This window comes from Nomascus leucogenys, chromosome 15 (genome assembly GCF_006542625.1).
Source record: "Nomascus leucogenys isolate Asia chromosome 15, Asia_NLE_v1, whole genome shotgun sequence".
NCBI lineage: Eukaryota > Metazoa > Chordata > Mammalia > Primates > Hylobatidae > Nomascus > Nomascus leucogenys.
Genome location: NC_044395.1, coordinates 67,859,093 through 68,003,271, shown reverse-complemented (window position 1 = coordinate 68,003,271; position 144,179 = coordinate 67,859,093). Strand labels below are relative to the sequence as shown.

The 144,179-nt window shown below is 37.5% G+C and overlaps 3 protein-coding genes across 9 annotated transcripts; 1 reads left to right on the top strand and 2 right to left on the bottom strand.

Moving 5' to 3' along the window:
• Positions 1 to 46,541: 46,541 nt before the first annotated feature.
• Positions 46,542 to 48,486, bottom strand: RBMXL2 (RBMX like 2). Its single transcript, XM_003254881.3, has one exon. The coding sequence runs from the start codon at positions 48,321 to 48,323 to the stop codon at positions 47,142 to 47,144; it is 1,182 nt and encodes a 393-aa protein (XP_003254929.2). The 5' UTR covers positions 48,324 to 48,486; the 3' UTR covers positions 46,542 to 47,141.
• A 17,659-nt stretch (positions 48,487 to 66,145) lies between these two features.
• On the bottom strand, positions 66,146 to 117,499 carry NLRP14 (NLR family pyrin domain containing 14). The gene is made up of 12 exons (XM_003254880.3): positions 117,189 to 117,499; positions 99,517 to 99,826; positions 98,608 to 98,679; positions 94,402 to 95,998; positions 91,567 to 91,731; positions 88,557 to 88,724; positions 80,269 to 80,439; positions 79,666 to 79,836; positions 78,040 to 78,210; positions 75,521 to 75,691; positions 67,211 to 67,381; positions 66,146 to 66,496 (listed from the first exon to the last, which is right to left on the bottom strand). The coding sequence occupies exons 2-12, from the start codon at positions 99,803 to 99,805 to the stop codon at positions 66,364 to 66,366; spliced, it is 3,279 nt and encodes a 1,092-aa protein (XP_003254928.2). The 5' UTR covers positions 99,806 to 99,826; positions 117,189 to 117,499; the 3' UTR covers positions 66,146 to 66,363.
• Positions 117,500 to 117,619: 120 nt separating this feature from the next.
• ZNF214 (zinc finger protein 214) lies at positions 117,620 to 140,745 on the top strand. 7 transcript variants are annotated; one of them, XM_030829336.1, is made up of 6 exons: positions 118,238 to 118,287; positions 118,827 to 118,910; positions 125,319 to 125,346; positions 130,901 to 130,948; positions 134,962 to 135,108; positions 136,264 to 140,745. In XM_030829336.1, the coding sequence occupies exons 5-6, from the start codon at positions 134,982 to 134,984 to the stop codon at positions 137,955 to 137,957; spliced, it is 1,821 nt and encodes a 606-aa protein (XP_030685196.1). In that variant the 5' UTR covers positions 118,238 to 118,287; positions 118,827 to 118,910; positions 125,319 to 125,346; positions 130,901 to 130,948; positions 134,962 to 134,981; the 3' UTR covers positions 137,958 to 140,745. The 7 variants fall into 7 exon arrangements, with proteins under 7 accessions (XP_030685195.1, XP_030685196.1, XP_030685202.1 ...); XM_030829335.1 differs by lacking the exons at positions 125,319 to 125,346; positions 130,901 to 130,948 and adding an exon at positions 117,620 to 117,893 and having other exon boundaries at positions 118,225 to 118,287; positions 118,822 to 118,910; XM_030829342.1 differs by lacking the exons at positions 125,319 to 125,346; positions 130,901 to 130,948 and having other exon boundaries at positions 118,268 to 118,287.
• The last annotated feature ends 3,434 nt before the right edge of the window (positions 140,746 to 144,179 follow it).

Genomic DNA, 144,179 nt, shown 5'->3' with positions numbered 1-144,179 from the left:
CTGTTGTTTCCTGACTTTTTAATGATGGCCATTCTAACTGGTGTGAGATGGTATCTCATTGTGGTTTTGATTTGCATTTCTCTGATGGCCAGTGATGATGAGCATTTTTTCATGTGTTTTTTGGCTGCATAAATGTCTTCTTTTGAGAAGTGTCTGTTCATGTCCTTCGCCCACTTTTTGATGGGGTTGTTTGTTTTTTTCTTGTAAATTTGTTTGAGTTCATTGTAGATTCTGGATATTAGTCCTTTGTCAGATGAGTAGGTTGCGAAAATTTTCTCCCATTTTGTAGGTTGCCTGTTCACTCTGATGGTAATTTCTTTTGCTGAAAAATCACAAGCATTCTTATACACCAATAACAGACAAACAGAGAGCCAAATCATGAGTGAACTCCCATTCACAACTGCTTCAAAGAGAATAAAATACCTAGGAATCCAACTTACAAGAGATGTGAAGGACCTCTTCAAGGAGAACTACAAACCACCCCTCAACAAAATAAAAGAGGATACAAACAAATGGAAGAAAATTCCATGCTGATGGATAGGAAGAATCAATATCGTGACAATGGCCATACTGCCCAAGGTAATTTATAGATTCAATGCCATCCCCATCAAGCTACCCATGACTTTCTTCACAGAACTGGAAAAAACTACTTTAAAGTTCATATGGAACCAAAAAAGAGCCCGCATCACCAAGTCAATCCTAAGCCAAAAGAACAAAGCTGGAAGTATCACACTACCTGACTTCAAACTATACTATAAGGCTACAGTAACCAAAACAGCATGGTACTGGTACCAAAACAGCATGGTAGTGGTACCAAAACAGAGATATAGACCAATGGAACAGAACAGAGCCCTCAGAAATAATACCACACATCTACAACCATCTGATCTTGGACAAACCGGACAAAAACAAGAAATGGGGAAAGGACTCCCTATTTAACAAATGGTGCTGGGAAAACTGGCTAGCCATATGTAGAAAGCTGAAACTGGATCCCTTCCTTACACCTTATACAAAAATTAATTCAAGATGGATTAAAGACTTACATGTTAGACCTAAAACCATAAAAACCCTAGAAGAAAACCTAGGCAATACCATTCAGGACATAGGCATGGGCAAGGACTTCATGTCTAAAACACCAAAAGCAATGGCAACAAAAGCCAAAATTGACAAATGGGATCTAATTAAACTAAAGAGCTTCTGCACAGCAAAAGAAACTACCATCAGAGTGAACAGGCAACCTACAGAATGGGAGAAAATTTTTGCAATCTACTCATCTGACAAAGGGCTAATATCCAGAATCTACAATGAACTCAAACAAATTTACAAGAAAAAAGCCAACAACCCCATCAACAAGTAGGTGAAGGATATGAACAGACACTTCTCAAAGGAAGACATTTTTGCAGCCAAAAGACACATGAAAAAATGCTCATCATCACTAGCCATCAGAGAAATGCAAATCAAAACCACAATGAGATATCATCTCACACCAGTTAGAATGGCCATCATTAAAAAGTCAGGAAACAACAAGTGCTGGAGAGGATGTGGAGAAATAGGAACACTTTTACACCGTTGGTGGGACTGTAAACTAGTTCAACCATTGTGGAAGACAGTGTGGTGATTCCTCAGGGACCTAGAACTAGAAATACCATTTGACCTGGCCATCCTATTACTGGGTATATACCCAAAGGAATATAAATCATGCTGCTGTAAAGACACATGCACACATATGTTTATTGCAGCACTACTCACAATAGCAAAGACTTGGGACCAACCCAAATGTCCAACAACGATAGACTGGATTAAGAAAATGTGGCACATATACACCATGGAATACTATGCAGCCATAAAAAATGATGAGTTCGTGTCCTTTGTAGGGACATGGATGAAGCTGGAAACCATCATTCTCAGCAAACTATCGCAAGGACAAAAAACCAAACACCGTATGTTCTCACTCATCAGTGGGAATTGAACAATGAGAACACTTGGACACAGGAAGGGGAACATCACATACTGGGGCCTGTTGTGGGGTGGGGGGAGGGTGGAGGGATAGCATTAGGAGATATGCCTAATGTAAATGACGAGTTAATGGTTGCAGCACACCAACATGGCACATGTATACATATGTAACAAAACCTGCACGTTGTGCACATGTACCCTAGAACTTAAAGTATAATAAATATATATATATAAATGGGGGATTAGAAAGGGATGTAATAGAAAATAAATTTTCTACATTTCCTGCAAACTGGTAAAATGATACCAGTAGACTAGGATAAGTGATATACAGATAGACAAAGACATAGATATAGACAGCTATAAATACAGATAGATATCAGGTGATACCTACAGCATGCAATAAAAAAGCTATATAAAGAGATACATTAACAAACATTACAGATACATCAGAATGGAATTCTAAAATATTTCAAGTAAACCACAAGAACACAAGAAAAAGAAGGTCAAACAAAGAGAAAAAAATAGAAAACAAAGAAAAATGGGCGCACTTAAACCATACCATTATCAATAATTATATGTTATCTAAATTCACTAATTGAAAAACAGAGATGGGCAAAGTGAAATTAAAAAGCACAACCTGATTATATGCTGTGTAAAAGAAACTCACTTCATATATTGCATATAGATAGAGTGAGAGTAAAAGGATCAAAAAATAGATACTGTGCAAACATTAAAGAAAGCAGGAGTGGCAATATTATCAGATAAAATATACTTTTATGACAAAGAAAACTACCAGTGACAGGGAGGTACAAAGGTCAATGCACCAAAAAGACATATAGTAATCCTAAATGTTTATATCCCAAAAAAAAGAGCTGTAAAATATACAAAGCAAAAACTGATATAACAGAAACAAGAAAATGACAAATCCACAGTTACATTTGGAGACCTCTCTCAACAATGTATTGAACAACTAGACATAAAATCACCAAATATATAGAATAACTCAACAACATTATCAGCCAACAGGATTTAATCAGCACTTATAGAACACTACACCTAAAACCAGCAGAACACATTTTTGTTCCAAGTGCCCACAGAACATATACCAAGATAGGCCACACCCTGGTCCATAAAGCAAACCTCAACAAAATTAAAATAAACGAAATTCTGAATAGTGTGGTCAATATAATCAAACTGGGAATCAAAAGCAGAAACATAACAGAAGAAAGTCCAAATAATTTGGAAAATATAAATACACTTCTATATAACCTATTGGTCTTAAGAGAATGTCTCAAAGGAAATTTAAAAAAATATCTCATTGAATAAAAAGGAAAATATAACATATCAAAACTTTTAGAACACAGCTAACACAGTGTTAAGAAAAAAATGCATACACTAGAAAAGAAGAAAAGTCTCAAATTGATCATTTAAGCTGCCAGCTCAAGAACCTACAAAAAAGAAAACAAAATAAATCCAAAGCAAGTGAAGAAATGAAGTAATGAAGATAAAAATGGAAATCAATAAAACTGAAAACAGAAAAAAAAGAGAAAAATCATTTGGACGAAGAAGGGGAGATAATGAAATTGGCAAATCTTTAACAAAATTGATATTAAGAAAGAGAGAAAGAGAATACAAATTACCAATATATGGAATGAAACAGGATATCACTATAGACCCTGCAGACATAAAAAGGATTGTAAGGAAATAGTATCAACATCTCTGAAACCATAAATGTGCCAACTTGGATGAAATGAGCTACTTCCTCAAAAAAAAACACAAAGTACCACAATTCACCCAATATGAAAGAGATAATCTGAATAATTCTATAACAATAAAATTGAATTTCAAAAACTCCCCCAAAATATATCTCCAGACTCAGATGGTTTCTCCAGAGAATTTTACCAAACATTAGAATAATAATTAACATAAATTCTACATAACTGCTTCCAAAAAGTAGAAGATGAGGGATTGTTTCCCAATTTATTTTATGAAGTAATATTACCATGATACCAAAACAAGACAGTATATTGAAAAAGAAGCTAAAGAACAATATCCCTCATGAATATAAGTGAAAAAGTCCTTAAAATATTAGCAAATACAATTCAGCAATATGTAAAAAGAATTATACACCATGACCAAGTTGAAATGATTCCAAAAATGCAAGGCTGGCTCAATAATTAAAAATCAACCAATATAATCCACTATTTTAACAGACTATAAAAGAAAAACCACATGAACATAGCAACCAGTGCAGAAAAGACATTTAATAAAATTCATCACCCATTCATTTTAAAAACTCTCAGAAGCATAGGAATAGAAGGAAATACCTTCAACTTGATAGAACACCTATACAATACCTACAATACCATTATCTTTAATGGAGAAAAATTATTTTCCCTTAAGATTGGGAACAAGGCATTCACCAATCTTATTCAAAATAATGCTGGAAGTTCCACCCAGTGCAATAAGACAAGAAAAAGAAACGAAAGGCAAACAGAAAAGGAAGAAATAAAACTGCCCCTGTTTGCAAATGAAATGATTGTCTAGATAGAAAATATCAAGGAATCTACTAAAAAAAAAAAACTCTCAAAATTCCTAGAACTAGTAAGTGGGTTCAGCAAGGTAATGAGATACAAGATTAATATACAAATATTATTCATTAGTAATGATCACATGGAAAATGAAATTAAAAATACAGTACCATGTATAATCACTGAAAAATGACACAGGTATAAATCTAAAAAAAAGTACAAGATTTGGATGCTGAAAACTACAAAATGCCGGTGAAAGAAATCAAAGATCAAAAGAAATGGAGAGACATACTGGTTTAACAGATTGGAAAACTCAAAACAGTAAAGATGCCAGTTCTTCCCATATTCATATGCAGGTTTAACACAACTCCTATCAATTTCCCACTATGATTTTTCATATATAGATGAGATAATCTTAAAATTTATGTGGAAAGGCAAAGGAACTAAAAAAGCTGAAAAAAATTAAAAACAAAAATTGGAAAGAATTGGTCTATATGATTTCAAGACTTATTGTATAGTTAGAGTAAACAAGACTGTGTAGTACTAGCGGAGGAATAGATCAATAGAACAATGGGACACAATAGAGAATTCAGAAATGTACTCAAAAATGTTCAATAGATTTTTGACAAAAGTTCACAGGTAATAAAGGTAATTTAATATAGGAAAGATTGCCTTTTCAACAAATGGTGTTGGAACAACTGGACATCCATAGACCAAAAGCAGCCACACGTGCGTGTATGTTCACACACATACACACACAACCCTCAACCTGTTTTACACCTTATCCAAAATTAACCAAAATGAATATAAATTATGCCCATAAATGTAAAATGTAACACTTATGATAACTTTAGAAAAAGCCTAGGAAAATATCTTAAGGAATCACAGTTAAGCAAAGATTTCCTTGACTTGATACACTGATTCATAAAAGGAAAAACTGATCAATTGAATAGCAAAAATTAAAACCTTGTCTCTGTGAAAAACAGTTAAGAGAATGAAAAGGTAAGCTACAGGGTAGAATAAAATATTTGCAAACCACATATCTAACAAATTACTAATATTTAGAATATATAAGGAACTCTCAAAACTAACCAGTAATAAACAACTCAATTACAAACTAGGAAAAGGATATGAAGAGACATTTCACCAGAGAATATGCGTAGTTATCCTCTGGCATGCACGTACGTCAAATAGGCACATGAAAAGATGTTCAACATCATTAGCCACTCAGGAAATGCAAATTAAAACCACAAATGAGACATCATTACACATCTATCAGAATGGTTAAAATTAAAAATAGTGACAACATCAAATGCTGGCAAGCTTTTAGAGAAAATGGCTTACTCTTACATTGCTGGTGTGAATGTAAAATGGTACAGCCTGTGTGGAAAACAATTTGGCGGTGTTTTAAAAAAGCTATGCATGCAACTACCATATGATCCAGCAATTTATGATCCTGGGCATTTATCCCAGAGAAATGAAAACTTATGTTCACCCAAAAACCTGTGAACAAATATTTATAGCTGATTTATTCATTACACTCAAAAACTGGAAAAAAACAAGGAGTGAATGATTAAACTGTGATGCATCTGGCTGGGCTCAGTGGCTTGCGCCTGTAATCCCAGCACTGTGGGAAGCCGAGGTGGGCAGATAACTTGAGGCCAGGAGTTTGAGACCAGCCTGGCCAATGTGGTGAAACCCTGTCTCTACTAAAAATACAAAAATTAGCTGGGCATGTTGGTGGGCACCTGTGGTCCCAGCTACTTGGGAGGCTGAGGCATGAGAAACACTTGAATCCTGGAGGCAAGGGTACAGTGAGCCAAGATCAAGCCACTGCACTCCAGACTGGGCGACAGAGTGAGACACTGTCTAAAACAACAACAACAAAAAAAAATAGTGATGCATCTATACCTTGCAATACTAATCAGCAATAAAAAGCTACAAACTATTAAAACATGCAAAAACCTGAACGCATCTCCAGAGAATTTTGTTGAGTTTAAAAAAACAACAGCCAATCTTTAAAGGTTACACAATGCATCACTCCATTTATATAACATTCTTAAAAATACAAAATTATAGAAATGGAGGAGATTCGTGCTTAGAAGAGTTTAATGAGGGTTACTCTAAACTGACTAAATTGAATAAAGGTTCTTCAAACTGGAGTATTTCTGTATTATTAATAATTTAATATTTTCTTATTTCTTAATAATGTATTATATTAATAATGTATATCTCTAAATAAAAAGTTAACCAAAAAACTACAAGAATATTAACTTAATATTGAAAAATAAATAAAAACTTTTTCTTCCGAAATTTGTCTTTTTTTCTTGTTGCTTTATGCTTTCTGTCAGAATAGGAGCAATAAATATGTGTACTGAACACGTGTGACAGTCATTTTAATATTGCCTCATTTGGTGTTCACATAAAACTCTGAGGCAAGTTATATCATCCCATTTTCTATTTCGGGTATCTAAGTCTTTGAGAGGTTCTGTAACTTATTCAAGATTAACTGTTGAGCATCAAGTGACAAAGCCAAGATTCACATTTAGATCTGTCTGGCTATAAAACCAGTGCTCTTGACTGCCATAATGTCCTTCAAAGACAATAACTTGAGGAGGATTTTATTTTAGACTGAGAGCTTGGAGCATGTGATTTTAATTGTGTTTCTCTTCATCCAGTTTTCTTACATTTCCTTCCCTACATTGCTCCTCTGCTGTAATGCAGATATATTACTTGTATTCCAGGAGCATCACAGGCAAGCTGAGCTTTTTCTGCTTCACTGACTGACCTCATAAAATCCAATACTTCTCCAGTTTTTAAATAGCTCATGGAAAAACTACTGGGCATTGCCTGCAGTATCCAGGGTTTGTTCCGTTCTGAATCTCAGTAAAAGTAGCTGCCTTACGCTTCCCCATCCTCCCTATTGTCTGATGAATCTCGGCAGTGGTGGCAGTGGTTTTTGTTAATAAGAAAACACAATCATTATTATAATTAAAATTCTCACGTGGATTGATTCCTCAGACTTCTGCTCAGATTTTCATGGCTTGGAGATATTAAATTATTATAATGTGGATATGGGAGGTTCTTTAGGATTGTCAGCCACTCAGGTTCTACAGAGATTCTAGTAAACAAAATGCTACACAAACCAGCTTTTTTCTGCAGTAATCTTTCTCAATAAGTCCTTCAAAATTTTTTGAATATACACTAATTATTTACCATGTGCTGGGCACTGTGCTATGTGTTTTAAATATGCTTAACGACTTAATTCTCCCCAATCATAAAGTGAGCATTTTTTTTTTTATCATTCCTATTGTACAGATGAGAAAACAGACATGGAGAAGTTAAGTGATTTGCCTTAAAACCACATATGGGTTAGGATTTTGAACTCAGGCAGTTTGATTCAAGAGCACAGAAGCTTAAACACCATGTCACTACTTCTTATTTTAATGAATTCATTTCTGTATTTTATAAATTTATTTCCATGAGCCTTTGGAGATCACTAGAAGGTAGTTGAAGTTGGGAAAGAAAATTGAAGTACAAAAAGTGGCAAAGAAATAGTGATTAAAAACATTTTATTTTATAATAATTTCAAAGTTAGAGAAAGGTTGTAAGATGAGTAAAAAGAATTTCAGTATGCCTTGTCAACGTTCCCAATTGTTAACATTTGACACAATTTCTTTGCCATTCTCTCTCCCCACTCCACCCTGCCTTTATCTACACACACACATTTTCCCCCCAAACCAGTTGAAAATAAGTGGAAGCCATGATAATCCATTATGCCTATATCTCTAAGAAAAGGACACTCTCCTATATACGTACAAAATTGAGAAAATGAACATTGAGACCATATAATTCACAAATCCCAATCAAATTTCACAAATAGTCCCAATATTGTACATTATAGCAAAGGAAAGTTCAAGAATATTCTGGTTCAAATTCTGCCTGAGATAAAATGTTACCGTTCATTGTCACTTTTCATTTTCTTCCATCTGAAACAGTTTCGGTCTTTTCTCCTTCATGATGTTGACATTTTTGAAGAGTACAAGCCAGCTATTTTGTAGAATTCCCCTCAACTTGAGTTTAATAATGCTGCTTCAATATTAGATTCAGGTTATGCATTTATGGCAGGAACGTCACAGAAATGATGCCGTGTTCTCAGTGGATCATAACAAGAAGACAATGTTGATTTGTATCATTCTAAGTGATGTTAATTTTTATCACTAGGTAAAGGTGGTGCTTGACAAATTTCTTCACTATAAATTTGTAGTCTTCCCTTTACAATTAAGTATTTTGTGGAGAGATCCTTTGATATTACATTAATATCTTATTCCTCATCAAACTTTTACCCACTAGTTTTATACTCTATTGATGATTCATGCCTAAATAATTACTGGGATGTTTGCTAATAATGACTTCCTAACTTTCTATCATTCCTTCTACATTTACTAGTTGATTCTGTACTGTAAGAAAGAGCTTTTGCTTCTCCCATATTTCTTTAATCATTTATCTCACTATGGACTCACTGATCCTTATTTTAATCAATAGGTTATAATTCATTACTATCTTTATTTATTTTCATGCTGAAACTGTCCCAGTGGTCCTTCTGGCTGCTTACTGTGTCATTTTGATAAGTCCACATTGTTTTTAATCACTCTCTTGTTTTATGACAAATCAAGATATTTTGGGCTCATCTTGTACTTTCCTTGCCCCAGCCCTGGAATTAAACATTTCTCTAAAAAGTCTTTGTTTCTGTTATTGGAGAAACATACATATATAAGTCAAGATCTGGACACTATGTGTGTTCTTTGCTGCTGGGGCTCCATTGCTTTTAGGCTGTCTCAGCAGAAAAAGCTAGAAAATATAGAAAATGTACACACACACACCCACGTATCTATCTACACATGCACATACAGGGCTATGTCCTTTTCCTTTCTTTCACTCTCTCTCTCGTGTGTGTGTGTGGTGTGTGTGTGTGTGTGTGTGTATAATATAAATATATATCTCTTTCAAGAGTTCATCATACTGGTATCTCCAATTCTGATGGAACACCATTCTATTCTAATTTTCACCCTTTAAATTATTGAATATTCTTTCTTTTATAGTGAGAAACTTGGCTCCCATTACTTTTGGCCATTTCATTTATAAACAATGCCTCTTTAGCTCCAGCCCCACCGGATCCATTAGCCAATGCTGTCTCCTAGGCCCTGAATGCCTCCTCCACCCAGGCCTTGCAGTCCTGCAGGAATAGACATTTTTGCAATTAAGCATCAGAAGAGTAAGAACAATAATGTAAACAGACCAGGGCCTTAGAACTGCCATGTTGGTGGAATATGTGAGTGATAATCCAAGGCTGCATAAGGTTCAGTGTACATACAAAAGATGGATGAGGGGGTTAGGAAAGACTTTATGTATAAGCTAACCACTGTTCAGCCCTTAAAATTATATCTGGCAGAGAGAAGAGACAGAGAGGGGACAGGTAGAGTGCACACCATGAACAAAAATATGGAGGTACGAAACAGATTTTTCTATTCAGAAAATTTTAAGCAGAAGACAAAACCTGCAGAGAGAACTGCAATGAGAGATAAAGCTGTACAATATGCAGGATACAAGTTTTATACATGATTTACAAAAATGTTTAAAAATTATTCAATAATTAATGGGGAGCTATTGTCTAGCTTTAACATGAGAGATATTTTAGTTCTAAATGTGAGTTTTTAAAATGCCACTTTATCTGAAGCATTGAGATTAAAATTGAAATGGGGCTACACTGAAGGTGGGAAATAGTTAAAAGACTGCTGTGATGTATCAGGGAAGGGACCTAGAAGGCACTGAACCAAGGCAATAGCCATGTGAATGGAAATAAGAAGGTGGATGCAGAAGCGTTAAGGAGATAGAATCAATATGTTTTAATGGTAATTAGAGATGGAGAACGTGGAAAAAGCTGAAACATACAGGGACATCTATGATCCTTGCATAGGAGACTGAGATCATGGTAGTAACATTCACTAGTAGAGAATAGAGAGGGTGTTTTAGGAAGGAGATGATGAATTCAGCTTGTGACTTCTTGAGTCTCTCTCTTAGCCAGCTCAGACTGCTATAACAAATTACCATAGACTAGGTGGCTTGAAGAATAAACATTCATTTCTCACAATTCTGGAGACTGGAAGTCTAAGATCAGAGTGCCAGTATGGTTGGGTTCTGGTGAAGGCCCTGTTCCAGGTTTACAAATGCCCGTCTTCTCATTATATCCTCAAATAGCAGAAATAGGTATCACCTCCCTTGTGTATCTTCTAATGAGGGTACTAATCCCACTCATGAGGGCCCCACCCTCATGACCTAATTACCTCCCAAAGACCCTCCCCCAATACCACTGCACTGGGGGTTGGGATTTTTCAATGTATGAATTTCGGAAGGACACAGACATTCAGTCCATAACCATCTGAGTTGCCTGTTGTATATCCAGTAAGATATATGAACTGAGCAGTAGGTCTGACACTCCCAATTGAACAAGACTGAAGATAAAACTCTGAAAGTCACTAGTGTATTGGTGGTAGTGGAAGCTGCAATAATCGATTATACAACCTAGAGAAGTTTGTTCTGTGAAAAGAGAAGAGACAGCTAAGAACAGATCCTGAAAACAAAAACATCCAAGCGATGTCTAGAAGACTTGAAGACTTGCAAAAGAGCCTATGAGAAAATGATTGAAGAACGAGAGGAAGAAGCAAGAATGTTCAGAAGCCAAGCTTATGGGAGTGACGTCTTGCTTTAAGTCACTTTTGAATAGCTCCCCACAATACAGCTTTCTCAATTAAAAATAACTAGACAAACAAAAGGGAAGAAAAATGTACATTCAGTGACAAAAGCCTAAAATTAAAACTAATTCCTAATAACATCAGAATCTTTTATGAATCTTCCACTTCATTCCTTAACACTCTCATGCTTTGTCTCATACCATTGAGGCTCTGAAAGCATGAGTGGAAACTAATATGTAATTCATAATCAGCTCAACTACCCACAAACTACTCCATGACCACCTTCCTCCTGGCACATTTTTGGACATATATATATATATATATATCCAATATATAATATATATATATCCATCTCATCCATCCAGCTGCTCTCCTTCACCACCCATCTGCAAGGTTTTCTCATCATCCATGTGTGTACCTTTGATGTACCCTTCTCAAAGTTTAATGTGCACTGAAATCAAGTGGGGATCTTGTTAAATGCATTTTAATTATAGGTGGAGTCTGAGATCCTGCATTTCTAACAAGCTCCATTTGATACATCGCTGCTGATCTAAGGACCACATTTCGAGTAGCAAGGATTTTTCTCACATCTCCACCTGCTTATAACATACATTCTTATATATGGTCTTTCAATCTCTGCCCTTTTATTTCCCCATTGGTGCCTCTTTCAACCTTACTATGCCCTCTACTCCTTTTTCCTGATCCACTATGCATCTGTAGCTTTTATTCTGGCATTCAACAGTGTTGTTATCTTCCTCACTTCATTCTTATCCTGTGCCTTAACTCGACAGAATTCCTACTGCTCTTTCAGTTGGACTTGACTTTGCATTAGGAAAACAAGCTGATTAAATGAAGCCACACTAGTGTGTTAGTTCCTAATAGCCATTTTATGCCTTTCTGGGTGTTTGTTCATTGAACCTCTCAGGAAAGTAGGCTGATGCAGGGAGATTTTCCTTAAATCATACCAAGTGGCATCACTGTGCAAGACCAGGCTTGTGGGTTGAAGGGAAGAAACAAGAAGAACATGGTCTTCCAAAATCTCTTAATTTTCCCTGAAACAGGAGTTGCTCCTTTCTCCCTCTCTAATTGCTTTTTGGGGCTTGAGTCTTGAAAATGCCAGGCATTCATAAGAGGCAGTGAGGATTATAGAGATTATAGTTTACAGACCTAAAATTGGGACACTGTGGTATAATGACACAGAACATCTGAAAATGTGACTCCCTCAGAAAATTCTATAACCCTGTTTGCAATGTAAAAATTGAATAAGGATTCAGTTTTGGCTCTGGTATTGTCAATGAATTTTTTAAAAAGTTATTCAGTCTTTAAAAAATCTTTGTTTTTTAAATCACCAAACAGACATAATAAAATCTATTTCAAAGATAATTACAATAATTAAATCCCCAAATTTCTGTATAATGTGAGAATCCAGAGGCAATTCACCTCCCTTTTACAAGTAGTATTGCATTAAATCTTCACAACAATCTATGTCTGCACTATTTTTTTACTGCAACTGTACAGATAAGAGAACAGAGAAACAGAAAATATAAGTAATTGATCCAAGGTCACACCACTATTAAGTTGCACAGCTGATTTGAACTTTGGCAGTCTGACTCCAGATCCTGCAATTATTCTATTTTGGGCAAAGTATAATACAACATTCTTTTTGGACCTAATGCAAATTACCAGCAGTTTTCAGCATGGTGAGCATGAGCATTTTTACAACACAGCCTGTATCTGATTGATCTTTGTATCCCTCCTCCACCCCATCCCAGGTCTTGCGCTTTGGCAGTTGCTCAGTATATTCAGTTAAACAAATAAAAAAAATAAAACTCTATGGTAAGTGGCAAATAGTTCTGAATGGAGAATGTAAACTTTAGTCACCAAAAAAATTTTCAAAGGAACAAAACTTTAATAAATTGCCAAGATTTCCAAGCAAATTTTTATTTTACTTTTCTATTAAAAGGTCAGAATTCATCAATCTTAAAATCCCTGGTAAGACTGAAGTTCAAACGAAGGATGTCTGTAATTCACTCTTTTTATCCCTTAAAAGCATATAGCCCATTATAATAAAATATTTGCTCTTGGGCTTCTTCTGTCTTATTACTCTAAAAAAAAAAGATATGAAGGAATTGACACTTTCTTTTTATGTAACTCTAAAAATATCATAATATTTTTAGTTTTATTTTAATATAAATAAAAATTTATAAAATGTTTTATTTTAATATAAATAAAATATTTATAAAATATTTTAATATAAATAAAATATATTTTATTTTAAAATATGTTTTTTTAAATCATGATTTTAAATCATGATTTTATTTTAAAATATCATGATATTTTATTTAGAGTTAATAGGGTAACATAATGCAGTTGATGATTTCCTGTTATCAAATCCGGATTTGGGTCTGGAGAGACCGATAGGCCTTCTCAAGAACAATGCACAGCACCAATACAGCAGTGTTTCTTGAGATAATTAAATTTGTCATCATTCTGCCAGCCACCTGAAAACTCTGGTGGTGTGGTGACATTTATCTTATTCTGAAGACAGTATGGAGAAAAAAAGTCAAAAGTAACTAATCCATGAACACAATAGTATTTTACAACGTGAGTTACATTCTAGAATAAATATCTAATGTCCAATAAGCCCAGCTGGACAATGAGGAGACTAATTTTTGACCTCCTAAAAGTCAGTGTAGGAACTCAGAAATAGTTATTAGACTTTTGAAAGGAGATTACTATGATATGTGACATAGTTAAACTTCTTTTCTGTTTCCAGAATTATCTCTGTTTCCCAAGAGATTGCTTTTTTCAATATGTATACCTTAGTCATGCTGCAGGCATTCCTTAAATATCTAATGACTCACAGTTGCCCATTCATATTTAAGAATAAAGGAGTAGTATTGACCAGAAGCTCTGTGTAAATGAGTGGAATTTAGCAACTGGCAGGGTTCACATCTGTTCATACATATCAAATTACTGGCCCATGAGCCTAACCAGGACTTATGTAGTGATTTGAACTTTATAAATTAGATTACAAGTAATCTAAAACTGGGAAATCTCACATAAAATTTATATTTCTGATTTCTTTTTAAAAATAATTGTAAATGTTCTAGCAACACTAGGCCCATATTGACAAATGTCAGCAGACAAGTTGGTAGCTATTCTGCTTGAAGCCCATTTTACACATGTGTATATGTGTGACCTATTTGCTTCTTATTGACATCAGAACTGAAAATATCTACTTGAGAGTAAGCAGGCAGGAGACGAAACTTTATGCTGGAGAATTCTTACATAGTAGGACGAAGACAACTTTATTCTGAAGTGCCACACCCGACTAGCTGCCCTTGCTCTCTCTGGACAGATCATTTGCTTGTCTGTTTTCTTTTATTCAATATAAAAACTAAACTCCAGGTTCAGGGAATGAAATCGATCATACTCCACAGGTCACTATCAGTCTGTGCAAGGCACTTCTCTTGTTACAGTTTAGTCTATTTTTTTTCTCTTAATTTCCCATCCACCCTTTGTACTCTGTTCCATTGTTCTTTTGTCATTCTCACCTTACTTGGCTATGTAATCGGTCTTAAAGTCTGTTAGAATGAGCTTTCCTTTTGTTCTTTTCCTATTATCTCATATAGTTTGTATTCCATTTCCCTTCATGGGCACCCAGTTAAATGCATTCCATAAGGTCTTAAACATGTATGTATTCATGAAAAATGGGAACATCTTATATATACTTAAGTGTTGTTTTGCAATACGCATTTTAAATTTACTTAAAGGATATTTTATTGTAGATTTCACTCTTTATTTTTCAATCAACATTGTTTTAATTATCTTCCCATATTGCTCTGTGTATAACACATTCATTGATTCTGAAAAGTAGGAGGATGAACAGATTTGGCAACACATTGTTTGCTGGCAGCACTAAGAATCTACTTGATATATATGACCATAAATTTAAAGTGATACCAGACAGCAGTGTTTTGAAAATTTCCCTAACCATATTTAGCTCCCTTGGTACAGTTGCGAAGTGTGGAGAGTTAGATCTAACAGCGTTGGGGTTTTGCCAGGTGAAAATATCAGAGCAAGAGAGAGACAAAGGAGTTAATAAAGTGATTAAGTTGAACCATAAAATGTAACCTGGGTAGGAAGGAAGTGAAGACATGAAGAAAGGAAGGTTTTATGAAAAATGGTAGGTTTAAATGGATTCCTGGTTGCAATAAAGATGGTGCCTAAAAGATGAAGCATAAGGTGGTAGCTTCTTGTTTGAGAGTAAAAAGTAGGAATAGAGGTAATGGAGGGATTGCATTAAAATGCAATTACTAATTTCAAGGTATGACAATGGGCTTACAATTTAACGTCCTCTACCCAAAATGCAGTGACATGTATTCTTTTACATTTCTCTTCATTAAACCCATGGGAGAGTCTCTTCAGTTAAGTTCCAAGATCAGGGTTGTTGGATTATAGAATATACACCTTTTTTTAGAGAGAGAGGGGGTCTTACTCTCCCACTTAGGGTGGAGTGCAGTGGTGTGATCACAGCTCACTGCAGCCTCAACCTCTGAGGCTCAAGCAATTCTCCCAGCTCAGCCTCCCTGGTAGCTGAGCCTACAGGTGCACAACACTACACCTGGCTATTCCCTTTTTTTTTTTTTTTTTTTTTTTTTTTTTTTTTTTTTTTTTTGGTAGAGACAGGGTTTCACCATGTTACCCAGGCTGGACTCAAACTCCTGGGCTCAGGTGATCCACCTGTCTCAGCCTCCAGAAGTGTTGGGATTTCAGGCATGAGCCACCACATCCAGCCTATACACCCTTTTAGTTTCCCCATATGCTGCCAGATTTCTCTCCAGAATAACCGTACTAGTTTATATTCCCACTAGAGCATAAAGGTTCTTGTTTACCACATTCAACCTTCTAATTTTTGTTAGTACGAGTTGGTATTTCATGGTTTTCATTTGTATTTCTCTATTTACAAGTGAAACTAAGCATCTCGTCATATACTTGTTATCCATTCAGTGTTCCCTTTCTGTAAATAGCTCTCCTTTGCCCATTTCTTTCTATTTACTTTGATTTATATAGAATTCTACATATATTACAGATATTAATCCCTTGTCAGCTAATTTCATAATTTAACTATTTACCTATTGGTCTTCAACTTACATGGTCTTAAATTTACCTTTGCTTATGATATAAGATAGTGATTTAATTCTGTTTTTCTCAATAGAACAAGCCAGTTTCCCCAACAAAATCTATTGAACAATTACTTCTCTCACTGCTACTTGTATTATATATGAAGTTATATACACACAAATCTATACCTATTTCTGGGCTTTGTACTCTGTTCCGTTGTACTTTTGTCATTCTCACCTTACTTGGCTCTGTAATCAGTCTTAAAGTCTGGTAGAATGAGCTTTCCTTTTGTTCTTTTCCTATTATTTCATATATATTTTCTAATAGAAGAAAATATAGGTTAATATCCTTGTATCTTTGAAGTGGAAAAACGCTTTTTAAATCAGACAATAAAACACTGACATCTTTCATCAAAATTAAGAATTACTTTTTAGTGAAGGTTATCACAGAAAAAGGACACAGATGAATTATCAATTGGAAGAAGATATCTGCAAAATCTAAAACTGAGAAGACATTCATATATAGAGACTCTATAGGTTGATAAATATGTTTTTTCTCAAAAAACTTGCTAGATTTTTGTTCAAATTTTATTTTATTTATATGTTTACTTGAAGAAATTGGAACCTCTACAAATCTTAAGTCAGTCTGCCTTTAAACATGGCATATGAAGTTCTCTTTAGATCCTCATATAGCTTTTAGTATTTTTCTATTTAAAGGTCTTAGAAAAACTTTAAGTTAGTTTCCATGTAATTTACACTTTTTGCCATTACTGCAGTATTATCTCATTTTCTATTTCCTAGAAATAGTAATTGCCCATTTAGAGGAATGACATTTATTTTTACAAGTTAATATCTAGCAATCTTGCCTAATTCTCTCATTAATTCAAATACTACAGTTTTTCTATTGGTTATCTGAAGTATTATAATGAAAATCATATTATCTTCAAGTAATGCACAGACTTACAGCAAAATAGTAACATTATACCAGGCTAACCTACCCTAATAACTAAACTAGAAAAGTAAAAGAAAAAACATAAACACAAACTACAGACTAATCTCAGTTATGACCACAGATGAAAAAAATATAAATCAATCTTAGAAAACTAAATCTAGTGCTACATTAAAAAATAACACATCATGATTCTGTAGGGTTTATCTGAAGACATTTCTACATTGTTGGTTTAAAGGAGAACACATAACCTGATTGAGAGATGTCCCTTAAGCAGTTGTTAATGTTCAACAACTGAATATTGTTAATATTCCTGGTACTAACAAACAAAAGCCCCAGTATTTTTAGTAAACTAGGAATAAAGTAAAATTCTCTTAACAAACCCCACAGCAAATAATATGCCTCATGTTAAATATCAAATGCAATCCCACTAAACAACTGCAGTAAAGTTAATAAGGATTCTCGTTACTACTGCTACTAATAAAAATGGGTTTATTTTTATTTATTTATTTTGACACAGAGCCTCACTCTCTCACCCAGGCTGGAGTGCAGTCCAGGATCTAGGCTCACTGCAACCTCCACCTACCAGGTTCAGCAATTCTCCTGCCTCAGCCTCCCAAGTAGCTAGGATTACAGGCACATACCACCACACCCTGCCAGTTTTTGTATTTTTAGTAAACAGTGTTTCGCCATGTTGGCCAGACTGGTCTCAAACTCCTGGCCTCAAGTGATCCGCCCACCTTGGCCTCCCAAAGTGCTGAAATTACACATGTAAACCACCAGTCCCGGCCTACCAATGATATGATTGTCTCCCTAGAATATACAATACAATCGACTGAAAACTATTCGAAATTGTAAGTATTGAGTAAGTAGGTATTATATGAGACATGTCTACAAAGATCAATAGCCTCCTTTATCAACCAGTAATAATAATTAGAAAAGACTGAGAGGGAAAAGCATTAACTGCAGAAGATAAATTATTTAATACCTTGGAATAAACCTTACAAGAAATGTGCAAAATCTGTATGAAGAAAGGGACTCAATTTTACCTAAGGATGTAGAAGAAACTTGATTAAATGGAGAAACAAACTGTATTCTTAGATGTGAAAATTCAATATTTTAGAAATACCAGTTCTTACAACATTTATCTATAACTTTGGTATATTCCCAATCAAAAGCTAAAATAATTTTTAAGAAACTTTACAAGCTGATTTCCAATTTTATAATACAGGGAAAACTTGACAAGACTTGAGACATAAAAAAATGCAGACAAATTTGGCTGTGAAGAGGGAGGGTCATAGGTGATAGCTACAGAGGATGTAGAGGGTCATGAGAGTTTTAAATTTAAAAGACCTGAGCATGTTTAAATGCTGATGGGGAAAAGTTAGTCAAAGGGGAGAAGTTGAAATTAAAAAAAATTTTTTTTCCCTAAATACCTGCTAAATACCTGAGGGGCATAGTAAATCCCAGAATAAAAACATTACAAAATGAACATTTACTGAAAGACAGTTTCGGGGTATATAAAATTCTTGCTCAGGATGGCATCACAAACATAATAGTTTAACACCTACATTCAATCCTTTCCAAATTGCCATTGAAAGAACCAAAGGGTTATAATGAATAGGGCAAGAAATCAATCAGTGAACGGACTATGGAAGGTTGTATTTTACATGTCAGTTACATTGAGCATATATCAAAAAATATAATGAATACAAGGTAGTAAAAAGGAACACCAAACTGTAATACCATTCTCAAGAAGCAGGAAAGCCTGTCTGGGAATAAGTGGAAATCAATGCCAAGATAACTCCTAATTAATCAAATCTGGCTCCATAGTCATCTTCGCTGTGTCTTTATCTGATGCTGAAGGGAGGGCTAGGACATTTTCAGGAAAAGAGGCCCAGTGAAATACTCCTGGAGAGAATAACCTTGCTTCTGGGAAGGAGAAAACAACAGCTAATTCCACTGCCTGCAACATCCTGGCTAATCAGAGGTCCTGAGTCTGTCCATGTGACAATTTCACTGCTAGTATATTCAGCATTTGAGAAAGCCAGCACACTAAACATATCTACATCCAAGGACTCTCACAGAGTCTGCTTCACTCCCCTGCCACCTCCACAAGAGCAGGTGCTGGTATCCACAGCTGAGAGACCTGAAGACAGATCACATGACTTGAAGACAGATCACAATCACAACTTCTAGTAATAAAATACACACTTAGAAAAATACAAATACAAAATGCACTGGAAAGTTTCCACAATAGACTAGAAACAAGTAGAAGAAAGAAGTTCAGAGCTGGAAGACAAGGCTTTCAAATTAACCCAATCAGACAAAGACCAAGAAAAAAGAATTTTAAAAATGAACAAACCCTCCAAGAAATTTGAGATTATGTTAACTGGCCAAATCTAAGAATAACTGGTGCTCCTGAGGAAGAAGAGAAATCCAAAAGTTTAGAAAAATTATTTGAGGGAATAACTGAGATAAACTTCCCCGGCCTTGCTAGAGATCTAGACATCCAAATACTAGAAGCTCAAAGAATATCTGAGAAAATTATCACCAAAAGATCATCACCTAGGCACAAAGTAATCAAGTAAAGTCAAGACAAAGGAAAGAATCTTAAGAGCTGGGAGGCAAAAGCATCAGGTAAACCTATCAGATTAACAGTATATTTCTCAGCAGAAACCTTACAAGCCAGAGGGATTGGGGTCCTATCTTTAGCTTCCTGAAACAAAATAACTGTCAGCCAAGAACTGTGTATCCAGTAAAACTAACAGAATTAGTCCAACACAAAAATATCACAATCCTAAATATATATGCACCTAACACTGGAACTCCCAAATTTATAAAACAATTACTATTAGACTTAAAAAATGGAATTGACAGCAACATAGTAATAGTGGGGGACTTTGATACTCCACTGACAGCACTAGACAGGTCATCAAGACAGAAAGTCAACAAAGAAACAATGGACTTAAACTAACAAAGGACTTAACAGATATTTACAGAACATTCTACCTAACAGCTGCAGAATATACATTCTATTCATCAGCACATGGAACATTCTCCAAGACAGACCATATAATATGCCACAAAACAGTTCTCAATAAATTTAAGAAAATCAAAATTACATCAAGTATCCTCTCACACCACACTGGAATAAAACTGGAAAGTAGGCCAGGCGTGGTGGCTCACACCTGTAATTCCAGCATTTTGGGAGGCCGAGGCGGGCAGATCACAAGGTCAGGAGATCCAGACCATCCTGGCTAACATGGTGAAACCCCGTCTCTACTAAAAATACAAAAAAATTAGCCGAGCATGGTGGCAGGTGCCTGTAGTCCCAGCTACTTGGGAGGCTGAGGCAGGAGAATGGCGTGAACCTGGGAGGCGGAGCTTGCAGTGAGCCCAGATAGCACCACTGCACTCCAGCCTGGGTGACAGAGCGAGACTCTGTCTCAAAAAAACAAAAACAAAAACAAAACTGGAAAGTAACTCCAAAAGCAACCATCAAAACTATACAAATACATAAAAATTAAGGAGGAGCCAAGATGATCGAATAGGAACAGCTCTGGTCTACAGCTCCCAGCGTAACCGACTCAGAAGACGGGTGATTTCTGCATTTCCAACTGAGGTACCGGGTTCATCTCACTGGGGAGCGCCAGACAGTAGGTGCAGGACAGTAGGTGCAGCGCACCATGCGCGAGCCAAAGCAGGGCGAGGCATCGCCTCCCCCAGGAAGCGCAAGGGGTCAGGGAATTCCCTTTCCTAGTCAAAGAAAGGGGTGACAGATGGCACCTGGAAAATCAGGTCACTCCCACCCTAATATTGCGCTTTTCCAAAGGGCTTAAAAAATGGCACACCAGGAGATTATATCCCACACCTGGCTCGGAGGGTCCTACGCCCACGGATTCTCGCTCATTGCCAGCACAGCAGTCTGAGATCAAACTGCAAGGCAGCAGCGAGGCTGGGGGAGGGGTGCCCGCCATTGCCGTGTTAGTTGTTTGATTAGGTAAACAAAGCTGCTGGAAAGCTCGAACTGGGTGGAGCCCACCACAGCTCAAGGAGGCCTTCCTGCCGCTGTAGGCCCCACCTCTGGGGGCAGGGCACAGACAAACAAAAGGACAGCAGGAACCTCTGCAGACCTAAATGTCCCTCTCTGACAGCTTTGAAGAGAGTAGTGGTTCTCCCCGCACGCAGCTTGAGATCTGAGAACGGGCAGACTGCCTCCTCAAGTGGGTCCCTGACCACCGAGTAGCCTAACTGGGAGGCACCCCCCAGTAGGGGCAGACTGACACCTCACACAGCCGGGTACTCCTCTGAGACAAAACTTCCAGAGGAACGATCAGGCAGCAGCATTTGCAGTTCACCAATATCCACTGTTCTGCAGCCACCACCGCTGATACTCAGGCAAGCAGGGTCTGGAGTGGACCTCTAGCAAACTCCAACAGACCTGCAGCTGAGGGCCCAGTCTGTTAGAAGGAAAACTAACAAAAAGAAAGGACAGCTACACCAAAAACCCAACTGTATGTCACCATCATCAAAGACCAAAGGTAGATAAAACCACAAAGATGGGAAAAAAACAGAGCAGAAAAACTGGAAACTAAAAATCAGAGTGCCTCTCCTCCTCCAAAGGAATGTAGCTCCTCACCAGCAATGGAACAAAGCTGGATGGAGAATGACTTTGACGAGCTGAGAGAAGAAGGCTTCAGACGATCAAACTACTCCAAGCTACAGGAGGAAATTTGAACCAATGGCAAAGAAGTTAAAAGCTTTGAAAAAAAATTAGACGAATGGTTTAACTAGAATAACCAATGCAGAGAAGTCCTTGAAGGACCTGATGGAGCTGAAAACCAAGGCACAAGAGCTACGTGACAAATGCAGACGCCTCAGTAGCCGATGCGATCAACTAGAAGAAAGGGTATCAGTGACAGAAGACGAAATGAATGAAATGAAGTGAGAAGGGAAGTTTAGAGAAAAAAGAATAAAAAGAAACAAACAAAGCCTCCAAGAAATATGGGACTATGTGAAAAGACCAAATCTACGTCTGATTGGTGTACTTGAAAGTCACGGGGACAATGGAACCAAGTTGGAAAACACTCTGCAGGATATTATCCAGGAGAACTTCCCCAATCTAGCAAGGCAGGCCAACATTCAAATTCAGGAAATACAGAGAATGCCACAAAGATACTCCTCGAGAAGAGCAACTCCAAGACACATAATTGTCAGATTCACCAAAGTTGAAATGAAGGAAAAAATGTTAAAAGCAGCCAGAGAGAAAGGTCGGGTTACTCACAAAGGGAAGCCCATCAGACTAACAGCTGATCTCTCAGCAGAAACTCTACAAGCCAGAAAAGAGTGGGGGCCAATATTCAACATTCTTAAAGAAAAGAATTTTCAACCCAGAATTTCATATCCAGCCAAACTAAGCTTCATAAGTGAAGGAGAAATAAAATACTTTACAGACAAGCAAATGCTGAGAGATTTTGTCACCACCAGGCCTGCCCTAAAAGAGCTCCTGAAGGAAGCACTAAACATGGAAAGGAACAACCAGTACCAGCCACTGCAAAAACATGCCAAATTGTAAAGACCATCAAGGCTAGGAAGAAACTGCATCAACCAACGAGCAAAATAACCAGCTAACATCATAATGACAGGATCAAATTCACACATAACAATATTAACTTTAAATGTAAATGGGCTAAATGCTCCAACTAAAAGACACAGACTGGCAAATTGGATAAAGAGTCAAGACCCATCAGTGTGCTGTATTCAGGAAACCCATCTCATGTGCAGAGACACACATAGGCTCAAAATAAAGGGATGCAGGAAGATCTAACAAGCAAATGGAAAACAAAAAAAAAGGCAGAAGTTGCAATCCTAGTCTCTGATAAAACAGACTTTAAACCAACAAAGATCAAAAGAGACAAAGAAGGCCATTACATAATGGTAAAGGGATCAATTCAACAAGAGCTAACTATCCTAAATACATATGCACCCAATACAGGAGCACCCAGATTCATAAAGCAAGTCCTGAGTGACCTACAAAGAGACTTAGGCTCCCACACAATAATAATGGGAGACTTTAACACCCCACTGTCAACATTAGACAGATCCATTAGACAGAAAGTTAACAAGGATATCCAGGAATTGAACTCAGCTCTGCACCAAGCAGACCTAATAGACATCTACAGAACTCTCCACCCCAAATCAACAGAATATACATTCTTCTCAGCACCACATCACACTTCTTCCAAAATTGACCACATAGTTGGAAGTAAAGCACTCCTCGGCAAATGTAAAATAACAGAAATTATAACAAACTGTCTCTCAGACCACAGTGCAATCAGACGAGAACTCAGGATTAAGAAGCTCACTCAAAACCGCTCAACTGCATGGGAACTGAACAACCTGCTCCTGAATGACCACTGGGTAAATAATGAGATGAAGGCAGGAATAAAGATGTTCTTTGAAACCAATGAGAACAAAGACACAACATACCAGAATCTCTGGGACACATTCAAAGCAGTGTGTAGAGGGAAGTTTAGAGCACTAAATGCCCACAAGAGAAAGCAGGAAAGATCTAAAATTGACACCCTAACATCACAATTAAAAGAACTAGAAAAGCAAGAGCAAACACATTCAAAAGCTAGCAGAAGGCAAGAAATAACTAAGATCAGAGCAGAACTGAAGGAAACAGAGACACAAAAAAACCCTTCAAAAAATTGATGAATCCAGGAGCTGGTTTTTTGAAAAGATCAACAAAATTGATAGACTGCTAGCAAGACTAATAAAGAAGAAAAGAGGGCCGGGCGCTGTGGCTCACGCTTGTAATCCCAGCACTTTGGGAGGCCGAGGCAGGCAGATCACGAGGTCACGAGATCGAGACCATGGTGAAACCCCGTCTCTACTAAAAATACAAAAAAATTAGCCAGGCGTGGTGGCAGGTGCCTGTAGTCCCAGCTACTTGGAGACGCTGAGGCAGAAGAATGGCGTGAACCCAGGAGGCGGAGCTTGCAGTGAGCCGAGATTGCGCCACTGCACTCCAGCCTGGGTGACAGAGCAAGACTCCATCTCAAAAAAAAAAAAAAAAAAAAAAGAAGAAAACAGAGAAGAATCAAATAGATGCAATAAAAAATGAAAAAGGGGATATCACCACCGATCCCACAGAAATACAAACTACCATCAGAGAACACTATAAACACTTCTATGCAAATAAACTAGAAAATCTAGAAGAAATGGATAAATTCCTCGACACATACATCCTCCCAAGACTAAACCAGGAAGAAGTTGAATCTCTGAATAGACCAATAACAGGATCTGAAATTGAGGCAATAATCAATAGCTTACCAAACAAAAAAAGTCCAGGACCAGATGGATTCACAGCCAAATTCTACCAGAGGTACAAAGAGGCACTGGTACCATTCCGTCTGAAACTTTCCAATCAACAGAAAAAGAGGGAATACTCCCTAACACATTTTATGAGGCCAGCATCATCCTCATACCAAAGCCGGGCAGAGACACAACCAAAAAAAGAGAATTTTAGACCAATATCCTTGATGAACATCGATGCAAAAATCCTCAATAAAATACTGGCAAACCGAATCCAGCAGCACATCAAAAAGCTTATCCACCATGATCAAGTGGACTTCATCCCTAGGATGCAAGGCTGGTTCAACATACGCAAATCGATAAATGTAATCCAGCATATAAACAGAATCAAAGACAAAAACCACATGATTATCTCAATAGATACAGAAAAGGCCTTTGACAAAATTCAACAACCCTTCATGCTAAAAACTCTCAATAAACTAAGTATTGATGGGACGTATCTCAAAATAATAGAGCTATCTATGACAAACCCACAGCCAATATCATACTGAATGGGCAAAAACTGGAAGCATTCCCTTTGAAAACGGGCACAAGACAGGGATACCCTCTCTCACCACTCCTATTCAACATAGTGTTGGAAGTTCTGGCCAGGGCAATCAGGCAGGAGAAGGAAATAAAGGGTATTCAATTAGGAAAAGAGGAAGTCAAATTGTCCCTGTTTGCAGATGACATGATTGTATATCTAGAAAACCCCATTGTCTCAGCCCAAAATCTCCTCAAGCTGATAAGCAACTTCAGCAAAGTCTCAGGATACAAAATCAATGTACAAAAATCACAAGCATTCTTATACACCAATCACAAACAGAGAGCTAAATCATGAGTGAACTCCCATTCACAATTGCTTCAAAGAGAATAAAATACCTAGGAATCCAACTTACAAGGGATGTGAAGGACCTCTTCAAGGAGAACTACAAACCACTGCTCAGTGAAATAAAAGAGGATACAAACAAATGGAAGAACATTCCATGCTCATGAATAGGAAGAATCAATATCGTGAAAATGGCCATACTGCCCAAGGTAATTTATAGATTCAATGCCACCCCCGTCAAGCTACCAATGACTTTCTTCACAGAATTGGAAAAAACTACTTTAAAGTTCATATGGAACCAAAAAAGAGCCCACATCGCCAAGTCAATCCTAAGCCAAAAGAACAAAGCTGGAGGCATCACGCTACCTGACTTCAAACTATACTACAAGGCTACAGTAACCAAAACAGCATGGTACTGGTACCAAAACAGAGATATAGACCAATGGAACACACAGAGGCCTCAGAAATAATGCCACATATCTACAACTATCTGGTCTTTGACAAACCTGACAAAAACAAGAAATGGGGAAAGGATTCCCTATTTAATAAATGGTGCTGGGAAAACTGGCTAGCCATATGTAGAAAGCTGAAACTGGATCCCTTCCTTACACCTTATACAAAAATTAATTCAAGATGGATTAAAGACTTACATGTTAGACCTAAAACCATAAAAACCCTAGAAGAAAACCTAGGCAATACCATTCAGGACATAGGCATGGGCAAAGACTTCATGTCTAAAACACCAAAAGCAATGGCAACAAAAGCCAAAATTGACAAATAGGATCTAATTAAACTAAAGCGCTTCTGCACAGCAAAAGAAACTACCATCAGAGTGAATATGCAGCCTACAGAATGGGAGAAAGTTTTTGCAATCTACTCATCTGACAAAGGGCTAATATCCAGAATCTACAATGAACTCAAACAAATTTACAAGAAAAAAACAAACAACCCCATCAAAAAGTGGGTGAAGGATATGAACAGACACTTCTCAAAAGAAGACATTTACGCAGCCAAAAGACACATGAACAAATGCTCATCATCACTGGCCATCAGAGAAATGCAAATCAAAACCACAATGAGATACCATCTCACACCAGTTAGAATGGCCATCATTAAAAAGTCAGGAAACAACAGATGCTGGAGAGGATGTGGAGATACAGGAACACTTTTACACTGTTGGTGGGACTGTAAACTAGTCAACCATTGTGGAAGTCAGTGTGGCAATTCCTCAGGGATCTAGAACTAGAAATACCATTTGACCCAGCCTTCCATTATGGGGTATATACTCAAAGGATTATAAATCATGCTGCTATAAAGACACATGCATATGTATGCTTATTTTGGCGCTATTCACAATAGCAAAGACTTGGAACCAACCCAAATGTCCAACAACAACAGACTGGATTAAGAAAATGTGGCACATATACACCATGGAATACTATGCAGCCATAAAAAATGATGAGTTCATGTCCTTTGTAGGGACATGGATGAATATGGAAACCATCATTCTCAGCAAACTATCGCAAGGACAAAAAACCAAACACCGCATGTTCTCACTCATAGGTGGGAATTGAACAATAAGAACACATGGACACAGGAAGGGGAACATCACACACCAGTGCCTGTTGTGGGGTGGGGGGAGGGGGGAGGGATAGCATTAGGAGATATACCTAATGCTAAATGATGAATTAATGGGTGCAGCACACCAACATGGCACATGGATACATATGTAACAAACCTGCCCTTTGTGCACATGTACCCTAAAACTTAAAGTATGATAATAATAAAATTTAAAAAAAATTAAATAATCTGCCCTTGAATGATCATTGGGTCGACACTGAAATCAAGATGGAAATTAAAAATTCCTTTGAACTACACAACAATAGTGACACAACTTATCAAAACCTCTGGTATATGGTAAAAGCAGTGTTTCAGGCGGCTAAAGTTCATAGCACTAAATGGCTACATCAAAAAGTCTGAAGATCACAAATAAACAATCTAAGGTCACATTCAAGGAACTAGAGAAACAAGAACAAACCAAACCCAAACCAAGCAGAAGAAAAGAAATAACAAAGATGAAACAAGAACTAAATGAAACTGAAACAACAACAGCTAAAGATAGATAGATAGATAGATAGATAGATAGATAGATAGATAGATGAAACAAAATGTTGGTTCTTTGAAAAGATAAAATTGATAGACTATTTAGACTATTAGTGAGATTAACCAAAAAAAGAAGAGAAGATACAAATAAGCTCAATTAGAAACAAAATGGAAGATATTACAACCAATACCACAGAAATACAAAAGATCATTAAACTAGAAAATCTAGAGGAGATGGATAAATTCCTGGAAATATACATCCCTCCTAGATTAAACCAGGAAGAAACAGAAACTCTAAACAGACCAATAACAAGTAGTGAGATTGAAAGAGTAATGAAAAAAAATTGCCAACAAAAAAAGTCAAGGGCCAAATGGATTCACAGCTGAATTCTATCAGACATTCAAAGAAGAATTGGTACCAATCTTACTGAAACTACTACAAAAGACACAGAAATGGGGAATCCTCACTGAATCATTTTATGAAGCCAGTACCACCCTAATACCAAAATCAGGAAAGGACATAAAAAAAAAGAAAACTACAGACCAATATGCCCAGTGAACATATATGCAGAAGTTCTCAACAAAATACTAGCTAACCAAATCCAACAGCATGTCAAAAAGATAATCCACCATGATCGAGTGGGTTTTACACCAGGGATGCAGGGATGGTTTAACAACCTCAAGTCAATGAATGTCAAACACAACATAAACAGAATTAAAAACAAAAATGACATGATTACCTTAATAGACACAGGAAAAGCATTTGACAAAATCCAGCATCCCTTTATGACTAAAACCCTCAGCAAAATCAACATAGAAGAGACATACCTTAATGTAATCAAAGCCATCCATGACAAACCCACAGCCAACATTATACTGAATGAGGAAAAGTTGAAAGCATTCCTTCTGAGAACTGGAACAAGGATGCCCATTTCACCACTTCTATCCAACATAATACTGGAAGTCCTAGCTAGAACAATCAGACAAGAGAAAGAAATAAAGGGCATCCAAATTGGTAAAGAGGAAGTCAAACTGTCGCTGTCTGCTGATGATATAATAATATACCTAGAAAATCCTAAAGACTCATGCAAAAAGCTCCTAGACCTGATAAATGAATTCAGTAAAGTTTCGAAATACAAAATCAATGTACACAAATTGATAGCACTGCTATCCACTAACAACGACCAAGCTGAGAATTAAATCAAGAACTCAATCCCTTTTACAACAACTGCAAAAAATTAAAATAAAATACTTAGGAATATACCTAACAAACGAGGTGACAGACCTCTATAAGAAAAACTACAAAACACTGATTAAAGAAATCACTGACTATACAAATAGAAACACACACATCCCATGCTCATAGATGGGTAGAATCAATATTGTGAAAATGATCATATCGCCAAAAGCAATCTACCAATTCAGTGCAACTCCCATCCAAATACCATCATCATTCTTCACAGAACTAGAAAAAAACAATCCTAAAATTCATATGGAACCTAAAAAGAGCCCACTTAGTCAATCAAGACTAAGCAAAAAGAACAAATCTGGAGGCATCACATTACTCGACTTGAAACTACAAGGCTATAGTTAACCAAACAGCATGGTACTGGTATAAAAACAGGCATGTATCATTGATGGACATTTGGGTTGGTTCCAAGTCTTTGCTATTGTGAATAGTGCCACAGTAAACATACATGTGCATGTGTCTTTATAGCAGCATGATTTATAATCCTTTGGGTATATACCCAGTAATGGGATGGCTGGGTCAAATGGTATTTTAGTTCTAGATCCTTAAGGAATCGCCACAGTCTTCCACAATGGTTGAACTAGTTTACAGTTCCACCAACAGTGTAAAAGTGAACAATGAGAACACTTGGACACAGGATAAGGAACATCACACACCAGGGCCTGTCGTGAGGTGGGGGGAGAGGGGAGGGATAGCATTAGGAGATATACCAAATGTAAATGACAAGTTAATGGGTGCAGCACACCAAAATGGCACATATATACATATGTAACAAACCTGCACGTTGTGCACATGTACCCTAGAACTTAAAGTATAATAAAAAAAATTTTTTTTAAAGAGGCATGTAGACCAATGGAACAGAATAGAGAACCTGGAAATAAAATCAAACACTTATAGCTAACTGACCTTCAACAAAGCAAACAAAAACATTAAGTGAGGAAAGGATACCTAATTCAACAAATGATATTGGGATAATTGGCAAGCCACATGTAGAAGAATGAAACTGGATCCTCATCTCTCACCTTATGTAAAAGTCAACTCAAGATGGATCAAAGACCTAAATCTAAGACCTGAAACCATAAAAATTCTAGAAGATAGCATGGGAGAAACTCTCTGTACATTGGCTTAGGCAAAGAGATATGACCAAGAACCCAAAAGTAAATGTAACAAAAACAAAAATAAATACATGGGACCTAATTAAACTAAAAAGCTTCTGCACAGAAAAATAGATAATCAGTAGAGTGAACAGACAACCCACAGAGTGGGAGAAAATCTTCGCGAACTATGCATCTGACAAAGGATTAATATCCAGAATCTACGAGGAACTCAAACAAATCAGCAAGAAGAACAACAATCTCAAAAAGTGGTCAAAGAATATGAATAGACAATTCTCAAAAGAAGATACACAAATGGCCAACAAACATATGAAAAAATGCTCAACATCACTAATTTGCAGAGAAACGCAAATTAAAACCACGGTGAGATACAACCTTACACCTGCAAAAATGGCCATAATTTAAAAAAAATAGATGTTGGCATGGATGTGGTGAAAAGCAAACACTTTTACACTGCTGGTGGGAATGTAAAGTAGTACAACCAACCACTACGGAAAACAGTATGGAGATTTCTTAAAGAACTAAAAGTAGAACTACTATTCAATCCAGCAATCCCACTACTGGGTATCTACTCAGAGGAAAAGAAGTAATTATATGAAAAAGACATTATATAAATATGCACGTGCATGTTTATAGCAGCAAAATTTGCAATTGCAAAAATATGGAACCAGCCTAAATGTTCATCAATCAAATAAATGAAGAAAATGTGGTGTGTGTGTGTGTGTGTGTATAACTGCATTTGCAGTAACCTAGATGGAGTTGGAGACCATTATTCTAAGTGAAGTATTAGGTTGGTGCAAAAGAAATTGTGGTTTTGCCATTGAAATTGAGGCAAAAACCGCAATTACCTTTGTACCAACCTAAATAACTCAAAAATGGAAAACAAAATATGGTACGTTCTTACTTATCAGTGGGACTAAGCTATGAGGACACAAAAGCATAATAATAATATAATGAACTTTGGGGCCTCAGGGGGAAGGGTGGATGGGGTGAGTGATAAAAGACTACACATTGGGTACAGTGTACACTGCTTGTGTGACAGGCACACCAAAATCTCAAAAATCACTAAAGAACTCATCTATATAACCAGAAACCACTGGCTCCCCCAAAAACTATTGAACTAAATTTTTTTAAAAGTCAAAAAATAACAGATGTTGGTGAGATTGCAGAGAAAGGGGGATGCTTATACACCAATCAATCAATCAATCAATCAATTAACTTAGGGGAAATTACATTGTCCAAAAAGTGTGGACTTAAGAATATTTGGACCCACCCAATCTGCTCTGGAGACAGTTCATAAAAACTCAAAAAACTGAACAAAAGACATAACAAAAAAATGTTAAATGCATCAAAGATATGCCAAAATAGTAAGGAATTAACAGGTCAATATGTAAGTGAAGGAACTTTTGATAGGAGAGCATTTGCCAAGTCCTTTGAACTTTAACAGTAGTTTCCAAGGCTTGATGTGGCTCGAAAGACAGAAGACCAAATCCACGGTACACATTGGTGAGGATTCTAAAAGGAGACCTTCCTCTCATAGAGCTGGGAATCCAAAGAGCTGTGCCCTCAGTGTAAGAGCAAGACAGACATAAACTGCCTCACCTACTCACACAGCCTGGGGATTGCTTTGACATTGAGCTGAACATCCACTAAATGGATTGGTAAGTGAATATGTGATGATATCAAGGGTTGGAAAGGGAGTGAAACAATAGATATTTACAGCTAGGTGAATGATATATTGAAATTATCACATTTGGAAAGCAGTTTGGCATTACTTAGCAATCACAAGGATGTTGAGAGTGGCATTGTTTATAACTGTCCCAAACTAGAAATGATGCTGACATGTACAACCATAAAATGGAAGAATAAATTGTGTTATAGTCATGCAATGGAATACCAGATAGCAACAAAAATTAACAAATTATAACCTCATTCAAAAAAATAAATATCCCAAATAAAGTACTAATGGAAAGAAAAGGCAAAAAAGCATATATAATTCCTTTCACATAAATTTATAAAATTCAGCAAAACTATATCATATTATTTAAGAATATAACTAGGTTATTAAAATATAAAGAAAAGCAAGAACATGATTTTACAAAAGTCAGGAAAGTGGTTACTTCCAGGAGGGAGAGGAGTTATATTTGGGAAGAGGCAATGAAGGACTTCTTGTGTGCTGGCTTGATCTAGTTAGTGATTACACATGTGTTCACTTTACAGCTTTACTGTAAAGTGTACAAATAATTTTATGCTCTTTTATGCAGGTATGATACATCTTTCAATAAACATTAAATAGAAAACTAAGACAAAATAAATACTACTACTAGGACGAAGACGACAGTGGAGAAGGAGGAAGAAAAGGAGGAAAGATGAGGACACAGAGCTCTCTAACTTGAATTGTCATAATAATTGTGGAATCCTAGCTTTTGAACACCAAGAGAATGCTCTCTGCATTGGCTGCTCTTAGTTCTACAGTTTTAGTTTTCCTTATAGGCTTCTAGATTTCTAAAATGGCAATGTAAACTTTGAGGAAATCTAAAATGTCTCCTTCTGTCGGTGTTTCAAGTATTTGAAAGGAACCAACACGGTCTCTGAAAAAGCCACCTTGATTTCCTACTGATAAAACAGAGACATTCCTCAGGAGACATAATGAAAAATAAAAAAGATAATTGGACTATAAAAATGCTCAGCACTGAAAAAGAGGAATCAAGCTGACAAATCCCAGCAATGTTTCACCCTCTGGCCACCCCAAGTAAACTGACTTGTTTCCTTGAAAGAAAAAATCATTGAAAAATCTACAATTCACACATTCAAAAAGATTTGGGGGGACATTACGATTTATGAAACTAAAATAGAAAATTATGAAAAAAGCACAATATGAGATCAGGAAATATTTTTTCAAGATTTGAAAAGCATAATAGCTGAATTATTTTAATGGAGTCAGCAAACAGAAGATTTGTCAGGAGAAAAAATTGAGATAATGAACTAGATATAGACACATTTTAATGAAAAACTAAACCTCAAGAGAAATAACTCAATATCGCCCAATATGGACTTAACTGAGGAGAGAAAATGTTAGCAACATGGAGGACAAATCAAGAACATGGAATATGCATGTAAAGAGCATCCCCAAAAGAGAAACCAACAGAAGAAAAGCAAAATCAATGAAATAAAAGACAAACATGCCTGAAACTAAAAGACTGCTGGAATTTGGGGGATGAAATGTCTAACTTTAATTAAAAGCAAATATAATTTTTAAGAGGGCATAGCTTCATAAAAGTTGTGAATGTTAAGGATTAAAAAAATAAATTCTCACTAGAAAGAAAAGGTGAAAGGAAAAATAGTGTCCTGCTGGCCTCAGATTTCTGCTCCATAACAAAAAAAAAATGCCAGTTTCGCATTGGCTAAAGAATCTTAGGCCAGGCGCGGTGGCTCACGCTTGTAATCCCAGCACTTTGGGAGGCCGAGGCGGGCGGATCACGAGGTCAGGAGATCGAGACCACGGTGAAACCCTGTCTCTACTAAAAATACAAAAAATTAGCCGGGTGTGGTGGCGGGCGCCTGTAGTCCCAGCTACTTGGAGAGGCTGAGGCAGGAGAATGGCGTGAACCCGGGAGGCGGAGCTTGCAGTGAGCCGAGATCGCGCCACTGCACTCCAGCCTGGGCGACAGAGCGAGACTCCGTCTCAAAAAAAAAAAAAAAAAAAAAAAAAAAGAATCTTAAAAACGACAGACATACAGTAGGAACGTTTTCTATTTGATCAAGCACACATTCATTAGAAAATCTGCTGAAAGATATTACCAACCATATAAGAACTCAGAAAATCCACCAACCTCATTTCCATTCTTATTTTATTTATTTATTTATTTTTTTTGAGACGGAGTCTCGCTCTGTCACCCAGGCTGGAGTGCAGTGGCGCGATCTCGGCTCACTGCAAGCTGCGCCTCCCGGGTTCACGCCATTCTCCTGCCTCAGCCTCTCCAAGCAGCTGGGACTACAGGCGCCCGCCACCACGCCCGGCTAATTTTTGTGTATTTTTTAGTAGAGACGGGGTTTCACCGTGGTCTCAATCTCCTGACCTCGTGATCCGCCCGCCTCGGCCTCCCAAAGTGCTGGGATTACAAGCGTGAGCCACCGCGCCCGGCCTCACATTTCCATTCTTAAAAGTTATTACTGGTTCTACTTCAGCCAACCACAGAATCAATTGTTAACATTTTAACTTAATAAAAGGGAAGATGGTATTAAAAAAAATTGGTAGTATTGAAAACAAAATTTAATCTATGTAATTTTAAAATACCCACATGGAATTGAATGTAACTTGTCACTATTTTTGGCAGAGCATCTACAACATAAATTGTAAAAGTTTAAAATCTCAACGATTTCATTCAAAACTGCCAAAGGGAGATGGGAAGAAACTAGGAAACTGATACATTATAGTTTTCTTTTTAAAAAATGGGGTGGGGAGCAAAAATACTTTCATTCTTGACATTGAAAGCATAGGTCCTTCCTCATTTTAAAAAAGTTAAATGTAAATAATCATGTTGTCAGCAAATAATTATATTTTAATATTATTTCTTCCTTTACTTCCCTTTGTAACTTGCTTTTTTCATTTTCTGACATTCTAGATCAATCATAAATTTCTCATTTCTTACTTCAGATTCCTTCTTACTATTAAAATTTCTGTCAGCTGATACCTTGAGATTGATATATTTTGCCATGTTCTATATTTGGTTTACCAAGAGTTTGTATCAAAAGTGGATAGTGAATTTTTATTAATATTTCATGGGCATCTATGGAGATGCTCATGTGACTTTTTTTTGGTCTACCAATATAAATTATTAATAAGTTTTACAAAACTACATTCTTATTTGTTCATGATATCCTTCAATATGTTGTGTGATTCAACTCTTACTATTTAGAATATTTTCTTACCTATATTCATGGGTAAAAAGTGTTTATAATTTTCATGTTTTCGTATCTGCCAGATTTTGATAGCAAGTTTATACTGGCTTGTAAAATGAACTTATATATTGTCTATCTTTTAAAATATACTTCAGTGATTTATATAGCAGGGAAATTATTTTATTTTACTTATTTGCAATCTAACCAAAATAAGCATGCTTTCAGAGAATTCTTTCACAGATTTAAAATTGCTTACATGGTTATTACCTATTTATATATCCTACTTATCCTTGAGTCAATTTCTATGAATTACATTTTTCTATTAAAATATCTATTTTTATGGAAATCAGGGAGGAGGAACTCAGGCAGAGCTTGGCTGATAACCTTAGTTAAGGATAGAAAGACAACAGTTCAGAAGGGAAGAAAGGTGCTACCATTTGCAGGCCAGAGTAACAGAGAAAAGAGGCTGCACTAAGAAAAAACTCCAGACATCTCCAGAGAGTCCACTTAGAATATTTAGCCAAGTATTGATTCATGCAAATGTGTGAGGAAGCTATCTGAGACTAGGGAAAGAGCAGCCCAAAATGATTAGGAGGAGCAGTACCTGTCCCTCCCTAGGGCCAAGAATAGTGCTGGTTGCCATAGCTCTGGATTAGCCCTAGATTGAGTACTGCTCCACTGCTATTTTTAATTTGATAGTTATTGTTCTGTTTAGCCAGCACTTACATCCTTAAGGAGCTGAGGACTGGTTAATTCCATCTCTCCTGGATATCTAGAAACATTTATAAAATCAAATGAGTGTTTCAGTAAAGCACACCCCTTCCACAAGGATCCTAAATCTAGCTTTGTTGCTAATCCTTCCTAAAACAAATGAAGCACAGAGGAGTTAATCCGAATATATTAGTTATATGTGCAGTGTTTACTGCACTGGAAATAATAAAAGTAAAAAAGCAGTATTATTACTGAGGTCATAAAATCCATTTAGTGAAAACTAATATTACTAAAACAATTTTAGTATATCAAACATTTAAATATATTTACGACTTCCTTAAATCAGAGAAATGGTGTTTCTTCAACACTTCCAAAAAGAAATTCTTCAATTCAATGTTAAGCATTTTTGCAGTTCTACTGTCAAAAATATTTAACTGGACATAAAAGAGAAAACATGTAACAGTTTATCCAGATCCTACTTCACTTCTGCCTTCTCTTCAGGTTCACTTCTAGTCTTAATTTTGCTTCTATTCCAAAGCAGAAGCGTATTTTCTGCTTCCAGGATGAAGTGTTTTCATTTGTATTCATATGTGAGTTGGATTGCAATTTCTAGTTAGTGTTTTTCTTCCTCACGAGGCTGAGAAATAAATCCTCAAAGATAGAGATCATAATGAGTGTCTCATATTTGCATTTCTACCCTTCAGAACCATGCTCAGCCAGTAGTATATACTGGTCTATACTAAATGAGTAAACAGAAGGCTGAGGACAACGCCAAGCACACAGTGGTTCCCTGTCATGAGCCTCTTCATTCCGCCTCAACGGGCGAACATTTTCGTGGAAACCAGCAAGTATCTGAAAAGTGGAACTGCATTTCCAGGCTGTCTAAATACCCAGAGTGATTACTTTCCCAAGAACGTTTCCCCTAATGGAAAATATAAACATTATGGTTTATTTTCCCAGATCTCTGATTTTGATAGGGACAAACATAATTGTAGCCACTGTAGAAGGTTTAGAATCTCATTCAAGTACAGAATAAGGTCTATAAGAAAAGGCTTATAACAATTAAATTTCCAGATACAATGGAAGGCTAAAACCACATACACTGTCTATGTATTTGTGGCCACATAATAAGATAAAACACAAATGAAAATAAGAACATTACGATGATTAAGTTCATCAGCACAAATTTGAGACTAGAGGTAAAATCCTATTATATATAATTTTCTGGTGTTACTGATAAAGATAGCTGACGGATAAAACAGAAGACAGTATCATCTTGTAATGGGGAAATCAGGACATCTTTCGGTTTACAATCTCATACCAGATAGGAGTCAATGAATTGCTGCCTGTGAGGTAGTTAAAGGATTCAGGTAAGGGCATGATTAAACCAGGAAATGGAACACTGAGAATGGTTTAACCTCAAGTTATACCCTGACAACTGTCACTAGAAAGCAGCCATTATGAAGGAAGTATGCCCCAACATTCTGACAAAGCTGAGCTTAACTCTGGATTTGATACTTAACAACACTATAGATTTTTTTTTAAAAAGCATACATATCAGTTCCAATTCAAGATTCATTGTGAGATTTCTTAATTCAAAACAACTGTCAAGTTAAGTGATAATATGCTGACTGTAAGGAAGCTAATGGTCAAAATAATTAAAAATAGTCAGTACCCAGCAAAGAACGCCATAGCAAACACCCAGGATGTCCTCATGTCCTACCCATGTATCTTTTCCACGGAGGAAGTACGAAGAGGGAGTTATAAAAAGATATTAACATATTGGATGAAACTAGATATTGTGTCAGGGCTTTATCTTTGTTAAGTAATCTATACACTAATTTTTAATGTATTTCTGCTTCTCATTACATATTTTTCTATAATAGGCATGCTTATTAGAGAGTGAATACTCCTTATTTATTAATTTTTCCTAAAACTTTAGGGTGAGAACTGAGCTACTTAGATTGGTATCATAAAAGAGAGACCTGAGCTTTTATGCTATGGCATAAAAGAAATAAACTGCCATATTGTGAAAGGACATGTGAGAGGAGCACATGGCAAGGAATTGTGGGAGGTCCCTAGGAACTGACAGCAGCTCCATTGCTGAAAATCAGCAAGTCCTATAACCGCATGATAATGAATATATGATAAATTATTCATATATATAATAAATGAATAAACTTTGAGGCTTTAGATGTAAACAAAATTTTAATCTTTAGATAATAAAATTTATCAATATATAACTTTTGATACCTCCTTTACTGTTGAGCTTAGAAAAATTTTCCAAAACTCAATTATATAAAAACACAAATAGATCTTCTTCTAAACTTTTTGTCGTTTCTATTTTTTACATTTAAAAAGTTAATCTGGCTGGGCGCAGTGGCTCACTCCTGTAATCCCAGCACTTTGGAAGGCCGAGGCGGGCGGGTCACCCGCCTGACCAACATGATAAACCCTGTCCCTACTAAAACTACAAAAATTAGCCAGGTGTGGTAGCACATGCCTGTAATCCCAGCTACTCAGGAGACTGAGGCAGGAGAAGTGCTTGAACCCGGGAGGCAGAGGTTGCAGTGAGCCGAGATCACACCACTGCACTCCACCCAGCCTGGGTGACAGAGCGAAACTCCATCTCCAAAAAAAAAAAAAAAACATTAACCCACAATTTTGCAAGTTGAAAAGAGTTCTATGGATGGATGGTGGTGATGGCAGCACAACCATGTGAATGTACTTAATGCCACTAAACTTGTACACTTAAAAATGGCTAAGATGGTAGATTTTGTCATATGTATTTTACCACACTTTAAAAAAAGTTTAAATCCTACCTAAAAAAAGTTAATCCATCTGGAACTCATTTTGGTGTATAATGATCAAAATCATTAGGACTTTTTTCCAAAGTAGTTAGCCAATTAAATCAGCATCAGTTATTGAATTACTTTTCCCACCAATTTGAATGCTTATATATACTTGGATATACTTCTGGTCTTTTCAACTGTACATAACGTGCAGTATCTGATTATATGGGGATTTCCAGTTAAAAGCATAAGCAGCACCTAGCCTAAATCCAGAGACCCTGGAGCTCAAGTTCCAAGGGGCAGGTTCAAGGAAGGAAACATAAAGCACCAATCCTTGAGCTTTTAGTGACATCTAGTGGACTGTTACCATATGATAACTTCTGTTCAGTGTCAGGAAGCATGCTTTCCTCCACTCAGCTTCTTAATCAACTAGGGCAATTTTAAATACAAATAAAAATGCAAGCCTTAGTATGTTTAGGATGGCTCTCTCCCTCCAACCTTTCTCTTCGGTCCATCTCTCAGGTGCCAAACTGCAGCTCAGATAATCACTCCCATCTTCAGAAGTTTCAATAGTTTCCATGTAAATTAGCAGAGATAGTATATAAAATCAACAAGATGAAGACACTCCTAAAATTAATTACAAATAGAAACAAATGAACCTAGCTGTATTTAAAGTGGATAACATACACATACTAAAGAGGAGTTTCCCTGTTTCATGGAAAATCTTGAAATTTCACAACCTCTGGAAAGCCTCCTAATCAGAATTAATTGGTTTGCTTAGCACACTGCCCATGCCTATTTGATAACATTTCGTGCTCTGTTTTGCATTTTAGGTAGTTTATGCAGAAAACTGTTACCCATACTAAACAATGAGTACCTGAAGGATAAAGAGTGTCTGATTCATCTCAGATTCAAACAACCCTGATGCCTTTAAAAGCGACTTTCTCTGTGAACTTGGCTCTGAGATTTTAAAGGGGTTAACAGTAGTTACTCCCAGGGCATTAATCCAGGCAATACTTGTCTTTTTCCCAACTTCTTCATTTTATCTGTTTTTTTCTTACTAGTTTGACCTTGAACTGATCTCATATTATTTGCCTTTCTTATTTGTTGATTCACATTTTGTGTTTCTCATTTCTCCTCTCCTAGTAATGAACCTCAAGATATACTCTCTTAGTGTCTGTTAGTAATTCATCTGCATTCCTTCACCTTTATTTATATAGCACAAACTCCCAGCAAAAACTACCTTGATGTCAAAAGAGAATAGGTATAAGAAAATCAGTCTCCATTCATTGAGGGTTACTATGTGCTACATGCTTTTTATATATTATCTCATTTAATTTTCATAGAAATTTAGCTTTTACACATCCTTCACATCTTAGTTCAATTATCACTAAAGGACGCATTCTCTAGGTGTCCTATCCTATAGTGGTCCCCAACCTTTTTGGCACCAGGGACCAGTTTTGTGGAAGACAACTTTTCCAGGGACCAGGGAGTCGGGGGAGATGGTTTTATGATGATTCAAGCACGTTACATTTATTGTGCACTTTATTTCTACTATTATTACATTGTAATATACAATGAATTAATTATACAACTCACCATAAGGTAGAATCAGTGGAGGCCCTGGGCTTTTTTTCCTGCAACTAGATGGTCCCAACTGGAGGTGATGGGAGACAGTGACAGATCATCAACTATTACACTCTCATAAGGAGCATGCAACCTAGGTCCCTCACATGTGCAGTTTACAATAGGGCTCATGCTCCTGTAAGAATCTAATGCTGCTGCTGAACTCAAAGGAGGTGGAACTCAGGCGGTAATGCAAGTGATGGGAGCGGCTGTAAATACAAATGAAGCTCTGCCAGCTGGTCCGCCATTCAGCTCCTGCTGTGCAGCCCAGTTCCTGGCCCAGGAGTTGGGGATCCCTGTTATACTACACCAAGCTTTTAAAAATATGTCTCATAGTGCTATGTATCTCTCTTTCACAGTGCTTGTCATGGTTAAAATGTTGCTTTTTGTATGAAAATTTAACCAGTCTATCTTACCTTTTGAACACTGTTCCATGTGAGGATTAATAATGTCTACTTTGGCTCACCAGTATGTCTCCATTGCTTAGCTAAGAGACAAGGATTAATTTATCCAAAACTAATCCTCAGTAGATTGGCATCCTGGAAAGGACTGGCCTTCTGCAAATTTCACTGAAAACTGGTTTTAGCCCATTTTTAATGCAGTCAATCATGGTCAGCTGCACAGCTTGGGCCACAGTTACCCCTGCAGCTATAATGTTAGTACGTTCCCAATCTTGAATGCTGATGTAGCAAGTCCTGCCTCTAGTTTGCTGCCATACAGCTTCAGTTGCAAGACCTTGACTCCAGCCCTTTACCACCTTAGATAAAAGTATTATTCACAAAAAACATGTTCTTCCCAGCCCCATTTATACTCTACTGTCTCTCCCTTCTCCAGCTGTTGACTGCAAGGTTCAGTGACCCATTCTTTTTTTTTTTTGAGACAGAGTCTTGCTGTCGCCCAGGCTGGAGTGCAGTGGCGCAGTCTGGGCTCACTGCAAGCTCCGCCTCCCGGGTTCACACCATTCTCCTGCCTCAGCCTCTCCGAGTAGCTGGGACTACAGGCGCCTGCCAACACGCCCGGCTAATTTTTTGTATTTTTAGTAGAGACGGGGTTTCACCGTGGTCTCGATCTCCTGACCTCGTGATCCGCCCACCTCAGCCTCCCAAAGTGCTGGGATTACAAGCGTGAGCCACCACGCCCCGCCCAGTGACCCATTCTTAACCTGTCTAAGGCAGACTGATGTTATTATCAAGTCCTCAACTCCTGCAAATCCACAACCATGAGCACTGAAGTAACAGGGTTATAGCTATTTCTGCCGTGACACATTGCTATTATAGCCTAACCCCTAATTATTCCAGGGTAGGGGCTGGAGTCTCCTATATTATGCAACTCAAAAGCCCCACAGCCCAAATGTGGGAGTTCCTCTCCCAAAGCTGATGTCCAATCATGCTAAATCTCTGTGTATTCCCATAGAATGCATCTGGGCAACTAGCAAGTACTACTCCACTGTCTCTGTGAATCGTCCTTAATGAATATTAATCTGGCAAACAAGTATGATTGCATTCTTGTCCCTATTTTATAGATAAGGGAAAAAAACAAAGAGCAACCTGGCCAAGATTATTCACTAACTGTGATCTTGGTGATGCTTTTCTGTTTGCCTTAGTTGGCATGATATTAGCACAGTGTTTGCTATTTGGTGGGTACTACATAAATAAAAATTAGATTCAATGAATAAATGGATAGATGGACAACCAATCTCATGAGGAGAGCATTCTTGCCCCTATTTTATAGGTAAGGGGGAAAAAAAACACAAAGAGTCATTAAGTAACCCAACCAAGATCACAGTTGGTGAATGGTGGACACAGGATTTAAATTCAGGTCTACAAGATTACATATTACTTATTCTAAGTTACTACACTCTTCAACTCAGAGATTTCTCTAGGTGCCCCAAAGCCTGAGTCAACTGTAAATAACAATAAAAACAGCTACATTTTTAAAAAATCTATGCACTGCACTAGGCACTTTATTTCTGGGGCAAAATTGAGTCTAAGCCAATTATGCCAGACAGCAATAATTCTAAACCCTAATAGATAAGAAGGAATCAAGCCTTTATAACAACATCAACCTGCCTTACTTCAGACTGGTTAGGAATGGGGCACTGAGCCCATGGCGGAAGTTCTGGTCCCCTCAACTGAAGAGGTGAAGAAGAAAGAGGCAGCAGAAAATTAATGGGGACTATAAAGAGTCAAATATATCTCCAAGACTTCAAGCCGGATGAGTGCAGCTTGAGTAAATACAATTAAAACTCTCAAGTGTAATTTTTCTGAAGACTTTTGAGTACAGAAGCAATTTTACTATGAATATAAATGATAAATTCCAAAGGAAAGTCTGTGCTACTGCTTTGTAGAATGCTGTAATACTACCACTTAATGAACCCCACTGCATTCCAGGCACTGTGCTCGGTGCTGTTTATGAGTCATCTTATTTAAAACTTCCACAAATATTATGAAACTGTATTATCACCACACATGAAAAAAACGGGAGGTCCAAAGCTTTAAGAAAGTTGTCCAAGCTACATGAATAACAGAATGAGAGCTTCTGCATATGATCAAAAGATTCTCTCTCTACTATAACAAGCAGCCTTCAAACCTGAGAAAGCTTTACTGTTTCTTCCTAATGTTTTCTCTAAAATTTTCATAATAGGTCCTCGTATTTTTTATTCCCCTTGAGCACTTTAATAAATATGATAGTGAGATGCATTCAACAAGGACATCATTGCTATGTAGTTCCTCAAATTTTCTGTGCTTGATATGTTCAATGTCACTCACAAAATATTTATCAAAATCATTTTAAAATCATTCTTAGATGTGCTACACTGTAAGAGTAATTAGCTTCAGAATAAACTTCACCACAAATAGAACATGTAGGTTCTGAAAGAAATTTCCATGAGCATTGGATATCATGTGGGCACAGCAAGAGCAATACAGCCTCATTTTGCTTGGTGAGTTCTTAAACACATTCTAAAGAGGAAAACATTTATGAGAACACAGTAACTATCCCCAGAGAGAACATTTATATGGAGGAAAAGAAGGAAAGTTACATCACTTTTAAAATAAAGGCTAAAACGGAGAAAGCAGGGAAACCACATAAAGGTTGAAAAATGTTAGAGGCCCCAGTTAGGAGGAACACTAGCAGAGAAGCCTTCTCTGTCTCACTTGGCCTAAGGCAAGGGGAAAAAGGGAACTATTGCCCTATGGGGAAAAAAAAAATTCTACCTCTAGCACTCTTCAAGATAGTCCCAGGAGCCACAGTAGAATTCCGGTTGTGATCAGAAACAGATGATGTTCAGGCTTCACCTTGTGGGGATTCGGTAATGCTGTCAGTTGCCACATGGACAATTTGAATGCTCCTGAAACCATTTTGGAAGGGAATATGGAGGAGATGGGGTTTCAGGAGTAATCGGAGAAAAGTACATGATGGAAAATATAAAGGTTTTCACTGAGATACAAATTCCTTAAATTTTACTCAGTGGGTGAGTTCTGGAAAACATGTGATAAGCTCTCTCTCTCTCTCATCATTATGAAAGTGATTATAAAGAGTTCTCAATTGACTAGACGTCTGGAATATTTTCCTACAAAAATATTTCCAGTAAAGAAATATTGAGACTGTTGTATTATATGAGAGATCTACAACCTTTGTATGCTATAATCTCTTAAATTAACTCACTGAACTCCAGTGAGTCTTTATTTTCCTAATGTAAATACTTTGTTTTTATTAATAGTTTCAATATTCAGGAGATTACTCTTCAGAAACAGCTTGTTGATTGGAAAACGTTTTTCATCGCTATTACACTTCAAAACAGACAACAAAGGGAAAAACTGCACCTTCCTCCAAGATCTGGTTCTCAGGTACTGCAGGTTCTACCCTTCAGATTATGGTAAACAAGCTGTGGGCACAGTCCAAGATAGAAAGGTTTTAAAAACTCATTTAAATAGAATAAGGCATCACCCATACTGATGAAAGAACAAAGCCAGGAGAAAGAACCATTGCCAAGATAGGAGTGTTGCAGCTGACTTTCAGCATATTAGTAATAAACATTTTTCAGTGGTTACATGCTGGGTGGTATGCTAAGCTCTATTTTTTAATATTAAAATGTGTATTATAAAATATTTTGAACTTACAGAATAAGAGATGCCAATGTACAGACCACAGAAATTTAAGATGTTAAACTTGTCAGTTTTGCTTAAGAGCCATCACTTTTAAAGACATAAAACATTCGGCTAAAGTCCACTCCTCCTATCTTTTTCCTTTCCTCTTAACTCTAAATATCCTGATGTTTCATGCTATCATGCAAATCCTATTTTGTTTACTATACCTATATTTATGCAATTTGCCTTTTTCACCACCTATTGATATTTTGATATTTACCATAATGATACATGTAGACCTGGCTGATTCATATTAGCTTCTACACTGAGCTTCATCATAAGAGTAAATCTCAGTTGATCCACTCCAGGTAGACTACTTCTGTTGTAAACATTCAAAGGGTGCTTTACTGACCAATCTTGTGCATATCTCCTTGTGAACATGCGCAAATTTCTCTAAGTCCATTCCTTGAAATGGGTCGTAAAGTATGCATCCTCCAACTTTACTAGGCATTGCTAAAATTATTTCCAAAATGATTGTATCAATTTATACATCTATCAAAAATATAAGTCCTTTGTCCACTTTCTTCCTGGTGTTTTTTTCTTCTTACTGATTTTTAAGCATTCTTTTGGAAGCCATTTCAATGTAAATATATTCTTCCAATTTATGGCTTGAAATTTCACTTTGTTAATAGTCACTTTTATCATTAAAATACCTTAATAATAATGTGGAAAATTTTATCAATATTTTACTTCCAAGTTTGTGCTTTGTGTCTTAAAATGGAATTCTCGACCCCAATGTGGTGTATACATTTCTTCATTTTCTTCTAAGTGTTTAAATATTTCCTCTTCACATTTAAATCTTCAAACCATCTGGAATGTATTTTTGTGTATGCTGTTATGGCATCTCACTTTATCTTTTAACAGATAGTCTTTTTTTATTTTAGAAGTTCATTTTGCCACCAATGACTTTTAAAATTACCTCTGTTGCATAATGTGACAGAAGTGGACTTGTTTCTAGGATCACAGTTTTGGTCTATTGGTCTGTCTATCCTTGTTTGCTGATATCATACAATTAAATTGCTAGAGCTTTGTAATAAGTCTTGGTATCTGTAGGATGAGTGCTTCCTAACAACTGTTCATCTGAATTGATTTGGCTTTTCTTGCTCTTTATTCCATCATGCAAATTTGAGGATTAGCTATATCTCCCATTAGTGTCTCTTTTCTAAATACTTGTTTCTTAATAATTTGCTGGTGGTGAAATGAAGCTATTGATTTTTTGTGGTTGGTTTACCAAATCTTTTATTATTCCATCATTGATCAACACAAACAAATGGTGTTATTCGGAAAGAGGGGAGGGGAGCTGTGTGAAAAAAATCATGAAGTGACTTCATTTGAAGTTGTTTTTCCAAATTAATTTGATGAGGTTGAGAATAGTTATAATAAAGTCTTCCCAACCATGAGCATATCGATCTCTTATAGTTCTTCTTTTATGTCCTTTAATAAAGATTAGTAATTTTTTCATAAAGATCTTACATATTTTTGCAGATTAATTCCTGGATCATTTTTTAGCTATTTCTTGCATTTGATCTTCTGAGCCACTAGTGTGTCCTCTCCTTTAATGCATCTACTTTATTACTGTCAAAAAAAATCATGTTTTTAAAAGTTGTGTATGTGAGTGTGTTGCATTCAGATCCCTTTAAGTACTTTTTGTTGTTGTTCCTTTATCTGTTTCCTCCAGCAATTATTACACTGAACATGGGTCATAAACCTTAACCTGATCCTTCTTTCTCTGGTTGCTATAGTCCCTTGACTGTACAATTACCTTTCTCACAGATAAATTGGGGAATCCACAGGTGCTGAATGGAAAAGATGTTTAAGAGGAAACTTACGTTCCTCTTGACAGATCTTGGAGAAAGACTCTAATCTTTTTCTGTTGAAGCCCTTCTCCCCACCTTAAAACTAGGAAACAACCCATCCAACCCCTCGCCTTTTGTGGACAGGAAAACCAGCCCCTTCATGCCAGTCTGAGATCCTCAGAGGTTGAAACGCCAAGCTCTTTCAGGGATTCTCTGACCTTTGCTCCTGAGCTCTGAAGCTGCTCACTTTTGATTCCTCCACCCCTAAGGGAAGAAGCTCAATTCTCTCCACAGGACTCAGTGGCTGGCTCTAGAGCCAAAGGCAAGTAGCTGGGAGTTAGGAATGGAAGCCATTATGGTCCCCAAATCCACCATTGGTTTATTTTCTACTTGTTTCTTAATAAATTTGTTGGTGGTGAAAATGAATGCTATCAACTGAAGGATTTTGGATTTGCTTGTTTTGTAGCTTTGTGGTTGGTTGGCCAAACCTTTGATATAGTATTCCACTGTTGTTCAAAACATAAATAGTACTTTTGGGAGTGAGGGGACAGGTGATCCTGTAGATTCCCAAAGAAAAGGCAAAAAGGCAAAACATGGCCAACATTATCCATTTACTTTTCAGATTTACGGAGTGAATATAATTTTCTTTACATAAACATTTTATCTGAATCACTTTTGTTGTTGTTGTTGCTGGTTGTTTGGTTTTTAATACTGGAAACAAAGATTCAGTTTGAAAGATACCCTGAAATCTTAAGAGTAGCATACACCAATCCCTCCCACTCTCCACCCAAAATCTAGTTGGTTTAAATGAGCAGAATGATCCATTTTTCCATTTTAGGTGAGCAGATGTTTATGAAAGATCTTAGAACTGTTTGCCTCATTTATCAAGAAAATTTACAAGGGAAGAAGCCACTAATCGAATTTCTACTTGTAAATATAAGAAGACTAGTACTCAGGTTCAAACACTTTTAACATGAGCTTGTTGAAAGAAACGTTAACAATTCCAAAACTAAATTAAATGAATTTTAAGTTTTTTCTCCCAAAAGCATAAAAATGGAGACGATCTTAACAAGAAATTCTTAAAAGGTAAAAACAACTCTTCCTTGTACTAGTCCTTGGGTAGCTACCATAAAACAGGTTCTTCTTTTAGTTAGTTTCTTTGAAAAGAATTTTTGGTCCCAAGTCTGTTCCTGCTTAGTATCTGCTCCGGCCTCCTCCTCTCTCCAAGCGGCCTCCTAGACGGCCTCCTCCCCTGGGCACTCTGCAGCCTGACCGGCTGTAAGAATCACGCTGGGGAGGGCAGCCCCTTTCCATGGACAGAGAGAGCCCACGATCTGGTCTGCCCACCCGGTCTCGGCCCCTCGAGTAGTGGTCGCTCCGGCCATAACTGCTGCTGTAACTGTCGCGGCCGCCGCTGTAGGCATCGGGTGAGCAGCCCCGGTACTCCTCGTAGCGGCCTCTTCCTCCGTAAGATGGCGGTGTCCCCCGTCCTGGGGCGGCGCCGCGCAGGTCTCCGTAGCTCTCGAAGGGCTCTCGATAGGAGCCTCTGCTCAGATGATCCCCGTAGTCACGGTCGCGACCCCCGTAGCCGTCTCGGTCGCTGTAGCCTCTCAAGGGACAGTCGTCCCGGACACTGGAGTGGCCGTAATCTCGGTGGGTGTACTCTCTGGGCGAGGGGGCAAAACCCCGGGGTTCGCGGTAGTCTCGGCTCGAGTAGCCGTCTCTGGACGAGTAACCCTCATCCCGCGGGCCCAGGTAGGGGTCGCGGCGCGGCGGCAGCGGCTCCCGGCGCGGTGGGCCTGAGTAGCTGTCTCGCCCCCTCACGGCCAGGGACCTCCCGCGCATTCCACCGCCGCTGCTGCGAGCCGGGCCCGACGGCGCGGCCCTCTTGGGGGGTGGGCCGGACCTGCGCGGCGGCGGCGGCCCGCGCTTCATGGGCATCCGGGCCCTGGAGGGCCGCAGGTCGAAATCCCCCGCGTAGCCGCCGTCGTCATCGGGCCCGCCCCGGGATGGGGAACGCCGCGGGCCGCAGCCACCCCCACGGGTTCCGCGCAGGAACCTCGGGCGACCGCGGCTGCGGGGAGGCGGCGGGCCCCGCCGGCTACTCTCGAATGCCGGTTTGGTGGCCTGGGCCACCTTGATGGCCTTACCATCCAGGGACTTGCCGTTCATGTCTCTGGCGGCGGCCTTGGCGTCTGCGGGGCTTTCAAAGGTGACGAACGCGAAGCCCCTCGACTTGTTGGTTTCTCGGTCTTTCATCAGGAGCACCTCGACGATGCGGCCATACTTGCCAAACTCGGCTTCGAGGGCTTTCTCGTCGGTTTCGAGGTTGAGGCCCCCAATGAACAGCTTCCCCGGGCGATCCGCTTCAACCATGTTTGCCGGTCGAACGGTCGGTCAGTGGCGGTGGGAGGCGATGAGGCGGCGCCAGTCGCAGCCTTCGAGCTCGCTCGTCGAGGGCGGCTCCTACCGGTCAGGCGGCGCGTAGTCGCCGAGTCCCCGGAACCGCAGCCTCAGCCCCGCTGCAGGGTGCGCCCCTACTGCCTGTGATTGGTCGGCTGTCTCCAGAGGGCCGATTCGCCGTCGGGAAAGTCGGCAGTTTTGTGTCTCCTTTTCAGTCTTTAACTTCCTGTTCACCTGACCCGGGCTTAACGGCTTTAATGGCCTTCTGAAAGCTCAGGGAAAAGCCGTTAGGTGGAAAAAATTTTTTTCTATTACTTTTAATGAGAACAATTGTAATGATCCCAAACCTAAGCTATCCAAACCATTTTCAAACAGAAAAAAAAGTATGAATTTTTTAAATTATTACTAAAATTATTAAGTTAAAAATCATTTTTCCATTATTAAAAATAGAGTAATAACAGTTTACAAGTTTAAATTTTACCTTACTGATCTTTTTAAACTAATCAGCTTTTAGCCTTGTCTATCCTCTGTTTTGATTTTATTTGGTGCTGTTGTCTTTATTTTTTCTACATTTATTGGATTTGTTTATATTATTTTGTTCTTTTTTTTAAATAAGGCACTTAGCGCATTAAGAGTTTAAAAAATGTTTCTTCTAATTGTTATGTTTAAGGTTAAAACTTACTCTCTATGCACTGGTTAATATCATGCCTTGAGCTGTAATATATGTTGTTTTCATTGTTGTTCAGTTCCTAAGATTTTCTCATTTTTATTATTTCCTTTTTGGACCATGTATTAAAGAAGTATGTTTGTAAATTTTCAAACGTATGTACCTGTTGGTTATTTTTTAATATGCTGTGTACGATATCCATTGTTTTTCGTTGAGACTTGCTTTGTGACCTAATATGGTGTAATTAATGTTCCATATATACTGAGCAGAAAGTGTATTCTCTAAATGTTGGACAAAGTTCTTTCTTATTTTGTGATATTTAAATCTTCCCTTTTCTAACTTATTTTTTATTTGATAGAATTGGCAAACACTAGAACTGTCTTAAAATTTACCATAATTGTGGATTTGTAAATTTCTCTTTGTTTTTATGTCTGGTTTTTGCTTCATGTAATTTAAGGTTATATTGTGAGATATATAAAAATTGAGAATTGCTACGTATTTCTGGTGAATACCTTTTTTATGTAATGATCCTCATTATTCATAAAAATCTTTTTACCTTAGTCCATTTTGTGTGATGCTTATATCTTTCGGTACTTTTGCAATTTCTTCCTAAATCTTTGCTATCAGCCATACCTTTCCTTCTTCCTTTTTTCCATCTTTCTTGCCTTTTCTTGTAGTAAGTGATTTGTCTTTGTTTCTTTTTCCTCCACTATGGAAGAAGTTATGCCTTCTATTTCTACTTTTTTGAATGACTGCCCTTAATGTTTTTATTGAATGCTAACTTAAAAATGCTAAGTTTATAAATTTACTTATAAAATCAAGTTTACTGCTTAATTTTTATCCATGTAACCATGACCCACATTAAAATCTATAACATTTCCATCGCTCCAGAGGGTTCACTTGTGCCACTTATTAATCAAACCTAACTGAGATATGCTCTCCTGGCACAATAAGACCAGATAGCCACACCGAAGTTTGCAGCAGGAAAAAGGAGGGCATTTATTTGCAGGTCTCCAAGCAAGGAAGACCAGGCAGCTACTCTTAAATTCTGACCTCCCTGATGGCTTACAGGTAAAGGTTTTTAAAGGAAAATGTAAATTTCAGGAAAGCAGAAGTTACAGGCAAAATCATAAGTCAATACATGGAGGTTACACATTGGTATTGGCCCAAAAGAGAGATATCTCTTGAAGTGGGGGGCTTACAGGTCATAGGTAGATTCAAAGATTTTCTGATTTGCAGCTGGTGAAGGAAGAGAATTTGCAGTCAGCAGAAAAGAATGAGCTTTGGCTCCTGAGTGTGACTCCATCCAGGCCCCTCAGGAAGATATTTAGAACAAAGAATGGTTGTCAGAGTTTAGTCCCCAGTTCCCTCTTATCTGAGGTCTACCTGCCTGTGGAATTGTTTGGTGGGATCTGGGTTTCTGAAAGACAACTCAGGGACATATGTTAAGAAATTATATTTAGTGTCTATAGGGGAACAAAAAATCTCCTGACTCTTAACTTCCATGGTTATTGTTTTAGGTTCCTGTTACTTTCTTGCTTATCAAGTTCCTTATTCATTTAAGGAATTTGATGAAGTTCCTTACCTTCATTCCCTGGGGCTAGCTAGATGTTCCTTTAAAGGAACTCCAGATTTTCCTTTATTTCCATATTTGTGGGAGAGGGGTTGCAGAGGCCCCTAAAACAGGGTCTCTGCTCTGCAAAAAATGATAGGATCAAGATCAAAGTTTGGGCGAAAACTGGAATGCTTACACAGGCTTTATGTGAAATAATTGTGTCTCTTTTACCTGAATGTATTTTGGGAATGGATATTGTGTCTGACTGGGGACTGTTTCCCTACCTAGTGCTATAAAACACAAGGCATATAAATTCCATCTTTAAGCAATATTAGTTATATTTGCTAAATAGGAAGGAACAAGATTGTTCAAGCCCACACAGTATAGAATAAAACCTGAAGTGCTAGGATGCACAAATTCTGTGTACAGTGGACCTGTGTGAAGGGTAGATTAGGGTTTGTGGCAAAAGCCTGGAGGGCCTCCCAGCAACAACTACAGGGACTTTGAAGTGGAGAATTTACATCTGAGTCAATTACTAGCTCAATCTCAGACATTCCCTGAAACTTCCTCATGACTGAAGAAAATGTAATAATCTTATTATCTTATATCAATTAGGATAGTTATTGTCAAAAGCACAAAAAGAGTAAGCGTTGGTAAGGATGTGGAGAAATTGGAACCCCTGCGTAGTGCTGGTGGGAATATAAAATGGTACAGCCACTATTAAAAACAGTACGATCTTCAAAAAATTAGGAATAGGATTACCATAGGATTCAACAACACTATTTCTGGATATATAACCAAAAGATTTGAAAGCAGGTTCTTAGATATTTGTACACACACACACGTAGCAACAGTATTCACAATAGCCAAGAAGTGGGAGCAGTGCAAGTGTCCATTGACAGATTAATTAATTTAAAAACGTAGCATAGTCAGCCCTCCATATCTGTGGGTTCTACATTTATGGATTCAGCCACCTGAGGATCAAAAATATTTCACAAAACACTGTGTATGTACTGAACATGTACAGACTTCATTTTCTTGTCACTATTTCATAAACAATATCTTATAAAAACTATTTCTGTAGCATTTACATTGTATTAGGTATTATCAGTAATCCAAAGATGATTTAAAGTATATGGGAGAATATGTACAGGTTATATGCAAATACTACATAATTTTATATCAGGGACTTAGCACCCCTGGATTTTGGTATCCTTGGTGGTCCTGGAACCAATTCCCCATAAATACCGAGAAACTATTCAATATACACATAAGAAAATATTATTTAGCCTTAGGGAAGGAAATTCTGACATACACTACGACATGGACGAACCTTAAGGACATCATGCTAGGTGAAATAAACCAGTCACAAAAAGACTAATACTGTAGGATTTTACTTATATGAGGTATCTAGTTAAACTCATAGAGACAGAAAGTAGAATGTAGTTGCCAGGGGCTAGGAGGGGAAAATGAAGAGCTGTTGCTTAATGAGTACAGAGTTTCAGCTTTGCAGGATGAAAAAGTTCTGGGGATTGGTTGCACAACAATATGAATACACTTAACACTACTAAACTGGCTAAGATGGTGAACACAATGTTGTATGTATTTTACCACAGTAAATACGAATAAACCTAACACTACCAAACAGGTTAAGATGGTGAACACCATGTTATATGTATTTTACCACAGTAAATATGAATATACTTAATACTACCAAACTGGTTAAGATGGTGAACACCATGTTACATGTATTTTACCACAGTAAATATTAATACACTTAACACTACCAAACTGGTTAAGATGGTGAACACAGTTATATGTATTTTACCACAGTTTAAATTTTATTGAAATACAGAGTTTTTCCCCACACCAACCAGCTCTCCAGCTCCCAGACACCAACTGGGTGTCCTACAATTCAATTTTGACACTAACTACCTGAAGTATTGCAGACCTCAAAGGGCTTATTTCTACAAGATTACCCCCAACTTCAGACACCAGTCACAAGAAGTGAATCCCCAGATGACCTACACTTCTTATCCGACTTGGTCACAAATTGGGGAATTGCCACAACCCTCTCTTTGGGTTTGATAATTTACTATGATGTCTCACAGAAATCTGGAAAACACATTTCCGGTCTATTATAAAGATTATGATAAAAGATACAGATGAACAACCGATGAAGATATACATAGGTCAAGGTCTGGAAGGGTCCAGAGTGTAGGGGCTTCTGACCCATGAAGCTGGAGTGAGCCACCCTTCTAGCAAGTGAATGTGTTCACCAACCTGGAAGCTCTCCGAAGCCAGCCTTTTCGGGGTTTTTACGGAGGCTTCATGACATAGACACAATTGATTAAGTCAATCTCTAGCCCATTTCCCCTCCCTGGAGGATGGGGTGTGAGGCTGAAAATTCTCCACCTCTAATCATGGCTTGGTATTTCTGGTGACCAGCGGCCATCCCAAAGCTATCCAGGAGCCCGCCAAGAGTCACCTCAATAAAACAAAGGGTACTCCTATCTCCCAGGAAGTTCTAAAGGTTTTAAGACCTCTGTGTCAGTAACTGCGAGCAGAAACGAAACATATTTCTTATGTCAAAATAGGAAAACACTACTGGAGGAGCAGGTAGACTCTTTTCCCCAGGACTGACTTTGGAATATTGTGAGGAGGTGCCAGATTCTATACTATGGATAGTAGCCTGTGAATAGTTCTCAAATGACCAGCAGAAAGTGGTTTGGTTTATAAATAGCAGTTTCAAGGTGAATGGACAGCATCCTATTTGGAAGGCCACTATGTTTGAAGAACATAAAAACAAACCAGTTTGATGGGCAACATTATGTGCTATTTTCCTTATAGTGATAGAAGAATTGAACAAAGATAAAAATCCCCCACTTGAGATTTTACTGCTTTGTGGATGGTGACCAATTGCCTGACCATATGGCCAGAGAGAGAGCAATGTAAAACTGCCTATTAAAGGCATACCCATAGGAAAATCAGCAAGAGAATTTGGGGAGGAGTGCATTAAGGTAGAACACATTGGTACCCAACAGAAGAATCCATGTATAGGTTCAGCAGGTGACTGCAATTGACCAGTAGATATCCCAGTATGCTTGCTTGAAGTGGCCACCTGGGTCCATGAAATGAGTGGACACTGGGGTCCTGCAGCAATGTAGAGATGGATGAACTCTAGACATATTCCTCTTCCACCTCTGAAGCACAAAATACCACTAAAAACTGTTTTGTCTTCCAAAAATAAGAGACAGACACTGCAGATGGCTGTGTGTCAACAGTCCCTGGGAGAAGACCCTGAACAAGCTGGTAGGTGGGACTGATGCTGGCTATGAGGGGGTCTTGATGGGAACAGACACTGGACTTGGCTTTCCTTACCCAGTGATAGATGCAAATATTCAGAGAACTGTCAAAGAATCGGAATAGAAGATATTGCATCAATTTGGACTACCAAGTAACATTTCGTCAGACTGAGTAACATCTCTCACAATCTATAATTTCAAGAATGGGCAGAGAGATATTTTCCTCACAGTAATATAATAATTCAGTAGATAATTGGAATGGGCATTTGAAACATTGGTTGCCTAAAATGGGAGAATATAAAAGCATGAAGAGCAGGCTTACATGCCTTTGCAAATGTGTGCTCACACTCAACAACAAGGAGACAAGCATCTCCTAGATAGATTCCTGGTTTTCTGGTAGATCAGCAGGATAGGGAGTGGGAGAAGATGCTGGTATGACTATGCAGTTTTTCCCACAGGGAAGATGACTGATGACTATACTTTCTTCTTTCTTCCCCATGTCACTTCAACTTTGTTTTTCCTGCTTCATGGTCACAGGCTCAAGGCTGCAACTGCAAGTGCTGAAGGCAGTGATGATTCCTAAACAATAAAGTATAGCTGTATTCTAAACTTTATGTCAGAATTCCTACAGGCCTGATGGGGCAGATTGTGCCTTCACCTCATCTAGAAATACTGGGACTGACCATGAACACAATTATATTGTCTAATGGTAAAAACAGCCCATTTCTATAACTATGTAACACTACCTATGTGAATGGTAGCGGGCTGATGGAGAGGTACTTGCTAGATTAGTGTTGCTGCCTGCAATTAGACCAGCACAGTGGTTGAACCTAATGTCCCTTCCAAAGGTGGAAAAATTTGTATAAATGGAGAGAAGGAGAAATAGTAGATGAGGATAATGCAACAAATACATGGGTTCTGTAATGAGGGAAACTCAATAGTACTTTAACACCTTGAAAGAGGCTCAGAGCAAAAGATATTAATATCTTTTACTCAGTTATATCTGATGCCTCGAAGGGTGAAACCGTCTATTGCTGACACCACTCCTGCTATTGGAACTAGGCAGGATCAAATGAAAGCCTGCAAACTGGAGTGGCCTCATCCCAGGAGACATTTTCACGAAATATGATAATAGACTGAACTAATTATTAAGAACTGAATAGGACTCTAGTAATATGCCAGCATCTTTCGACTTTATTTTTTAGTTACATCTACCATAATGTAATACAGTTTTACACTTGCATTGTTGGTAAAAATTATAATACCAATATCAATAGTCAAATGAATTGGAAAAAAAATGAGTTAAAAGCCTCCTATTCCTATACCACACTCCTTCCTCAAAATGTTGCTCAGACAGATGATCCTTTTGCTATAAAGAATCCATGGTCAAAGACCAAGGGGTATCCTGTGATGTAACAAATATATATATATATATATTTGGTCCTTGTCCTGGTTCCTGGTATAGACCTTCTAAAACCCTTGGAGACTCCTGAGTGGTAGGACTGTCTTTTGTTATCCATAAAGGGCCCCTTTGACCATACCTGAGTTTATGCTAATGAGGTGATTCATAGTGGGGGCCCTAGATTACTGTAGGATGGGGGCTGTTCACCAGAGAAACAAACTCTGTGAATGGAGGGTCAGAAATTTAGCCCTACCTCCCACCCTGACTTTCAGAGAAAGGAGAGGCACTAGAGGTTGTGTTTAATCACTGATGGCCAATCATTTAATCAGTCATGTCAATATAATGAGATCTCATACAAAAACTCCAAGCAGTGGGATTTAGGGAATTTTTAAGTTGATAAACACATGGATGTGCTGGGAAGGTGGCATGCCAGAGAGGGCATGGAAACTGTACACTTTTCCCCCTTCCTTGCCTTATGTACCTCCTCATCTGGATGTTCCCTCCTATCCTTTATAATAAACTGTAATCACAAGTGTATAGAGCGCCCTTGACATAACTAACTCCATCTTAGAAAAAGACTCCTCTTTATATTTCATAGGATACTTTGCCAACAAGGATAAGATGTTTTGTTTAATAAACAAATTAAAAAAATAAAGATGGTATCCAATCACATAAAGACACAAACAAGAACTCTTCCACTATCAGTTCTCATCAGAGGACCCTGTGACTATAAAAGATTAGCCCTTCAGCAGCTCAAAATGGCCATCTTGGGTGATACTATCTTGCAGTCAAAGACTCTGCCTTGCAAGACCAACAGACCACCCAGACCACTTGGCTAGACCAGGATTCTGTCTTCTTCACTTTCCCTGGACTGATTCATTAACCATTTCTCCTAGCCGACAGAGCAGGAGCATCACCATTTGGGATAAGGCCCTAATTATAAAGTTCACCTTAATAAAAAAAACTGCCTAAATCCAAAGGGCATCAGCCTAATGGCTAAGGTCAGCACGATCGTAAACCACAAATAACATCTCCAACCAGAAACATTTCAAATTCCTCCCTAACCAAAGACATGATAGCCCCTAGATAAGACCCCTCTGGCTAGGAAGATGCCAGCCTCAAGATCAACCCGCTCTGGGCCAGAAAGATTTCTGCCCAAGACAACCTCCCCTCCTCCCTGAGAGATTCCAACCCCCCCATAAACTTCTCCACACACATGAACATTCCAAGCTTGTGATAAGCCCCCTCACCCTAAAACCAATATATACTCTTAGTCTGTAAGAGAAAGTGATCCTGACCACAATCGGCCCCGAGCACCTCTCATGTTTTAACTAAAGAAAACCCGTCTTTGACTGCCAAGCCATGTTTTGTGTTTCTTTCCTCTTTCTTTAACTCTTACACTATCTCTTTTTCCTCTTGGTGATAAATATTATTTTGCTTTTGTGGAATGTTTAACATATAACATTTGAATATTGGTTAAGCACACTGCTATGTATGGTTTGTCATATTGACTGACTTGTGGAGTGGCTTGAACCTGTGTGACCATAGCTCTGGCTAGGGAGTAAACAGGAAGTACTATGGAGAATTGTCTCCGTCGGAACTCCAGGTGGCATTTGTGATTGAAATAGCATCAATAAAAGCCTGACATTGTGGAAAGACACAAACATGCATGGACCTGGTTATTTCTAATCTTGCATTGCTCATGACAAAATGTATAGTACTTTCTTGAGTTCTGTGAGTGGTTCTAGTGAATTATTCAATCTGAGGGCATTGTAGGAACCCCCAAGTTGGCTAGAAGACTACTGTAGTAATCAAGGATAGATAGTATATCATTTTCCAACAACAATTCTTAATTTTCTGACACCAACCATGTGTCCTACAATTCTATTCTGACACTAAGTACCAGGAATTAGTGCAGACCCACACTTTAAGGGCTTAGTCCCAATAAGGCTGCCCTCACTTCAGGTGCCAGCTGCAAATGGGGTACCCAGGGTACCTAAACAGTTGCCAAGTTGTTAAATATAGTAAGAAATTCTTCTTCAAAGGTTTAGCTTGCTAAAGTTTCCTTGTCCTTTGTTCCCTGCTTTCAAAGCCAGACTTCCTTACTCTCTGTGTTCCCCCTGCCCTGGTAAACAACTTTCCTGCCAGTCCTTATCTATAGAGCCCACATTCCACATCTGCTACCCATGCTGTGAATTACCCCTCCCATCACAATGGCTTCTCCCACTGACACTGATCTTCCTGCCTTCCCACCAGTGTAACCGCATTCCTGCACTTTTCAAGTTAGCTAACTGGGTTCAGCTTAGATTGTGGGGTCCAACCCTAGCCAATAGGGGAAAGACACAGAAGCAGAAGCTGCATTAGAGATAATAAAAACCCCTGCTTTCCTTTGTTCTATGTGCTCTCGCCCTTGCTCCATACGTAAGATGCACCCTTCTGCAGAAGTAAATTTGCCTTGCTGAGAGACCCTTTGTCCTTTGTCTCAGTGCTAGTTCTTCTTTGTGGCACCGAGCATTTGTTTCCAACACAAGTCAACTGCAATGAAGAGGTTCTAACATATATGGTCTTCATAAATTCTAACACCCATGGTCTAGACTACTTATTTTGAAAAATTATTAAGTAATATTTTAATGTATACTTATAATACCTGAAATTGCAAAAATACACAATGAATATGTGTTTATACACTGTTCTCTATGTGACCATGACAAAGAATGATTACTTTTTATTCCTTTTACAACTAACGGCAGAGAATTGTAGTAGATCTGAATGATGAGTGAAGGTGTGAATATTGGTGAACAAAGAAGAGTACACCAAAGGAATGAGAACCAGTCAAAGAGGGGGCATTCTCTACAGAGCATCTTACTGGCTACATTGACCTCAGTATCCTCCAAGAGGGTAACTGGAACAGGTAACTCTAGATGGGAATTTAGGGGGCAGAGAAGCTCCAAGAGGAAGAAGATAAATGTATCCACCATAGAGGAAGAGAAAAAGGAATCATCTTCTTCCTCTGGCTCCCCAGAAAATCTGCACAGGGCTATGTCCTGACAAGGAAGAGTTGGAGAATGCAAAGAATTGTCTTGCAAATCCCTATCTCCTCAGGGTATAAGTTCCTAAGACAATTAAATGAGACTCTTTACAACTAGAAAGGTCAGGGAAACTTCCCTGCAGCAGAACCAAGTGCCTGTGGCCTGGGACCCTTACTTTGTTTCTGCTATCTTCAGGGATTGAGTTCTGGTTCAATGGTCCAGACATGTGGAACAACCCCATGGTTCTATACTATCCCACAATTCTTCAGTAGTAGGGAGGGAGACTCCCAATTTGGATACCTCCTAGTTTTTAAAAGACTTAATGTAATCTATTTTTTTTTTTTTTGAGATGCAGTGTCACTCTTGTCACCCAGGCTGGAGTGCAATGGTGCGATCTTGGCTCACTGCAGCCTCTGCCTCCCGGGTTCAAGCAATTCTCCTGCTTCAGCCTCCCGAGTAGCTGGGATTGCAAGCACCCACCACCATGCCCAGCTAACTTTTGTATTTTTAGTAGAGACGGGGTTTCACCATGTTAGCCAGGGTGGTCTCAAACACCTGACCTCAGGTGATCCACTTGCCTTGGCCTCCCAAAGTGCTGGGATTACAGGTGTGAGCCACCGTGCCCAGCCTTCTAATTTCTTTAAAATGTAATTTAATCTAATTCAAATTTTTTTGCTTTTTTTTTTTGAGACAGTCTCGCTCTTTCGCCCAGGCTGGAGTGCAGTGGTGCTATCTCGGCTCACTGCAAACTCTGCCTCCCGGGTTCACACCATTCTCCTGCCTCAGCCTCCTGAGTAGCTGGGACTACAGGCACTCACCATCATGCCTGGCTAATTTTTTGTATTTTTAGTACAGATGGGGTTTCACCATGTTAGCCAGGATGGTCTCGATCTCCTGACCTCGTGACCACCCATCTCAGCCTCCCAAAGTGCTGGGATTACAGGCATGAGCCACCGTACCCAGCCTAATTCAATTTTTAAACTTAATTTAATCCAATTTATTTTTTAAATTGTGGTAAAAATGCACAAAAAATTTTCCATCTTAGTCATTTTTAGGTGTATAGTCCAGTAGTGTTAAGTACATTCACATTGTTGTGCAAACACTCTAGAACTGTCTTGCAAAACTGAAACTCTATACCCATTAAACAACCCCAATGTCCCCCCACCCCACCTCCAGACCCTGGCAACTACCATTCTTCTGTCTCTATAAATTTGACTACTGGGAACCCCCTCTGATATGGTTTGGCTGTGTCCCCACCCAAATCTTATCTTGAATTCTCACCTTGTGGGAGGGACTCAGTGGGAGGTAACTGAATCACGTAGTCAGGTCTCTCCCATGCTGTTCTCATGACAGTGAATAAGTCTCACGAGATCCAATGGTTTTAAAAAGAGCAGTTTCCCTGCACAAGCTCTCTTTTCTTTTCTGTAGCCATGTGAGACATGCCTTTCACCTTCTGCCGTGATTGTGAGGCTTCCCCAGCCACATGGAACTGTAAGTCCATTAAACCTCTTTCTTTTGTAAATTGCCCAGTCTCAGGTATGTCTTTATCTGCAGCATGAAAATGGACTAATACACCCTCATTTATTCAAACAGCATGAACCAAAAGAGTGGTTGACCTTTAATTCACATATATTTATGTTACTCCAATGAATGGTAAGCATCCACTTTTCTGGAATCCATTTCTGTCTTTAGGAGAGTGGCTTCAGAGATTGGGACCTTGGCTCAGATTGGCGAAATTGCCCCCTGTGGGCAAAGAACTCAGAACTAAAGGGAGGAATGCTAGCTGTTGTGGGCTCTCTGCACTGTCCAGGGTCCTGCTTTCTCTGGTGATGGAGACCAGAATTGGGGTCACCTCCTTTCCAGCTGCATCCGCGCCCCTACCAGGCGCCCCACGCCGAGTTCCGAGGGCGTCTGGCTCAGGGACACAGAAGGAGGAGCGGAAGGTCAGAGCCTGAGAGCTGATTCGTCACACCCAATTAAAGAAATGTAAAAAGACAACCAGAAACGTGGGGCACCCTGGGATAGAATCCCGGGACTCCCATCGGATGCGATTCTAGGGAGTCTCCAGAGAGCTAGGTGTTTCGGACAGTGACTTCTGCTGGAGTCTGTGGGGCTTCCCATGATAACAAGATCACCTAACTTCACCGAATTGCTGGGAAGTTGGAAAATAATACAAGTGTTCCCTGGAAGAGTAAGATGCTTTTGCTTCTATTCATTCTTCATTCATTCATCAATTTTTATTCATTCATTCATTCATTCTTGAATCATAGCCCACATGTGCAAGAAGACACTGTGCTGTAGGCTGGAAATAAAATAGTGAAGAAAAGGCTCATAGTTTCTGTTCTCATAGAACTTACATTGTGGCCGGGCGCAGTGGCTCACGCTTGTAATCCCAGCACTTTGGGAGGCCGAGGTGGGCGGATCACAAGGTCATGAGATCGGGACCACGGTGAAACCCCATCTCTACTAAAAATACAAAAAAATTAGCTGGACGTGGTGGTGGGCGCCTGTAGTCCCAGCTACTCGGAGAGGCTGAGGCAGGAGAATGGCGTGAACCCGGGAGGCGGAGCTTGCAGTGAGCCAAGATTGCGCCACTGCACTCCAGCCTGGGTGACAGAGCGAGACTCCATCTCAAAAAAAAAAAAAAAAGAACTTACATTGTGATGAGGGAGACAAGCGATGGGAAATAATTACATATCTGTGATAGTGGTAGAAAATAAAAGAAACACGGTGCTTTGGTAGGAAAGGGGAGGAGGAGATGATGATATATAAGATAGAGTGCTCAACCTCTCTGAGGAGGTGATATTTCAACTGCAGGTTAAGGGATCATCCAGAGCCAGCTCTGTAAGGAAGAGGAAGAGGAGCTGAGTGGCCAGAGAGGATCAGGTATGCAAAGGGAAATTCATAGCCTTAATGCTTATAATAAAAGAGAAGGCTGGGAATCAGAAGAATCCAACTTAAGAAGTTAGTATACTAACAGAATAAATTTAGAGATAGCAGAAATAATGCAATAAAAATTCACAAAAAATTAAAAAGAAAACGATAAAACAAAGAATAAAAAAAACTAAAGTTAGTTCTGAAGACTCCATTTGCTTTTTTGACAATCTGACTCGACTCTATTTAAAATTGCAAACCCTTTCTTCCCCAGAGCTGAGTTTAGCATGAGGGGAGTGACTTGCCTGATGCACAAAATTTAAGGAGATACAAAAAAACTTAGTAACCAAGATAAATACTTTTAGAGATAAAAGTTAGTGCAAAAATATCCATAATGATCAAAATATCAAAATTTTCATTTGACTTATTCTAACCATCACCACTGTTCTACAGCAGTGACACTGTTGTAGAACCCCAAAATTTAGGTTCATATATCTGATGTGCGGTAAGTGAAACACTGACACATCAGCACTTAGGAGCAGATAAAAGTTTATTCAATTTGGCTAAAGTGAGAGGCCAGGAGAGACGAGCTCTCAAATCTGACCTGCCTTCGAACATAACTGCAGGCTTTTATGAATAAGGCAGGTGTGCAGGAGGGGAGATCCCCGATGATCAAAACTATCTGCATCTCTAGGGTGATCAAACTTCTGGATGCCCTCAAGGAGGTCTGCATGACCTAAGGATCATTGTTCTTTAAAAGAAAAATGAGTTCATTAATCCTGCAGGTTGCCCCCAGAATTTAGGATATGAAGTTAAACAATTACTAGTGACTATATTCTCTCAGAATGACTCTATACTCCATGCTTGCTTGCATGGAGGAAGAAAATAACAAAGACAAAGTAAAATGAACACATAATGATTTTTTGTAATATAGGCTCAGTTATACCACCAGGCATGTTTTTAATATTTAAATGTTAATTCTTCTAAGTGTATTGCTATTAGTTTAAGATAAGCATTCCTCATCATGTTATAAAACTACCTCACAAAGAGACTTTTATTAAACGCCTTTTCAACGTAAACTGAGGTAATTGGTTTTTCTGCATCATCCAATTAATGTGATAAATTATAATATTCCTCCTATCAGCCCACTCTTGCACTTCTAAGTCACAATAATCAGAGTATATTTTAATTAAATGTTGAAATTTTCAAAAATTTTAATACTGGGTCTTTGCATAGTCATAAGTGACATTCATCTCTAAATTTCTTGATAGTGCTATTAGGCTTGAGAAATAATAAAATCCAAAGTCCTCAACTGACTGAATGGACCCCCAGTTGGCCAAGGGAACCCTGGAAAAACCTTGGAAGCTGAGTTCCCATTCATGTTAGGAGAGACGGGAGGTCAGACACGCCACATTACTCCCTCCCCTTAGTTAACTACCATTAGGCTTTCTTCCCTACAGGCTAAACAGAAACCAGCCCTTTCAAAAGGCTCCACACCCATAATGTCAATAACTAGCTTATCTTCCCAGGTACACCAAAAAGACAAAGATTAATTATTCCTTCGCTCCTGAGACATCTGCTTACTTTACCCTTTTTTCTTCAAATGTTCACCTTATATAAAATGTAGATTTACTGGGCACTAAAGTCTGAAAACTATATAATCATTAATCTCACTGCCACGTCCCCTTTTTAAAGGAAAACATATAAATACTAAACCTCTTCAGATCCTCTATAGAAAAAACAGCCACAGATGAACCTGTAACCCCTATTTGTCCCAGAAGCATTCTCAAGCTGGCTCAATAAATCCTGATGATTTCAGACTTATGCCTCAATCACTCATTTTGGTTGTCAGGTTCTATTATCAATAGTTTTCATCTTTAAAAAATGAATTAGAAAAGCTGTCTTCCTCTATAATGCTCTGAAATGGTTTCAGAACTATAAGAATTTTCCTTTTTCTGACAGTCTGGTAGAAATTATCTTAAATATTTACCTTTGTTGGAGTTTTCCTTGGGCAGCTTGGAAATCCTGTTGTCTGTGAAGGATGAGATGGTGACTGCAACCCAAGGCTAAGATGTGAAAGAGGTGTCACCACTTTGGTGTATACTTCCTTTTCTGTGTTTGTTATAATAGCCCTGGTTAGCTTCCTCTAACTAGCAAGACTGTCCTCACTGGGAATCAACCTCAGTAAAGCCACCTCTCTATGTATCACCTATGCCAAATGTCAGCAGCAGTATTACTGTTTTGTGTGGATATCAGCACCAGTAACATTACTTGCAAATTTTCACGAAAACCATTTGCCCCCTCTGACTGCCAAGGTCTATTCTCCAGTCCTCCACGTTGACCCAGGGGATATTATACATGTGTGATTTCCTGGCCCCTTTCAAGACACACAGGTCCTAAAACTTTGGGAATATTTGAAGCAATAAGTGTTTTTGTATGCTAATGAGATGGCTGGCAACTGGAGGCTCCTGGATAGTTTCACGCAGGTTGCTAGGAGAACCAACCACGTGATTAAAGGGTTGGAATTTTCAGCACTCCCCATCCCGACCTCCAAAGAAGCAAGGGGGTGCTGAAGGTTGAGTTTATGACAATGGCCAATGACTTAATCAATCATGCCTACCTAATGAAGCTTCCATAAAAAGATGGGATTCAGAGCGCTCCCTGGTTGCTAAACACATCCATGTGCTGAGAAGGTAGCACAAGCCAAATGCACAGGGAACCTTCCGAACCTCGCCTTATGTGTCTCTTTCATATGGCTGTTCATTTGTATCATTTGAAATATTCTCTTATAATAAATTGGTAAACATAAGCAAAGTATTTCCATGAGTTCTGTGAGCCATCCTAGCAAATTATGGAACCCAGGGAAAAGAGAGTTGTGGGAACCCTGACTTATGGCCGGTTTGTCAGAAGAACAGGTCACAACCTGGAACTTGCAATTGGTACTTCAAATAGGGGAGAGTCTTGTGGGACTGAGATCCTCACCTGTGGGATACAATGCTACCTCCAGGATGATAATGTCAGAATAGAATTGAATTATAGGACACCCAGCTGGTGTTGGAAAATTGCTTGGTGTGGTAAAAACCCACACATTTTGGTGACCAGAACTGCACGGGAATTGAGTATTATCAAAGAAAAAGTGTTGGTTTTTGCCTTACAATAAGTTAAGAGGCTTTATTTTCTCCCACAGACAAGGAGAAAAACATTAAGTTTGTGGTGAACTAAGGAAGGCCACAAATTCTTTGACACTACTCCCATCAACAATTGATTGCCCTAGAATCTGAGCTGGCCTGTACTATTTTCACTAATAGAAGATTATGGACGTGACTTTATGCCAGTTCTGGGCCTAGCTTTTAAGGTAACTGGCAGCTTCCTCTTGACCCTTTCAAATCCTGAATCCCCACACTGCAGAAACCACATGGAGAGGCCCTAAGACTACAAGCAATGTTAGAGTAGGTAGTTAGACAGATATGAGAGCAGGGCAGGAGAGAGGGCCCCCAGGAATGCCAAGCAATTCTTGAGCCATAGTCAAGCACTTGTAAACCTTTTCCTCTGAGATAATGAGCAGGACAAGTGAGGGCCCCCAGAGATGTCTGGCTCTCATCAGGTGAAGGACAGGTGAGCATAAAACTATCCCTCTGAGACAATAAGTGGCCACAACTGCCACCAGGAGGGAAAGGACTCCTCCAACAGATAGAAAACACCTGAAGTCAGCAAACCACAATCCCTGATAAAGTTTCAAGTGTGTGCAAAGGGGAGCAAGATGGTGGACTTTGACCTGTATATGATCTTCCTCTGGGGGAGCTCAACCAGTAAGGAAAAATCATCCCAAGGGAGCATGCATACAACTTCAGTAAACACACTGTGCACAGGGCCCCTCACAAGTGCTGGCAGGCCACTGCACACAGGTAATCAAGCAACAACCTGCCCAAGGGAGGGATCAACAGGGGAGAAGAGCCTGGAAGACGAGTCAATGTATAAAGTCTCAAACCAAGGATCAAGAGAGACACTTGAATCTCTCAAGTGGCCTGCTTGATTTCTTCCAAGTGTACTTTGCTTTCTTTAATAAACTTTGCCTCTGCTTTAAACCTACTTCTGCCTCTCAGCTGAATTCTTTCCTCTGAGGGGGCAAGGACCAAAATTGCTGAGAACCACTAGACTTCCGGCTGATAACGGGAAGAGGGGTCTGGCTCAACCCAGCCTTTCATCCATCCCTGCCAAGGTAGCAGACATGTACAAGTTATCTGGGGCCTCCAGAGCAATCTGGCTGCCAGGTGAATACCACCAAGGGACCCCAAGTGATACCATGTGGAGTATAAGAAATGCTCAGCTGGGCCCTTTCTGAATTCCAATCCAAGTTATGAGATTTAATAAAATCATTATTGTTTTAAGCCACCAAGTTTTGGGATAGTTTGTTACACGATCAATAACCAGAACAGTCTTTCACACACACACAAAAAATTTATTGTGCCATGCTTTTGCCAAATGAAAGAATCTGTTTCTAGCTCTAGCCCAAATAACCTTATATTCCCTTAAAGAAAATTAATCCTCCTTATCTTTACAATAAGCTATAGAAAGTGTTCATTGTAGAAGTATACTCCCATTTCTATTGAAACTAGTGATTCTCAACTATTAGTATACTTAAGAATTTGCCTGGGAAATTATCAAAAATGCTGGTTTCTAAGGACCATTCTGATTCGGTAAGTCTAGTGTGGGGTTCAGGAATCTCCATTTTAAGACAGATACCCAAGTGATCTTGACACTGGTGATCCCAAGAACACACATGGAGACACATTTTAATAAAAGGTGCCAGAGATAGCGGGGCTGTGAACTAAGCCATGTCAGTGGAAGTAAGGAAAAAACAAGGCATTTTAACTGATCTTCCCTGTCTGCATCCTCCAGCCTCATATCCAGGCTTCCCTTAGCTGCATTCTTAAGCTCTGTATCCAATTAAAAACATACTTTTCAGAGAGTTTTATGCTTTTCATTTTATTTTAGCCTCTCAACCACTGTGTGAAGTAGAACAGACATTTTACAGAGAAGTAGATGAATGGTATCTGACAGCTGCCAAGTGTACTATCTCTGGGCATAGAGTATCTGAAGCTAAGCACCCAAGTCTGGGTATGTATCTATGTATGTATGCATTTATATTTATATTTTTAAAGGAATGTCAGTTTCTTCAAATCAGAAACACCGCCACCAAGACACATCTTCATTATGATAGTTACAATCTGGCTTAATGATTAAGTGTGGATTGCTAACTCCCACAGCTTCCAGCAGCTTCTGGGCTTCCTCATCAAATGCCTCTTTGCACAACCTGAGAAAACAAGGGAACATCTCTTTTCCTGCATTCAATTTCCCTACAGCCCTCCAGTTTCTCTGTAAGGGATTTATTTCAGGAGAAAAAAAATGTTCTGTTAAAATAGAGAGATAATATTATAACATGGGTGAGGAGTGAGGAAGGGAACTGAGAGAGATACAGTGAGGGAGATAAAGCAGTTGAAGGAAGATAGAATAAATTAACAGAAGAGAAAGAGAAACCAATTAAAATTAAAAAGTATCCTCCAAGAGCCTTTTGCTATCCAAGCAAAATTAATATCACTACTGATAATAATGAAAACAGCTAACATATTTATTGTTTATTATCATGCAAGGCACCATTCTGAGTACTTGGCCTATATTGACTCAGATCCTCACGATAACCTTATGGGTAGATTTTATCATTTCACCCATTTTACTGATAAGCAAATCAAAACAAAGAGTGATGGGGGACTAGCCTTAATTAAACATTTAGTAAGTGGTAGGGTCAGAATTCAAACTCATCTAGGCTGGTTCCAGGTGCTCAATATTTAACTACTATGCTATATTGTGTCTCTCAAAATTCAGTGTTCTATGAGAGAAAAACAAATAGGTGTCTAGAAAATACCCAAGGATACACAATTAGGTTGATTCTGAGGCCTGTATTAATGAGTGGCTCCCCGAATCCCTCATTCCAGGAAATGCTCCCCCTGAGAAGCCAATGGAGACTTACCCTAGAACTTGTAGTTTACACTTAGGAGACTTCAAGACTTTATATAACTTCACAATTCCTTCATATCCTAAGGTATTCTGTGTCAGATTCATTTTTATCAGTCTTTTGTTGCAGATGAGAGCAGAGGAGAGATCTTGACAGCAGAGAGATGTCAAACCACAGTATTCCAACCTGTAGAGAAGACAGACAAAAGATAAAAATGAATTTATTCGATGACACAACAAAGCCCACAAGAGATCTGTGAACTCAGAATGGAGGATAATTCCAGAAACTTTAAAAAATGAGCACAGTTAGTATAAATTCAAGGACTATAAGTATCTATAATATTCATTATTACCAGATATTTCTAGGCTGAACTTATCCCTTCCAAAATCATGAATTACAAATTCGTAATTATTAAGGAATAAATAAAATATGCAAGCACGTTACAAAATACTATGAAGCAGTTGAATCCTTGAACATCACTAAAAATACATCACTATAACTAGGTATTGGAAGCTTGGTAGTGAGTGTTTAAAAAGCAAAGAATAGGCCAGGCATGGTGGCTCATGCCTGTAATCCCAGAACTTTGGGAGGCTGAGGTGGGCAGATCATCTGAGGTCAGGAGTTCGAGACCAACCAGCCCAACATGGTGAAACCTCGTCTCTACTAAAGATACAAAGATTAGCTGGGGGTGGTGGAATGCACCTGTAATCCCAGCTGCCTGGGAAGCTGAGGGAAGAGAATCGCTTGAACCCAGGAGGCAGAGGTTGCAGTGAGCTGAGATCGCACCACTGCACTCCAGCCTGAGCTACAGAGCGAGACTCCGTCTCAAAAAAATAAAATAAAATAAGCAAGAAATATAATAAGGTCTCTAGCATCATGCCATTGATGCAAACAAAAATGCAATTATATGGCATATTTTGAATACATTAGGTCAGCTGCCTATAGGTGGGAAAGAGAATGGCTAATGGAGATAAATTAACCAACCCACCCATCCGTCAGCCAAGGGCCTCTGCACAAGCCGATAATAGTATATACATGAACTGAGGAAGTATGTCAAACTCAGCCTTCTGCATCTAACATTCTCCTAAACAATTTGAATCTAATTTTCACCTTATGTTTACCTGGCCATTGAACAACTGAGTACCTATATAGATGCTGAGCATACAAACCTTTTTTTTTGTTAAGTGATCACATTTATGTGATGAAGAGATGGTCCCACTAATTATGAGACAGGGTATGTAAATATCACACAAAATCTTCCTTAGGGGAAAAAGCCTCGTAAAACCAAGTGTTATCATGAATTCATCAGGAAATATAATCATTTTATATTTTCAGTCACAAATTATAGTCTCAAAATATAGAAGACAGAAACGAACAGAACTGCAAAGTGAAAGACTCAAATCTAGAATTTTAATGAAAATTGTAACATTTTTCACAGTAACTATCTGGAAAAAAATCACTAAAATTTAGTTAAACAGAATCAATAATCTTAATTAACTGATACAGGATACTGCAACTGCCTGGGCACAGTAGCTGGCACCTGTAATACCAGCACTTTGGGAGGCCAAGGGAACAGAGTAGCTTGAGGCCAGGAATTCAAGACCAGCTTGGGTAACAGAGCAAGACCTCATCTCTACCAAAAAAGAAGAAAAAAATAGCCAGACGTGGTAGTGCACACCTGTAGTCCTAGCTACTCATGAGGCTGGGAGGCTTAGTTGCCTAAGTGATTAAAGTCTACAGTGAGCTATGATCACATCACTGCACTCCAGCCTGGGTGAAAGAAAAAGACCCTGTACTTAGAAAAAATAAAAATTAAATTAGAAATAACAATTTTTCATGTTCTTAAGTATGTTTAAAAAGTCATGTAGCAAATGACAACAAACTTCAAAGAACTGTACTCATGCACAATATGTTCTCAGACAACAATTCTACAGACTGAATATACAAAGAAAAGCATCATATTTGAAAATTAAGGAGTATGTTTAAAAATAACCTATGAGTTGGAAAGTTCTAGGAAAGTTTACAAATATTGTGGACTCAAAAATCACAAAAACACTGCATACAATATCAAAATTTTATGATTAAGTTAATGCAGTCATTTGAAGGGAAGTTGTAACCTTAAATATCTTTGTTGGAGAAGAAGAAAGGGAATATGTATGTCTAAGCAACCAACTCAAGAATTTAGTAAATGGTAAAATAAACCCAACAAAAGTACAAGAAAAAAATAAGATAAAAACAGAAATTAATGAAATAGAATGTAGATGTACAACAGAGTGGATCAATGTTGTGTTCTTTGAATAAAGAAATAAAAAAGGGTCAAATTCAATATCAGAAATGAGAAAAAACACATCACTATAGATGATTAAGAAGTTAAGCAAATAATAAAATACTAGATGCTTGCCAATAAGTTTTAAAATTTAGATGAAATAGATAAAATCAACAATATATAATTACCAAAAAGTACTCTATGAGAAAGAGAAAACCTAAATAATTATTTAAAAAATTGAATCAGAAGTCAAAAATCCTACATACAAAGAAACTCCTGGTTAGACAGCTTCACCAGAAATTTTTACAAAATTCAAGGAAGAAATAACTCCAATCTTACAAAAATCTTCTCAGGAAATTAAAAGATAAGGAATACTCCTGAACTCATGAAAATACTGTAATTTTGATACAAAAACTTGATGAAAACTGCAAAAGAAATTATAACCTATCTCCATTATGAAAAAAATGGTTAAATGCTGTCACTAATACTAACATTAACAAAGTAAATTACACAATGTACATAGGAGATATGTCCAAGTTGGTTTTACTCCAAAAATGCAAGGTTGATATAATGCATATTATATCGATGTGATTCATCACATTTGGCAAAATTCTTCAAGGATAAGCAACTTCAGCAAAGTCTCAGGATACAAAATCAATGTGCAAAAATCACAAGCATTCCTATACACCAATAACAGAGAGCCAAATCATCAGTGAACTTCCATTCACAATTGCTACAAAGAGAATAAAATACCTAGGAACACAAGTTACAAGGGATGTGAAGGACCTCTTCAACAACTACAAACCACTGCTCAAGGAAATAACAGAGGACACAAACAAATGGAAAAATATTCCATGCTCATGGATAGGAAGAATCAGTATCATGAAAATGGCCGTACTGCTCAAAGTAATTTATAGATTCAATGCTATCCCCATCAAGCTGCTATTGACTTTCTTCACAGAATTAGAAAAAACTACTTTAAATTTCATGTGGAACCAAAAAAGAGCCCGTATAGCCAAGACAATCTTAAGCAAAAAGAACAAAGCTGGAACCATCATGCTACCTGACTTCAAACTATACTAAAAGACTACAGTAACCAAAACAGCATGGTACTGGTACCAAAACAGATATATAGACCAATGGAACAGAACAAAGGCCTCAGAAATATCACCACACACCTACAACCATTTGACCTTTGACAAACCTGACAAAAACAAGCAATGGGGAAAGGATTCCCTATTTAATAAATGGTGTTGGGAAAACTGGCTAGCCATATGCTGAAAACTGAAACTGGACCCCTTCCTTACACATTATACAAAAATTAACTCAAGATGGATTAAAGACTTAAACATAAGACCTAAAACCATCAAAACCCTACAAGAAAACCTAGGCAATACCATTCAGGACATACGCATGGACAAAGACTTCATGACTAAAACACCAAAAGCAATGGCGACAAGGCCAAAATTGACAAATGGGATCTAATTAAACTAAAGAGCTTCTGTACAGCAAAAGAAACTACCATCAAAGTGAACAGGCAACCTGCATAATGGGAGAAAGTTTTTGCAATCTATCCATTAGACAAATATTCAGAATCTACAAGGAATTTAAGCAAATTGACAAGAAAAAAACAACCCCATCAAAAAGTGGGCAAAGGATATGAACAGACACTTCTCAAAAGAAAACATTTATGTGGCCAACAAACATATGAAAAAAAGCTCATCATCACTGGCCATTGGAGAAATGCAAATCAAAACCACAGTGAGATACCATCTCATGCCAGTTAGAATGGTGATCATTAAAAAGTCAGGAAACAACAGATGCTGGAGAGGATGTGGAGAAACAGGAACACTTCTACACTGTTGGTGAGAGTGTAAATTTGTTCAACCATTGTGGAAGACAGTGTGGCAATTCCTCAAAGATCTAGAACCAGAAATAATATTTGATCCAGCAATCCCATTACTGGGTATACACCCAAAGGATTAGAAATCATTCTACTATAAAGACACACGCACACGTATGTTTATTGCAGCACCATTCACAATATCAAAAGCTTGGAACCAACCCAAATGCCAATCAGTGATAGACTGGATAAAGAAAATGTGGCACATATACACCATGGAATACTATGCAGCTATAAAAAAGGATGAGTTCCTGTCCTTTGCAGGGACATGGATGAAGCTGGAAACCATCATTCTCAGCAAACTAACACAAGAACAGAAAATCCAACATCCCATCTTCTCACTTGTAAGTGGGAGTTGAACAATGAGAACACATGGACACACAGAGGGGAACATCACATACCAGGGCCTGTTGGGGGATGGGAGGATAGCAGAGGGATAGCATTAGGAGAAATACTTAATATAGATGATGGGTTGATGGGTGCAGCAAACCACCATGGCACGTGTATACCTATGTAACAAACCTGCACATTCTGCACATGTATCCCAGAACTTAAAGTATAATTTAAAAAAAGAAAAAGAATACTCCTAGAAAACTAGGTGTAGAAGACAATTTCCTTAAATTGATAAATTGGTGAACCACTGAAGTTGTGCTTTAAACATTGTGAACAACATATGAAAGTTCATTATCCCCAGACACATTAACATTATATCACATATATTAACAGTTACTAAGGCATGTAAAAAACGAAAAAAGAATATAAGAACAGAAAAGGAGGCCGGGCGCGGTGGCTCACGCTTGTAATCCCAGCACTTTGGGAGGCGGAGGCGGGCGGATCACGAGGTCAGGAGATCGAGACCACGGTGAAACCCCGTCTCTACTAAAAAATACAAAAAAAAATTAGCCGGGCGTGGTGGCGGGCGCCTGTAGTCCCAGCTACTCGGAGAGGCTGAGGCAGGAGAATGGCGTGAACCCGGGAGGCGGAGCTTGCAGTGAGCCGAGATTGCGCCACTGCACTCCAGCCTGGGTGACAGAGCAAGACTCCGTCTCAAAAAAAAAAAAAAAGAACAGAAAAGGAAAAAACAACTACATTGTATTATTCCCAAATGATGTGATTGTATACCTAAAAAATACAAAAGTATCTACAAATTAGCAACTAGAATAAGCAAGAGAATGTGGCAGGCTATTGGATAAGAAACCAACTTTAAAAACTCCTATGTTTCTATGTATAAACACAATGAAAAAATAACTAAAACAATCATTTACAACAGCATGAAATACAGCAAGCACTTTGGAATAAAGTTAACCAGTAACAAAATACAAGACCACTCAAGAAAAAATTACTAAGCTTTATTGATAGACCTAAATAAATGAGATATGTCTTTTTGGTGTATCAGGAGACTCACTGATAGATTTAATGCAATTCGATTCAATACACCAACATATAGGTAGGTTGGGGGGCAGTACATATGTATGTAACTTGATAAGTTGATATTTCCAATTTATTCGCAAATGTAAAGGGGAAGGAGAGCCAAAATTCTCTTTAAGAAGATGGGAAGAATTGCTGTAGTGGGTATCAGGGCTTCTTACAGAGCTATATTAATTAACACAGCATTGTTAGAACTGGAAATTACAAACAGGTCAGTGGAAAAGAAAACAGAACCCAGGAACAGGTCTATGCACCAATGAAAATGTGGTTTATAACAAAGATGTCCCTACCAAGCAGAGGGGAGAAAAATTTCAATACTTTTTGCTGGAAAAAAAGAGTATATGGGAAAATTATAAAATTGAACTTTACAGCCACCTATATTTTTAAAAGGTAGATGAGAGGCTCCAAAGCTTCATAATTTGCCTTTGATATTTCAGAGATAATACAGAATTGGTATATAATGTATAAGATATAATGGCTTTCTGTAAATATTGTAAAGATGCTTTTCTCTCTCTCCCATTTGTATGATTCCTCCAGACCAAAGGTCTCCATGCAAGTAAAGGATAATTGGAGAATAGGTGAAGTTCTAGCCATCGGGATGGGACAGACTGATTTCATCGGTGTAGGGGAAGAGCGGCAACAATATTTGGAACAGAACACCTTAGAACCTGGATGTGTGGAGAGTGAGGAGAACAATTCATGCTCTCTTTTTTCTCCTAGATCCAACACTTCGGCCTGGCAAAATAATTATGTGGTCTGTGGAGTCTAAGCAGCAACTGCCGCTGACAGACTGACCCACGGCCTGGTTTGTCATGCCTGTCTATACACTATGAAAATAGAAAATCTCATGTAGACATAGCAGGTCCTGAACTACTTTGCTGTGCCTGACGCCATCAATAGCAACCTCCTAATGTGGAACCTTATAATATGTATACAAACACAATCACTAGCACAGCCTTGTTTCAATTCGGTACAAATCTGCAAGCTTCTCTCGATGCCAGAACAGCAGGTCATTTTAGACTCCCTTGTATGGATTCTAATGCATAAAAGACCTAGTAGTCCTTCCTGGGACTTACTCAGTTGACTGAGTCGGACCCCTGTGGGAATGTTTGAAATCAATCCTACAAGTTGGGCTCATCCCACGCTTGGAGTTGTGTTATTAGTAGCCTTAATTAAATGGTAGATGAGATTAATTGAACAGATTTGGTCTCAGTCTCTGTTAATCAGAGTGGCCAATGGAGTAGCATATTTACGTGAAAATTCACCAGAAGACAAGATTTTACTGCATAGAAACAAGGGGTAGATATTTTGGGGAGATATTCTTCCATAGGTCTTTCTCTCCACTACATGTTTGCTAACAAAAATGCAAGGCCCTGACAACGCTTTACCTGGGCCATTTTCCAGGGTTGTGTTTGTAATGAGCAACCTTGAGGGACAAAGAGCAGGCTTATTGCTGCCTCCTGTAAAATCCTAGGTCTCTCAATCTCAATGTTGCATGTGCAGGCATCCATCTGGACCCTCTTCATCAGCCCTGTGAGACTTGGGGGACAAAAGGAACTGACACAAACATGCTAATACTCATGCTCTTGCTCTGCTACAAGCAATAAAGTCCTTTGTCTCTGATAAGAGTCTTGTGGGTTTGGTTTTGTTTTTTGGCCAGCATCCATGAAACAGTAACCGGTGAATTTATTAGGTTTTAAGTAGGATAAAATTAAAACTCAGACCTAACAATTACATCATCATCGCTGCCATTATAAAAATATATAGTCAATGGAAATATAAAAGCTTCATTTTCTTGGAAGAGTCAGGTGAGATTTCTTTGGAAGACTGTTAAATTTCTAAAGGATGATACATGTCATTAAGTCTGAGCTTCCCACACATAGAGCACAATTCTTGACCCTGAGATGAATAATTCATGTTGTATAAGTGAAAATGTACTAGCCAATATCAGTTCAAAATTTTTTTTTTTTTTTTTTTTTTTTTTTTGAGACGGAGTCTTGCTCTGTCCCCCAGGCTGGAGTGCAGTGGTGCGATCTCGGCTCACTGCAAGCTCCGCCTCCCGGGGTTCACGCCATTCTCCTGCCTCAGCCTCCCGAGTAGCTGGGACTACAGGCGCCCGCCAACACGCCCGGCTAATTTTTTGTATTTTTAGTAGAGACGGGGTTTCACCCTGTTAGCCAGGATGGTCTCGATCTCCTGACCTCGTGATCCGCCCGCCTCGGCCTCCCAAAGTGCTGGGATTACAGGCTTGAGCCACCGCGCCCGGCCTGATCAGTTCAAAATTAAATAAAAATCTAAATACAGAACTGAACATAAGAAATGTCCACAACACAGAATGTGATTTTATTACAAGCTCCTTAAGAACATAGTATTTTACAGATAGAAGATAATTAGTAAAAATCTTCAATTTAATAAAAAAATTAATTCAAAGACAAGTGGACTATCTGAAGGACGACAGAACATGGAAGACCCAAACCAGGTACCACTTGCGTACTAAGTGTCTGTCCAAGGTACTAAAGGGGACTCAAAGAAATGTGAAATATGGCTTCTATACTAAAGAACATGCAGTACATTGATCCATTTATTTAAAATTTAGATTCTTATTTCTGAGAGTAACTTACCTTCTAGCCCCATTTAGTTTTTATCCTCTCTCCATACACTAAATATCTTCTAGCTATACTAGCTACCAAATAGGCATCATTTTCCTAATGGAAAACTATGAACTCACCCGAGCCTCTGAATGTTACAGTTTGGATATCTCAAAGCGTCACATAGAATTTTCACTCCATCATCCTGCAAATCGTTGTTCCCAAGGTCCAGGCTCCTCAGGTTTGGGTTGTTCAGAATAACAGAAGCCAGATCCAGACAACATGCATTAGTGAGAACACAGCCCATCAATCTGTAAGAATTACAATAGGAAAAGTGAATCTTTCCGGTTGTGAGGCTAAATAAGTTTCCTCCTAGGAGATATACCCAGGTATTTGAACCTCTTTTCTCACTCTTTTGTATCTACAATCCAGGACATACATGGGAGGGTCTAATTTATCAGTAAAAACGATGGAATTTTTTAATGAGCAGAAGAAACCAGCAGGTAAAACTGTTTTCTTCCACAAACAGGTTATCTACAGAGCTTTAAAAATCAAGGGTATAAACATTTATTTTTACCAATACTTAAAAAATTGAATATAAACTTTCCCAAGGAACCAATAGATCTCTGTGCTTTTAGTTTTTAATATATCTTTAAGTGAAAAAAGTTTCCTGGAATCGATCTCAAAGTATTATCTTCAAAGAAGAAAGCTACATATAAAAAGATATTTATTCCAGGTCCTTTTGCATGGTATTCAAGAGCACTCACAATCTGGCCTCAAGCTTTCTCTTTCCATATTTTGTCCCATTATTCTCTAACCATACACATGCATTTTTCTCCAACTAAACCATATTTGTTGTTGTTTCTCTTTATTCTCTCTCCTTTCCTTCTGTTTAGCATATCCCCACATAACAGAATCTTCACCATTTCTCTAGCCTAAAGTAACTCTGTCTCCACTGAGAAGTCCCAGCCTTAATCCCTGAGACTGTTGTCATATCCTTACAACAACATATGGAATATATTGTAATTTGCTTTATATTTATTTCCCTGTTATCAGCATTTTATGTTATTTGGGGACAAAAGCATCACCTTAGTGACTTTTAGTTCCCTCAGCATCTAGTTCATATTGGTTGAAAATATTGGTTAAGAGAATTGACATGGTCTGCATAGAGGCTTTGGAAGGTAACTAAGAAAGTACAGCTTTGTTTACAGCAATGCTAAGGACAGAAAGTGGGCTAGCAAAGACCTTGAGTATATAGGTCACTTAGAAATTATACCTCTGTAGTTAAATGAAGACATTGGATTTAACAACATCCATTAAGTAAAACTCTGTCTTCCAGTTGAATAATGATCAACAAAATTCCAGAGAATCACATAGTAACCCATATCATCTACATTTTCCTAAAGTAAACGTATTTATTGAACCCTACAGTGTAATTGCCTTCATGTTTATAGGTGTCACATTAAACTATTATTTTATTTTATTTTATTATTTTATACTTTAGGTTTTAGGGTACATGTGCACAATGTGCAGGTTTGTTACATATGTATCCATGTGCCATGTTCATTTGGAAGTTTAGTTATCATGAGTCAGTCTGGTCAAGACAAATACCTCTGGGTCTACCAAAGAGCTTGACTTTATAGATCTAAAAAACTATGTTGGGGTTAGACCATTAATGACTCACAAAGGTTACTGGTCACTTGGGAGGCCCTGGTAGGAAAGTGAGCTGCGATTGCTAAGTGATGCCTCTGTTTTGATTCATGCTGGCCAAAGTATTTATGCAATGAAATACTAAATATCATACAGTCATTAAAATAATCAAGAAAATAATTTGAAATAAGTATTTAAATTTATTTTTTTTTATTCTCAGCATGCACACCTTGATAAATGTATTTCTGAAATACTATCAAGTGAAAAGGAAATCCCAAATCATGTCCATAAAGCAATCACAATTATGTATACACATGCAATGGATATGTATGCATATCTGCTCACAGACTGAGAAAACATAATATTAATGAAAATGGTTGGAGTTTAAAAATGTGTAGGATATTGTTAAAAATCCCCTTTCCATTTATTTGAAAGTTGACTTAATTATAACCTGAGTTTAAATATAAATCTAAAAGAAAAACTAGTAGAGCACAATTTCAACTTCATGGGTAAAAGTAGAGGACACACAGTAGATTCTCTAGGGCACAACCAAGGAAAGAATAAAATGGCTACTGTTCAGCAATAGATTGTAGGATATTGTAAAAATCCCCTTCCCAATTTCTTTGAAAGTTGACCTAATTATAAACCTGAGTTTAAATATAAATCTAAGAGAAAAACTAGTAGAGAACAATTTCAGCTTCTGGATTAAAAGTAGAGGACACACAGTAGATTCACTGGGGCACAACCAAGGAAAGAATAAAATGGCCACTGTTCAGCCTGATGCCTCTGGTCCTCATTACCTGAGGAAAGTTTACTAGAATTACTATGGTAATTATTTTTAAAAATCTGATGAGCAGACTTCCCCAGCTTGTCTCAGGCAGAAAAGAGAGGGAAAATCAGCTGTATATTCTTTTCTCTGATAGATACTCGGTTCTCAGCCTTTCTTTCTGTATCTCCCCAGACACTCTGTTGTTGAAACTACACAAAAGTAAAGCAACAGAAAACCTACTCCAAGTCCTGAAGATTACAGCTTGGATGCCGAAAGACATCACACAGAAGCTTCACTCCATTGTCTTGTAGCCAGTTTGATCCTAGATCCAGATGCGTCAGGCTCTTGTTGTGTAGAAGAGAAGTTGACAGATATTCACTGCTAAGTGAAGTGAAATGGCAACGCCTCAGCCTACAGGGAGGACAAGGTGAAGAAAGATGGAATCATTGCTGTACTGTCTAGAAATTTCTTTCTTTGAAGAGATTTCATGATTTGATCCCTTATCTATTTGCCAACATTCCATCTCAGATGAAACACCCTCACTGCCAGCCTGTCTCACTTGGGAAACAGATATACATCAAATTGGGTTACAAACTAGATTCATATTCTTCAGCATTTTTCTTACAATAAATTAAACGTTAACCTCGTTACATTACACATATACATAGTACTCCATTGCAGAAGTAGCTCCATGGACTAGAAGAACAGGCAGATGGAGTAGAATAAGAGTAATCATAATAAAGTAAGTACCCTTTGTATGTAGTAGAAGCGGCATTTTCAAACAGTAAGGAAAATCCATATTATGCCATTATTGCTTTTGCACAATAGATCTGATATATAGGGGAAAATAAGTTTAAGCCTTATAACAAAATAAATTTGGAATAATTTAACATGTAAATGTTAAAATTATACCATAAAGAGTATGAGATGGCGTATGTGTATTTTTTTTTAAAAAAAAAGGTACTTCCAATTATGACAAAACTTCTTGAGGTCATGAGGCAGAATTTGACATCACAAAAAATTTTAAACTTATCTATTCTAAAAATGACCATAAAGAAAGTTAGAAATAAAGCAACATGCTAAGAAAATTGTTTGTAATACATAAAAAATAATAATGTATATGTGATATTAATAACTATAACATATATAATAGAAAACATCAGAAAAAAACAGCCTATGAAGAGGAAATTCCTAAATATAAAAGGCCAAAAATATTTTAAAAGATGCTCAAGATTTAAATTACTTTAAAAGTTACTTTTCAACTATTTAATTAATACAGGTCAAAAAGATTGTAGATGTCCAATGAGGGTGTTAAAGTGCAGGTCCCTAGACTGCTGCTGGGAATATAAACAATCTATCTGGAAGGCAATTTAACCATATTTGACCAAATTAAAACCTTGGTTTATTAATTCAATGTTTAGAAAATTATCTAACAAAAATGAACAGAATAATTACAATGTGATTCAGACATACAACAGAGTGCTGTATTTCTGTTCTGAGCTCAGATTATAGACTAGGATAAGTGGTAGGCTTTAGTTCTGAATTCATCATTTTCTTGTGAGATATTAAGCAAGGTACATTATCTCCCTAAGGCTCACATTCCTCACCTGTAGAGTGAGGCCCCTCAAAATCAGATGGCCAATTTGACACCATCAGGTTCTATTTTGCAGATTAAGCATGTTTAACACAAGATCCAGCGTAGAGTTAGGACACAATAAATGGCAATTATTAATATTACTTTCACCTTCTTCATTAAGGGTAACAGGGAAAAAGCAAGGGACAGAATGTGTTCATAACATTTTACTATTTTAAACATATTTCAAAATGTACAATATATATTAAGGATAGAAACTTGAAGACACTTACACAAGGCTCTTCAGAGTACATTGTGCATGTTGCAGGGCATCACTCATAAGCTTTACTCCACCATCTCCCAAGATGTTGTCTGCCAAGCACAAATGTGTCAGTCTTTTATTGCTGATGAGAGCCAAAGAAAGATCCTCACAGCCAGCCTCTGTGAGACCACAGCTTTCTAAGCTGAAAGAGAAAGAGATGAGAAGGGATCTGTCAATTCCCAAAGCCCATGCTTCTCTTCTCCTTCATGGGGAAATCAGTGGTGCTTATAACCCCCATACCTCGACTATAAAATTAACCTCAACAAACCTATTTAAATTATGAATTCCATTGCAGCTGTGTGCAGGATATGATGAAACAAAACATGGAAGGGGAGAGGGGAAGCTTAGAAAAGAATGAAAATAAAGAGGTCAATCAGAAAAAAATGATAGGTCTAAAAGTGAAGTAAAAGAGAGGGAAGTAGAGGAAGAGAAGGGGGATGCATGTAGAGCTTATTCAGGATTGACAAACGAACCAGTTAGTTTCAAGACCCAAGCAGTTTCCCTATCAGACCACAATTAAGCTACGCAGAACCAAGCAAAATGACTCTACAGAAAACAAAACAGAAACACTCACGACAGTCTCTCTAGATAACACTTTGGATGTCTTAAGGCCTCACACAAAAGCTGCACTCCATCATCCAACAGATTATTGGTTGACAGATTCAGAAATATCAGGCTCTGGCTTCTGATGAGAGCATTAGATATATTTAGACAACAAAATACAGTTAGGTTGCAGGATTCCAACCTGGAAAACAACACAGAAAAACAGGAATGACCACTCCTTAGAGAAGAATTACAACCAACACCCACCGATCCTGAAGGTAGGAAGTTTCCTAATCTTTGGAATCTTGCCTGAAAAATCCAACTTCTCTACATAGAAAAACAGTTATTTAACTAAAGCATAAGGCTCTGACAGAGTTAAGGAAGGAAGGGAAGGAGATTGTTTATCACATTCCCACCCCCTTAATTCCCTATGAAAATATATTTGAGAGCATTCAAAAATATCTTTAAATGATAATATTTTTTAGTCTGGGAGAAATTTCCGCTAACTACAACTTGGAAGATATGGCTTGAAGGATGACTGTATTCTACACTCTGACTTCTGAAATAGAACAGAAATGGACAGGAAGTTGGTAGCAAAAGCTGTGTCTCCCATGAGCTCATTTATTCATGAGCCTGTGTTTTCTGAGGAATCCAGTCCTTAAGAGTGAAAAACAATAAGTAAATTTTAAATAAAACAAAATCGTTTCTAAAGATTAAAAGGAAGAGAAACAGAAAAAGTACATGTAGAGAGACTCATATTTAGAGACAACCTGTGCCTTGTACATGGTCGGGAGTAATACTAACCCTTTGTAATGAGTCAGGCAGCAGCAGCAGTAGTATTTCTGGTATTTGGAATTTCTCTGGGTATTCCTTTATAATCAAAGACTTACCAACTTGAGTCATTCAAGAATTGTTTCTCCTCATCAAAATCAGGGTCTATAGAGGAAGGAACAGAAACGCTTCCTCCTAAGCCCAGAATTAGATCTTAATAGATGACCTAGAACATGGCCTAAGGCTGAAAAAGCTCAGCTTGCTCAAAACCACAATTACTTTTGCACTAACCCATAACTAATAATCACCTTAAGTTAAAAATTACTTGGAAGTTTCTGGACACAAATGTATATGTACCACATTTTCTTTATCCATTCACCTTTTGACGGACATTTAGGTTGCTTCCAAATCTTGGAAGCAAAACAGAACAAAAATGAAAGAAAATACATCCCACTTATGAAGGAAAAATGGTACTGAAAACATTTTTAAATGTTTCTAACTGTAGATATAAATATTAAATGCTTGATAGTTCATTTTCTCTTATCCTTCCCATATTATGAGTTTCTTGAGATTTCATTTTTTTATATTTGTGCTAATAGAATTTCAGCTATGGGACTGCCTAACTCTTTATGTATGAAATCTTAGCCTCATTAAAATAAATGTTCCCTCTTTCCCTTGCAGCTGCAAAGAAAAGCAGAGAATATTACAAATCAGGAAATCTTTTATAAGAATGATTTTGTCTTATTATAATAATGAAATCTTATAAGATACCTGGACTTTAGAAATTATTGCTATGCCTTGTGAAGACAACCCTTACCTACTATTAAGTCTGTACTTTTTATCAATTTTCTTACTTTGTGTCACTCTTGTAATATTCACATTGATATTTCTGAATTCCTAAATTTTATAAATATTGGAAAGATTTTTTCAAATCAGAAAAAAAATCATTAACACTCTCCTCTCACATGTATAAAGTAATAAAAAATATAACTCTTTCCTAGTTTTCTAGAGTTCGGAGGTTTTTCCTCACCTGTATTAATATATAACATCAATCACCAGTGATTCAATCAAAAGGGAAGCCAAAAGCTGAGGATTACGGCTCCAAACTGACCCCTAAATATAAGCCAGCAAAACAGGAGACAGATTAGCTTATCACTTATATTTAGGTCCTTCTTAAGAGCCTGTGCGACTTCCTCTTAATAGTGCTACCAAAACGACACCCTTGGCTAAAAATTTCCAAAGCCCAAAGCTCCTTAAAAGTAAGCAAGTTATAAATGTTTTTGTTGTCCTTATTGCTTGCTATCTGTAGCGCTGACCAGCTGTTACTGGGTATAGGTCCATAAGATGGTACAGATGCTGTTGACTTAGAGAACCCATGTTCCATCTACCTAGAATAAGCTCTGGTTTGAGAGTTGGTCAGGGTAGGATTTTAACTGATGCAAGACGCTGGAGCTTTCTTTATGAGTTGAGCCCTGTTGGAGTAAGTTCTCCTGTCCTGCTAGCAAACAAGAATCAGAAAACTGCCATTACCTGAAAAAGGGGCCATTCCTCAGTAAAGAGGAACTGCTAACTCCTGAAGATGAACTCCCAGGAACTCAAAGAAGCTGTGTGAATGTATTTTTCCCTTCTGAAAATGTCTGCTGTGTGATTTCCAGGTTGCTCAAGAACTTCGTATTTTTTTTTTTGTTTTTTGAGTATGAGATTATTTTTCTGATATGAATTAGAAATTGAAAGATAACAGGAGAGTTGTTGCTGAAGCTATGTAGTTGCAGGAGCTGTTTCTAAGGATCAATATAAATGTACTGCAGGTGACAGGGGAATGATATTTCCAAGAGAAGGAGCATTTCCACTAACAGGCTTCATGGGCCTATTCTAAACCAAGGTGAATCATCAGATAAATTAATTGGCTCTGTAATTTGAGATATTGATTTTACCACAGTGATAAATAAAAATACAACATGCAGAGATAAACCTACACATCTACAGTGGACTCATTTTTGACAAAGGTGCCAAGAACACATATGGCGGAAAGGACAGTCTCTTTAGGAAATGGTGCTGAGAAAACTGGATATTCATATGTAAAAGAAGGAAACTAGACTCCTATCTCTCAACATATACAAAAATCAAACCAAAGTAGATTAAAGACTTCAATCTAAGACTTCAAACTATTAAACTATTAAAATAAAACAAAGGGGAAATGCTCCAGGACATTGGATTTCTTGAGTAATACCCCACAAGCATAGGCAACCAAAGCAAAAGTGGACAAATGGGCTCATATCAAGTTAAAAAGCTTCTGCACAGCAAAAGAAACAATCAATAAGGTGAACAGACAACCCATGAAATTGAAGAAAATATGTGCAAACTACCCATTTGACAAGGGGTTAATAACGAGAATATATTATATAAGGAGTTCAAACAACACTACAGGAAAAAAAAATCTAATTATCCAATTAAAATGGGCAAGAGAGCTGAATAGACATTTCTCAAAAGAAGACATACAAATGGCATATGCAAAGGTGCTCAACGTCGTTAATAATCAGAGAAATGTAAATCAAAACTACAATGAGAAATTACCTCACTCCAGTAAAAATGACCTATCCAAAATTCAGTCAATAACAAATGCTGGTGAGGATGTGGAGAAAAAGGAACCCTCACACACTGTTAGTAGCAGTGTAAATTAACACAACTATTATGGAGAACAGTTTGGAGGTTCCTCAAAAAACCAAAACTAGAGCTACCATATGATCCAGCAATTCCACTGTGGAGTATATACCCAAAAGAAAGAAAATCAGTGTATTGAAGAGATACCTGCACTCCCATGTTTACTGCAGCACTGTTCACAATAGCCAAGATTTGGAAGCAACCTAAATGTCCATCAAAAGGCGAATGGATATGAAAATGTGGTACATATACACAATGGACTACTATTCAGCCATAAAAAAAAATGAGATCCTGTCATTTGCAACAACATGGATAGAACTGGAGATCATTATATTAAGTGAAATAAGCCAGGCACAGAAAGACAAACTTTCCATGTTCTCACTTATTTGTGGGAGTGAAAAATGAAAATAATTGAACTCATGGAGATAGAGAGTAGAATGATGGTTATCAGAGGCTAGGAAGCATAGTGGGGGAAACAGGGGAAGAGGGGGATGGTTAATGGGTACAAAAAATAATTAGAAATAATGAATAAGACTGAGTATTTGCTAGGACAACAGGGTGACTATAGTAAAAAATAATTGTACATTTTAAAATAACTAAAAGAGTATACTTGGATTGTTTAATACAAAGGATAAATGCTTGAGGTGTTAGATACCCCATTTACCTTGATGTGATTATTATGCATTGCATGCTTGTATCAAAATATTGCATGTAACCCATAAGTATACACACCTACTATGTACCTACAAAAATTGAAAATACAAAAGTGAAAGTAAAAAAATACAAAATCCTCTCAGAAAAAAATACAAATGATGGCTTTTTAGACCACAAAAAGTTCTGTATTTCTTTCATGAGAAGTCTAAATTAAATAATTTCCTAAGTATCCTACAATTCTCCTGTAGACATATTATTTACACTAATATTTTAAAGTATATATATATATATATACTTTATATATATATAGTTTTTTTTTTTGTTTTTTTTTTTTTTTTGAGACGGAGTCTCACTCTGTCACCCAGGCTGGAGTGCAGTGGCGCAATCTCGGCTCACTGCAAGCTTCACCTCCCAGGTTCACGCCATTCTCCTGCCTCAGCCTCTCTGAGTAGCTGGGACTACAGGCGCCCACCACCACGCCCAGCTAATTTTTTTTTTTTATTTTTAGTAGAGACGCGGTTTCACCGTGGTCTCGATCTCCTGACCTCGTGATCCGTCCGCCTCAGCCTCCCAAAGTGCTGGGATTACAAGTGTGAGCCACCGTGCCTGGCCATAGTTTTAACTAAATGACCAGCATCTTTATAAACCGGAAGCTTGTAAATCTGGGAATCAGCCAAGATTATAAATATTTTATACTATCTGGGTCAAGTTTTGAGGTATCACATTGTTTGGCTATATTGTTAGTTATCAACAGTGGTTATGTTATTCCTAGTATTAACTTAAATACAGTTTCCAAACTTACCGATTTTGAAATGTTGAAGTAATACAGTATTTTAAAGATTAGTTCATAATTTATCTAAATGTTTCTAGAGAGGTTTAATTTCAAAGTGGGAAAATAAATTACAGTCTTACCACAAAATTTGTTCTTCATATTAAAATAAAGACAGCAAAAATCAATATATTGTCTTATAATCCATATTATTTCTGTGCAAAAAGTTATCGTCTCAGCCTTTAAAGGATAGTTCACTTAAACTTTTTTGGTATGATTATGAAGCTGGGTATACATATATATCATGGTTTATTAATGAATAAAAGAAACTTTTGAATGGAGAAGAGGACTGGTAGTTTAGTCTCTGCTTGCTAGGTAGTCTTCCCAGGTGGCAGAACCTCTGGTTTTAAACTGTGTATTCTCATTTCTCCAAATTCTGTTTACATTTATGATGATTCATTAGACACTTCATGATTATAAACAACTGTAATGAGCCACAAAGGTTCCTCACTCCTGAAGAAGCAAAAATTTCTATTGGTCTATATGCTATCTACCTGTTAAGTAATATTTTACTCTAGTTGATAATGAGACACAGCTGTGGATATTTGCCATTCTCAGGCAAGTTCCTCTTAGCCAGCTTTTTTTTCTTTTTTCTTTTTTCCTTTTTTTTTTTTTTTTTTTTTTTTAACACAGAGTCTTGCTCTGTTGCCCAAACTGGAGTGCAGTGGCGCCATCTTGGCTCACTGCAACCTCCGCCTCCCAGGTTTCAAGCAATTCTCCTGTCTCAGCCTCCTGAGTAGCTGAGATTACAGGTGCGCATCACCATGCCCGGTTAGTTTTTGTATTTTTAGTAGAGATGGGGTTTTGCCATGTTGGCCAGGCTGGTCTCAAATTCCTGGCCTCAAGTGATCCAAGGTTGTCAGCCTCACAAAGTGCTGGGATTACAGGTGTTAGCCACCAGACCCGGTCTTATCTAACTATTCTAGATGCCCCCCTTCTGAAATATTAGTCTTCTAATTCAAAGTCTATGAAGATATAGAGAGTGTTCTGCATTTATATGCCATTTTGGTACCCTTCAGGTGGCTGTTCTGTGGAAGCAACAATCATTCCCTTGCCTTGCTTATAAAGCCCCAATGGCAGAGCATATGCAAACTAAGAAGAGATTCTGGGCACAATCAGAAATTATTGGACTATGCCAAGGTTTCTGTTTTCGGTCTCTCCCTGCTCAGCACATTTTAAGAGCTTACCTTAAAGCATATTTTAAGACCTATTATAAGGCCTATAATGTGGAAAAAAATTATCAAGACAAAGAGAATAGATCTTTCTCCTCTTGTTGAGGGAAGCCTTGGGTAAATATTACAGTAAAGCATTCTCATGACAATTAGTGATTATGGGCCAGGTGTGGTGGCTCACACCTGTAATTCCAGCACTTTGGGAGGCCAAGGTGGGCGGATCACAAGGTCAGGAGATTGAGACCATCCTGGCCAACATGGCGAAACCCCATCTCTACTAAAAATACAAAAATTAGCCGGGCATGGTGGCACGGGCCTGTAGTCCCAGCTACTCAGGAGGCTGAGGCAGGAGAATCGCTTGAACCCAGGAGGCAGAGGTGGAGGTTGCAGTGAGCCGAGATTGCACCACTGCACTCCAGCCTGGGTGACAGAGCAAGACTCTGTCTCAAAAAAAGAAAGAAGGAAATTAGCGATTATGTATCCTTTCAGTATGTTCATGTACAGGGGCTCATATGAGCAATTTAAAGTTTTAGATATTTTATTTATAAATTAGCCAAGTTCTAACAATAACTGAGGATATGTTGCAAGACAGACTGGCAAAGTCCTACTGATGTATCGACACTGCCCACATCTACAGAGAGAGTATAACATCAAAATGCAATTCTAAAAACTTGTGCATGGTCTATACACAAACCAAACTAATGAGGACATTCATACTACCCATGGCTCTTATGAGATATGAAGCAAACAGAAAACTAGACCTTCTCCCACATGAAATGTTAATAGGACCATTGATTACTCCTCAGTGGCCATCCACACTGGGGGAACATGCAGTCCCACATAATGGAGTATTAGATTATTACAAAGCTCCGATGACTTTTGCCAAAACATTGTATTTACTGTTGCAAGGAGCCCTACTAGTTGACCCAGAAAGATGGTTTCCTATTTGAAATCCTGGCAACTTGGTCTGTATCAAGGCTTACCAGCGGATGACATTACTCAAACCTCAAATTGAAGGGATCTTATCAAGTCCTACTGATCTGTCAAGCACCAAGCTTTTCTTGTCTTGAATCCACAGCTCCCACTGTAAGAAAACATCTTTCCTCTTTTCCTCAATTTAACAGCTTTTTGCTACTAATACATTTTATTTTTAGATATAGGAAACAGTGATATACTTCTTACATGAATTTCAGACTAGATATGTAGGTTACAGAAAATGTCTTATAATATCTTAAAACTGCTTAGTAGGTAAAACCTTTACTCTGACCTGGCCTGCCAACAACTGAACTCAACCTATGTTTGAGAATTATCCAACAACTTTCCAGATATGCTGTAAGTGAATTCCATCTTATAAAATCTGATAAGAGTTTTTAAAATGTCAAAGAAAGTCTTATTCCAGACTTCACTTATTTTTCCTACACCTGGATTATAATTTGCTTCCTACAAATACAGATCTACTTTGGCCCTTCATGCATCAAGCTTCAGTCTTGGCCACCCTGAACTGAGTCCAGGGCTTATAAAAACTTCAAATGTAAAACTTACTGTAACTATTTGTTTTGTCTGGTTTTGTCAGAAACCTATTTCATTGCCTTTCATTGGAAAGTAATATCTTTCTTAAAACCTGTCACACAATGTGGAGAAGAGTATGATTGCTAATCCTTTCACTTTCATCAGCCAAAGAAGAGTCACCACTCAGATCAACAGTGTGTGGTAGCCAGCAAGCACCTTGAAAGAGGACCATTTCCATGCTGTTCTTTCTCAGCTTTCTGGGCTGGTCACTGAGTTGCAGTTCTAAATTGAGGGGGAGTCACCATCAAAAATCAAATAAAAGTGAGTCTGCCCCAGCACTTCCCCCAGTTACATTAAAGAACATCCCCCAGTGTATTATTTTCTATGAGAGTTCAAAGATACAACAAATCTATTCCAGCACTTAAATGTTAGAAGTGTTAAATATTTATAATTCTGAATCTGCTCTTATTCCCTCCACCAGCAGATTTAGGAGATGGAGACACAGACAACTACACAATGAGAAATCTTCCTGGGGAGATGGGAGGAGTGAGAAGTCCTACCAGGATGAAATCAGCTTGATTCTACTGATGCTTGCTACCCCATATCATGAAAGTAGATTTAAGCCGGTCCTATGAATAGCAAATCCAGGCTGTAAGAGTCTACTTGGATAGACAAAAGCCTCAATTATAAAAACAAAACAAGACAAAACAACTCAAAGCTTACCTGAGAGTCTGTAGTTTACACTCTGGGTGTTTCAAGGCTTCGCACAATGACTTTACTCCATTATCCCCTATATCACTCCCTTTTAGGTCAAGATGCATCAGATTCTTGTTATGAATCAAAGAAGTAGAGATATCCTGACAACCATCAGGGAAAGTGATAAATTTCAACCTTCAGAAGAAAAATATGCAGGAGGTATTACAAAATCATTTCTCTCCTTGGTTACAGGATCCCTTTCTTTTCAATCTAATTCTTGGATATTACGTGAATATTCTTTTATCTTATTTTCATCTACAACAGTTGGGTTACAACTTCAATTTCTATTTATGACCTGATAATTGACACTCTTAAGTTTTTTTTATCTTAACGGAAAAGCAGGTGATAACATCATGAAAAGCAGAAAAGGAGCCTCTTAAACTTGTAATCCCAGGAATGACTATCAAAAATTATCAGGGCCATTCCAAGTACTACAATAACATTAATTCACAATAGCCAAATCTTTAAATAATCCAAGATTAATTCACAATTAGCATCAACTGTTTGATGTGCAGTAATAACAAAATACTGTTGCAAAACATGCTGTGTCATCTTGGGGACTTCGTTAGGCATACGGAGGCAGGTGTACAGAGGCAGCCCAAGCAAAATATTGAAGTTAAATCTGCCAATTTTTTTCCCACTTTCTACCTCCTAACTCAGTCAATGTCAGATATTTCTGATTCTTCTATAGTGTCTCTGCTTGTCCCCAATGCCCTTCTGTTTACTGTCCAAAACCTCGCTTTGTAACACCACCTTTCCTCCTTTCTGCCCACCACCCACCCTCCACCCTCACTCCCCTCACCCCAGGCAAGTACACACAGGAAAATAAAGCTTTTACCCATTTACAGCACTAACCATCCTCATCTAGTAAAAGTGCCTAAGGCACTCAGTAAATATAAAGACACCATCTCACTTATTAGGGAAAAGGGACCACAGTAAGACAGACCACATTAAGGTGGCACAGACTGAGAACAGTCATCATGGTGTCATCCCACTGACGCAACCCTCCCATAATAAGAAAGGAAGTCAGTTAACCCAGAAGGCATTGGCTATCGTGAAGATCCGGATTGATGACATCCAGTGAAGGGACAATATGGGGGAAATGTTTAGGGATGAGTGGAAAGGACTTCCAGGAACCCCTTAATCATAACATAAATCTAGTTGTCTTACTATATCTATATGCAAGACCAAACCTACTCTAGATGCTTGAAATCTAAGGTCAGAACTCACTAAAAACACTGAGATCAGGAGGAAAGTACTTGGTGAGAAGCCTGTCCCCAGCCCCTGCCCAAAAGAACATCTATTTTCAGTACTAATGGAAACAAAGATCTATCATTTGTTCAGCATTCAGTTCATACTAAGCAACAAATGTACCTTGTACATATTGACAGGCACAAAATACAGAGGAGATTAGGATCAGTTTCAGCTCCTAGTGGAGTCCTTACACAAAAGGGCAAGAGACATGTGAACAATCAACATTTTAATGTGATTGAGTATCTAGAATCCAATTAAGATAAATTAAAATTTAAAAAAGACTGACAGCATCTAATGTTGGCAAAGATTACCCTTATTCCTAACAGGTTAGGGAAACCTCCAGGGGTCTATTAACAAGAGAATGAATAAACAAATTATAGTATAGTTATACAATGGAATACTAATCAGCAATAAAAAATTACTGAAAGTTGCAACAACATGGATAAATTTTAGAAGACATTTTGTTGAGCACAAGAAGATGGATATGGCCAGGTGTGGTGGCTCATGCCTGTAATCCCAGCACTTTGGGAGGCCAAGATGGGTAGATCACTTGAGGTCAGGAGTTTGAGACTAGCTTGGCCAACATGGTGAAACCCCGTCTCTACTAAAAATACAAAAATTAGCCAAGTGTGGTGGTGCGTGCCTGTAGTCCCACCTACTCGAGAGGCTGAGGCAGGAGAATGGCTTGAACCTGGGAGGCGGAGGTTGCAGTGAGCCAAGATTGCGCCACTACACTCTAGCCTGGCAACAGAGCAAGACTGTCTCAAAAAAAAAAAAAAGAAGAAGAAAAGAAAGAGAAAGATGATAAATTAAAAAAAAACATACATACTGTATAAATCAATCAAAATGATTCAAAAAGATACAAAGCTGATCTCTGGTGACAGAGATTAGAAAATGATTGTCTCTGAGACTGGATGGGGTGAGAAGATTGAACAGAAAGGGATAGGCTGGGCATTGTGGCTCATGCCTGTAATCCCAGCACTTCAGGAGGCCAAGGCAGGAGGATCTCCTCAGCCCAGAAGTTTCAGACCAGCCTGGGCAACACAGTGAGACCACATCTCTACAAAAAATTAAAAAAAAAAAAATAGCCTGGCATGGTGGTACACGCCTGTAATCCCAGCTATTTGGGAGGCTGAGGTGGCAGGATTGCTTGAGCCCAGGAGTTCTAGCTGTGATAGCATCATTGCATTCCAGCCTGGGCAACAGAGTAAGATCCTGTCTCAAGAAAAAAAAAAAAGGAAAGGTGTACAAGGGAGCTTTCTGAGATAAATGAAAATATTTTCTATCTTGTTTTGGGTGTGTTGGTTATAAAGATGTTTACACTTGTCAGAACTCAACAAACTGAACATTATTTGTGGACTTTGTTAAATGCAAATTTTTCCTCAATAGAAAAATATTTAAGAAGATAGTAAGTTCCAGAACATGTCCTTGAAAGTGCATTGGTGACCTGCCTAGAATGTTTTAGCTCTGTGCTCTTCATTTAGAAAGTTCCTAATCAAGCCTGAAAAACCCATGTGAACAGCTACTATGCCCTGTGGAATCACTCTGAGAACAAGTTAGTAATGATTCCATGTCCCCAGAGGATTCCATTGTTCCTGTTTATTTTACACAATGGATTGTAAGTATTTGTTTAGCATTGGCTTCCCCTAACGAGTATAAGTGGAAGATGGGACACAGAAAGCAATTAGAATAACTCCATTAAATTTTTTCATACCAGACTTACAGTAGCTTTTGTAGTTTACAGTTTGGGTGCCTTAGTTCATGGTGCAGGATATTCATTGCTGATTTATCAAGGTTGCTATGGCACAGGTCCAGTTCTCTCAAGTGTTCATTTGTATGAAGGACAGAACAGAGATCTTGCCAACAGTGAGTAATGCGATCACCATCCCTTTTCATAAATAATTGAGAAAAGAAAAAGAATGCTGATTTTACTTCAGCCTAGCCAACTCTCAGAGGATAGTATTGGGGTAAAAGTAAGTGTACTTTGGAAAGGCAAGAGCATCCAGTGCAGCTCCACCGTGGGCACAGTCCACCAGGAAGTCTTCCTCTGGGCACTCCAGAGGCCTTATTTGTCCAACAGCTCTCCCATTTCCCATCCACTCCCTTCAACACACACAAAATAAAAACCAAAGAGGCTTTACTTTAGAGGAAGCAACTCAGGAGGGATAAGAGAGAAGTATTCAAATACTTGAAGAGCCAATATCAAAAAGAAAAATAAAATTTGGTCACAAAGAATATGATTAGGATTAGTGAGTAGACATTAGGTGTAAAGTGGTATAGATTAAAAACCACAGGCCTGAGCCCCAGGTCTACCACTTACTAGCCATATTATTTTAAGAGAGTTGCATCAATTCTATAACTTGCAAATTTTCATCATCTATAAAATGGAAATGTTGTCTCCTTTCACAAAGTTGTGGAAATAGTGCATTTTAAAGGGTACACAAAAGCACACTGTAAACTTTACTTTATGATTTAATTATTAGGAATATTATCAATAAACTCATGAACAAATAAAGGGTAATAAAACAGGGGACAACCTGGTGCTTATAAGCTCAACAATGGAACAGCTCTGAGTCCCAATTCAACTCTGCCACTCACTGAACTTAGTTATTCTGGAAAACTTACTAACCTATGTGAGCCTCAGCTTCATCATCTTGATAAATGAAGATAATAGTATCTATTTTTTAGGATTACTGTGAAGACTCAATAAGGCAGTATGTAGAAAATGCTTAGCAAATGTCTCATGCTACGTGTTCCTAGTAATCAGTAACTGTTATATACATATATATGTATATATTAAATATAATATATATAAAACATGTAAAAGTCTATGTGTTGCCTTATATATAATAGCTAGTCAATAAATATTCACTTCCATATCTTAAATTGGAATGAATGACAATTCATAGTGATGGTCTATATCACTTGAGGTCTTAAATTTATAAAAAGAAGATAATAAATTATTCATTCAAGGATTCAAGTGTTTCCTCTGTGCGAACACTAGATAAAATGGTGAACCATACAGAGCTCCTGCTCTCCCAAAGCCTACAATGTAGTTCTATTATAGAAGAGACTGAGGTCACCTACAGTTTTTCTTTTAAAACATTGGGTTCTCTGGCTCCTTATTTTAGCAACAATGCCAACTCTAGTACTAGATAACTCTACAACATAGGTAAGGAAAGCTAGCAGGAGAGCTGGCAATCTAGTGGCCAGAATACTGTTCTAGCATTTACTATTAGGCATAAAAGACGTTTTAATGCCCTGTTAAATCACATCTTCTTTAAATAGAACTCTGAAGTCAGAATTAAGAAAATTGACTGAAGATTACTCACAATTTTCCAAGGTGGGTAAAGGTCATAGCATCAGGGCCCACAATTTCTACTCCCACAGTTTGCAAATAAATGAAATGTATGCTCTTATAAGAAAGGAGTGATTCTGCAATTGTATATAATGGTACTGAAACAGCTTGGATAAAGTTAGCAAACCAAGAAATTACAATCAGATGTGTGACCTCAGTCAAGTTATATGCCTTCTTGGTACCCAATTTTGTCCTAAGTAAAATGGAAATAATAGCACTACCTAATAAGACTATCAGATGACTAAATGAGATCAAGGACTTAGAAGACTGTCAGGTTATGTGACAAGCACTCAGCCACTTAACTATTATTTGATGTGTGCTTGAATCAAGAAATTTTCTAGGTATATGTCTCTGAGTTTTGTAATCTTAAAAATAGAGATAGTTGCCAATAACATTAAATTGGATATTATGTTAAATATCCAGTTCACTATACAACTATATAGCACATAGGAAGTCCTCAATTAATTTTATATACATCTAGGAATGAATTCCACAGTTCAATTCTTTCCTCAGATTTAGATGGGTAGTCAGAAAAGGCAACTTGAGAAAGGAGGTAGAGTAGAATAATGTATGTAAAACACTTACGGTTCATTTCTTTTTTCAAAAATATTTAGCACCTACTATTTCTTACTAACCTCCAATGTCTCCAGATAGGCATTAAAGGGCTGAGACCCTTCACAAACTACAAAACAAAGGCCAACCAACGTCTGGGCAATAAAGTGAGCTAGGTCAGTACAGTACAGAGGAATATAATACAGAGAGATAACCTGTATTTACCAGGTTCAGCGGAAAATTTCTGGTCCCTTATTATTCTGGATGACATTATCTTTAGAAATCAAATATACTTATTATCATGGATGCAAGTTTGTGCCATGCCACATTCCTCCTTGAAGACTGAAGTGCTCATTCCCCCTGAGTTGTTGGGATTGTCAACAATTGAGAGTCCTCAGCCCAGTCCCTCTCCTGGTATTGCCTTCAGGTCAAAAAAGCCATCTCAGGAAAGTTTTTGCCCACTCCTTACCAGTAGCCATGATTGGTCAATAAGGGGTTTAAATGCTTAGCCTCCCTGCCTCTAGATGAGACAACTCCAAAGGGCTATCTCAGCTCTGGGACCTCAGCTAAACTCCTCCTCCCTCTGACAAAATCTACTTCTTCTCTCCCTTACAGGGCACTTCCAGGGAATGGCCCTAACACACTTACCAAGTGTTAGTTGGGAGGCTTGTTTTAAATATCTTCTTCTCAAATACCACAGTTACAGACAGCCTGATGGTCCGCAAACACCGGCAGTGCTTAAGGCAGAAAGAAGATACAAGCAAATGTATTTTCTCACAAATATTAATGGCAACCTTTGGGAAATATCTCATTGCCTGGCTCATAAATGCTTTATCTTGAGTCTCATACAGATAGTGAAACAACTCCAGAAATCCCAGCTGTGATGGAGAATAGTCACTGTTTCCTAATACTTCCATACACTGAAGTAACTTTGATTTTACCTTCAGTGACATTTTACAGTTAAAAGTCCTCTCCAATTGCTTTACTCGATCTTCATTCAAAAGGCCAAACAAAAAGCACTTCATCTGTGTCAACTGGGGGTCTTTATAACTTGTGCTTTGAAGTAATGACTTCAAATCTTCAAAAGGCTGGCAGGAAGGGTTCCCAGCTTCCCAACTGCCTTTCAACATATAGAACATAGCTGCAAAAAACTCCTGAACATGAAGGTGGGTGAACACATAGCAGTTTTCATACTCTGCGTCCTTTTGAATGATATTGCTGTCCAGAAAACTTGAGACATCAGATTTAGTTAACCCAAGCCTTCTGAGATTTTCTCTGTAAAACACATAAGTCATAGTCCATATTCCTTTGGCAGCAACTTGGCACAGTCTTCTCAGCTGGGCTTGGTTGGGTAGACTAGGAGAGCGTCCATCTATTGGTGTGAACAAGCTAGAAATATAGCAGGTAAACAGAGCTGTGGTTGTTTGGCAGGTCAATGTGACATCACCACCCTTCTCCATTTGCTGCTTCAGACAAGTACAAGTGGCCCAGCACACTAGGGGGACTTGGCACATGCTAAACAGCATCTCATTGCTTTTTAGTGAACTGAATACTTTCATGGCCCACCTCTTATCTTCAAAAAACTGGTAAATATACTCCTCTCTTGCATCCTCAGACATTCCTAGTAGCTCTACATAACGGTGATTCTTCAACAACTGCTTTAGTCTCTTAGAAGCTGTGAGTCTTGCTGTCACCAATAAGGATGCCTCAGGGAGCAACACTTTCCTCAGCAAACTACTCATGAGGAAGGACACTGGGTGTTCTTGGGTCCAGTCTTCACACAGTGCAAACTCAGGTTCCTCAAAGGCAAAGTTCAGTTCATCAAAACTGTCAATAATAAACAAGAGGCTACTTGGCTGGGATATGATCTCTTCAATGGGGCCTTCTGTGCTGGGCCAGTCCTTTGATATCAATTGAGCAAAGCTTCTCTCTTTCAGCTGGTTAATTTCTCTCCCGTTGAGATAAAAAACATACGTAAACCTCTGCTGGTAGAGATTGCCCTCTGCCCAATCTAACATTGCCTTTCTCACCAAAGTTGTTTTCCCAACTCCAGCAGCTCCCTGAAGCACCACGATCTGTGGCTGTTCACCGGTTTTGACATCCACATCAAACAAGTGTTCCAACAGTTTTCTATCGTTCTCTGCAATTCCATGATGGAAATCTTCAGGCTTTCCAGCCAAAGACTTCTTGTCCCAAGTGATGCAAAATTTTTCCTTTATTCTAATTCTGTATTCTGTTCCATCACCTAAGTCAGAATGGCAAAGGTAAAAAAACAAAAACAAAGACACATGATCAAAACAAATTCTATGAAATGTAATGTCAAGAATACCGAACTTGGAGTTAGGAACAAGAAAGAACATGGGCTGAAATCAGAGCTGGTTTTGATTTTTTAAAAATAATATAAATCAAATAAAAATATTCCTACAGATTTAAAACCTGTATGAGATACTGTAATAAAAACCAGAATTGATGATGCAGAAAAATGAATTTGTGGTGGGAAATAAAAACTGGATTCACTTTAGAAATATTTTTTCTTCTTTGTACTTTTCCTTCTACAGAGAAAAAAGGTGATAGACGTGGAGAACAGAGCTGTCATCCAGATAAAAAAAAAAAAAAGAACAGAGGCAACCATTAACAATAATAGGGAAGACCCCAAGACAGACCTGAATCTACAGATCAAAATAATTTTCTTTGTACAAGTAAAAAGTTAATAGAAATAAACATTGAATTGTAGCTTAATATTTTGAAAAAAAAGAAAAACATCCTAAGTGAAATAGAATGAAAATATAATTCATCTTTACCTGTTTAAGTCTGATCCCTCCTTTAGATCTCTATTAAAAGGAAAGGATCTCAGGGAAGACCTCTCTGAACCTCATCGCTAGACTACTTCCCCTTTTTATATATTCTCAAAACAGTATATTTTTCATTCGCAGTACATGTCACTAGCTATAATTACTTTATTTTTAAAATAAATGATGCACTTGGCTAGGGGCTTCATCATTGCATGTTCAGTGTCTAACACATCTCCTTGCACGTAAGTGTCAAATATATTTGTGCAATAAAAAAAATGAGAGAATACAATGATATAATTGAGTACTTTACAACTTTTGAATAAGGTATAACTATAGGTACTAATATCCCCCCAAATAATAACCAAAAAAGATATGAAGTTTCTGGGAATTATATACAATATGATCCTCTACTGGAAAAAAGGTGAACAAACTTTATGTATCTGAAAACCTATACCATATACACCAATATATTAATACTGGCTATTTCTGAATAGTAGGATTAGGGATGGGGAGTGGGAAAAGTGAGAAACTCACTTTATGTAATTTTAAAATATTTGAATTTTTTTTTAAAAAAATAGCTCATTTTGCTTATGTGAAGTTTAAAAACAAAGATAAAACAAACAAATGATAACTAAAAAATCCCAAAAAGCAAAAATAATGATTGGCCAGGCAGGGAGAAGAAAAACACTACTTATCCCAAACTAAAACCTACCATGAAACTATAGTAATTCAAACAGTGTGATGTTGGTACACTCACAGAGAAAATAATCAGTAAATCATTGCTGTACTTCTTATTTTCTATTTTGTACTTACAGTATTTTCCAAAGTTCCTATAATAAATAGTTTACTTTTATCACAATTTTCAAATAATAATTTGAAGACATTTATTAGCTATCTGTGTGCAATTATCTCCACATAAGAGGGAAATAGGCATTAGGTTTGAAATAATAATAAAACAAAAATTGTTAGCCATGAGTTTTTTTCTCATACCACAAAGATATACTTCTTTATACTGCATCAGAAATTAAGGTCACAGTGGGATGTTATATTCAAGGTCATTTAATGTAACAAGCAATTTTTCTATTTTAGTCCTTGGGATGAAGTAAGTTTTCAATTATTTCTTGAATGAAATAATGTGGCTTGTTAGAATGTGGCCAGGTTAAAAATAAAGGTTTCTCACTTGATCTAATTTTCTTTCTACCGTAATTCTATTTATATAAATTGGAATTAAATTATGTAGAATTCAAAACAAAGTGGGGAAATGGTGTTAATAAACCAGTGGTCTGAAATCCCCAACCTTTTGGGCACCAGGGGCCAGTTTCATGGAAGACAATTTTTCCATGGATGTAGGAGGCAGGGGTGGCAGGGCAGGGAGGGGAGATGATTTCAGGATGATTCAATTGCATTACATTTATCATCAGATTCTCATAAGGAGCATACAACCTAGATCCCTTCAATGCACAATTCACGATAGGGTTCGTGCTCCTATGAGACTAATGCAGATGCTGATCTGACAGGAGGCGGAGCTCAGGTAGTAAAGCTCGAATGGCCTACCACTCACCTCCTGCTATGTGACCTGATTCCCGAGGGGCCGCCGACCAGTAGGGGTCCGTGGCCCAGGAGTTGCGGACCCCTGTGTTAACTATGACTGAGAAGAACTGGTTCTAGAAATCAGTTTTTATATGAACCAGTTGGTCACCACTCCTAGAATTTAATTACAGCACCATCTTTAAAGAAAGTAGATGTGATAAACTGAAAGTTTCCTCCCAGCTCAGTGACTTTTAGTACATAAAATATAAACATTAATACACCTTTGTGCATCAGCCCTTCTTTTAGCAGGCATTCTAAACACTGTTCTCTTGAGGACGTGAATTAACAAGGCCCCGATTCTGACTTTGGCCAGAGAGTGTTTTGCTGATCCTTTTTGGGTGACATTCAGGGAACAGGTGGGGTATTAGAAGAAGTTATCAAGATTTGAACAAAAGTCCTCGGGAGATAAATCGCCATCCTGTATCAAAACTTTGAATGCCTCCCAAATCTGATGAAAGGCCTAACTACTCACCCACCACTGCCTCCTGATCTTCTTGTGTCTCTCCAGCCTTGGCATCATCTGGTCCTATACTCTGGGCTGACCCTGCAACAGGTTCCAATAGGATCATGATATTCAATGAAAACAAAGTGAGCTTTCATGATGGCTAGAACAGAGGCCAGCATTCTCATCAATGGTCCAATTCTACGACTATCTGGATTTAAGAAAACTAGAGCTGCCAGAGCCTCAGACTCCATAAGCTTAGCTGAGAGAAGAAACAGTGTGATACAGACAACACTGAAGTAGGAGACCTCTTGCCATGGCCCCCACCCTGTAGCTCCAGGGCAAATAGTGTAGTGTATAAGCCTCAGTTTCCTTGTCTATACTGACTTCACTAGAATATGGTGAGGTGCAAAGGAGATAATGGATATGAATATTATATATATATATATACTTTTATATATATATATATAACTCTAAAGCCTTGTGTACGAGTAAGGAATTCTAGAGGTCTATAATATTTCATACCTGAGAATGACTAAAAATACTGGCTTGGTTTACATCCAATAATAATTTTCAGCCCATTCCTCATATCTCAGCAAATATGTTAAATTATATTTGATTCCCCAAAATGTTGCCTAACTTGTAACTTGTAGTTTAGGTGAAGGCACTTTATGGGACAATTCCTATCACTCAATTCGTTCAATCATTTCAAATGGTACAAGATGCCCCCAATTAAGGAGCTAGGCTGAGTAACAGTACTCAAAACCCTTCTGCCTTTCCTTCCTCAAATAATCCAACAAGCTCCCCATGCACAAGACCACCATGGAGCTTATGTCCCCCAACATGGTTTAATCCCTAAATCCCTCTTACAGAAACATTCCACTGGGCTCCAGGAAACCCTTCCTGTCTGGCCCCTGATTTGCCCCTAGCATCACTCACAGTTGATCTCTGCTTTTGCTCTCTCACACAGATCCTTCAGGTTCATCTTGCCAAAGATTTTGAGAGACACACTCCAGGCTTTCTCTCCTGGATAATATTTCTTCATCAAATTGGCCAGGTCCTCCCGCCTGGCCTTCTTCACTTCAGTCCAGGGTGTCAGGCCATGCTCAGGTTCCATGGTCTCCTTTAGGAATAACTTGAATGTATTTAATTCCTCTTTGTTTAGCTCCTCCAAATACAATAGCAGCCCAAAATCAGGAAAGAAGGAAGATGATGATGAATCTGCCATCTTGTCCAAATATTCAGGCCTCTGTGGGGGGAAAAAAAATAACCAAAAGCACATGGAATAAATGGGACACATGAAAAAGACAGATTTGAAAATGAAATACTTATATAGATTAACACACATTTGCAGAAGCCCACTGTATTATGCTCGGTACTGACCTAGTGTCCTCTGTAATATATCTTCTTTCACAAAGCATTCCTCTGATATAGACCACTGTACTGTATGTTTATTCCATCTTCTTACGATCTATTCCCAGTCCTACCACTTATGAGCTATATAAATGAAGGTAATTCCTCTCTTTGAACCTCAACTTACTCTTCTGCTAAGTGGGGATAGCAGAGCCAGCCTCTAATTTTAGTATGGATCAAATAAGATAGGGTTCATATATCACCTGGCACAGAACTGGCTCCTCCTAAGTATTGCTGACTGTCCGTCCTCATCCCTTCTATCCCCCCAACAACATCTAATGTACATCTCAACCTATAAAACATTGTTATTGCACCGCTGCCAACACATTATTACTCAACAAACACATGCAATTAGAATATGCCACCATCTACCTCTTCTTGTCATGTCATTTCTGGTCTCATAAATCCATACATAATTACTGAGGTCTTTCGTAGTACACAAGCTCCTTTCATGCACTTTCCCCAACACTGCAGTTATTCTGGGTGAGTTCAGTGTTAAAGTGCATCCAAAACATCCTCATCTCACGTCTTTGACATCAACTCCCATGACCTTACTGCTCTCTGGCAGTTTACTCTGATGCTTTCACCCCAGGCTTTATCAATGACTACTCAAACTTTTAAATTGCAAACTCCCATAACCCATTTTCTACTAATATCTTCCAGTTAACTGAGCAGTTTCATGCCCTTACTCAGTGACAGTTCTTCAAACACCATCAAATCCTTTTGAGCCCTGCGTTTCCCCCCCATCAGCCATCTTAAGGGCCTTATTCAATTTCGTATTCAGCATGGGTGCTCCAATTAATCACTTAATCCATACTCTCCCAAGCACCATCAAGTTTTCTTAATCTCTTTTGGTGAATTGCCTGAAGAGATAGAGCTAGTAAGTGGTGCAGCTGGAACTCAGATCTTTCACTAAAATTCCTGCCCTTTCCAGTCTTTCATAATGTCTCCTCCCAATTCTTGCTAATATGATTGGAAAAAAAAAGATGGATGGGGGAAATAAAAGTATATAGAAGGGAGAGTTTTTCTTTTAAACAGAAGGTGAATTGTCTCAAAACATATAGTAAATCTGGATTTTATCCTACAGTAATTGGTGAGCTATCAGCTGTTTTAAGGTTGTTTAACTACATGGTAAAAATATTCTAGATTACAGATAAATCTGACAAAAACAAGTCCTACAGTAATTTTTTAAAAAACATAAGGGAAAAGATTTGAGGAGACTTCAAAAAAGAACTCTGAAATTTCTCCAGGACATAGAGAATATGGTAGGTGAGGGAAAGCAAGGCACAGAATACATCTTCCACTTCCTGTCTAGAAATCTACAGGTGTCACTGCATGTGGGTCCATCTTTATCTTTGTCTTTCCTGTAACAAATGAGGGGAGCTCTCTTCCCTTTTCTATAGCTTATTTCTCTACCTGTGATCTAAATCTCATAAAAAATTGTTCCCGAAGGGATTTAATCCATTAGAAATCTATCTTCTTGATCTTCAACTTCTCCCTGTCCCCTAAGTCCTACTCATTAGCACTTAAATGTGCCCAAATCTAACTTAGTCTTTTACAAACATTCCCTTTACTCCAAATCCCCTTTATCTTCATAATCAAACTTCTTCAATCTTCTATACTCTATCACCTATTATATTATACCTCCTCAATCCACTGCAATAGAACTTATGCCACCACAATTCCACTGAAATAACTCATACCAATAACTTCCTTGTTACAAAACTCAAGGGGCATTTTGGGATTCAATTTTCCCATCTCTAAGCAGGAATAGCAAGAGTACCTACCTCTGCAAGGATTAAAAAAGCTAATGCATGCACCTAACTTTAACAAGGTGCCATATGTTAATAATACTATTTTAACAATGCCTTACATCTTGATATTTACTTGCCTCTTTGCTGTCATAATCCCACACTTTTTTCATTTTCCTCCTCCTTTCTGGGTGTCCCTTTGAGCCAAGATCTATATGAGTCTGAATCCTATTAGCTTTCTACTACATGGTATCTACAATTATAATAGAGTACAATATACCGTAGTCTCCTTCCCAAAGGTTTTATGCTGTTCTTGAAGGAATTTGTTGTTTTGTCTTTTTACCTTTTTAGAAAGGGGAACACATGTTTGGCACTGTTTCTCTTATAGGAAGGCATTCATTCATTCAAAAATGCCCTGAACTAAAATGGGAACCCATGGTCTATAAGGATTTTAATTAGCAAATTTATTGATGTAAATTTTTGCCTATAACAAAGCATATATGTTCAAAATAATTAGCTCATATTAATAATGACTATATTTGTGAGGACCTAGTGTGTATAGGTTATTTGTAAAAAATTTTCTCTAGACTTTAAAACGACCTGAAAGTTTGATTTTATCCACATTTACAGATACGGAGTCTCAGAAATTAAGAAACTTGCCCAGGTCATAGAGTTGACAAATGGCCTATCATACTACAAAGCTCATTCTCTTTCTACTACATGGCATTGCCTTTTAATTTCACTTCATTTTCCTAGGCATCGGAAATTCAGAGTTATACAAAATCTGTGTGACCATGCTGTCATAGCAGACCCTGTGCTGAACACCAGACTAGAAGAGGAAGACCTCTAAATATAGCATGACTATCATCTGGGCCAGAGTAGTTCTAGGAGGACACAAAGGAAGAAGGGATTCTTACCTAGAGAGGGTAGAGATATGGAGGTCTCAGGGAGGTAAGATTTGACCTAGGAAGCCAGGTGTTTCCACCCTTTTCATATAGTCCGGATTGATTTCCTTTCTTGGTCATTCTAATTAAATCTCCTATAGCAGTTTCCCAACCTCAGTAGTACTGATATTTTAGGCTGTATATTTCCTTGGGGGATACTATATGTGTGTTATATGATGTTGAGCAGCATTCATGGCTTCTACCTATTTGATGCCAATTAGAACCCTGGATCTTCTACAGCTGTGACAAACAAAAAATGTCTCTAGATATTGCCAAATGACCCCAGGGCAGCAAACTTTCCCCAGTTGAAAAAACTTCAAGAGTCTAACCTCTACTGCCAAGTATACAACTTCTTTTTTTTGGAGATGGAGTCTCCATCTGTCACCCAGGCTGGAGTGTAGTGGTGGATCTCCGCTCACTGCAACCTCTGCCTTCCCTCCTGGGTTCAAGCGATTCACATGGCTTAGCCACCCATGTAACTTGGACTTCAGGTGCCTGCCACTATGCCTGGCTAATTTTATTTATTTATTTATTTATTTTTGGATTTTTAGTAGAGACAGGGTTTCACCATGTTGGCCATGCTGGTTTCCAACTCCTGACCTCAAGTGATCTGCCCACCTAGGCCTCCCAAAGTGCTGGGATTACAGGTGACAGGCATGAGCCATGGTGCCTGGCCTAAATGTACAACTTCTATCATGATGATTAAATCACAGAAAAAGAGTAGATAGCCAAGAAAATACATTCTCATTAGATTTCAATGTATTATAGAAGAGAGACCATAAATGGGAGGAAAGAATTCAGGGTCATTCATTAGGACAACTTGTAAACCATTTTGACAAGAATTAATTAGTATCCTCATAACAAATCCCAGATATAGTAAGTAGTACATCATTAATACTTCAAACCAGGGAGGAGAAAACAGCAAAGAATATTCATCACAACTTAGGAAAGAAGGGACTTACCAGTTTGGACACAATAAGGGAATTGACCAAGAACCACAATGAATATTTGAAGATATATTGTTAACTATGCTGAAATTAAAACCTCTTGTCCTTAGAATTCAAACACAAATGGTCAACCAAAAACAGAAAAATGTTTACAGGGAATATGGCAAATAAACAACTGAAGTGTAAATTAATAAAACGACTTTAAAACTGTTTGTATTAACTACTACAATTGGAGATGTCCACCCAGGCCCAAATTTTGGTTTCTAACTGTACCATTTGCCAATAAAAGGAATCAGGCCTCCTCTGAGAAACTGCTGATTCTAGGGCTGGGACAGGGAATAGATACGATGAGCCGATAGCATCTCATAGTGTCAGAAATAAGGAAAGAAAAATAATGGGGTATGCAAAAAGACCCAAGATACAACAGGAAAGAGCTCCCAATGGCCAAAATAAATAACAGTATTGGATTATAGCCCAAAGTACAAAGCAAATGTCCATGAGTCCGTACTGACATAGATAAATGTCTGAATATATGAGAGAAAAGAGACAAATCTCTCTTAGAGAAGATTTCCAAATACTTTGTGTAGGATATTCTTCCCTCCAGGAAGTGGCTCTTAACCCAACTGCACCCCACCTCCCAGAGCGCTGACTGTGCTTATTGATTTCCTTCCAAAGAGAGCAGTATGGGAGCAGGTGGGGAGAGTGGAGAAACTTTTTAGTGAGAAACCTGACAAACACTCTCCCAAGATCAAGGCTACTATTATCAGCCATAAGTCATTGTGATAGTATGTGCTATTGATACTGTGAATGGCATGTTACCTCTGTGATATTCCTTCCCCAAACCCATCATCCTAGTCTAGCCATAAGAAAAAACAAAGTGAGGGACATGCTACAAATTACCTGACTAGTACTTCTCAGAACTGTCAAGGTCATCAGAAAACAAAGAAAGACTGAGGAACTTTCACAGACCAGAGGAATCTACAAAGACAAAATGATTGTTAACTATGCTGAAATTAAAACCTCTTGTCCTTAGAATTCAAACACAAATGGCCAACTAAAAACAGAAAAATGTTTACAGGGAATATGGCAAATAAACAACTGAAGTGTAAATTAATAAAACCACTTTAAAACTGTTTGTATTAACTACTAAAATTGGAGATGTCCACCCAGGACAATATTGTAATGTAATAATAAATGTAAATGTAATATTCAGGAATAGAAAAATGTAATATTCAGAAATAGAAAAAACACTATGGAAAAACTAGTGAACTTCAAATTAAGTGCAACTTAATTGCCTTATTGTCTTCATTGTGACAAATATACCATAGTAATGCAAGATATTAAAAACTGGGGAAATTAGGTGACAAGAAATTTCTGTAATTCTAACAAATACTATTCTAAAATGGTTATTCCTTAAAACTGGAACTATACATACACTATGACAGAGCAATTAAAGTTCTTAGAAAATATCCAACAGAAATATGTGTGTAGGTATACCAGGAGATATGTAATAACTACAGCAGCACTGCTTGTAATTCCTAAGCACTTGAAAAGATCCAAGAGTTCATCTATAGTAGAACCAATCAATACATTGTAGTAAATTCATACAATGAAATCCTAAACAGCAAAGAAAACATATGATTGCAGCTATATGCCACTAGAATAAATCTCATAATTAGTGAAAGAAGCCAAATCAAACAAGATTATGAAGTAGCTATTATAAAAGTCAGTTTCCTAATACCTCTGTGGAGATGAGGTGGAGGGGGATGAAGGGGGCCTTAGGTCCTGGTAATGAATGTCCTATTCCTTGACCTGCTGATGGTTTACATGAGTGAACACTTGGTAATCATTTACCAAGCTGCATGTTTATGCTTAGTGCAGTCTTTTATGAGTTACAGTTCACACTAAAATATTATTTTGAAAAGGTTCATATCCCTAAAATGACACGATACAAATAGATCAGAATAGCAATAAAGCAAATTTATTGTGAATAGCCTATTCATAGAAGGGGAAAAAAAGCAAAAAGCAAATGGCTAACAAGTATTTCAGAAAATTTCAAACTTAGGCAGATAGCACAACTAATGCAAACCAGGAAACAGCCCTTCTCAATGATCGAAATGACAAAAATAAGCTTTAAAAAGCAGTAACATATAAAAGGAGTTAATATAAATGTTAATTGCTACACTCTTGAAAAACTGCATGTCTGCATGTCTACTGAGAATTTTACAAACATGCATGAGTTTTCAAACAGTATCTTCTTTGGGAAATCATCCACTGGAAAAAAAAATCCTAGATACAGGAAAGAAAGTTTTGTGCATAAGGGTGTCTATCTAGAATAGTAAATAATTGTCAATAAGGATTCAATTATAATAAATGTATAAAAATATAGCACACACTTGATTTTTAGTCATTAAAATGACCTCGTCATACAGCAAAACAGATGGCAGGTATATGAAGATTACAACTAAGCAAAGAAAACAAAACCTCTACATAAAAAAAAGCAAAATGTACTTAAAATAATTATCACAAATTGTCCTAACTCAAAACACAACAGAGTTTAGGACAATTTGTGACAATTATCTTTCATTAGAATACATTCCTTAAATAAGTGGAGAAATAAAAAGGTAAAAAGGCAATATCCATTTGTCAAATTCCAAAAAGTTAAAGAAATGAGTGCCTGCCATCTGTACTTGAATTTGGCGTGTTGGCAATAGTTGCTAACTTGCATACAGACAGCAATTTTGGGTCACTGCTGGAGTAGAGGGAGTGGGGGTGCTAAAGCACTAAAGCACTATAGGCTAGAGGATGACAAACGCAGGGAGCAAGCATGTGCTACCTTACTACTATTTCTTGAATTTTGCTAGGGAGAAGTGGAGAGACAGATACTGATAACCTGGAGCACCAGTGAGAGCAGCTGTTGCACCTGCAAAGCAGTTTTTAGGTGGTTTGTTTCGTTTTCAGTAGGGAGAAGGACTAGGAGACTCAGAATGAATGAAAGACGGCAGAACACAGGTGGCAGGAATAGCTTCAGACTGAAGGACGAACACCTGCTCCTGGTTAGAGAGGCGAGGGGCTTGCTTGCACTCGTCAAGGCTGGTGGAAGTGGGACTATTCATACCGCTTTAATCCAGGAGATTCAAGAAGCGGGCACTGGATGCAGTGCCTGCCAAATTCAAGCACAGTTGGCAGGCATTCATTTATTTATCTCTTTGGAATTTGACAAATGGATACAGGCCACACTAGGTCTCCAGCCGAAGACTACTTGCAGGTGACCGTGGACTCGCACCCTGAAGGTCGCTTTTCCACCCTGGTCATGGCCGGCGCCATGCCCAAAAGTGTCCCACCCTGGGGTGTCCCGGCAGCTTATCCTCTTGGGCCCTGAGTCCACATCCCTTTCATTTTCCACACAGTATGTGGACGCTGGATGGACTCGCACAGAACCCAACTTCCCATTTTAGAGTGGACAAAGTACGCATACAGAGAAGAGGAGAGTCATTCCATACCTCGGTCTCACCAGGCGTCGGTGTCAAAGGGTAAAAGCGCCAAAAGCCAGGCCTCAGAGGAACAGGAAAGGATCAACAGGCACTTGCTGTTCCACCAGAAAGGGGAACGCACTCTGGCCCTTAATGCCTCATCTCCCTCCTCCCCTGAGAGAAGAGCAAACCCGCTAAGAGGGCTGCGGGCCAGCGTGGGTGGTTGGACCCCACCTCCTGACCTAGCGAATCTCTCTTCCCATTGGCTGGAGGGGCCAAAGGAGCTCTGCTCCCACTCTCTGCCTCTATGCTCTTCCACTCATTTACCGCAGAAGATTCACTGTTCAATATAGGATCCCCTGCGCTCAGCAAACCTGTGGGCGCACGTCCTTCCTCCTTGCTTTCCCAATGTGGGAAAGAAGAAGTCGGGGAATTGAACCCTAGATTTAAAGGACCTTTTCCAGACTGGCTGACTCCCAATAAGCAGTGTCCCTTTATTCGTCCGTCTAAAATCCGTACGATTATTGAGCATCTTATTTGTGCCTGTCAGTTTTCTGGACCCTGTCTAGCAGTGAATAAAATATCCAAAGTTTTGCTCATCTAGCCCTTACCTCCACGGAGCTTACATTCTGTTGAAGGGGCACAGATGATGAATTGTAGTATACCAGGTGTTAATCATTGCTATGGAGAAAATCAAAGTGGGGCAAGGAATACAGCGCTGGGGGGTGAAAAGTGGGGGATGGGTCCTATTTCTCTGAATAGGAAGAGAAGAAACTGCTAAGGCGATATTTGCAGAATGTGAAAGTGTGAACAATGCAGATATCTAGGAGATGTAGCATTCCAGGAGGAAGAAATAGCAAGTGCAGAGACCCTCAGTTAAGAGCCTACTCGACATATTTAAGGAACATCTGAGTCAAATCGACCACAGTAGTCACCAAGGCTCTGTGTTGATTTATGGATAGTGCAATTTCATTCAAATCCCACATGACTAGAATTGCTCTAAGATGAATTCATGGCCTTGGCCCCTGAAGACAGTCTTAGAAGCTAATAGATCCAGTAGCTTCAGGATTGAGAATTGCCTCTCAGATGAGAAACCTCTGGATCACACGGGTAAATGGATGCTCTGTTCAGATGGCTTCCTTTTTCTAAGGATTACCCATTTGGAACAAGTTTTCATATTCATATAGCAGCCAGATTTGGGTGATTTATCCTTATTTAAGGTAGCATTTCTCCAGCTGGACTCTTCATGGAGAACTTTAAGCTTTATTGGCAAAGGAGGAGCCAGTATTCGTTGGCATTAAGAAAATGTACACTCTAGACAACTGATACTAAGGACTCAGGCATGCTAGTTAGCAAGATGGGCCCAACAACCTCAATAACAGCCAGAAATCAGAAGCTTAGATTATAAAGATTCATACAAAAACTACCTCAAAAGGATAACCAAGTGTAGGGTGAGAGAAATGGTAAACTCTTTTTAGTTTGGTTCCAACATACTATATTAAATTGCTATAATGTGCTAATGTGCTGAATATTACATTCATGAGTATGTGCATCTTAAGAGAAACTATAAATTCTAGGTTTGGTCTTGAAATTATTTCTAACATACACATAAAACCATGAAATAGAACATTTTTGCTGTCCCATGAAAGATATCCATATAAATATTCATACTGTTATTATCTCGTTCTATTTTTATTTCAGAAGGACGTGTGCCCACAGGTTTGCTGAGCGCAAAGATCCTATATTGAACACTGTATCTTCTGTGGTAAATGTGTTGAAAAGGATAGAGGCGTTTATATATAAACTTCTTTTTGGAAGTGTTATTTCTTCAGAGAGATCTTATAAGAAATCTGGACTTTTGAAGTTATTGCAATGCCTCGTGAAAGTGATCTTTAATATCTAAAAGGTCTGCAAATATGAGTGATTGTAGTACTTGTTCATTTGTTGCTGTTAATATACTTTAAATGACATCTCTGTGTTGCAAAAAGGTAAAAATGCTTGTAGGATTTGTTTGTCAAATTGAAAGAACTTGTCACTTTGCTTGTCTACCACATGCATAAAGGTAAAATAAAAGTGGTAGTATTCCATTTTTACTAAGAGTTTGAGAGACTTCCTTATAGGCCTCTAATTTCTTCCTGTCTGTACTTACATCAATCCCTCCCAATAAACAATACACACTGAACATATCAATTCTCCAGTATGTATCCTTTTACATTTTTTTCTTCATGCTGCATAATTAAATTAACAGTCACATACACAAATACAACGAGTAACAAAATTTGAATTACTCTTTTGTTTGTATTTTTACTCTCACCCAATAAATAATTTTATTTATTTAGTGGCTATTGATCTTTCCTTACTCTGCACCTCCCCACCTAGAGAATGGATCCATAAAATATAAAGATTTTTATTTATTTCATTCATTTTATTTATTCTCAGCACCTAAAGCAGTGAATGAATCAATCAACAGTACCTCATTAATGAAAGAAGGGAGTAAAGGGAAAACAAGAATGGCAAGTTGAAGAAATAACAATTAGTCCAGAATGGCTAATATGGGATAAGGGAGCAAAATAATGGAATACGAATCAGAGAAATAGGGGGGAAATGAGAAAGGTAGGAAGAGAGATATCATGTAGGGCCCTATAGGTCACTGTAATACCTTGGCTTTCACTCTGAGTAAACTAGGAAGCCAACTGAGGGTTTTGGGCAAAGTGAATAATAGCTATTATGTTTTAAGAGAATCACCCCGGTTCTATATGAAGTATCCTGGAGTAGAGCAATGGCAGAAGCAAGCAGACCAGTTAAGAGGCTGTTATAATGATCCAGATGAGAGAAAATGATGGCTAGGGCGAGGCCGGTAGCAGCCGTGGTGCTGAAAGTAGTCATATTCTGGGTATTTAAGATAGAACTGCAAGAATTTGCTGACAGAACAGATTGGGAGGTAAGACAAAAGAAAGGAGTCAAAGGCAAATCTAAGATACTGACTTGGGAATTTGGAAGAAAGAGATTGAGAAGATGGTTTTAAAAACCAAGTTTACGAGGCATTTCAGGAGTACATTTTTGGTAAATTTGGGATGCCTATTAAACATTGAAGTCAAACTGACAAGGAAGGATTTTGGAGTTAGAATTCAAAGTCTGAGCAGGAGATATAAACTAGAAGTCACTAGCTTATAGGTGGAATTTAAAGCCATGGAAGATCATTCAGGGAGTGAGAATAGAACATTCAAAGACTGATCCCTGAGGAATTACTCTACTGTTTAGAAGTCACAGAGAGGGAGCAGACCTGGGAGGCGGCAATAAAATTGTTTTCAAAAAAGCATGAAAAAGAACATCCAGAGAGGAAAACCTGAAGAGCGTGCTGTCTAAAACTCCAAGTGAAGAAAATGTTTCAAGGTAGAAGGAGATTAATTGTACCAAATGCTTGAAATCAATTGTGCCAAATTCTGCTGATAGAAGGAGATGAGACTGAAAACTGACCATTGAATTTAGCAACATTGAGATCAAGTTATTTTGAAAGAGCAGTTTCAGTGAGACGGTAGGGTGAAAACCTAATTGAACTAAGGCCAAAAAAGACTGGAAGGAGAAAAAATTGAAGACAATGGACAACTTTCTAAGAAGTTTGGCTCAAAAGGAAGGACAGAAATGATACAGTAGCTGAGGGGGAAGTGGGCCTGCTATAGACTACATGGTGTCCTCCCAAATTCATACGCTGAAACCTAATCCTCAATCTAATGATATTAGGAGATGGAGACTTTGGGACATGATTAGGTTGTGAGGGCAGAGCCTTCATGAATGGAATTGGTGTCCTTATAAAAGAGGTTCCAGAAAGCTCCCTGGTCCCTTCTGCCATGTGAGGACTTCACAAGAAGACAGCCATAAATGAACCAGGAAGTGGGCCCTCACTAAACTGAATCTGTTGGTTCCTTGATCTTGGACTTCCAACCCCCAGAACTGTGAGCAATAAGTTCCTGTTGTTGTCGACCATCTAGTTTATGGTATTTTGTTATAACAGCCCACACTAACTAAAACAGGGGCCCAGAAAATTTTGTTTTGTTTTGGAGAAATGACAGCATACTTGATGATGGGAAGGATATAGTATAGAGGGAAAAATTGACATTGCAAGGGAGGGGAATTACTGGAGTTAGGTGCATGTGGCATGTGAGCAAGAATGGATGGAAACTAGTGACTACATGAACAGGCTTCTAGCTAAAAAGGGCCACTGATGCAGGTAGGTGTGTGAATGTATTGTGTGGATGGGCAAGGGTATGGAAGCTGTCTTTGCTTATTTTCTCAGAGCAATTAAAAACATATTCATCAGTTGAGGATGAAGATGGCAAAACTCATGATCAGTTTTATTATCAATGTTCTATGGACACAAAATATACTATCAATTCTAGAGTTATAAGGTTTCTATATATACCTTTGAAATTATTATTAATTATACTATTCAATCTGTGCATGGCTTTATTTTATTGTATCGTGGTTCTAATTCTAAAACACAAATATTGAATTTTCCCATAGAACTGTATTTTTTTAATCAAGTACTCAAGTTTATGCATTTTTGCTCCATCTATTTAGCAGGTTTGACGGCATTATACTTCTTCATAAATTGTACCTTTTATCAAAATATAAGGCCAATCTCTATCTTTAGTTCTTAAATTAACCTTCAATTATTTGACATTTTTGCTCATTTGCCTGGTATCTTTTTTTACACACCTCACAGATGTTTCTAGAAAACACCATATGGTTGGATTTTGTTACTTGAGTGACTCTGAGAGTTTCTACTGAAAAATTCAGTCCATTCACATTTAGCATAATGACTAATAATTTATTGCATTCTTTATACATGTAACTTTTGGTTTATTATTTATTTTATATCTTGGCTTTCTGTTTCCTTGTCCATAATTTTTTGTGGGGTATTTCTGTTTTTGGTTTGTTGTTTGGAGTACTTTCTTGAACTGTGAACTCAGGCGACATCTGAGTGATACAGGCTCTGAATTCTTGAAAATCCTTAAACATTTATTTCACTATATTAGGGAGAGATGATATTTTGGCTGATGTATTGAAGCCCCTTTATCCTACTAGTCTATACTGCTATTGAACAACTTTTTAGCTTCCAACATTACAAAAGAGAAATCCAATGTCATTTTTATTTTTAGATAACTTACCCTTTTTACCTAAAAGCTTTTCTCTTTACCCTTACAGTATAGAAATTATACCTTTTTATGTCTAGTGTGTCTTTATTCACTAATCCAGACTGAAATGTAGGGAGTTATTTGGTCTATATTCATGCCTTCTCAAAAATTTTCAACACAAAGACATTTTCTATTATTCTGTTAGTCATTTGTTTCTTCACTTTTATAAACTCCTTTCTTTCTTTCCTTTCTTTCTTTCTTTCTAGAACTTTTGTGTCTACATATTAAGTCTTATAGATCTACTATTTAAGCCTATCAACTTTTTTTCATGATTTCCATCTCTATCTTTTTCCTCTTCTATGCTTTCAGGTATTTCTTTAACCAAATCATATAGGATACATTTTGATTCAAAAAGTGACCATTTTTTTCTCCTCCAATTCAATTGCTAACATGCTTAATTAGAAAAAAATAGACTTTTTTCACATTTTACTCACATATTTTTCCCATTAAAATGTATAAATGTTCTAAGCTTATTAGAGATATTTATAAAAATACAGCATAACATAGACTTGTATGCATGCACACACACACACACACTCATGAAACATTTGTGACAGATATGGACACAAAGCAGCAGGGGTAAGAAAGGAGGTCCACAATACCCACACAGATTCCAGAGACCTCTCTCAGTTACAAGGTTGTGCTTTATGGCCAGCAAGTGAACTACTAAGATATTTTGATTTCAGGGAAGGCACAGCTCATTCAAGTAGGAGTCTTTTATACTACTCCTGTCATGCAGCTGAAACCAGGCTATGGGACCAGGTTCAATAGCAGAAACCAAGATAGCATAACAGAAACCAGATGCAAACCATTCATCAATAAATTTTCTATAAGCAATATTGGCAAGCTGTTACAGATTTCCCTCTTGGTATTTTTTGGAAAACTACATTAGCACAAAACTGCATTAATTCCTATGTAGTATATTCTATTCTGGTTTGGCCAAGGATCAAAACCATGGCTCCAGGCATCCCTGGAAATATTTGTAGGATTTCAATATACCATTTGAGGGTTACAATGAAATTATACACTGTGGATTAGTATTTTTCATCAGGCTTGGAAAATTCTAAATCATTATTTCTTCACATATTGATCTTTGCTCATTTTATCTTTTCTGAGACTCTAATTTTGTATGTTAGATCTTTTCATTGTTTCATATGTTTCTGATATAGTTTGGATATTTCTCCCCACCGAAATCTCCTGTTGAAATGTAATCTCTAACAGTGGAGGTGGGGCCTGGTGGGTGGTATTTGGGTCATGGGGGTGTGTCCCTCATGGCTTGGTAACGTCCTTGTGATAGTAAGTTCTCACGATATCTGGTTAAGTGTGTGGAACCTCCCTCCCTACTCTCTGTCTTGCTCCTCCTCCCACCATGTGAGACATGCCCATAGCCCCTTCACCTTCCATCATGATTGTAAGCTTCTTGAAGCCTCCCCGAAAGCCAAGCAGATGCAAGCACCGTACTTCCTGTAAAGCTTGCAGAACTGTGAGATTAAATCTGTTTTCTTTATAAATTTTCCAGTCTCAAGTTGTTTATTTATACAATGCAAGATGGCCTAATATAATTTCTTATGTTCTTTTCTGTGCTTTCTTCTCTGCACTTTAGCTTGGAGATTTTTATATATAAGTAAAATATATTCATATAAATATAAATATATAAATCAATTTTATATGTTTATACATAATTTTTATGTATTTATACTTATATATTTTTATGTGTAAAAATAGATTTATACATATATAAAATAAAAATTTTATAGTACAAATTTTTTTATATAAAAAGTTTTTATATAAAAAAACTTCCAAGCTAAACATGAAATACATATTATATATTTATATGTAATATAATTAAAATTATATATTTAAATTTTTATTTTATAAAATATATACTTTATAAATCTTAAAATACCTATTTTAAGATTTTACATATATAAAATTAAAATTTAAACATATATTTAAAATTTTATATGTGCATATAAAATGGTTATCTTCTCATTCAGGTATTTGTATTCTTTCCTCTTCTTTGGTGGATCTGATCTGCTGTCATACACATCTATTATATTCTCAATTTTATTTTTATTCATAAAATTTTAATTTGATTTTCAATTAAAATTCCTGATCTTGTTAACTCTTCGCCATTACTGAACATATTAACCACAATTATGTTTAAATATATATTTGTTAGCTCAATAATTTAGTCAGCCATGAATTTGTTTCTATTGTCTTTCTTTCTGTCCTTATAATTTTTGGTTGAATTATCAGACATTGTATACAAAACATTGTAGAAGTTCTGAATGATAATATTCCTCCTGAGAGAGTTCCTCTCATAGGAAGATAGAGAGGGGGCAGATAATAACAATCCAGTCAGGTATGGCGCTGACTCAAAGTTGAATTGCAGCTACGTCTCTATTTATTGCCAGTTTGCTTCTCTTCTTATTTTTTTGCTCTCCAGGAATTCTAGTTGGGAACTCTTCCTTGGTGGGTTTTGAACTATAATCTTTATCTCCTCCGATCTGTGATGAGACTTCTGAAAATTTTCTGTGCACTTCAACAGCTTTCTTCTTATCTTCTTTCCCTGTTCATCTTAAGAATTCTGCTAATGTTTGAAGAGAAAACCGCCAAGTTTTAGGTTGGCTGCTTAAAGATTCCCTTTTCATCAGGATCTTGGCCCCTAAATTCCTTGCTGTCTTGTCAGACTTGACTCCAATTTTTGGTCTTAGTTATGTGACATTGACCAAAATTATGGAAAATTCTATGCTTTCAAGCCACAGTCCTATTCTTAGATTCTTCAATTATTTGCTAGGAAGAATCTGCAACATCTTGGACTAGGAACTTGGGCTGTCCCTCTCTTTCCATGCAAGGCAGTTTCTTCACTCCTCCCCTGGGTACATCTCTAGGCATCTGGTGACTGCTCCCAGGACCCCCATCAAAGCTGGTGCTTTGGGTCTCTGCACATTCAAGCCAGGGAGGGTCCATGACCAATAATTTTCAAAATGTAGCTTCCAGAGTCATAAAAAATGCAGATGCTCATTGTGTGGTGGACGGAGGCAGATAGGCTCTAGGCCGCCGACCCCTGCTAAACCCCAAACTGTAACTGGGTAGAATTCATTCCTAAAAGTCTTGTGTATGCTATATGTAGGGGAGGCCTGCCCCTCCACACCTGTGGGTGCTTCTCGTTAGGTGGGACGAAAGACTTGAGAAAAGGAATAAGACACAGAGACAAAGTGTAGAGAAGGAAAAGCGGGGCCCAGGGGACCGGTGCTGTGCTTACAGAGGACCCACACCGGCACCGGCCTCTGAGTTCCCTTAGTATTTATTCATAATTATCTTTACCATCACATGTGCTGTGCTTTGAGATGTATATGCGAACATCTCCATAAACCATTTAGCAGTATTGCTCCAGCAAGCCCCACCTTATTCCTAAAGGCGGTTTTCTCCTTACTCAGTAAACAAAGCACATTCTGCACCGCCCAAAACCCTTTTAACCTTAAGTCACCACAGCACATGTCTCTTGCGAGGACAAGGTTGGGGGTAGGGTCACAGATTAACAGCATCTCAAATACAGAACTAAATGGAGTCTCTTACGTCTACTTCCTTAACAGGCTGATCTCTCTTTCTTTTCCCCACACTATACTTGGTGCTCTTTGTTATTCATATGGGCCTCTGCCCTATAGCAGGTATATTTCTTCAGATACACATTTTGTTTCTCTGAAAACTGGATCTTCTTAGCTTTTTTTTTCTTTTAATTTTGGTTAGTTCATTGAGGTTCAGGTAATATTCTCAGGTTGGAAGCAGTGTGGCAGAACAGCCCACTTCCAGTGTTCCTTCTTACTGGTCAATGTCTCTGCATTCAGTAATTCAACTATCAACTGCGGATATTTAAATACATTAAAAAGCAATGTATTTAAATATCCGCAGTTGATAGTTGAATTACTGAATGCAGAGACAGAGTTAATGGGTGCAGCACACCAACATGGCACATGTACACATATGTAACAAACCTGACCTGGACGTTGTGCACATGTACCCTAAAACTTAAAGTATAATAAAAAATAAATAAATAAATACATTGCAATTTACAGGTGAAAATACTTAAGGGTGAGCGGTTAAACAACTTGCTTAACACCACCTAGCAGATAACAATGATTGACAGCTTTTAACGTCAGTTCCGTCAGACAACAAAGCCCACATTTTTAAAATGCTATGCTGTACTCTCTGAATGTTCAAACCAGGGAAGGTCCACGCCCAGTAATTTTCAAAATGTGGTCTCCAGAGTCACAAAAAATGCAAGAGCTTATTGTGTGGTGAACTCAAGCAGATAGGCGCTGGGCCACTCACCCCTGCTAAACACCAAACTGTAAATATATAGTTCACAGACTACTTCCTATGTGCCAGGGGCTGGCTTAAGCATTTTAACTAACTAACTCATTTCACTCTAACAAGTCTGTTACATAGTTACTATTATTATTGGCTATCAATATTACGCCTATTAAGCTGATGCTTAAAGGTTAGGTAATCCAGCCAAGATCTCTTAAGCGGTGTTGCCAGATTTGAATCCAAGGAGTCCCTTGCTTTTAATGACTATCCTACCAAAAGTTCCTTGCCTAATAAAATGTTTGAATATTACTGATCCAGCCCAAGTTTGAGGGACGGGGCCTAAAGATGTTCTAATAATAGAACAGGCTCTTGCAACTCTCTGTGGTCCCAGGACACTGAGGAGGGGCTCCTTCTCATGGCTTCATTTCAGCTCCACTGTGCGTTTCCCTTCTCTGCCTGGAGTCTCCAGAGGAGCCTGGGATTTGGCAAGAAGGCGGGAGGGAGGAAAGCCTCACTGGACCAGGAACGAAGAGGGTCTCTGGCAACAATAGGACGGAATTTGAAAACCTCTAACCTCGAGTTTAGAGCGATGCTAGCTAGTGCCAGGGCTAGTGAGGTGCCCATTCCGCCGAGGCGCGGGACAGCGAGGACAACCACGCCTTGCCAACCAAAGGCGACCTGACAGCGTTTCCTCAGGGTCGTCGCGGCGGTGAGGGTCACAGAATTCTCCGAAGCCAGTAGCTCCGTTTCCAACCACGCCCCCTTTCCCGGGACCCTAAAAGCTTCGGGAGTTCTCCTATTCCATTAATGCCGGCGCGTCCTCGCCTTATCCCCCGAGCGCCCGCAGCTCCCGCAGCTCCCGCCAGCGCGGGAATGCCAGCGGCCAAAGGTCGGGAGGCGCGGGGTCTTTCTGGCCAATGAGGAGTCACGTTCGCCCGCGCTCTCTTCCCGCCCCGCCCCTCCCGTATCCATGGAAACACTGCAAGTATCTACTCCAAGACCTGGGACTTCCGTTTTGGTCCAGCCAGGCTGCGGCCATTGTTTGTGTCGACTGAGTGTTTTGGCCATCCCGGTCCACTCTTACAGGCTCCATTAAGTGACGTGAACTCTCAGGAGGACTGAGCCAGAAGCGGACAGGGCAAGACGAGCCGTGCTTGAAGGAAGAGGGGCAGAAAATCGAGGGTCAGGGACTGAGAAGCTACTCCGGTTTAGAAACCCCGGAGACACCCGTGTAGATGGGTACATCACGGCTTCTCTCCCACGTTAAGACTGAATAAAGGCAAGTAGAGGAGGGCAGAAGCAGCTTGGGCGCCCGGGTATGGGTGCCCGGTGTTCGGTGCTGGGGCAGAGTTCTGGCCAGGGATCTGGATAAGCAACGGAGGCCGCGCGCGTCTTCACTGCAGGAGCAGAGGACCCCCGGGTCTGTGGCCGAGACCGGGAGATCCCGCTCCTAGAGAACCGTTCGTGTGTCTGGTTCTCTGGTACTTACACCTGGGCAGCCCGTGACGCGTTGGGGGAGCCCAAATCTGCCCTGCTCTTGGGGCACGCATGAAACGTTTTTTTCCCTAGAGAAAGAGGGCTCTTAACTAATTGCTTATTATTTTGCCCAGGAACCTACCTTTGATCAGCAAGGAAGGACTGGGGTGGCAAAGGCTCATGCCCCCGTTTTACAGGTAAGGAAACTGAGATCTTGGAGATATATAAGTTTGGTCCTCTTTAAAGTTCTACAAGTGCTTGATGGCACAGTTGAGACTTTGATCAGGACCTGGGAGCTCCAGTTCTGGGATACTTCTCTAAGACTCCAGGTACCTTTCTGATAGTAAATCCAGTATTCCTGTTTAGCAAGTAGGGGAGGACAATGGAATGATTTTCTACTTAAACTGAACAAAATAAGAAGAATACCTTGAGAATAGATACTATTTAAGTGTGCTGGTGCTTTTCTATTATTATTAGTAGTAGTAATAATAATCTCAATAAATAAGTGAGTTTTATGTTTTGAAGTTTCTAGAGGGTTGGAAATAAATTTCAAGGTGCCAGTGTTCATAGCTCTCCTTTCTGGTCGTTGAAAGGAGACAAGAACATTCATAGGCTTCTTTTTGACCTCTTGCTAGGAGATTTGTGCGTCATACCCAGTTAGTATATGGGAAATTTAATGAATTTGGGAATTTAAAGTCGTACCCAGGTTTTCAGTCTGCCTTCCTCCTCAGCTCAGCCGTCTCAGCACTCTACCCTTCCCCAGAAGAGGAACACAAAGGAGGAAGGAATGTACACTGTTTCCCTCATAGTCTGATCCCAGGTGAGGATGATTGTCTTTTCTCATTTACAAAATGTCCCTGCATTCTCCATGGGTGGTGGAGGTGGCAATGAGGATGGATGGATGACTGGACAGAAAATGTTCCTCGCTTGCCTGTGAAATTTTCGAGCGTGCAGACTTGACCCTGCCCCAACCCAGTGTCTTTTCCCAACATTTACTCATTCATTCATTCTGTCACTCAAGTCTAGTGTATAATTCATGCTGTTCTTGGTGTTCTGAGATAAAGAATTATAAGAATGTCATGGCCAGGTGCGGTGGCTCACGCCTGTAATCCCAGCACTTTGGGAGGCCAAGGTGGGTGGATCACTTGAGGTCAGGAGTTTGAGACCAGCCTGGCCCACATGGTGAAACCTCGTCTTTACTATAAATACAAAAATTAGCCAGGCATTGTGGCGGGCACCTGTAATCCCAGCTATTCAGGAGGCTGAAACAGGAGAATTGCTTGAACCCGGGAGGCTGAAGTTGCAGTGAGCCAGGATGGCACCACTGCACTCCAGCCTGGGCAACAGAGGAAGACTCCCTCTCAAAAAAAAAAAAACAGTCTTAACATTGAGGGTAATAAACTATATGAGATTAATAATAATTTCTGAAGTTATCAACATTAAACAGTGCCAGAATGAGCGGCACTTAAAACACAGCAACAGAAACTCAGATTTGAACAATTATGAGTAGGAAGATATTCTAAATAGGAAAGCCATCATTTAGTCTCAGGTACAATTTGAGGGAACAAATAAGGAAACCAGGCTAGTGACAGGGAAGTGAAACATGAATGTATAAAGCCACTTTGTGGAAGGCAATTAATGTTTAAATTTGTTATTCTTGTGCATCTTTTCACATGAACCATATTGACAGAGAGCCATTGTTGACCTTTGGGTGTATTTACTTGTAGTCTTTTAATACTTATTGTATATACGTACTCAGTAGTCTGTACAAATACTGATATGTATGTATACATGTTCATACACATGTACAAATATAAACTTAGGTATATGCACCCATATGCACACATGTATATAAAAAGATTAGTATATATAAAACATTAAATTAAAAAATTTGACTCATGACAAATAGGCTCCATGAGGGAAGGAAATGTTCCCAGTATATAGAACTGTACTGTGCATATACTAAGCACTCAGTAAATATTTATTCAATGTATGAATAGCTGTTATTTGTATACGTTTTTCACTTAACATATAATGAACATTTTTCCAAGCATGTTTTGGTAGCATGAGTTTTAATGACTATATAGTGTTCCATTCTAGGTATATAGTATGCTTTATTTAAGTTTGCCTTTTTTTTTGAGACGGAGTCTCGCTCCGTCGCCCAGGCTGGAGTGCAGTGGCATAATCTCAGCTCACTGCAACCTCGGCCTCCCTGGTTCAAGCAATTCTCATGCCTTAGCCTCCTGAATAGCTGGGACTACAGGTGCACGCCACCATGCCCAGCTAATTTTTTTGTATTTTTAGTAGAGATGGGGTTTCACCGTGTTGCCCAGGCTGGTCTTGAACTCCTGAGCTCAGGCAATCTGCCCACCTTGGACTCCCATTAAGTTTGCTTTTCATTGGGGAAAATTTAAGTATTTCTCAATATGTTGTTGTTATAAATATCTTATAATAGATATTCTTATACATAATTTGTTAAGTGTATGTCTTTTTATTTTCTCAAGATATACTCTGAGAAATAGGAAAACAGAATCAAAGGATATAAGCATGTTTTAGGCTTTTGAAAAACTCAAATTCTCTTTTAGAAATGTTATGTGAACTTGAACTCCTACAACCATTTGATGAATGATTCTATCTTACTGAGCCTTTGCCAGCATTACTTCTTTGATGAATTGCCTTTTGATATACATCGCTGTTTTCCTACTGAATTTTTTGTTTCCACTTGATACTAGGTATTCTTGTGTGGAAAACATATAAATCATTTGTCATATGCTGTAAATATTTCTCCTAGTTTATCATTTGCCTTTTACTTTAAGGACTTGTTTATGTAAGTTTTAAATTTGCATAAAATGAAATCTCATTTCTTTTACTTATATAGTTTTGTGCTTTGAAATCTTCTTCACTTCCAAATTTAATATGTAATTGCTTTCATTTTCCTGTTTCTTAATTGTGTTATTTTAAACATTTAATTTTTAAATCTATCAAGAATTTATTTTGATGTGAGAAATGACAGAATTTAAACATTCTTTTTACTTCCTACTTAGGTTATTTAAGTTTTCTACTAACATTTATCTTCTCTACTGACTGTGGTGCTACCTTTTCATATACAAAATTACACATACACATATGTATACAAAGATTACTTTTGAGGCTGTCCTGTTTTGTGGAGCCTCTTCTCAATTCTTATACTGGTATCAGAATGTTTTTATTGTTGTCCCTTTATATGTAGTGCATTTAATAGGCAATGAAGAAGAATGTAGCGTTTCTTTTTCACTCAATGAAGATAAAAATGAGAGAGGATGGTTTTTTCCACAGAATAATATTCTGATGATTTCCATTTTGGTCAAAAAGATGTAAAAGGAACATATATATAATAAGTTTTAGATAATAAGTATATACTAACCTTTCATTATGTTTAATCAATATAGCACATTGGTCATAGTACAGGCTCTATATCCAGTACCTAAGCTTATTGCATGTCTGTCACTTCTTAATACCGTGAACTAGACTGAATCGCTTAGCTAGGCTTTCGTCTTTATAGTGGAGAAATAACAGCTACTGTGTAGGGCTGTTAAGAATGTAAACAAGATCATACATGTAAAAATAACTTTGTGCTGGACATGAAGAACTCACTGACAACTGATTGCATTGTTAGCTATTATTTGAACTGTAATGCATATCTGATATAATTCTTTTTAGTTACTAAGACATAAGAATTGAGACATCTCTGTCATCAAGCTTAATTTTTTTTTTTGCCAGATGTCATCATTGCCGTCTTTTCCCCACAAATTTGATGTAACCTTTGTCATGTGTAAAATGCACTGTTGTACTCGTGTCCATTTCTGGATTTGTACCCGTTTCCATTGATCTCTACTTCTATGTCAAGCCATGTTATGAATTGCAGAGTCCTTATTAAAGTTTTAATATGCCATTGAATTAGCCTCTCCTCATTATTCCACTTTCAAAATGGTTTTCTTTCAAAAGCATTTGAAAATCAGTTTGTTACAGCTCCTCCACCCCCACATCAAAATCAAGATTAATATCTTGATTAAATGTGCTTGAATATATAGATAAGATTAGTTAGAACAAAATTACATTTATTTCTCCTAAGATTGGTCAGAGTCTCAGAGTCGTCTTGTTTTTTTCAAGCCTTTTTTTTTTTTTTTTTTTTTTGAGACAGAGTCGTCTTGCTCTGTTGCCCAGGCTGGCGTGCAGTGGCACACTCTTGGCTCACTGCAACCTCTGTTTCCCAGGTTCAAGTGATTCTCATGCCTCAGCCTCCCAAGTAGCTGGGATTACAGGCGTGAGCCGCCACGTCTGGCTAATTTTTGTATTTTTAGTAGAGACAAGGTTTCACCATGTTGGCCAGGCTAGTTTCGAACTCCTGACCTGAAGTGATCCACCCACCTTGGCCCCCCAAAGTGATGGGATTACAGGCATGAGCCACTGCACCCGGCCCCAACCCTATTTTTAGCCCTCAAAATTCTAAAACTATCTTTATATAGGTTCTAAGTATTTTTGGTAAATTTATTTTTAGAAATTTATATTCTTATTGCTATTATAAATTTCATTTAGGCAGAGCTTGTAGTGCCGAGATCATGCCACTGCACTCCAGCCTGGGCGACAGAGCGAGACTCCGTCTCAAAAAAAAAAAAAAAAATTATTATTTATATGTCTGAACTTTTTGTATACTCTTAGATTTTATGTAATTTGAACCTTATCGTGATGTATTTCATATAAGCAAAAGAATATATGAAAACATATGTACAATTTAAAATATAATAACATGGACACTCACCATTGAACTCAGCATATACTGTTTTTTCTTTTTAAGACAGACTGTTTGCTTTCTCTCCCAGCCTGGAGTGCAGTAGCGTGATCTCAGCACACTGCAACCTCCACCTCCTGGGTGGTGTTTTTTTTGTTGTTGTTGTTAGAGACAGGGTTTCGCCATGTTGGCCAGGCTGGTCTCGAACTCCTGGCCTCAAGTGACCTGCCTGTCTCAGCTTCCCAAAGGGCTGGGATTATAGGCATGAGCCACCATGCCCAGCCTAAATCAGCATATACTTTTAATAAGCCCCCTGATGACTCCAGAATTTCTTTCCCACCCCTTTCCTAAAGGGGCAGCCACTATCTTAAATGTTGTTATTCCTTAATTTTTTTTCCTGTGCTTTTAACTACATCTACATTTCTAAACACAATTGTTTAGTTTTGCATATTTTTGAACATTATATAAATGGAATCTGTATATATTCTTCCATGAATAGCTTCTTTTGCATAATGTTAACTTTTACAATGCATCAATGTTGATTCATGTAGTTGTTCATTTTCACAGCTGTGTACTATTTCATAGTATGAACAACTTATCTGTTTTGTTGTTGGACTTTTTGGATTGTTTTTAGTTTTTTGCTGTTACAGCATTTATTATGCTCTGTTCTTGTACAGATCTTTTGGTATACATGTGTAATGTCTAGTTTATAATTCTAGTAACAGAATTTCTGGGATCATGAATTCCCTTATAATTGCCAGTAGTTTTCAGCTGATTTTCTTGGATCTCTCAGATATGCAGTCATATCCTCTACAGATAATTTTGTCTAATTGTATTATCATGTAGTTTCACAGTAGTTTAAAAATTGTGGACTTGCAGTATCCTTGTCAAGTTTCCAGTTTTAATGAGAATGACTTTAATGTTTTATCTTTGGGTTTAAGATATGTTTGTATGTCTTTTGCTTTGTTTTGTTTTGCATGCTTTGTCTGTAGTTTTAAATGAAGGATGCATGTTGAATTTTAATAAGTATACTTTTTGGCATCCATTAAAATAATCATATGGCTTTTCTTATTTGATGTTATTATAAAAGCTTAAAGTTAATGGCTTTCCTAATTTGAACCTTCCTTTTCTTTCTGGAATAAACTACCACTTTACCATGATATAATATGCTTTGGTATTATAACAGATTGAAGTTTCCAAAGATGGCCTTACTTATTGTTGGGGTGATCAGACCCAACACCAGGTCGTGGGGGTAACAAAGTCCGGCGGAGTCAAAGGATTGAGAAAAAGACAGTGAGAGAGAAAAAAAGGTGGGAACACCAGGGGGCCATCGCTATTTTAAGGAGGCTGCGAAGGCCCCAAGCTCTGGGAGCCCACGCTATTTATTGGTAATCAACAGAGAAACAGGTGGTGAGAATGTGGAGGTCAAAAGGACATGTTGCATTAAGCACATGATTTACAGCTGCGATAGTTTAGCATTTATATGGAACATGTTCTGCTACTTTAGATAATGGAAATAGGAGCCTAGGAGGGCTAGAAGCAAGGAGCCAGCAAGTCTAGACACATTCCAAAGGACATTATGCAAGCCCTGCCTCAGTTTCCTTCCCAACACCCAGCTTTTTCGTAACACTTACAATTTATGCTATTTTCATGCTCTTCTTACGATGTGACTGACATTGTTTCCACTGAAAGGTGGGGTCTGTGTCCCACCCCTCTCAAATACAGCCATGGCTTGTGATTGCCTCATCAGTGGAGTACAGTAGAAGTGATAGGATGTGACCTCCAAGGCTAAGTCATAAAAACAACGCAGCTTTTGCTTGACTTTCTTTTGGGCAACTTACACCATGCTGACAGATAGCCCCCGCCACTTGAAAGGACCACGTGGAGAAAAAACATCTCTCATCAACATTTAGACCAGCCTGCCAGCCATGGGAGTTAGCCACCCTGGAAGTGAATCCTTCTTCTCAGTCAAGCCTTTTGATGACTGCAGATCTAACCAACAACTTATCTTGTGAGATCCAAACCAGAACTGCCTAGCTAAGCCACTCCTGAATTTCTGACCCAGAAAAGAAATAAGAAATAGTAAATAATTATTGTTGTTTTAAGCTACTAAATGTTGAAATAATTAGTTATATGGTAGTAGATTATGAATTCAAGTGCTGCTGGGTTTCACCGGCCTTATATTTCACTTTATTTCTGATGTCTTGAAGAGTTTTTCGTTTCTGATGCCTTGAACAGTTTTTGATGCCTTGGAATAATTTCATAGAATCAAATAATCTGTTCTTTGAAAATTTGAAAGAATTTATTTGAGAAAACTTTTGTTCCAGTTATTTTTAAAGGTTGTAGTTGCCATTTCCCTAATCTTATTTTTATTTTTTTTCTATTTGTGCTCCTTTTTCCCCCTTTAATTAACTAGCTTGTGATTTATCTACTTTGTTATTAATATTTTTCCTCTCAAAGGACTGGCTCTTGGATTCATTTAACAGTGGTAAGTGTTTTCAAATTCCATCTTTTTTTCATTAATTTTATAGTTTTCCCCTTAACATTTAAGTGCTTACTTGATCTAGTGTCCCCATTGTATATGGTATTAAGTTGGAATCCGGTTTTATTTTATCTCATATAGTTAATCAGTTTTCATAATGCTATCTGGTAAATAATCCATACTTCTGTCTTTGATTTTTAATGCCACCTCTATTGTTAATATGTTTTTGTAGATAAAGAAGCACATTGGTTAGTCTCTGAGCCCTCTGCTCTGTTCTACTGGTCTATTTGTCTGTTCTGATTTTACTACTATAGTTTTGGTGATACGTCAGTATCTGGTAGTCTTCCTGTTTGGTTTACTTGTCTTTACCAACTTATTTCCTTCCTTGTCAATTTTAAGGAACAGAAATCTATTATGTTCCTCAAAATAGCCATCTGAAAATTTGACTGGAATGTATTGAATTTGTTACTGCATCCAAGAGCATGGAAGCATGCTTCTCCTTTTATTTAGATAATCTTTCTTCTTTATTGGAATGTGAAAGTTTTCTTCAAAGAATTATTTGTATTCTTGTTTAAGATAGGGTTTTTTTTTTTCTGGTGTGAATGGTATCTTACTTTCTAGTAGTTGATTGCTGAGTCAGTTAAACTATTTATTGTATCTGATAGTTTTGCTGAACTCTCTTAATCTATAGTTTATTGTATACTCTTTTTCTAGGTAGATGGCCATAACTATGCAAATAATGACATTTTATATTTTTGCTTCTAATTCTTATACCTCTTAGTTATTTTTCTTATAGTATTTGCCAGAATCTCTAGTGCTGTGTTGAAAGCAGCAGTGATGGTGGTCATTCTTGTTACCATTGTAAAGGGAATATATATGAAGTTTCTCCATTAAGCTTAAAGTTCTTGATATTTAACCTTTCCCACTTTAGGGAGTTTATTTTTTTCCTCTAGTTTGCTACAAGTGTTTTTAAGAGAATACATCGGTGTTGAACTTCCTGAACTTTATAGCACATGATTTTTCTGGATCAGTTGAGATTATCATGGATTTATTCTATAGTCTATTAATATAGTGAATTATGTTAATAGATTTTTCTCATGTTGAACGATCCTTGCAGTCCTATAATAAACTGTCTGATCATGATGCATATATTTGATACATTACTGAATTTAATTAGCTAATATTTTATTTAGGATTTTTGTATATTTACAAAATTTACAAATGTGCCTGTAATTTAATTTTATTTGTATCATTCTTATCTGGTCTTGGAATCCAAAATTATACTAGCTACATAAAATAAGTTGGCAATTTTCACTCTCTACTTTTGAAAACAATGTATTGTAATAGTAATTAAGTTAATTACATGTTTGCTAGAACGCAACTATAAAACTCTTAGAGCCTTGGGATTAGGGAGAGGGAGGAAGAACGTGGCTACCATTTTAATTTAGTACTTACTAGTCTATATAATTTTTTATTAGTCTGTCATCTATTTTGCCATTTTATTTTTTTTTTTGTACCTTACTGGGAATTGATCCCTTTATTTAGGTACATATTTAGGTGTATTTGCCTATAGCTCATAAATATCCTTATATATATAGTTCATAACACTCTTGCATCATTGAAAAATCTTATGTCAAAAGTTATTTCCTTATTTTGCCCTGTATTTTTTCATAACCGTGTTATTAAAAATCTGACTTTCATTGATCTGACATTAAATTTTTAAGAACATCTTTTGGCTTTATGCATTTACTCAATCATTTATTTGTTTCTTATATCTTTGACTTCCACTTTATTCTTCTTTTTTGAAGTTTGCTCTTTTTTTTTTTTTTTTAAATGGGGGATGGTTTCTCTTTTTTACACTCCTGAGCTGAATGATTTATTTCTAGTCATTTTCTTAACTTTTATTTTAGGATCGGGGTATACATACAGCTTTGTTATATAGATAAATTGTGAGTCATGAGTGTTTGACATTCAAATTATTTTGTCAGCCAGGTAAAGCAAAGTACCAGGTAGGTAGTTTTTTTATCCTCTTCCTCCTCTCACCCTCTACTTTCAAGTAGGCCCTAATATCTGTTGCTCCCTTTGTGTCCATGTGTTCTCAATGTTTAGCTCCAAAATAGAATTGAGAACGTGCAGTATTTGGTTTTCTGTTTCTGCATTAGTTCACTTAGGATAATGACCTGCAGCTCCATCCATGTTGCTGCAAAGGACATAATTTTGTTCTTTTTTGATGCCTGTGTAGTATTCCATGGTGTATGTGTACCACATTTTCTTTAGCCCGTCTATTGTTAATGGGCATTTAGGTTGATTCCATGTCTTTGCTATTGTGAATAGTGCTGAAATGAACATACACATGCTTATTGTCTTTAATGGTAGAACAGTTTATATTCCTTTGGGCATATACCCAGTAATGGGATTGCTGGGTATGGTAATTCTGTTTTAAGTTCATTGAGAAATCACCACACCGCTTTCCACAATGACTGAACTAACTTACATTCCCACCATCAGCATATTTAAGTATTCCCTTTTCTCTGCTGCTTTGTCAGCATCTTATTATTTTTTGAATTTTTAATAATAGCCATCTGACTGGTATGAGATGGTACTCACCGTGGTTTTGATTTGCCTTTATCTGATGATTAGTGATGTTGAGCATTTTTTTCATATGCTTGTTGACTGCATGTATGTCTTCTTTTGAAAAGTGTTTATGTCCTTTGCCTACTTTTTAATGGGGTTGTTTTTTACTTGTTAATTTGTTTAAATTCTTTATCGATTCTAGACTCTGGACCTTCGTCAGATGCATAGTTTGCAAATATTTTCTCCCATTCTGTATATTGTCTGTTTACTCTGTTGATAGTTTCTTTTGCTGTGCAGAAACTCTTTAGTTTAATTAGGTCCTATTTGTCAATTTTTGTTTTTGTTGCAGTTGCTTTTGGTGTCTTCATCATGAAATCTTTGCCAAGTCCTGTGTCCAGAATGGTATCCCCTAGGTTATCTTCCAGGGTTTTTACAGTTTTAGGTTTTCATGTAAGACTTTAAACCATGTCGAATTGATTTTTGTGTATTGTGTAAGGAACGGTTCTAGTTTCAATCTTCTGCATATGGCTAGCCAGTTATCCTAGCACCATTCATTGAATAGGAGTCCTTTCCCCACTGCTTGTTTTTGTCAACTTTGTTGAAGATCAGATGGTGGTAGGTGTGAGGTATTTTTTCTGGGCTCTGTATTCTGTTCCATTGGTGTATGTGTCTGTTTTCATATCAGTACCCTGCTGTTTTGGTTACTGTAGCTTTGTAGTTTGAAGTCAGGTAATGTGATGCCTCCAGCTTTGTTCATTTTGCTTAGGATTGCCTTGGCTATTTGGGCTCCTTTTTGGTTCCATATGAATTTTAAAATAGTTTTTTTTTTCTAATTCAATGAAGAATGTCATTGGTAGTTTGATGGAAGTATCATTGAATCTGTATACTGCTTCAGTATGGCCATTTTGATTACGTTGATTCTATCCATGAGCATAGAATGTTTTTCCATTTGTTTATGTCATCTCTGATTTCTTTGAGTAGTGCTTTGTAATTCTTGTTGCAGAGATCTTTTACCTCCCTGGTTAGCAGTATGCATAGATATTTTATTCTTTTTGTGGCTATTGTAAATGGGATTGCATTCTTGATTTGGCTCTCAGCTTGGATGTTGTTGGTATATAGAAATGCTACTGAATTTTGTGTATTGGTTGCGTATCCTGAAACTTTCTTGAAGTTGTTTATTAGCTAAAGGAGCTTTGGGGCAGAAACTGTGGGATTTTCTAGGTATAGAATCATATCATCTGCAAATAGAGATAGTTTGACTTCCTTTTTATTTGGATGCCTTTTATTTCTTTCTATTGCCTGATTGCTCTGGCTAGGACTTCCAGTACTGTGTTGAATAGGAGTGGTGAGAGTGGGCATTCTTGTCTTTTTCTGGTTCTCAAGGTAAATACTTTGAGCCTTCACCTATTCAGTATGATGTTAGTCTAGCTGGGGTTTTTTTTATTTTATTTATTTATTTATTTATTTAAGACAGTGTCTCACTCTGTCTTGCAGGCTGGAGTGCAGTGGTACAGTCATAGCTCATTGCAGCCTCAACCTCCCAGGCTCAATCGCTCCTCCTATCTCAACTTCCTGAGTAGCTGGGACTACAGGTGTGTGCCACCATGCCTGGCTAATTTTTGTATTTTTTGTAGAGATGGGATTTCTTCATATTGCCCAGGCTGGTCTCAAACTCCTGGGCTCAAGCGATCTGCCCACTTGGGGCTCCCAAAGTGCTTGGAATTACAGGTGTGTGCCACTTTGCCCAGCGACTCTAGCCATTTTTGTTTCCTTCAAGTATTTCATTTGGATCTTGCACATTTTTGTGTAATTATTGTCATTATTACATTTAGATTTTTAAGAAAAAACAATTAAGAATTATTATATTTTTCTTTTAAATTCAAAGATTACTTAATAATATAGTATGTTACTTGGGTTTTAGAAGTGTAGACTTTTAAAATTCTATTGTTAATAATTTCAAATTTTATTACATTGTAGCTAGAGAATGTATTCTATATTATGTTGATGCTTTGGAATTTATCATGATTTCTTTTATGGACTAATACATGGTCTATCTTATAGTACTATGTATTCATGAAAATAATCTGTATTTTGTATTTTGATGGTGTAGAGTTCAACACAGATAAAATAACTGAAGCTTATTATTTGTAGTGTTTAGTCTTCGTATTATTAGGGTTTTTTGTTTGCTTGCTATAATTTTTTGAGAGGGACATATTAATATCTATCATTACAACTAATGATATGTATATTTCCCCTCACATTTGTGACACTTGTCATTTGGTACATTTTGAAATTTTATTTGTGGATTCAATTTATTTTGGATATTTTTTCTTACTGTTCATATAAAAAACATTTTTGTCCCTTATGGTATTTTTGCCATAGATTTTACTCATCTGAAATTAAGTTTGCTATTTCAGCTTTCTTTTGATTCGTATTTTTGCAATCTTTTTCTATCCTTGTATTTTTAAATATTTTTCTTTTTAGTGTATCTGTTCTAAACCATATGCTAAATCTTACTTTTTAATCTATGAGTCTTTTAATCTGTAAGATTAAATCATTTAAATTTATTATAATTATTATTGTATTATTTTTGCCATATTTTCTTTTCTTCTTTTCTGTTTTCCCGTGGAGCAAGTTGTCTTCTGTTTTTGTTTTTCATAGATTCCATTTTGTTTCTTATGATGGTTGTGCTTAACTTAAAACCCACATTGACTTTTATTTACCCCTACTGACTTTTTAAATGTATTAATATCTAGGTCATATTTTTAATAAGACATGGACTTTAGCACACTCTTATATCCTTCTCTTTCTCCCCTCATGTTTGTATTGTCAAGAATTGTAGTTCAGATATGTAGGCACTGATATGCTTTCTATGTCTCCTTTTTTCTTTGTTCACTCCTATTTTTTTTTGTTGTTAGTTTTGTTTTATGATAACAATAAACTTTACCAAGGTACTTGATCACCTTTCTTGTCATATTTCATGCAGCCTTTCCTGGATTAGTTTCTCTTCTTAATTGACTTATTAGAAAAATAGGTAAGTGTATATGTTTAAAATATATTTAGGTTACTTATTAAAATAATAGAAACTATGTGTGAAATTGAAATCTATATAGATGAAAAGGTGGCGATGTGAAGAAATTAAAGCATAAAACTGTCAATCTAAGAGACAGGAAAGGAAGAATAAAAAATAATATGGTAGAAATAAGTCTATATTAGTAATCACAATAAATGAACATGGATAATAAAATAACTGAGTCATACTGATTGAATGAAAAACAGAAATCTTGCTCTGTGCTCTTTACAAGAGACTTATTTAATGTCACAATAAAAGGTCAATAATGTTCAATAGTGGTTAAGATCCATCAAGGAGATGTATTAGTCATGAACTAATATGTAGCTAAGAATCCCTTTCAAATTGTATAAGCAAAATCTGACAATATTACAAGAAGGAATCAAAACTCCAGATGTATAGAGAATGATTTTAACTGACCTTTCTTGAAAAGGGCCTTAAAGAAAACTAATAATCGGAGAGAGCTATGTTCATAGATGAGAGGACAAAAGAGATACCAAGTTTATATAATATTGTTGGGGGGTTACTTATATACCAAAAAAGGAGTGGAAAATTATCAAACTCCTAGAAGAAATAATACATCCTGGTTGGTCAAGGAAATGGAACAAGAATGAACCTGGACATTTGTTGTGCCAGAAAGTAAGGAAGCTCTCAAATACCAAAAGAGGTCATATTACAAACCCAGGAGCCAACCTGAAGGGATTCCTACTAGTCTGAGATGAGAGAATCTTGCACATCTAAAAGAAAAATGACTGCAATTTAATTGCAACCCATCCAGTATGTAAGAATCAGTGAGTATGAAAACACTGAAAAGCAAAATAATACAAATCTCACTGGTCATAGTTGGTGATTGCTTTGCCCCATCTCATTACTCTGAAAATTGATTTTTGAAAGAGAGTAAGTTTGGGAGATAATCAGGCATTTTATCATCTTTTTCATTAGGATTACATTTCAGGATAACCAGAAAATTTGTAATGGCAAGTTTTTCATTATAGAAGAATTATAGCATATGTAGGCACAAGGTATGTAGAATTACAGAATTAGACAACCAATTTGTAAAACCTATTGAAATCACAAATCCAGGAAATGATCATAATTTATTGCTAAAACTTTTAGTGAAAGGTTTAAGAGAATCTTAGAATGGAAGGACTGGGCTGACAGCACCTGAAGCTATTGTTCAGTTTAGCTAACTAAAATGTACTATAGGAAGTATATAGGCAGGTATTCTTGTAGGAAAAAATGAACCATAGTCTAATCAAGTCCCTGGAACAAAAGAACCAGCTAACAGGAAGTGAATAAAGAACTTAAACATCACAAGAAAACAATTAGCCAGATCATTTTTAATCCTTCAGAATTCATTATTTTGGAGTATATCTCTTATCAGCAGTATGCCACTTTATTTTAAAACTCAATTTTAGTATCCTTTTCTCTATCAATAGGCTTGTCATCTTAGTTTATTGTTTATATAATTCTTTTCTTTTTTTCTGTTTAGATTTATTGTACTTACTAATTTTGAATATAGTCTTGCTTTTATTCCTCCATTGGGGGAAAATATTTGTAACATTTTAAAAAATATTTTCAAGGGACATTTTGTAGTATTTTTTAGTAAACTGAAATACAGATGCCTGACAATTTCACTTCTAGAAGTTTATCATACAGAAATATATCTATTTATCATATAGAAATATTTATATTTATCATATAGACATTATTTATCATATAGAAATATTACAATAGAAATAATGATATATTTAAGAGAATTCTTTTGCTATATGTTATAGCCAAGAAACTGGAAATGATCTTAATGTCCACTAATATGGGAACAGTTAAGTCTTGGACATCAATAAAATGAAATGCTGCGTAACTTTTACAAATAATATTAGTTATCTATTATTGCATAACAAATTATTTAATACCTAAAACAGCAAACATTATCTCACCCAGTTTCTGAGGGTGAGGAATCTGGAAGAAGCTAAGCTGTCTCAAGGTCTCTCATGAAGTTGCAGTGAAGCTGTCAGCAGGAACTGTAGTCACCTGAAGGCTGCGCTGTGGTTGGAGGATCCACTTCTAAGATAGTTTACTCACATGGCTGTTGGCAAGATGTCTCATTTCTCAATGAAAGCAGAAGGTCCCAATTCCTCACCACAGGGCTGCCTAGGTTTTCTCATGACACGGCATATAGCTTTTCCCAGAGCTAGTGATCCAAGAGAGAGCAAGAAAGAAGCTGCAGTGACTTCTATGACCCTGCCTCCAAAGTTGCATACCACTACGTCCTTATCCACTTTATTTCCTATTCATCAGAAGTTACTCACCAAGTTCAGCCCATATTCAAGGGGTGGGGAATTAGCCTTCACTTCTTGAATGGAAAGGATCAAATAATTTGTGGGCATGTTTAAAAATTATCACAAATAAGATAGGTCTACCTGTACTGAAGTGGGAAGTTGTACACTATGTATTAAATGAAAAAAAGAAAATTGCAGAATTATCATGTCTTTATTAAGGAAAAAAATCAGTGAAGTATGAATGTGTGTTGTGTATACATAGAAGACGGTTAGAACACAATGAAAACTGGTTTAGTGGTTATTTCTTAAATTATTTGGGGGAAGGTAGGCTTTTAATTTTTACTTCTATTATTTCAGTATTTTAAATATTTATGAACTTATTTTCAGTAAAAGAAATTAGACTCCTAATTGCTAGTATGTTTTTAAAATAAATCCTTAAATTTTTTAAAAAATAACAAATCCAATAACTACAGATTGAGTTTTATTTTTATTGTGCTTTTTATAAAATTAGAGACCAGCGAGTCCATTTATTTTCCAGACAGATACCAACTTTCACAGTTTTCAGTCCTGTAGTTTGAGTTTCTGAGCATCTCAAATTTCTTTTCTTTTATTAATTTATATATTTAAAGTGGATTCATTATATTTAAAATCTATTAAACTTATTTTATAAACATTAAAAATAGACCACTAGATATTTAAATATATGGCTCTGAATGTTCTCATTCTTGAGTTCTTATTTGTGGTTAATGTTTTATTGTTTAGACATGTATTTTCATGTAGTTTATTTGGAAAATAGTTTGGTGGCATATTTTTTGCCCTAGAATATTTCAATACATCTTTCTTTTGCTCTTCTTCATTAACACATTATAACAGTATATGGAAATCTCAACTGACAACCCTTCATCAAACGTTTTTAATTTATCTCACTTTTATTTACTAGGTAGTGCTGGGTTTAAAAACCTCTATGATGTAACTACATAATCTTATACAAGTAACTTAGTCTTGCTAAACGTTAGATTGTGTATTCATTTATTGTGAATAATAATACCTTATTGGATTGTTCCGAGAGTGAGATAACATAGCCCTATTCATACAATAAACATTCAATAAGATTTAGCTGCAGCTATGATGGTGCTGCTGCTGCTGCTGATGATAGTATTTGGCTTTCCTTCCATTTTGTTGTAAACTCCTTAAAAGTATCTGTTTCCTTTATTCTTAGTAGGTACTCAATATTTTAAATTGAAATTTAGAATTGAGAATGTGCGATCAAATAGATACAATGAAAATTTTAAAAAGAAATAAAATGGCTTTGTCACATAACCAATTTATGATCTGTTCTTTCCACTAAAAGAATTACTTTAGGCAGTTTTAATACATATGTTTATCTGTTCTCCATTCTAAAATGCATAATAGTAGTAGAAAGTTACCCACAACATGGGATTTCTGTGAGGAGTAACTGAAATATAGGTAAAAAACTTAGACGAGTGCTGTATAGGTGTTTCTTTTGATAGTGTTGATGTTTCATGATTGGATATATTATTTAGCTATTTGACTACTATTGTTATACCTCTCCTTACCTTTCTTGGTTTTCTTCTTTATTGAAGTTCCTTTTTTTTCTATTTGGCTTGCCACTTATGTTATCTGCTAAATGTCTTTATCTTTGTCCATCTTCTCACTTAGATTTCTTCTTCCTAGAAAGCCTGATCTTTGACCAGATGGCAGTAACATTTGAAGATGTGACTATTATTTTTACTTGGGAGGAGTGGAAATTCCTGGATTCTTCTCAAAAAAGCCTCTACAGGGAGGTCATGTGGGAGAACTACACAAATGTCATGTTAGTAGGTAAAGTTATCCCGTCTCATAGGGAATAGAGTTTCTTCTAGGAGCAGTTTTGTTGAGTATTTTGTTTTTTTAATCTGGGTGTTATATTGAGGTGTTGGAAGAGATATTCTCAAAAATGTTTCTTAAATCAGGTTACAAATAGAAGATAAAGCAAGACAGATTCCAGGACACCTAGGCTATATCATCAATAGATACTTGTGATTATTAGTTTTAGTTATTTTCTGCATTACCCTTAAAACACATATCTCCATACGTAGTCAATTTTGTGTCATCCTAAATTTTTTCTCTCTTCATGCTATTTGTATAAGTTAGCTTTTGTTGTATAACATACTATGCCAGACTTAGTGGCTTAAAAACAAACTTTATTATTTTTTATGATTCTCATTGACTGGATGGATCTTTTATCATGGAGGATTTGGTTGTGCCTGAATGGTCTAAGATTAAGCTGTCTGGCCTGACTCAAATGTGGGGCAGTCAGCTCAGTATCAGTGGAGGTAGTGGGAATGTGTTGGCCATATATCTTTCTTCAAACAAGCCAACCCAAGCACACTTACATGGTGGTGGTCACGGGATTTTCAAAAGCATCGAGAGAGGGCAAGGACTTTTCAAGTCTCTGCTTATGTTACTTTTGTTATTTTCCCAGTTACCAATGCAAATTGTGTAGCCAAGCATAGAGAGAGTGTGGAAGGAGAACACCAAAGGTGTAGGTAAAGTAATGAGTTAACGTAATCATTTTTTCTCAATCTACCACGCTATTCTAGAACAGAAAAATAGGAACAATATATTTTGTTTCTTATAATAACATCCAAAATAAAGTCATCTAATTAAATCTCAGTCTTTACGACTATTTCCATGAAGCAGTTGGCATTATTCTCATTTTTAACAGTGCGTGGTAAATAGAAGTTAAATCTTTCTAACAGTGCCTGCTCAAGATATGCTTGTGGAATGAATAAATAAGTGAATGAATGAATACATACATGAATGAACAAAACAAATGAATTTCAGACCCAAATGGAGCAGCCAGAGTCATAACCCTTCTTCCCTACCCCCACCCACACATATATTCCTATCATTTAAAGGTCATTGATTTAGATAGTTGGAAATTTTTCAACACAGCTTTTATCTCACCATGGGATTATCTTTTTATTTTTCTAGAAAACTGGAATGAGAGCTACAAATCCCAAGAAGAAAAATTCAGATACTTAGAATATGAAAATTTTTCCTGCTGGCAAGGCTGGTGGAATGCTGGCACCCAGATGTATGAGAATCAGAACTATGGGGAAACTGTTCAAGGGACAGATTCCAAAGACCTAACACAGCAAGATCGTTCCCAGTGTCAGGAATGGTTAATACTCTCCACACAAGTACCAGGGTATGGGAACTATGAACTGACTTTTCAAAGTGAAAGTCGCAGGAACTTAAAATATAAAAATTTTATGCCTTGGCAATCCTTAGAAACAAAAACCACTGAAGACTATGGTAGAGAAATCTACATGAGTGGTTCACATGGTTTTCAAGGGGGCAGATACCGTCTTGGCATATCCAGGAAAAACCTCTCCATGGAAAAAGAACAGAAGCTTATAGTTCAGCATTCTTATATCCCAGTGGAGGAAGCCCTTCCACAGTACATTGGGGTGATATGTCAAAAAGACCTACTGAGAGATTCAATGGAAGAAAAGTACTGTGGATGTAATAAATGTAAAGAAATTTATTATTGGAACTCACGGTGTGTCTTCCACAAGAGAAATCAACCTGGAGAAAACCTCTATCAATGCTCCATCTGTAAAGCATGCTTCTCTCAGAGATCAGACTTGTATAGACATCCAAGAATCCACATAGGTAAGAAGCTGTACGGATGTGATGAAGTTGACAGTAACTTTCAACAGAGCTCAGGAGTTCACTTTCATCAGAGAGTTCACATAGGGGAGGTACCTTATAGCTGTAATGCATGTGGTAAGAGCTTCAGCCGGATCTCTAGTCTTCACAATCATCAAAGAGTCCACACAGAAGAGAAATTCTATAAAACTGAGTGTGATAAAGACCTCCGTAGAAATTCATTACTTCACATTCACCAGAGACTTCACATAGGAGAGAAGCCTTTTAAGTGCAATCAGTGTGGTAAGAGTTTTAATCGGAGTTCAGTACTTCATGTTCATCAGAGAGTCCACACAGGAGAAAAACCATATAAGTGTGATGAGTGTGGTAAGGGTTTCAGCCAGAGCTCAAATCTTCGAATTCATCAGTTAGTACACACAGGAAAGAAGTCTTATAAATGTGAAGACTGTGGTAAAGGCTTTACCCAGCGCTCAAATCTTCAAATTCATCAGAGAGTGCATACAGGAGAGAAACCTTATAAATGTGATGACTGTGGAAAGGACTTTAGTCACAGCTCAGATCTTCGCATTCATCAGAGAGTCCATACAGGGGAGAAACCCTATACTTGTCCTGAATGTGGGAAGGGCTTCAGTAAGAGTTCAAAGCTTCACACTCATCAAAGAGTACATACTGGAGAGAAACCCTACAAATGTGAAGAGTGTGGCAAGGGATTCAGTCAGCGTTCACATCTTCTCATTCATCAGAGAGTCCATACAGGAGAAAAGCCCTATAAATGTGATGATTGCGGAAAGGGTTTTAGTCACAGTTCTAATCTTCACATTCATCAGAGGGTCCATACAGGAGAGAAGCCTTATCAATGTGCTAAGTGTGGTAAAGGTTTCAGTCATAGCTCAGCTCTTCGAATTCATCAAAGAGTCCACGCAGGAGAGAAACCTTATAAATGCCATGAATATTATAAGGGATTTGACCATAATTCACATCTTCACAATAATCATAGAAGAGGAAACTTATAAATATTGTTCATTTAGTTAACAGCTTTAATCAAAGTTTACCTAACCTTTAAACCCTATAAATGCTGCTGTTAAGGAAATCTTATAAATAACACAAGTAATCCCAAGCAACATTTATAGTTTCCCCTATCTCCCACTAAGAATTATTTGCTTCAAAAGGAGATCTTTAGAAAAATCCCTATATATTTAAAATTATAGTGTATTTTTCTTTACCTACTATAAATATAATACAGTCATAAATATATTAAACATTTAAGGAGAAAACTCTTCATCCTATTTCATTCTAGTCTTTTTTTCTGTGCATTTTAATGTGCATGAAATTATACTGTGTGTTCAACTTTGTATTTTCACTGACTTCAAAATATTTACTTAAATTTTGGTTTGAATTGAAACTGGTTGGCCATCTGTTAAACAATATCTCTTAACTCCCCTAAAAAGTCCCTAGGAACTAACAGAAAAGATGGAAACACACAAAACTTAAAACTCAGTTTTGTCCAGTAGAATTCAATTGTTTATGGACAAAAGCCACCTAATAAAAGACAGGAAAGCATTGTATGACATTGTGTCTGAGACAGTGTATCTCTGAGTTGTTATCTCTGTCAACCAGAAAACCTAGGGACCGTCCTTCTGCTGCAGGGTGCTTCACTTTGAGGTGACCACAGTGCACTCTTATCCCTTCCCTTTCCTGGTTTTCCATGCTTAATAATAGGTTCAGATACCAAATAACAAGAAGTACAGAATTTTCTCTAAGTAAGGTGTGAAGGGTATGGACAAAAGTGCTAGAAATGGAAGATACTGTATTGGTTCGGAATTAGAGATCCAAGCAGTAGGATTTTATTTAATCTCAGTAGAACAGAGTGGTAATAGAGAAATATCTGCAAGGACAGCATTGAACTCAGAACTCTGTGCAAAGATGAAGAACCCTGAAGCTAATTATGTAAGAAGAGAGTTTGGCCATTATCTCAGAATAGAGTTAATAGGAATACACAGTCCTAATTATTGATATACGAATATGCTGAAGTAATACCAAGAGAAAAAAAAAGTGGACATGTTTAGGAAAATTAGAGGGAATTGCAATACTGAAGAAAAGAATATCATCCTAAAGACTTGGAAACTTATTGCCCTGAAAATTAGCTGCTGCAGGCTTCAGAGGAAATTTCCAGAAATGTTGGTGTCCTCAGTGGCATAACAGAATCTGAACTCAATAAAGCTAGAGTAGAAATACACAAGTAGAGAAGAGTCTCTAAAGTGAAAAGAGAAATAAATACAACAAAGAGGGACTTCAGGGAGCTCTGAAATACTGTATCAAAATAAATGCAATAAAAAGTGAAATTAACACTGAAGAATATAAAATAACTGATAGTTAATAGATAAACTTGATCTGATCTTAAATGTATCTGAAAAGGATAATGAGATGGAAACTAAGAAAGAACAGATATGAATATCAGAGGATGGAGGCCCAGTGTGAGAATTAAAGGTGTCTCTAAGGAAGGTGAAAGAACATTTGGCATAGAATCAATGATCAAAGACATTAAGAAACTTTTTCTGAGTTAAAAATATATGGTCACTAAATTTTAGGCAAAACCAGTATTAAAGGAACCTTAGAAACAGGTTAGAAAGAAGCAATTAAAAGCATTCAGAAAGAAAAATTCCGGTTATCTGCAAAACCAAGAAGGGAGGGTGGATACAGACCTCTACAACAGTAACTCAGAAGGCAATGGAACAGCACCTTCAGAATTTTGAGATTTGAAAAGTTCATTATCACCAAACAGTTTTATAACAAAAGTGTCTTTCATATGTGCAGGAAACAAATATTTTTGATAAGCAAGAAAACAGTGTAGCGTACATGTGCCTTAAACAGAGTTTGTGAATGTGGAAATCCTGGTATAAAAGGACTAGTGATGTGCACTGAAATCAATTAAATATGCAGTTGTCTGGATAGTTTCCAAAACTTCAAAAAATTAAATGTGCAAGAAAATATACAAATGCTGAGTGTAAAATGTACAAATGCTGAGTCTGGGTAGAAGAGTAAGGTTGTCAGGACACCCAGTTAAGTTTGAATTTCATATAAGCAAAGAATAATTATTTTAGTATAAGGGTGTCCCAAATATTGCATGGGACTTACACTAAAATTTCATACATTTGAAATTCAAATTTAACTGGTCATTTCTGTTTTTAGTTGCTACATCCAGCAACCTGAGAGAGAGCGTAAGTGCCACATTTCTGATCTTAAATAGCAGGGACTCATAATAACATTTTCTTTTTGATTGACAATTTAAGAAAGGCCTTTTTTTTTTTTTTTACAAACCTAAAATTACAACTTAATAAAACTAAAAAAAGTGCATATACCTTTCAAAATGGGAGAAGATAAAAGCAAAAATTATTCAGTCTCTATAGCAATGACTACCAAAAAAATCCCCAAGAAGTTGGCCTAAAATATTAAAATAAATGGATCAAGATGATTAAAGCCGAATGTATCAAAATATGTTCAATGCTTCATTTTAAAATGTTGAAAACACTGGGTTAAAAATTTCTAATTACGTGCTATAACAGATGAAAATGCGATATTGCTTAAATGTGAGACCAGGTGAAGGTTTATTAGGCAAACATAAAGGAGTACCTACAATATGTTTTTAAAGGTGAAAAATGAACTAATTTAAACTCATTAAGTTGGGTAAAAATACTAGTTTTCTAAATTCTTGCAATATTCAGAAAATGTAATTGTCAAAATATCTGGTTTTTAATTTACAAAAATGCAGAATGATAATAATAAAGGGGAAATATAAAAGAGGACTTGACTAGAGGAGTCTTTACTTTTCCTTAAGGGAATGTTCTTAATTTATATATTTTTCAGATATCATGAAAATCCCAATGAATTTGAGATAAAGATGTTCTAGTCTTTTAAGGAAAATAGACATCGGAGAAGAGCAAAGATAATTATAAGAAAGATTAATGATATTGCCCTAACATATAATAAATTGTATATTGGTATATGAAGTTGTAATAATGGAGAATTTAATTGTATATTTGAAAAAAAAGTTAGGATTCTAAGTCACTAAATAGAAATATACCAATGTATGGATTATATATGTGTATTTTAACATATAGTACATATGCTTATAGAGTTCACACATGATAAAGATCTGCGAATAGGAGGATTATTCAGTAAATTATGCTGAGATCATTATTTAACTCTTTAATAAAAAAGACTTTCATTTCATGACCTATGTCAGAATAAAACATTGATTGAATACAAGTTTTCAAGCTGTGTTCCGTGGACCTCCATGTGGTTTCATGAAGACTAGTATCTTCAGAAGCAATTGTGAATGGGAGTTCACTCATGATTTGGCTCTCTGTTTGTGATTGGTGTACAAGAATGCTTGTGATTTTTGTACATTGATTTTGTATCCTGAGACTTTGCTGAAGTTGCTAATCAGCTTAAGGAGATTTTGGGCTGAGACAATGGGGTTTTCTAGATATACAATCATGTCATCTGCAAACGGACAATTTGACTTCCTCTTTTCCTAATTGAATGCCCTTTATTTCCTTCTCCTGCCTGATTGCCCTGGCCAGAACTTCCAGCACTATGTTGAATAGGAATGGTGAGAGAGGGCATCCCCGTCTTGTGCCAGTTTTCAAAGGGAATGCTTCCAGTTTTTGCCCATTCAGTATGATATTGGCTGTGGGTTTGTCATAGATAGCTCTTATTATTTTGAGATACGTCCCATCAATACCTAATTTATTGAGAGTTTTTAGCATGAAGGGTTGTTGAATTTTGTCAAAGGCCTTTTCTGTATCTATTGAGATAATCATGTGGTTTTTGTCTTTGGTTCTGTTTATATGCTGGATTACATTTATTGATTTGCGTATGTTGAACCAGCCTTGCATCCCAGGGATGAAGCCCACTTGATCATGGTGGATAAGCTTTTTGATGTGCTGCTGGATTCAGTTTGCCACTATTTTATTGAGGATTTTTGCATCAATGTTCATCAAAGATATTGGTCTGAAATTCTCTTTTTTGGTTATGTCTCTGCCAGGCTTTGGTATCAGGATGATGCTGGCCTCATAAAATGTGTTAGGGAGGATTCCCTCTTTTTCTGTCGATTGGAATAGTTTCAGAAGGAATGGTACCAGTTCCTCCTTGTACCTCTGGTAGAATTCGGCTGTGAATCCATCTGGTCCTGGACTCTTTTTGGTTGGTAAGCTATTGATTATTGCCACAATTTCAGATCCTGTTATTGGTCTATTCAGAGATTCAACTTCTTCCTGGTTTAGTCTTGGGAGGGTGTATTCATCGAGGAATTTATCCATTTCTTCTAGATTTTCTAGTTTACTTGCGTAGAGGTGTTTGTAGTATTCTCTGATGGTAGATTGTATTTCTGTGGGATGGGTGGTGATATCCCCTTTTTCATTTTTTATTGCATCTATTTGATTCTTCTCTCTTTTCTTCTTTATTAGTCTTGCTAGCGGTCTATCAATTTTGTTGATCTTTTCAAAAAACCAGCTCCTGGATTCATTAATTTTTTGAAGGGTTTTTTGTGTCTCTATTTCCTTCAGTTCTGCTCTGATTTTAGTTATTTCTAGCCTTCTGCTAGCTTTTGAATGTGTTTGCTCTTGCTTTTCTAGTTCTTTTAATTGTGATGTTAGGGTGTCAATTTTGGATCTTTCCTGCTTTCTCTTGTGGGCATTAAAGAACTGCAAGTTTAGCCACATTTTATCTCTTCATATGCAAAAATGACTTGATTTTATTTTTTTAAAGGCGGTTCCACTATAAAATATTTGAAATTCTCTAGAGTGGATTTTTAAACACTCAGAAAAAATACATAATTTGACCACATAAAAAATTTTAAACTGTGGGTGAAAAACATGTAAGTCAGACAAAAATAGGAGAAATATTTGCCATGATTATGACAGTACAAACTCTTTTTAATTAAATGGACACCTAGTTTAAAATTTTGACAAAGAACATAAACAGATTAAAGCAATGAAGTATCACTTTTATTAACAAAAATGACAATAGCCATTTTCAGCAAGAGTATGGAGTGATGTATACTTATGTTGAGGGTAAATTGATAATGACTTTTTGGAAAAACGATTTGGCCAATCCTGAGCCTTAAAATTGCTGTTACTCTTTGCTACAGTAATTCTATAGGAATATGTTCTATGGAGATAGAGTTTCATACTATTAGGGGGCTTGTAAAGAACAGAGATCCACTCAAGTGATCTCATGTAAAGAACAGGGTTATATAACATTACATGGTAGAAGCTCATATGCAGATACTCAGATCCCATGATGTTATCTCACTAAAAGAAGTGAGGGAGCAAGTGAGCCATGGAGCTCTCCATGGAAAAAGAATTCCGTGTAGAGGGTAGAGCAAGTGCAAAGGGTCTGAGGCTGGGAATGGACCTGGAATGTACTGCAGCACTGTAAGGGAGGAGGAAAACGGAGTGAAGTTAAAGGTAATATGGCCTTGTAAATAATTGTAAAGGCATTTTCTTTTATTCTAAGTGAAGTAAAAAGCCACTGGAGGGTTTTAAGTGATATAATCTAACAAATTTAAACAGGCTTATTCTGAATGCTTTGTTAAGAATTGACAAAGTAGAGACTAGAGCCAAAGCAGGGATTCCAATTAGGAGGTATTGCAGTTACCCCTAAAAGAGATAAGGTGTTAACATAGTGTTAACAGTGGAGGTGACAGAAATAATCAAATATTGGATATATTTTGACCATGATGAATATATCAGAAATTAATTTTAAAACTGGACTTTAGGTAGCATTTTAATAGGTAAAAAGGAGGCCAAAATCCTTTACTACTTTTCAGACAGGAAGAATTGCTTGTAAAATCTTACAGTTGAACACAGTGTTTTAGGGACAGTGAAATGAGTCTGTTTAGATTAATGTTTTAAGATTAATTAAAATATTAACCTCAAATATCAATGTTGAGATTTAAGCTACTGTTAAGGGACTAGAGGGTTTTGTTTTTTCATCTGGAATTTATAAAGTTCAAGTCGTGCCATGGGAATAGTCATGCCCAACTTTGGGGAGTCAGGGTAGGCTTTCCAGAGAGAGAGGTTCTCATCTTAGTCCAGAATAAATTGCAATAACCTGAGGGAGTGGACAAGGAGGAGTTAAAAGTGTTTCAAGCAAAGTGAGAAAAATGCAGTTTTAGGAATAAATATAGCCTATTGGTTAAGAGCAAGGCTTCCTGAGCTGAGATCAGTTTT

Coding starts and splice junctions, on each gene's coding strand:
- RBMXL2 (XM_003254881.3), bottom strand. CDS start 48,323: ATGGTTGAAGCGGATCGCCCGGGGAAGCTGTTCATTGGGGGCCTCAAC.
- NLRP14 (XM_003254880.3), bottom strand. CDS start 99,805: ATGGCAGATTCATCATCATCTTCCTTCTTTCCTGATTTTGGGCTGCTA. Junction 98,680..99,516: donor AGCAAAAGCAGAGATCAACT/GTGAGTGATGCT, acceptor AACCTGTTGCAG/GGTCAGCCCAGAGTATAGGA. Junction 80,440..88,556: donor TGTAAACTACAGACTCTCAG/GTAAGCTTTGAG, acceptor GTTGTTTTCCAG/GTTGGAATCCTGCAACCTAA.
- ZNF214 (XM_030829335.1), top strand. Junction 118,911..134,961: donor CCCTCATAGTCTGATCCCAG/GTGAGGATGATT, acceptor TCTTCTTCCTAG/AAAGCCTGATCTTTGACCAG. Junction 135,109..136,263: donor CACAAATGTCATGTTAGTAG/GTAAAGTTATCC, acceptor TTATTTTTCTAG/AAAACTGGAATGAGAGCTAC.